At 32.5% G+C, this 144,179-nt stretch overlaps 4 protein-coding genes across 8 annotated transcripts; 2 read left to right on the top strand and 2 right to left on the bottom strand.

Annotated features, from left to right (window-relative positions):
- Positions 1–46,813: 46,813 nt before the first annotated feature.
- LOC127729145 (von Willebrand factor A domain-containing protein 2-like) lies at positions 46,814–74,877 on the bottom strand. 4 transcript variants are annotated; one of them, XM_052236809.1, is made up of 10 exons: positions 74,772–74,877; positions 71,625–71,757; positions 64,187–64,228; positions 57,012–57,142; positions 55,726–55,852; positions 53,390–53,512; positions 52,049–52,162; positions 50,087–50,370; positions 49,056–49,326; positions 46,814–47,974 (listed from the first exon to the last, which is right to left on the bottom strand). In XM_052236809.1, exons 3-10 carry the CDS (start codon positions 64,221–64,223, stop codon positions 47,367–47,369), a joined length of 1,695 nt encoding a protein of 564 aa, XP_052092769.1. In that variant the 5' UTR covers positions 64,224–64,228; positions 71,625–71,757; positions 74,772–74,877; the 3' UTR covers positions 46,814–47,366. The 4 variants fall into 4 exon arrangements, with proteins under 4 accessions (XP_052092769.1, XP_052092768.1, XP_052092767.1 ...); XM_052236808.1 differs by lacking the exon at positions 74,772–74,877 and adding an exon at positions 73,117–73,231; XM_052236807.1 differs by lacking the exon at positions 74,772–74,877 and adding an exon at positions 73,044–73,218.
- A 1,691-nt stretch (positions 74,878–76,568) lies between these two features.
- Positions 76,569–107,762, top strand: LOC127729141 (uncharacterized). 2 transcript variants are annotated; one of them, XM_052236796.1, is made up of 18 exons: positions 76,569–76,677; positions 78,515–78,605; positions 78,819–78,965; positions 80,778–81,009; positions 81,789–81,864; positions 84,768–84,935; positions 85,187–85,393; positions 86,532–86,820; positions 87,278–87,401; positions 88,754–88,854; positions 90,297–90,412; positions 90,987–91,084; positions 93,105–93,166; positions 94,328–94,548; positions 98,100–98,253; positions 101,923–102,147; positions 103,754–104,675; positions 107,446–107,762. In XM_052236796.1, the coding sequence occupies exons 2-17, from the start codon at positions 78,533–78,535 to the stop codon at positions 104,671–104,673; spliced, it is 3,213 nt and encodes a 1,070-aa protein (XP_052092756.1). In that variant the 5' UTR covers positions 76,569–76,677; positions 78,515–78,532; the 3' UTR covers positions 104,674–104,675; positions 107,446–107,762. The 2 variants fall into 2 exon arrangements, with proteins under 2 accessions (XP_052092756.1, XP_052092757.1); XM_052236797.1 differs by lacking the exon at positions 107,446–107,762 and having other exon boundaries at positions 103,754–106,026.
- Positions 107,763–109,923: 2,161 nt separating this feature from the next.
- On the bottom strand, positions 109,924–117,952 carry LOC127729148 (uncharacterized). The gene is made up of 3 exons (XM_052236814.1): positions 117,532–117,952; positions 115,376–115,642; positions 109,924–110,776 (listed from the first exon to the last, which is right to left on the bottom strand). Exons 1-3 carry the CDS (start codon positions 117,845–117,847, stop codon positions 110,097–110,099), a joined length of 1,263 nt encoding a protein of 420 aa, XP_052092774.1. The 5' UTR covers positions 117,848–117,952; the 3' UTR covers positions 109,924–110,096.
- A 222-nt stretch (positions 117,953–118,174) lies between these two features.
- On the top strand, positions 118,175–143,010 carry LOC127729147 (histone-lysine N-methyltransferase SMYD3-like). The gene is made up of 12 exons (XM_052236812.1): positions 118,175–118,363; positions 124,743–124,806; positions 125,599–125,709; positions 127,705–127,774; positions 128,500–128,624; positions 129,850–129,917; positions 133,843–133,951; positions 134,896–135,006; positions 135,563–135,629; positions 136,491–136,613; positions 137,540–137,714; positions 142,356–143,010. The coding sequence occupies exons 1-12, from the start codon at positions 118,263–118,265 to the stop codon at positions 142,582–142,584; spliced, it is 1,353 nt and encodes a 450-aa protein (XP_052092772.1). The 5' UTR covers positions 118,175–118,262; the 3' UTR covers positions 142,585–143,010.
- Positions 143,011–144,179: the final 1,169 nt, after the last annotated feature.

Below are 144,179 nucleotides of genomic sequence, written 5' to 3'. Positions count from 1 at the left end.
CTTTAGTTGACTTGTTATTGGTGATATTTTCGTTTAAAGATGTTTTACCATTTTTTGGAGTTTTTGCCTATTATCTTGCAATGTGTAATAGATACAAATGTAGATAGAAACTTTAAAAAGCAAAAATGATCAGCAGGACCAGATCTACAAAGATGTCGACATGACTGAAATTGTCGGTTAGCTCTTATTAGAGTTATTGCCCTTTCATAGTGATTTTTACCCAAAAAATGGCTATTGTTGATTTAGGTGAACGACACAGAGACTCTGGTTTAGCTCACCTGACTGATTTTAAAACTGACCTATTCTCATCACTTCAAGACTAGATATACAAATAAGTCAATTTTGTGAAATCGTCAGTTTATAGTTTTTTTTTCCATTTTTTGCCAATTTTCTAAAAAACTTACAGTGATAAGCAAAACAAGATTTACAAATAATTACAAACCATTTGTAAAAAAAACTTTACCTCTGAAATCATTGAGTCAAATGATAACAAGTCAAAATCACCCTTTGGGTATTTATAAAAAATTGTTTTAAACACTTTCATAATTACTTCACCAATAAAAAAATATCCACTGCGACAAACTCAGATATAGGCAGATAAATGAATTCATGTTAAGAATTTTGTATTGTGGTTGGGTTATAACTATATGGATTATTTTTTGTTTTTGTTTTAGGAATAAAAATATTGGGATATGACTTCAGTGAAGCTCAAAGTGGAAAGAGCTATTGTGATGCCAAAATCGCACACATGAGGGGCAAAATCAGAAGTCATGCAGCTGAAGGACACAACATCTCAACAGCTTATGAGGTCAAGAAAGCCATTGAATGTGGAAAGGGAATTCAGGGGGTTCAAGCAGCTGTAGTGGATATCAATACAAACAATCAAAAGATCCAAAAACACTCGTGGAAAGGAGTAAGCTTTCTGAACAACATTAGGTTTTGTGATGGTGGCATTAGAACTTGGAGAGCATACAATGTTGGAGAAGGGAACTTCACTTCACAAGAAACACTGGATGGGTATAGTAAGGTGAAGCAGACAAGCACAGATATCCATGTGGTTAGTGACTTTAATAACTCTGATAGTTTAGGTAACATCAAAGAGAAATCTATTGTGCCATCAGTGCCTGAAGATGAAGATAACGTTGACCATACAGTTGAAGCTCAAAATGATGAAGACCATACAGTTGATGCCGTAAATGATGAAGATGATAATGATAATAATGTTTTTTTATTGCCCTGAAGAAGGATGTGGTAAGATTTACAAGTCCTACAATAAACTTGAAGATCACATTTATATTGGAAAACATGATAAAAAACTCATGATGGAGTCATCTTATGATAGAACAAAAAAAAAACTGTGTGCAACCAAATGCCAGCAAATATCAGACCGGTCAAAAATAACTACTGGTAACACATCTAATATGAATGTACCTTGTAACAAAGTGTCATCGTTGGGATGGGCTTTGAAAAAAGAGAAAAAAGTGTGTTCGATTCGCACAGAAGGTGAAGGATTACTTGACGGAGTTGTATGACAAAGGTGAAAAAACTGGCAGAAAAGAAAATTCAGGAAATGTTGCTATTGAAATGAGGAATATAAAAGAAAATGGGGAAAGAAAATTTTCACCAGAAGAATAGCTTCAACCCAGCTCAAAATATTTTTTTCACGTCTTTCTCTGTCTGCATCTCATCCATAAAAAAAAAGAAATTAGCTATTGATACAGTTGACATTGAAGACGGAAATGATGATGATTTATTGTCAGTATTAAACTTACTGGATAACAATGCAATTATAGAAACATTAGATATCTGATTTCAAAACGTTTAGCTTTGATATGTGTACCATATTTATGCAGTATACATTGTTAATATATTGGTCCGGGGACACAGTTATCTACCTTCAATTTTCATTTTGTTGTACACAAACATAGTTAGTTCCCCTTAATTTTAGTGTAATTTTTGTTTTTTTCTTTCTTTGTCTTTAAAAAAAAAATCATTATTTCTTTGTATTAACAATGATTAAGGTAAAAGATATGACTTTAGATATACTGTCTAAATACATTTTTTTAAAATTTTCAGTGGTCAGGTAAATAAGGGTGAAATTTCCTCTTCTTGCATGGGAGCTATCTGACTTTGTCCTTAGGTTTTGGGTTACCAGGAGAAATTGAGTTGATAGACTTTTCTGGATATTTTATATGTGTTTGGTATATAAAGTCAAATTTATGCACACCTAATCTTATAATAGAGCAGGTGGAATTTTTTTAAATTGTCATTATTTTACAATAAGCAAATAGGGGAAATGAACTGTGCCTATTTACATTTACAATACATATAGTCATTGACAACTATTACAGTCAAGTGGGATTTTGATCTATGTTGGAGGTCATACAATAACATATAGTTGCTAACGTAAACAAGTAGTGTTCACTGGTGGAGATTTTTCTCACTTTTTTTGCATAGTTCATACCACATCCTCTTATTTTTATAATATGATACATGTATTAAAGGCATGGTATATTTTTACGACATTTTATACATGTAACATTTGATTTGGGAGAAGTAAGATTTGAAATATTGTCATTGCTGTTTTCACTGAAAGATTTTTGTTTGACTGTTTTCTAAGCAATAATTTTTGTAGTGTAGTGTAAGGTGGCTTTTTGGGGCTTTTTTGGGCTTCTGAAATTTCTTGTGACAGATTTTTCAACTTTAATATAATGTTTTTCCTTTCTGTCTTTTAAAATGTATCAATGCTTGTTATTGCACAAAGTTTTGTGGATATATGTATGTATTATTTAAAATTTTGATACTTTAAGTTGGTAAATCAAATTAGAATACTGTCTCACTTTGGATATACATACATGTATAAAAAGCATTTAACAAATTTTAGCATAAAAAATTCAAACTATGACATATTTATTCAGATTTTTCTGTGAAAATATTAGAGGAGTTTAGAGATTCTACCATCACATATACAATTGCCCAAAGTCTTAGTTGTATCACTTTAGCTAACATCAGTGTATATTGACAAAAGAGATTTTAAGCTTAGTTTGTCTCTGAACATGCTGAAGGACTGTATTACAAATTTTAATCTGATGAAGTAAAATTGAAGTCTATAACTAGAAAATGCTCTATTGAATTTTCATGAAACTTTGGTTATTTGTTTATATCTATTGACATTAACTCCCTTTCGATTTTTATAATTAGAGATTTTACTTTTCTGAGTTGTGGTATTTCATTCATAAAAAGGGAGATTTTCTAGTTTCCTGACAAAAACTCTAAAATGCTTTGAGTCTTTTTCATGAAACTTTAGTTACTGGTTTATATCTATTAAAATAGATGACATTGAGGAGTTATGGAACTTTATTCATTAAAAGTGATGGGGTATCATGCGCTCATGGTGTAGTTCTTAACTGTTTTTTAAAATGCTGAATGTTGCTTTCATAATAACTGATATCGCAATAGAAAGTATATAAAATATGTTGGAAAGATTTTTTAATGAATAGAAAGCATCAGGTATTGTTGTATCATCAATATAAAATATACATGGAGAGTCGTAGAGCTTTTACTTTCAGCAGGAAGCTCGAAATGTAACGATATATCAGTTTCACATTTTAGGGGTCAAGGTCATAATGCCCTTTAGTGACACATATTTTGTATACAAATCATTCACTTTAATAAGTGTTTCAGAGATTAACTAATAAGTTTATTACAACAACTCTTATACGAAATTCAAAGTAAGCAGGAAGTACAGTCAAGTCAATTATTATTCGTAAAATTCCCTATTTCTTTAAACAATTGCATAGCCATTATATGGGGGCATTATAAAAAAACGCGGATTTTTTTTTTCTGTAAAAGATAATACAACTATCATATTTTATTATTTAAATGCAGTTTTGACTGGATCTGTGATCATCTGTCTGGTCTTGTTAATTATTAGAACACAACAATGTCTTTAATTTGTCGTTTTTTATAGATTGAAGAGCTATGTCACAAAAATGTCATTTTTTTTGTAATTATAATTTTTTTTATTGAATTGAAATATGTAATTTATACTTCAATTGTACCATAATAAGAAATCATCATTAAATGTTCTATCACACATTCTGTATTTTGTCTACTTTCAGCACAAAAACGCAAAAAAATCCCTTTTTTTTCATTAGATTTGAGGATTTTAGTGCTAATTTTAACAACCTCCGTTTCCATAGCAACCAGAAGAATGACTGCACATTTGAATGCATTTTAAAGTATTTTAGTAACATCCACTTGATACTTGTAATTATAAAGAAAATCCAAGATGGTCATGTATTTGGTCTTGCCTGAGTCTTAGGTGGAACGGTACTTTAAAATAGCAACATATCGGACGTAAGTGTATTTTGAACTATTCTTATTTATTTTCAGATATTAAATGCGTGTTTTTATTTGCGATATGCTTAAATTTTTAAAGCTACATTTCATTTAGAAAAGAATACCGTTTTACCGGATAAAACATAGACTCGTAGTGTTATTGTGGGGTTGTAATACATGCTCCCTTTACATTCGTTCGTACCTTTTGTCAAAATGTAAGAAAGCTCATTAGGCATATACATGTACATTGTATTTGGTCCACTTACTATCCTACCAAGGAAAATAAAGGTAGAATATGAAATGACACAGGTACACTTATCAACATAAAGACAATTAATTTCTTAAAACAGCTTTATGTAAAGACAAAAAGATACAGATGATATAAATAAAGATCAATCTAATAACAATATTAATGCTGCGTCGGATAGAAATCGACCTTATGCAAATGAATATCAATACATCTGTTACCTATTTCGGGTTGAAAAAATCTCTATGGAAAGTCTGTGACTGTTTGGAAATTGAGTTGTTATAAGAACCGTACAAAACAGACTTTTATTTCGTATTTGAATGTTCCAACATCAATCAAAGTCTTATACATGTACAGGAATACTTGCAGTAATTAATTATTAATTGATATTGGACATCGATTGGAGAAGACTACAATCGATCGGACGTCGTTTTGCACGATCTGAGTATATAATTGAAAACAACGTTCAAACCTATGATTGCGTTGGATAAAAACCGCAATTTTTATACGTGTGCATGTAACAAATTTCGTTGTAGAAGGGTCTAAATACAGCACAAACAACTTTTTCCAAAAGACCAAAAGAGTGAAAAAATATATTTTAACAAAACGCATTTGACTAGCAGGTCGAACAACTGATGTTCTTAAACCCTGCTGACTGCCATTGACGATTGCCAAATAAATTGATCACAAGGTGTAACAAAATGGATTTCTATATTAATTTAATACCAAGTAGAAAACAATAAACTTGCAGCAAAGATGGTAAACCACAACATGAGGTGCTAAATTTTTTACACCATATCCGGATTTCGACAATTAATGTCTCTTCAGTGATGTTAGGGATCGAAAAGTATTTGTAAGGCCATTTAATTTACCTCAATATAGGATAGACTCTTGAATTTTAAAGAGTCAAAATAGGATGAACGGATTATATAAACCGGAGGTAAAATATAATACAAGCCCAAACGAAATAAATATTAACAAGTCTAAATTGAAAACAACGTTCAAACCTATGATTGCGTTGGATAAAAACCGCAATTTTTATACGTGTGCATATATATATATTTAGACTTGTATATATATATATATATATATATATATATATATATATATATATATATACTAGTATATAGAAGTCTATAAAAAGGACCAACCAGCAAATTTACTATGTACCGGATCGTCTAGAATAGACGATACTGTGCAGATAAGGAAAAAATTATATAAGTCTAGAGATTTGCACAACGATACTTATAAGATGGTATTATACGAAGATGTTGTTATTAAATCGTGTTGACAAATATTTCGGCTTAACAAATAGCCTTCCTCAGTGTCAATAATTTTAACAAATATATATATATATTTGGCAATCGCCAATGGCAGTCAGCAGGGTTTACGAACATTTGTTGTTCGACCTGTTAGCCAAATGCGTTTTGTTAAAATATACTTTTTCACTTTTTTGGTCTTTTGGAAAATGTTGTTTGTGCTGTATTTAGACCCCTCTAACAAGAAATTTGTTTTGCATGCACACGTATAAAATTGCGGTTTTTATCCAACGCAATCATAGGTTTGAACATTGTTTTCAATTTAGACTTGTTTATATTTTTTCGTTTGGGCTTGTATTATATTTGCCTTCGGGTTTATATGATACGTTCATCCTACTTTGACTCCTCAAAATTCAAGAGTCTATCCTAAATTGAGGTAAATTGTATGGCTTTCCAAATACCGTTTCGATTCCTAAGATCACTGAAGAGACATTAATTGTCGATATCCGGAATATTTTTATACGTGTGCATTCAAAAGAAATTTCTTGGTAGAGGGGTCTAAATACAGCACAAACAACATTTTCCAAAAGACCAAAAACGTGAAAAAGTAAATTTTAACAAAACGCATTTGACTAGCAGGTCGAAAAACGGGTGTTCTTAAACCCTGCTGACTGCCATTGGTGATTGCCAAATAAACGGATCACCAGATGTAACAAAACGGATCTTAATTATTAATTTGATACCAAACAGAAAACAATAAACTTGCGGAAAAGATGGTATACCGCAAACAAAAGGTGCAAAAATTAGTACACCATTTCCGGATTTCGGCAATTAATGTCTCTTCAGTGATGTTAGGAATCGATAACGGTATTTGGACATCTTGTATACTAGTAGTACAAAACATTACTTGAGTCACTATGACCTACATTTCATGCTTCATCGACTAAGGTTAAGTCTTGCATTTAGGTTTATTTCACAGAAACCTATATCACAACTACAGTATTCTTGTATAGTACGACACACTTCATCAACAATTTTTGCATCACTGTGACATATATTTAACGGCGGGACATCCTGTGCCTTAGAGACACAATTTCTAGTGAAAACAAATCTAAGACACTATTGAACCTGAAGTTTTTTTTTAATGTAATTTCAAAAACATAAAATGGATAAATTGACAGATGTGAAAAGAAGATGTTTACTCAATACTGCATGCATGCATGGTTTGGGTGCTTCCATTGTTGAAGGCCACAGTAGTGGTGTTGTGGTGGAAAATGTGTTTAAATTGGCTGGTATGTCGTGTTCAACAATCTCAAGTTTTCACTTTATACATCAGTACTCCTGTGGAATGAAAGAAGAATTTGTCTATTTCCAACTGAGATATAATTGGCTCCATTTATAATTCATTATAAAACAAACATAGAAGCTGTCCTGTGTGTTATATTTGTCAGATATCAGTCTAAAATTCATATATATAAATAAGAAGATGCGATATGATTGTCAATGAGACATGGTATGATTGCCAATTAGACAACTCTTACGGGATGCCGAACGGGACTCTTGTGGTTTTGTACTCGAAATTCAATTTTGTACGGACAAAAGTGAGTTTTGTTCAACAAAAATGAGTTCAGTTTAACAAAATTTGTAGCATACTACAAATTTAAATTTTGTCATACAAAATTATCTTTCAGTGGACAAAACTTACTTTTGTCATGACAAAATTCATTTTTGTATCACAGACTTTGCTTTTGTTACCTAATTTGAAAATTGGGCTACAAAGTCAATTTTGTATGCAAATTAGTTCAGTTTGGATTCTGTGAACTAATTTGCATACAAAACTGAGATTTTGTCACAAAATTCAATTTTGTGTTTATTTTTGTGTACACAAAATTGAGTTTTGTTAAACAGAAGTGAAAATTTAGCAAAAGTCAATTTTGTGTCACAAAAGTGAATTTTGTGTCACAAAAGTCAATTTTGTATCACAAAAGTCATTTTTGTCACAAAAGTGAATTTTGTGTCACAAAAGTCAATTTTGTGTTAAATTTTCACTTCTGTCTAACAGAACTCAATTTTGTCTACACAAAAAATAATTTTAATTACAAAATCACAGGATGCTAATTTAATCAACATGTTAATTGTATACAAATTCAATTTTATCTCACAAAACGTGACTTTTGTGTTTTAATTTCCATATCAGGTAACAAAAGTCAATTTTGTATGCAAATAAGTTTATATTTGCATACCTATTTGACAAAATTGAATTTTGAGAAAACAAAAATGAATTTTGTCTACAAAAATGAATATTGTCTACAAAAATGAATTTTGTCTACAAAAAAGAATTTTGTCATTACAAAATTGAAGTTCTCATAAAACAAGTCTGTATCACATAGTTTTGTAGACAAAAATGATTTTTTTATGACAGAATTGGATTTTGTGTACACAAAATTGATTTTGATTACAAAAAGTTCAAGTCCCATTCGGCGCCCTTTTTGTCACAAAAGTCAATTTTGTGTCACAAAAGTCATTTTTGTCACAAAAGTCAATTTTGTGTCACAAAAGTCATTTTTGTCACAAAAGTCAATTTTGTGTTAAATTTTCACTTCTGTCTAACAGAACTCAATTTTGTCTACACAAAAAATAATTTTAATTACAAAATCACAGGATGCTAATTTAATCAACATGTTAATTGTGTACAAATTCAATTTTATCTCACAAAACGTGACTTTTGTGTTTTAATTTCCATATCAGGTAACAAAAGTCAATTTTGTATGCAAATAAGTTTATATTTGCATACCTATTTGACAAAATTAATTTTGAGAAAACAAAAATTAATTTTGTCTACAAAAATGAATATTGTCTACAAAAATGAATTTTGTCTACAAAAAAGAATTTTGTCATTACAAAATTGAAGTTCTCATAAAACAAGTCTGTATCACATAGTTTTGTAGACAAAAATGATTTTTTTATGACAGAATTGGATTTTGTGTACACAAAATTGATTTTGATTACAAAAAGTTCAAGTCCCATTCGGCGCCCTTTTTGTCACAAAAGTCAATTTTGTGTCACAAAAGTCATTTTTGTCACAAAAGTCAATTTTGTGTCACAAAAGTCATTTTTGTCACAAAAGTCATTTTTGTCACAAAAGTCAATTTTGTGTCAAAAAAGTCATTTTATGTGACAAAAGTCAATTTTGTGTCACAAAAAGTCATTTTTGTCACAAAAGTCAATGTTGTGTCAAATTTTCACTTCTGTCTAACAAAACTCAATTTTGTCTACACAAAAAAATAATTTTAATTACAAAATCACTGGATGCTAATTTAATCAACATGTTAATTGCGTACAAATTCAATTTTGTCTCACAAAATTGACTTTTGTGTTTTAATTTCCATATCAGGTAACAAAAGTTAATTTTGAATGCAAATAAGTTTATATTTGCATACCTATTTGACAAAATTCATGACAAAATTGAATTGTGTCTACAAAAAAGAATTTTGTCATTCCAAAATTGAAGTTCTCATAAAACAAGTCTGTATCACATAGTTTTGTAAGACAAAAATGATTTTGTTTTGACAGAATTGAATTTTGTGTACACAAAATTGATTTTGATTACAAAAAGTTCAAGTCCCATTCGGCGCCCCGTAACTCTCCACCAGAAACTAAAGGACACAGAAGTTAACAACTATAGGTCACCTTACGGCCCGAAATGACAAATGTAAAACAATTCAAACAAGAAAACTAACAGCCTGATGTGGGTACAAAACAATAAAATAAAACCGTGACAAATATGATAAACAGCAGCAAACGACAACTACTGAATAACAGGCTCGAACATAACAGGTATCGAGATATACTAAAATTATCAACTGAAACCAATGGTATTTGGCAAGAGAACGGGCGGACAATGTAAGTACTATTTGCCCCAGAAAATTCACAGGGTATATAAGTATGCAGGTTCTTAAAACAAACGCACCAACTTTTATAATAAATAATGTCTGCACATTTTTTTCAAAAGAGGGACGAAAGATACCAGAGGGACAGTCAAACTCATAGATCGAAAACAAACTGACAACGCCATGGCCAAAAATAAAAAGACAAACAGACAAATAATAGTACAGATGACACAACATAGAAAACTAAAGACTAAGCAACATGAACCCCACCAAAAACTGGGGGTGATCTCAGGTGCTCCGGAAGGGTAAGAAGATCCTGCTCCACATGTGGCACCCGTCGTGTTGCTTATGTTATTACAAATCCGGTAAATAGTCTAATTCGGTAAGTCACATTCGTGAAAAGGGAAGGGTATTGTAGTTACGACATAAGGAACATATCCGATATCATCTGTGAAACGGTTATTCCATAACGGTCAACCAACTCGTGATGGCGTCCGTAAAATTTACGAAGGGATGATTTCAACTTCACCATTTGGAACTCTTGGCTTAATAGCTTCCTTGTGAGCAGCAATCCTCTATCAAGGAAATCATGATAGGAAACACAAGCCCGGGAATATTCAAATTATATGGTCTTGAATTTGAACTGAAAATTACAATTGGCCAAATTAGAGATTTTCGACTTTCACTGCTGGTTGCCATGACAGCCAATATGCAAATCAACTGAACTTGTTTGAAAGTGTTATACATATACATGTATTATATATGGTCTTACAAGTTTATAAGGTATAACAAGTCTTTATAACCATACATGTTTATATATGGCCCCAAAATATAGTGAGCACAAATAGAAATTTGCAAAATGTGTAAAAATCTCCCTTTTTCAAAAAATGCCTATTATTTTTAATGATGTACAATTTTTGTCTTAACTAGACGGTGACTTGTTTAAGTATCCAATATTAGCTATATTGTATAAAATGCATCAAACTCTAGTTCTTTTGTATTTGTTTTAACCTTTCGCAATGATTAATTCAATTGGAAACACCAGAATTCAAGTAGCGACAAATATTTTTACGAAATATTTGCCTTTTTGGCTGTGTAATGCCCTGAATGTATCACCTGGGTATATCCTATGACATAATCTATCAAAATTGGAAACTGTCTAGTTTAGTTTGTACTGTTCATGGAGTAAGGCAATACTTGGGCAAATTAGAAGCATTTTCAGTGTGAAAGTTGTCCATCTAAAGAAAAGAGAGGCCCGATTGAGGCTAAATTTAGATAAAATTTATACACTCCTGTGTAAAGAATTGTTCACATTCTTGGCAGTTCATGCAGCAAATATTTCAATAGGGCTTCGTTTTGTAGTTTATATCTTTTATTATATCAAACATATCTAATTTTTCAATTTCTACTTTTTGAAAGGACTATTTTTGGAAATGAATACTCCCAAGGGACATAATTCAGCTTTTTTATAAATAAATACAGGCAACAAAGGTAGCTTACAGCTGTGTTTTTTTTGCAAATTTAATGTATGAAGTGTCCAACATCTTTGTCTTTATCATCTAAAGACAGAATAATGGATTTTATTGCATATCAATATAATATTTCCCACAGAAAGTAACCAAAAGTTAGCGTGCAATAAATTCTAATATTGCACTAGTGCAATAAATATTCAAAATTTATGACGTCATCAACGACAAAATCTTAGTTTAAACCAATTTTTACTTTCAAATATTATATTGCTATACAATAAAAGGGTTATTGCATGAATATTGGGGAATATTGTCCCTCGTAGAACATATATTGCACTCGCAAGCTCGTGCAATATAAAATTCTACTCGGGACAATATTCCCCAATATTCATGCAATAACCCTATATTATAACAAGATCTGAAATTTTGATCCACAGTATGGCATATACTAAAGCATGGAATGGATATTAGTATGAAAAATCTTTGAATTTGTGCCTATGTTGTAAGTTTTGGATAAAATAAATACAAATTGAATGAAACAGTCATTTGTATCTGTTTAAATGGTACTGTTTACTATATTTTTTTGAACAAGATAAGATATGATTGAATACAGGTAGTTTATCATACCTTATCTGAAAGAAGTACATAAAGAAGTAATACAAATACGAAGAATCTTGTTGTAACGATACATGTTTAACGCTTGAGAAAGCGTTATGCAGATTTAGACGTTTGGCGGGAAAGTTAGTGACCGAGTCGAAGGTTATGAAGGTGTTTGTGAGGGATTCTCGTGTTCAGTAAGGGGAACATTTTGGGAACACCCCTATCCAGGAAATATTGTATTCGCCCTCGGGTATATAAGCGAATGAGAAACGCCACTCGAAGTGATAGTAGAGCTATAATATTTAGAGGACACTTTTTACTGGGTGTAAAACATTTGATATTTCGGATCGTGAAAGATCGGGTATCGCATTTTGACGTTCGTGAAAGGGATCGCGAAAGATCTGTTGTCGCTTATTCGTTATTGCAAAATTTCACGAAAATGATAAAATCTTTCTTTAAAAACATGATGATTTATATTTGTAGTCGGTAAATCAAATGATTAGATTTGCATGCCTTATTCAATTTCACTTTTGTTTGTGAATAGGTCTATGATGGTTCAATGCTATTGGATCTCATTATTTGATAATACCACACCGACTAGTTGCCTTATAACAATATTCCGTCTGTCCGTCCTGCATAAGTTATATGTTTTATGAAAAGTTAAGATTGTCTCATCTGATTTCCCTTAATATTTATGCACAGTCATAATTTTATCTATATTTTTTTCTTACAAATAATCCCATTTTTGCAAAGTTTCTGGTTAAACTAAAACAGAAATATTAAGAATTATTTTAAACAGTAATACTGAATGATATTTTTAAGAAAAAACTAGTCTATGCATTAAAAATTTGAAAAATTCATGTTTGTTTACGTTTTTATTTCTTTGAAATTTTGAGAAGCAATTTGCTTTTGTAGTTTTGTAAAAACGGTGTACTTTTAAACCTTGATTTTTCTCGGATACTGATCATAATGTTGAACCATTTTGACAGACAGTTTAATTTTCCAATATTTGTCACCACAATTCATTTAATTTGACTATTTAAGCTAGGTTCACACTGCCGATCAGATTAACTCGAACAAGCCCGATCAAGGCAGATTTAGTGATTGGGAAACTGATCTGACTCGTTCGACAAGAATATTCGGGGTGGTCTACCTTGCTCGTCATCGCTCTAACTTTCTACCTGACATTTTTTGACATCTCAAAAAAGTTCGAGTAGGGATCGAGAAGCCAATCATTCCAAAAGAGATCCGGAAATCGTCGAGTAGCGGTCGAATTGATCGGGAAAGGATAGTGTAGAGATCGAGTTTGGTCGGAATACAAATATTTAATCGATCAGTACTCGATTATCTCGACCTTTCCTCGACTTTTATCCGATCGCATAACTTGCTGGGGTGATCTCAGGTGCTCCGGAAGGGTAAGCAGATCATGTACTACAGGTTGCACCCGTCGTATTGCTTAACGTAGGTACCAATCCGGTGACAAGTCTCATTTGTCATTCTCAAGAAAAGAAAATACAAAAGGTTCAAATTATTATTATTATTATTATTATTGTTATTTTAAAGATTTCCTTAACTCTAAAGATCTCCTTCTAAACGTGCAACCAAGAAACTACATTATTTCATTTTAAAAGGCAGAAAAAAGGCAAAACATATACCAAAGCTAATGTTAAACTTTGAACAAAAGAAAACAATAATTACCTTTATTTAAAAACAATCTTTGCAATTTTATAACACACGAGAACAAGATGTCATACTAAAATAACTACATCGGCGGTTTCACGGTGAAACCACGAGTACTAGTAACTATAATTACACAACTGAACTTAATAAAAACTCTCTTGCAACTCAACTGATTCAGAAAGATGCCAATTTCTGTAAAGATTATGATGTGTAATACATGCAAGAATGACTTGGAATCAATGGTCTCTGGAGACTGATTCAAGCAGCCAAGTAGGCCTTGAAACCTTATAGCAAGGATACCGAATGCGTTTTACACCACTCGCCTTGCACGGGAAAGTCTGCAAAGTAAAATAAACAATGTGTAATTATACAAAATGTATTCAAATGCAAGACTATTATCACAAGTTATTGATAACTTTGTTGTTTTTTTCGCAAATTGATAACAATAAAACAATTGAAATTCCGTTGTTATATTAAATCAATAGAATTCCTTCTCTTTTGCATTTCATCAGTACTGGTAGAGACTGAAAATGGAATACCATAATAAAAAAAAATGAAAAATTGATATCCCCAAACAGCAAAAGATAAATGTTAGGATTATGATATTTTATAGCTTACTTAATTTAACTATAGGCAGTTCCTAACTTTGTTATTAAAGACTAACCTGTAATAAAATATGCGCTCTTCCTCGGTTTCGTTGCGTTTGGGGTATATGGCTTCATCATCCAGGTTCTCAGCGAAAATCTATCATCTCTTATCATGAAGTATTGGGTGTTTTTGGCATCGTGGGTCAAGTGACGGCGCGGCATACCGAGGTTGTTTTCCTCAATCAAAGTCCTTAATTCAGATTGGTTGAAGAGCTGGGCGTCGGACGCAATTCCATTAGCACCAACACGGATTTATATGAACTTGTAGTCTGCGTCGATGAGGACCAGTAATATGATTGAGAAAAATCCTTTGTAGTTGTATAACAGTGTACCAGAGTATTTTGGGCACTTTATCCTCAGCTGGTTGCCATTCAGTGTTCCACATGCATGAAGAAAGTTCCACTTGGCTTGGTAGTCATCGGCAATCTGTTATACCACTGTACGGATGTGACGACGGCTGGCTGGCATCATCTCTTCCGAGTACTCATGTATTACAGCTTCCAAAACTTCCGGAACGAACAAGCAAATTGTGTTTTTAGCCCATCGGAATGAATACATGAGCTCTGCATAAGAAGCGCCAGTTGCGAGATGGCGAAGGGTGACAGCCAATTTCAGTCCTGGCTCTAAGGCTTCTCTGAAATATAAAAAAGTTGAACGATTATAAATGTCATTCCTACAATGATATCATAGTTTTACCTCGGTTTCATTTAGATGATTTTATCAATGCACAAACATGTCAACTTACCTAAAATTGGTGTTCTGTTTTTCTATTCTGTGTGAGAAACGGTTTAAAAGCCCCGCAACATATCAGCGTCGACTACTCTGAGGAAGTTTTTATAACCATAATGGTCCTTCCTCTCTATTGAGCTCATATAACAGTCTCTCATACTGCCCATACAGTGGTCGCCAAGTCAGCAACTGCCTCACCCAGATTTCTCGGCGCCGTTGCTGTCTACGCCTTCTTGTTTGTTTTCTACGCTCCTCTCCAAGTTCTGTCACAGCTATGTACCTGTCTCTCTGAAGCTCTAACCACCTTGTCCACAAATGCAACTTCTCTATCTCCATGGGTGACTGGGGAATAGAAGTATGGTCACCATTGGTCTTCCTCCGACCGGCAGTAAAACCCGTGCTAAAGTGGGGCGTCCGTTTGGCTGTGCGGGATGTACAAATTTGCAGCCACGTCCGGTCAGAATGGGGACGTTAAATCCGATGCCTCGTGTAAAGAGAGTGCCACGCTCTTTGCACGTTAAGAACCCTTGCAACAACTCTTTGAGGGGTCCGTAGGTGACCTGTTGCAAGGCTAAATTACTGTCCCTATCAAATATACACTCATTTCCCGTGGCAGTCTAAATTTCTCCGATCTTAATCCCGGACGCCCCTATTACCTAACCTACCTATTGTATTTATTGTTAATTTGTTCTCGTCCTGAAAATGCATGAAATATTTGCCACTGGACGTTAAGCAACCAACAATCAATCAATCTATCTCCATGTAGATATTTTAAATGTATGATATTACTGAGAGCTTCTGTATGATAACCAAAATAAATGGAAATGTGTCCATCGGACACAGATGATGCCCCCGCAACGCATATAATGTTATGAAGGAACATAAAGCAAGAACGGTAAAAGTGACGCTACCCAAATTCGAACTTTGTAATTAGCATTGTATATTATAAGTTTCGTTAACATTTGGTGGAAGCAAACTTAAGTTAAAGAACGGAAACAAATAATTCAGCAATTTGTCCATTTGTAAAGGGGCATACATCTAGAACGGTAAAAGTGACGTCATCCAAATTCAAACTTGATGAGTGTTTTGTGCTAATAAGCATTATGTATAAGTTTCATAACATTTGGTTGAGGATAACTGAAGTTAGGTGACGGAAAACATTTTCGGGACATACGTGCGGACGTACAGACGGACAAGGGTAACACTTAATGCTCCTTCCGATGCAGCGAGGGAATAAAAATCAGACGTTTTTATACTGAAATTGTACATACCCGACCAATTACCGACTATCCCTACGACCCCTATACGATCAGGTCGATCTTGTCTGGTCGAGATCGGGTTGAGATTGAGTATAGTTGATTTAGTCTAATTAGTCGAGTAAAGATCGTGAAGAGATCGTGAATTGGTCAGAATCATCGAATAGATATTCAATTAGTGGTCGAGTTGAAATCGTGAAGAAGTCGTTAAGGAGTCGTAAATGGTCGAGTTGGAGTCGTGTACAGTCTGACAGTGGTCGGATAGAAAGTCATAAACAGGCCCGATCAAGAATTCGGTTACGCTTGGTCGTGGAAATTTGGGCAATCGGGATCACCGAGTTGATCTGATCAGCAGTGTGAACCTAGCTTACTGACGTTGTATGTGTCTTCTCACGATCCTATACCAGATCTTTCACGATCCAAATGTAATACCTGACCACAATTACTTATTTTTTCACGAACTTTTTTCTTGTTATACCGAATGGCAGCCGTGAGAAAACTAACGGTCTGATTTATGTACAAAACAATGAACGAAAAACAAATATGATGTACATGCAGCAACAATGACAACCACTGAATTACAGGCTCATGACTTATATATAAATCTGCCGTCTATTTTTTTCTCTCGTTTAAATGTTTTCACAATTTTACATGTTGGACCCTTTTATAGTTTGCTATACGTATGATTTTTTACTCATTTGTTGAAGGCCGAACGGAAACCAATAAGTACTTGCATCTACGTCATTTGGTCTTCGGTGGAAATAAATTGTCTCATTGGCAATCATACCACATCTTTTTATTTTCATCAACATGTATGTTTTGGAGAAAACTAAATCATCGGGTATTTCAACACACTAAATCTCATCTAAAACACTTGAACCAAAAAAATCACAATTAATTCAGTCCAGTAGAATAATTTGCCTCCCCTCCCCCCCCCCCTTCCCCCCAAAAAAAAGTTTGTTTCTAATAGCTTAGTATAGATCTATGTTCAGAACTTTACTGGAAAGCTAAGCGCCCGGAAGGAATAAGTCCATGGTTAGTCATATATCGATATATCGATGTCTGGAATGCTTCCCTTTTTCACTACAGAAACAGGCTTTATAAATAAGTTGCAACAAATAAATTTGCAATCAGATTTTTGAAGAGCCATTTTATTAGATAAGTAAACTACAGTATCTGTTTAATGAGATTGTGTGGAATTGTAGTGTAAAGAGTCGAAAAGTCAGAACTCTCTGCACTCGAAAACCATTATTTGTATGGCTTTATTACAAAAACAAATAGTAATTTATTTAGTTGTAGTCAGGTGACTAGTTAAAAGGACAGACATATTAGTTGTAGAATACTTACTAGAAGCTGAGACGAAACGATATTTGCTGAAAATAGATATTTGAATTCTCAATGAGAGAGAAAAAAGCCGAAAAGATATATGAAAGAAAGATTATATTTCTTCATTCCCTTTTTTACTTTATCAAATCAACAATTCATATTACGAACACATTGTCCCAAATTTGGAGGAAACATGTTTGACCCCAAACACATTATTTATGTGACTGTCCCAAAACCAGGAACCTTCTGTTGTTGTTGGTTGTTGTCTGCCAAAATTGTTTTTGGTCTAGCTAATCATAAATAAAGTTAAAGGTTCTTTCCATCTATTATGGTTTCAACATAAAATAGACAAAAACATAAAAACTATAAAAATCGTTGTCTTATTGTTTGTTTTAAATGTAAGTTCTTTTCCTGTACCGTTTTTAACTATGTCATTTTGTGTACGTTTTGTTAATCTACTAATCGAGATTAAAAAAGGAGGAGGGTTGAGTCATAAAAAAACAAAGTTAATGTCCGCCACATTTTCATATTCCTATCCCTTGTCAGTAGTTGCCGTATGTCATATCTTAATTTATTTTGTTATTTGAAGATTTGGATTTTTTGGAGATTTGGCGTATCATAGATTGTTCTGTAAGTTTTTTTCAAAACTTTTTTTTAGACCAGGGACAATTTAGAGTTTGACATTGTATAGAATTGACACCTTTCTATTCTTGAAGAATGTATGCTGCACTCTATTATCATGATTATACATGACTGTTTGTTGTTTTTGTCGTTTGGTTGATGTCTCATTGACGTATCACCTTTCTATTCTTGAAGACTGTATGTTGCCCTCTATTATATATGACTGTAAGTGTTTGTTGTTTTTGTCGTTTGGTTGATGTCTCATTGACGTATCACCTTTCTATTCTTGAAGACTGTATGCTTCCCTCTATTATACATGACTGTTTGTTGTTTTTGTCGTTTGGTTGATGTCTCATTGACGTAGTACCATTTATTCAAACTTGCACTAATATATTGATTGAATAAAACACATTTAAATGATAAATATCATTTATTGCATTAATAATATATATGACGCTCATAACAGTTATATTGTAAATAAAAAGCATCTGTGATTGTCAAGTTTTTAAATAGTTTTTACTCTCATTTTGTCGGCATGAGTAACACCTGATTCTCTGAAATATTGACTGAAACCCGATGATATTTTAACATTGAACGCTTTTCAATATTAAACGGATATAAGCAAAATTTGTAAGGAAAGGTAATAATAACTGAGTTTCCTGAGGATATATACATACATACCATATTGGTAGATATCTATTTTGTTATCAGAGTGGATATCATAAACAACGTTCCGAAATTTACATTAAACAGATTTATCTTCATTCAAATATTTGAATATTGTAAGATTAATATTGTTATACGAATACCTTGATAAACAGGTTAAAAAGCAATTAAAAGCTACATGCTTCTTTCGGTGTTTTATTTTCTTCCTAAAAAATACAGGGAGCCATAAAATAATATTTTATCGTATTATTGGATATTCAATATACTATTGTAATAAGAAGTATGTTGATATTCGCGTAATGTAATATGGTCTGCTTACTGTTCTTTTCCCTCAGACTCTCAACAGAACTACTTCTGTGAGGGTTGGTTCTGGTCCTTTACATATTAGGGGGAAACTAGCTGTGAACAATGCCTTGGATGGCGTAGGGTATGGCTGTCGATGTAAAGGCAGGCCGGGCGTTGTTGCCGATGTAGAGATATGCCGGGATCGACTAACACCTATAAGTTTCAAAATTCAAACTTTTTTCTTTTAAATAAATAAAAACAAGAAGAATACAAATCAGTTACAAACAACAATAAAACAAAACAAATATTTTCAATTATTTCCCTAATTGAAAACAATACATATTTTGATAAAACTTCATTTATGAAAACTTTTAATTATCTTTATTTTAGGTTAACTTGTTTAAAAATATTTTACTTTGAATCTCAATAATTTTAAAATCATGACTTACCTATAAGTTTCAAAATTCAAACTTTGTCTTCTCAAAGGAGAATTTTTACTTATATAGCAATCAATTAATTATGTTATGTCAACATAAAATTAGAAATTACCAAATATGTTTATTGTCCGAAATAAGGTCAAAATGTTGTATAAGTAAATGTCCCATATATAATAGAGAGGTCACTTTGACAATGGCGATACTAAATAATATTTAAATGACCGGATAACTGTTTGCAGTAACCCACGGTATAAATAGTGATAAACAAAATGTTTACCTTTTTTATTAACATAAAATTTAATTAATAATTGTAACGTCATCTATATCCAAATTTTATGTCAAATATCTGTCACAATAATACTATATGGGCCAATACACAAAGGCTCCAGTGAGCCTGAATCGCTTACCTTAATTGTAAAAAATTGTAACACTAAAATCATAAGCATTAATGGAAGCCATCTTTTACAAACCGAGTTGAATTGTGACAAGATTGAGGGGGTGGACAGAGGGGACCCTTCTCCCACCTCCCTCCCCTATCTCCCACCTCCCACTTTTATAATCTTTTTTTGTCTCCCACCTATTGTTTGTCTCCCACCTCCCACCCCACCTCCAACCTCCCTCAAAAGCTGTCCACCCCCTCAAGATGTGATCTTGCCGTGATCAGCTCGGAGAATATTTAAGGAAATGAGCTAGTTATTAAAGGACAAGTACAATTACATACACAGTTAGTTGACAGTTTCTATCACGTGACTTTTTGTGGATCTTGATGCTCTGATCTCTTTTGGTGTTTAAAATTTCTCGATCTATTATAGTTTTCGAGATAATCACAAAACGCAAAAATTGGTCAAGAATCGTCTTTTAGGGACAATATCTATGAACAGTCTATCCACAATTCCAATTATGTTCACCTTATTGAAGATCTCATCATACTGGTAATTTTTTTTGTTTATAGTTTCTTTAAAGATATTAGCCTCAAACATTAGCAAAGATTGTCATTTTAGGGCAATAACTCCTATTCGTAGTTGATTGATAAAATTGGGAATGGAAATGGGGAATGCGTCAAAGAGACGACAACCCGACCAAAGAGCAGAAAACAGCCGGCCAAGTCCACAAATGGGTCTGTGACAATTTTTGTTTTTTCTTATTTTAAAAATTTCTCTCTTACTCTTTCTTTTTTATGGACCTCCCTGGCGACCTTTTTGAATTTACCTTAGAGATCGGTATTTTTGTTAATACTTTTTTACTTTTTTCTATTATAGTTTCCAAGATAATCCCTAAATTGTTTTAAATGAGATTAATAAACAGCACAAAATGCCGTTTTAATCTGAAATCATGAAAATTTAATAATATAATAAATCATTTCCAAAGAATTATTTCACAAATTTAATGTATATTAACGGAAAGAAGATATTTCAAATGGTTTTACAAATACCCGCTTGTATATATCTTTTGAAACATAAAAGTTATTTAAACCCAAAGTATACAAGAGGTGAAAGATACCAAAGGGACTTTCATACCTATAAGTCGAAAATAAACTGACAACGCCATGGAAGGGTAAGAACATTCTGCTCCACATGTGGCACCCGTCATGTAAGTACAAACCCGGTGATAAGTCTGATTCTATAGGTCACATTCGAGGAAAAGAGGATGTGACTGTAGTTACGACAATTGGAACATATCCGTTGTAATCTGTGAAACGGATATTCCATAACGGTTAACCAACTAGTGATGAAGTCCGTAATATTTACGAAGGGATGATTTCAACTTCACCACTTTGGAACTCTTGGTTTAATAGCTTCCATGTTAGCAGCAACCCTCTATAGAGGAAATCATATTAGGAAATACAAGGAATCTGATGTTCAGAAGTTGTCGTTTGTTGATGTGGTTCATAAGTGTTTCTCGTTTCTCGTTTTTTATATAGATTAGACCGTTGGTTTTCCCGTTTGAATGGTTTTACACTAGTAATTTTTTGGGGCCCTTTATAGCTTACTGTTCGGTGTGAGCCAAGGCTCCGTGTTGAAGACCGTACTGTGACCTATAATGGTTTACTTTTATAAATTTTGACTTGGATGGAGAGTTGTCTCATTGGCACTCATACCACATCTTCTTATATCTAAAGACCCAGTATATCGTATCAACTGGGATATATATATATTCCGTATACAGGCGATGCTGGAATGTTGCTACATAGAACTGGAAAATTCACAACTTAATTCAGTTCTTTTGTCGTAAATGTTTGTTTTCAACCGACCCTCATTGTCAATTTCTAGATGTAAGTCAAGATATGAGGCAGACTAAACTGTATCTGTTATATCTTTTATCTCAAGTTCGATGGGATAGATGCGTTCAACATTGTCAACAAATCTGAATTATTTAGTTAGAGAACATAGTCTATATAGCGGAAAGTGAAGTTAAATGATACTGCTAATTTCTTTTTGTTCTTCCTAAGAAGTTCCTGTATGAAGCCAGCCTCATATAAATAAAGGTGCAAGTCGGTAACAGAAGGAACACAGTTGGTTTCCATTGGAAAGCCGATTGTTTGTTGAAAAACACGTCCTCCAAACAGAACAAATATGTTGCCAATCAAGAAATCAAGCATCTTGATAATGTCATTTTCAGATAATTTTTTGTTAGAATCAGAGTGATTTTTTACGAAGTACGATATATCCCTTCCTAAGACAAGATACTTGTATCTACGTTCGCCATTCTTTTTTATGAAACAAAGTAATACCAACTCTTTCAATTTGACTTTTAGTTTGGAATGGGGAATACTTGTTTAAAGTGTAGAAAAGTCAAATGTTTTAATACTATTTGAAGATGAAAGAGTCTTAGATTGTATGTTCTCTTAAAGATCTTTGTTTTTTTTAGTTTCCACATCTGAATCAGGCCAACGCTAGAATAGGTAGTTTCACAATAACTTTGAAGCTCGGCTTTGGTTGCTGATAAAATTGATGTTAATAATTTAGAAAGAGGTTTCGTGGAGCACTTGGAAGACCCAGCAATATAACGTTGTTTGAAAGGACATTTATGTAGTTAATGTATCCAATAAAGTGAAGGAAGATCCAGTTCTTCATCTTTGGTTGAAATTCCAAAGGAAAATATAACAGACCTATGAATTTCCAGGATTTCCTCCTTGGTAGTATATTGTTGAGTTTAAAAGTGAATTGTCAATACCTAATCCATTTATCAATCAGTTTATGTAATGTGATTAACACACACAAACGATGTTGTTCTGAGCTGTATAAGCGGGGACAACAACATACTTGTCATGGAGGTAGGACAGGTGTTTCGCAACATTTGGGTCTTTAAAGATTGACATAGCATTGGTATTTATAGACTGATTCAGTTTTTTTAATTCTGATTTGTATCAACGACCTCACAGGCTTAATCCATTCGGAAAGAGTATTTACCTCTTCTTTCTCGTGGTTAACGCATGTCCTGGCATAATCCTCGACTGAATACATCAATATTTTGAAGTTGTGTTTCCAATTGAGGGATTTAGGCTCACGATATTTCGGGCCTTTGGATGAGACATTCCGCAAATAAGTGTTATTGACAATGTTTAGGTTACCAGAAATAACGTGACCAGCCGGATTATAAATGAATGAGGAACTAGCACAGGTGCAATCAGGAGGTTTAGACTTGAAGTCGTCAATATTGAGGTCCTGTAACACGTGTTTGCAATGGAAAATTTTAGTAGCAATTGGTTTGGTATAGGTATAAGAAATGATAGGTACAGACAGATCTTTAGAATAGGGAGGTATTTTCGAGTGAACTGGTTTATGATGAAGGATATTGCCCAAGTTGATGGCATCGAGACCTTTGTTGGCAAAGGAAAGCTTTGGAAAGGATCTTTTCTCCTTTTTATCTTTTCCCATGCGAACTGGTTTGAAATGTCTGTGACATGCAATATCCGAGATGATAGCAGTAGTATTGGCTTTGTTACTGACACGTTGCAACTGAAGTATCTGTTGTTACTGACGCTATGTATAGCAGTAGTATTGGCTTTGTAACTGACACGAAGTAACTGAAGTGTCTGTTGTTACTGACGCTATGTGTAGCAGTAGTATTGGCTTTGTAACTGACACGAAGTAACTGAAGTGTCTGTTGTCGACACTGACACTATGTTGCAATAGTAATGGCTTTGTTTCTAACACGAAGTAACTGAACTGATAGGCGAAAGATACCAAAGGGACTTTCAAACTCATAAGTCGAAAATAAACTGACAACGCCATGGCTAAAATAGAAAAAGACCAACAGACAAGTAATAGTACACAAAACATATCACAGAAAACTAAAGACTGAGCAACACGAACCCCACCAAAAACTGGGGTGATCTCAGGTGCTCCAGAAGGGTAAGCAGATCCTACTCCACATGTGGCACCCGTCGTGTTGCGCATGTTAGTACAAAACCGTTGATAAGTCTAATTCGGTAGGTCACATTCGTAGAAAACGGGACGGAATTGTAGTTACGACATTTGGAACATATCCGCTATCATCTGTGAAATGAATATTCTGTATCCAACTCGTGATGGCGTCCGTAAAATTTACGAATGGATGTTTTCAACTTCACCACTTGGAACTCTTGGTTTAACAGCTTCCGTGTTAGCAGCAACCCTCTATCAAGGAAATCATGATAGGAAATAAAAGCCCTGTAATAACGTTTCAACTGGGAGATATATACTCCATATGCAGGCGCTGCTGGAATGTTGCTACATAGAAATGGAAAGTTCACAATTGTGAAGCTGAAATCATCTCTTTTGTCGTAAAGTTTTGTTTTCAACCAACCCTCATTGTCTGTTTCTAGATGTTAGTCAAGATATGGGGCAGACTAAACTGTATCTGTTGTATCCTTTATCTCAAGTTCGACGGGATAGATGCGTTCAACATAGTCACCAAATTTTGAATTATTTAGTTTCGTTTCTGAAACTATGGATCAGTAGTATTGGCTAAATTTTACTGACTCGAAGTAACTGAAGTGTCTGTTGTCGTTACTGACACTATATTGCAGTAGTATTAGCTATGTTTCTGACACGTTGCAACATTATTGTGTGATGGTCACGATGAAACAGTTGTAGTATTTTATTCGTTAATGTGTTCTTTTCTTTATTACTGATGTTAGATATTGAATAGAAATAAAAAATGTAACTTCCATAATTGGTTTGAGGTAATACCTTTTACTAAACCATTTCCATCTGTATGATATTTTTGTCGTCATTTAGGAAAAGCGAACGGGTTGTGGTGTATGCGTTTTCCCCTTATTCTGGATTTTTATTTCTATGGTTATCACAAGGTTTTTGACATGCAAATGCCTAATGCAATTACTATTTACTTGCTTTTTATACACTTTAACTTTGTTTATGATTTGGCCTGCTAACTGTTTTAATTCGAGCGCCATTGTCGAGTCTTGTGTAGACGAAACGTGCGCCTGTCGTACCAAGCTATGAGCCGGGTATCTATGGTATCTTTTATGAGTTTTTGTATTTGTCCTTTTTATCTTTGCTCTTTGTTATACTACTTTATCTATTGCAGACACTTTATAACCAGAATCAAACTTCGTTTAACCTTAAGCAATTACAAAGTTTGCTTTCTAATAAGTTACCTGTGGAAAATCGCATTTATAACTGAACAGTGTGTCGCATTCTGTCATAGTAAACCATGTATTCATATCGTACATTATACCTACATAGATCGCATGTTGATCTTGAGCTGAAAGATAATTGATAGTAATATTTATTATACATTAACAAGGATGATACTTCACAGTGAAATAATTACAGAGAACTACCATAAAATATCTTAAAAGTAATTATAAAGAAATCGACGAGTAAGAAGAAAGGTTATAAATACTAGTATGTGATTGTAAAATAATGTAAAGACAAGTGTAATATACATCGACAAAGGAACAGAAACTCGATTAATGTATTCCAATATATGCAATCTGTGTTATATTGAGATTTTACAGCAAAAGACAAAAACATAGACTTTGTGATAAATATAGGAAAATTTTAAGAGAAAAGAAAATTTCAAAACATCAGAGTTACACCGTCATGATTGATATATACCCCCATCTTACACAGAAAAAGTTTCAAAATTAAAAACAAAATACCAAGGCATAGCCTTAAGTTTTGACTTGGATGGAGAGTTGTCTCATTGGCACTCATACCACATCTTCTTATATATATTCATGATGGATATATCCCCATGTTACATTGTATAAGTTTCATAATTAACAATAGAAGACCAGATCACAGCCTGCATGATGGATATATCCCCATGCTACACTGAATAAGTTTCAGAATTACCAATAAAAGACCAAAGCATATCCTTTTTGATTGAAATTTTCCAATATTACACAGAATAAGTTTCAGAATTAAAAATTAAAGACCAGGGCATAGCCTTCATGATGGATTTACCCCTATTTTACATAGAATAAGTTTCAGAAATAACAATAAAATACCAGAGCATAGCTTTTTAAATTGATTTATCCAAATGTTAAACAGAGTAAGTTTTAGAATTAACAATAAAAGACCAGAGCATAGCTTTTATGATGAATATATCCCATGTTACACTGAATAAGTTTCAGAATTTAACTATGAAAGACAAAACCATAGCCTGCATGATGGATATATACCCATATTACGCAGAATAAGTTTCAGAAATAACAATAAAAGAGTAGGGCATAGCATTCATGATGGATATACACAAGTGTTAGACAGAATAAGTTTCAGAATTAACAATAAAAGACTAGATCATAGCTTTTATGATGAATATAATCTCATGTTACACATAATAAGTTTCAGAAATAACAATAAAATACCAGAGCATAGCTTTTTAATTGATTTATCCAAATGTTACACAGAATAAGTTTTAGAATTAACAATAAAAGACCAGAGCATAGCTTTCATGATGAATATACCCCATGTAACACTGAATAAGTTTCAGAATTTAACTATGAAAGACAAAAACATAGCCTTCATGACGGATATATCTCCATATTACACAGAATAAGTTTCAGAAATAACAATAAAAGAGTAGGGCATAGCATTCATGATGGATATACACAAATGATACACATAATAAGTTTCAGAATAAACAATAAAAGTCCAGGGCATAGCCTTTTTAATTGATATATCCCTATGTTGCAGAGAATAAGTTTCAGAATTGCAAACAAAAGACCAGGACACAGCCTTCATGATGGATATATACCCATGTTACACAGAATCAGATTCAGAATTCACAATAAAAGACCAAGGTACAGCCTTCATGATGGATATACCTCTATTTCCCAAAGAATAGGTTTCAGAATTAACAATTAAAGACCAGAGCACTGCCTTTATGATAGAAATATCCCAGTGTTACATAAAATAAGTTTCATTTGTGTTTAATAAACTTTTCAATAACTGTTGTTAAATGATTTTGTGTATTTGATTTGTTCTTTAAGAATCAATTATTACTTTGTTTTTAAAGTTGAAGTTTCATATGACTTTAATTATTATGAGTACGAAAGTTAGAATAATATTTATATTTGATGTAAACACAACTGAATAATAAAGACAATTAGAAACACTTCTGCGTTTGACCTTGCGTCACTAAAATATCGATTCAACACTTCACTGTTAACTTGAGTGAACACTTCATTGTCATTTCCAAGATTTACTATCATAATTATTTTCTCATGTGACCGGGTAATCAACTGCCTGGTTGAAGTCTTCAGTGGTGCAATACTCCGACGAACAAGGTAAATTCTTTCTTTGATTTATGTTAAGATATAGTTTGAATGTCCTGCAAATATCAATGATTTCCACATATATTTTTTTTCAAATACCGAATCATGTGAATTGTTTGTGTAAACTCAACTAAAACAAAAATTGGATTTGGATATTTGTAGTAAAAGTAAAATGGCAAAAATACCGAACTCCAAGGGAAATTCAAAACGGAAAGTCCTGCATAAAATGGCAAAATCAAAATCTCAAACACATCTAACGAATGGAACACAACTGTCATATTCTTGACTTGGTACAGGCATTTCATTATGTAGAAAATGGTGGATTAAACCTGGTTTTATAGCTAGCTAAACCTCTCACTTGTATGACAGTCGCATATAATTCCATTATATTGACAACAATCTGTGAGCAAATCAAACAGACATAATAGGTAAAAACGTCAAAAATTGGGGTACAGCAGTTAACATTGTAATATAATCTTAATCACTATAAAAACAAATAACTGTTTCAACAAAGAAACACAAAATGGCATATAGACAAAGTACATTAGCAAAAATGAAAGATAAGAACTCAAAATTGACAATAGCACAATAACACAATGGCGGGATGTATAAGTACCGATCCACGTCATAAGTATATAATCAAATATGAATAAACAGTAAAGGCTCAAATATAACAGGAAAAAAAAGGGAACTTTAACACGTCATTAAGACGATAATCAACGTCAATACCTAGAATCTATACTTCAAGACCATTATTTATTATTTGTGAAGTTGATACGGAATATTTATCAACAAGGTCTAAGTATCTTCCAATGAACTTTTTTAGAAACAGGACAAGACGTTCTTTGACATAACCTTAGCACATCAACTTTCTGCTCAGACACTGGTGAAGTTTTATTAAGACTGTGTAGCAGCTGCAAGCTCTTGAATACCGAATGAGTTGGGAAATATATATCCCATATGCAGGTGAAGTTGGTATATTGCTACTAAGGTGGTGAAAATTTATAATTTCAAAATTAAATCGTTTCGCTTGTCATAGATTTTTGGTATTGAAATGACCACTTATGTCAAATTCGAGGTATAAGTCTAAAAATGAGGCGGAAGAAGCCGTGTCTGTTATTCTAGTTCTAGAGGATATATTAATGGAACCCAATCATAAAAGTCTGGATTGTAAATGGAAAGAACATCATCAGTATATCTGAATGTGAAATTAAATGATCGGGCTTCTTTGATTTTCTTGTTTTTGACAAGTGTCTGAAGGAACTCCGACTCATATTAAAATAAGAAGACGTCGGCAAGGAGAGGCGCACAGTTCGTTCCCATAGGAATGCTGAAAAAGTCCAAATTCAACAAATATGTTGTCAATGAGAAACTCCAGCATACTGATCTCTTGTTCCTATGTATAGCATGTTTGACCTTTTTGTTCACTATTAACAAAATATGCCGTATGGTATCTTAAAGCGATAAATTTATAGCGTATGATACCATTGTTATATTGAAAAGTATTGTGGATTATTTCTTTTTTTCGATTTCACATGGGAATGGTGGTATACAGGGTTGAACAATCAAAAGTTTTGATAGAATTAATTTCAGAGAGAGATCGGGATTTAAAATTATCAAGACTTTTTTGTTTAGAGTTTTTTAGAATCCACATATGGTCAATACCACTACGCGAGTAAAAAGTTTCACAGTATTTCTGATGACCCTCTTTCAATGCAGACATAATGTTTGTCAAGCTAATAGACAATTCCTTTGTAGAACATGCGGATGAACCGGCAATGTACCGTTGTTTGTACGGAATTTTGTGAAGCTTAGGTATCCAATACAAACAAGATAAGTCCTCATATTTGCTGTTCAATGTAATGTTCATTGAAGCCATGAAGGACTTATGATTCGCCAAAATCTCATCCTTGTCAAATGTTATGTTTTTGTAAGTGGGATGACCTGAGTGCTGATTTATTCCTAATTCATTTACAAGACACTCATAGTAGTACGATTTACATACAAAAACAATATTATTTGAAAATTTGTCCGCAGGAAAAAACAACATATTTATCGTGAAGAGATGAAAGACATTTTACAGCTTCTTTGTCTCTGAAAACGGACCTTGGTCGATCATTAATACAGTTTTTCAACTTATGAATTCGACGTTTAATCAGAAACCTGATTGTTTTGACCCATTCTGACAATGTGTCTAGTTCAACTTCTTCTGGTTGAGCCCATGCTCTGGCGTAGTTCTCAATGGAATCCATAATTATTCTGAAGTTATGGTTCCAATTGTTGTGTTGGGGTTCTCTGAACCTAGGACCATGAGATATCACCTTTCGGAGATGTTCATGTTAATTTATGTTTAGATCCCCAGTAATAACATGGCCAGAGGGGCTGTAAATATAAGGCGAGTGGGAACAGTCACATATCGGAGGGTGTTTAAGGTATTTTTCTAAATCAAGGTCCTGCAATGCTTGCTTATAGTTAAATACTTGAGGTGCAATGGTTTTTGTGTAACTGTAGGATACAATAGGAACAGACTGATTTTGAAAAATAAATTGGAATTCAAGATGTTTCCTCTTTGTAATGAAGAACGTTGCTGATGTTGATAGCATCAATTCCTTTATTAGTAAACTGAATAGGAAGGAATTTCCTCTTTTCATTATGTAAAGGTTCCGATTTTCCTGGTTTGATAAGACGGAAAATACCTACGTCACAAATTATACTGAGCAGTCTGTATATTGGCGAAAATGTATCTATGCATCCCTTTTCAAGTTCATAATCTCTCAAACGTTTAAGAAAATTAACAGGCAGTGAAAAAGGAATAGTTCTAATGTAATGGAACCCTAGCGGATGATGAAAATGTGAAAGATGGTCATCAAAGCTCCCAGAGGGCGATCTGGGTTTTGAAGACTTTTTAACATTGGGGCGATGGTAATGTTTTTGCCCATGACTACGCTGGCGTCTTAAGGTAGTATTAAATAAACTCATTACATTTACATCACTGCAGGCTGGACTTGACAAATTTCCTACTCCTTTGATGTTATCATTGCAACCATAATTATGACATAGCAGTGCCTAGTTCCCTTATCCAGAAATTTTCTCTATCTTTTCGGAAAGGAGTATACGTCTATTGGTGTGGTGATAAATTTTCGCGATGATGCGTACTTTCATAGATAAAGAAGGATCAGAGTACGGTTGATTAAAATGGTTATAAAGAACCCTGAATTGTGGATCTTTATTATCAGACCGGTGTTGGTTCATCCTTTTACGCAAAGTTTGATGAGTTTCACCAACATAAAGTAGCCCACACAAAGTACATGCAATTCCGTAAACAAAATTGTCCGTGGAACAGTCCAGAGGCTCAAAAGATTTTGTATAAGTTTTCCCTGTTAAGTTATTAGATAGATAGAGTTTCATATTCCAGGAGGTAGAATAGCTGGCTAATAAGTATCTGATATATAAATTCCTTAATTATGGTATAAAATTTCCGTCTGGCATTTGTCCGTGTATGTCCTTGATACCATTTCCATGGCTCCATGACCACTAAAAATTACAATTTTTATCACAGTACTAGCAATAGGACAATTATAGTTGGCGAACATGTCAGTCAGACTGGGTGCATCTGACATTGGCCTCATATCATGGCTCAGTTGTCAACGTTAAATTTAAGTGATTAGCCAAACTGTATTCAATTTTTGGTGATGGATAGGAGCAATTAGAATATCAGGTCACCTTTTTCGGTCCTCAGCGCTCTTCAACTTTGTACTTTATTTGGCCTTTCAGACGTTTTTATTGATATTTACATCTGGCAGCTAACATTGAGGACATTTAAATTGTGCATTGGCCAATGTTAGGTTGTTGTTATTAGGTTCCTTTCTCATGATACCATTTCTTGTATACCTGTCTTATAAACTTAACCATAAAGAATTAAACACATAATCCAATCATGATCAGTAAAGCAGGTGAGACAATTCAGTATGTGCACTTTTGTTCAACATTCTAATGTCATACTTAGCAAACTGTATTATGTTGAAAAGTTATAATGTATTAATATACAAGTTATTTTTTCTGTGATTAATATCTATTATCGTTGTCTTTTTCCATATTGTTTCACCTAATTTAAACTCAAATTGTCACACTTGACCACTTATACTCTATTAAATATAACTATTCTTAACCGGATCTTAATATGTACTGATACTTAAATTATTGATTTTAATTAGCAAATATTTATGATAAGAAATACACTCATCATAGATACCAGGAATAAAATTGTGTACGGCTAGTGGAATGATACCAAAATAGATGGGACACTCCCTCGTGTTACTCTTGATAAGGTGTTTTTTTCATAATTATGCCATAAGGGGCGAAACATCGCCTTTTTACAAACTATAGAAACACAAAAAAAAAAATGTACAGTTCCCCCCAGGTATTGTAGAATTGACAAGTGTCTACACAGTGTGACAAGATGTGAAAATATATATATATATATGTGTATATATAAAACGTCTAGATATTAGTCAATTTTTTCTTACGAGGGCGTCTGATCGTTATGAGTAACGATACTAGTACGCAATAAGTAAGTTATTTAAACGCCTAAAATGTGTACAAAACAACCCCGATATTAAGAAAGGAAACAATAACTATAAGTATCGGATAACAGATATCCTTCATCAGTATAATCATGATGATGTAAAATGTATGGAATCAATCTATTCCGATTTAACAAAAACAGTCTTTACCGTTATATATTACGATGCGGTAGCAAATAAGAAGTATTTTATGTGGTGCTATCATCCTGTAAGTTTGGGTAAATCATAGGAGAAATTTCTGTCAGCTTCCTTGAAACATCATTCATATATCTGTTTATACAAAACGTCATGATCAAAACTGTAGTTGATTGTAGTAAAGGGAGCAATTTATGGTTCTGATATGAAGTCTAGTTGATATATAAATGCGGACAAGTCCGGTATTACCGTTTCTTTAGTTAAACGGTAAAATTGTCTGCTTATTTGTTAAATCTATATTTTAACAGGAGAAAAGGATAAGAGTATGGCATCTATATTAAACATACAGTGTGGTCCATGTGGATATGAGAGCATAAGGAAGAACGCAAAGAAATGGTGTTCCAATTGTGAAGAAGGATTTTGTCGAGAATGTGAGAAATCCCATATATCTATGAAATATTCTAGAGATCATCAGATGATTTCGATTGAAGACTATTTTCAAATACAAGACATTACAGTAAATCTGAACTGTATGTTTCATGAAAAAACGCTAGATCTATACTGTAAGAAGCACGATATTGCAGTATGCGTAGTCTGTGTTTCCTCTGAACATAAATCGTGTGCAGCTTCTGATGTCATATCCATTGATGAAGCATCTAGAAACGCAAAGCAATCAACTGCTCTCTCAGACCTAGAAGGGACGATCTTAAGAACTTTGGAAAACGCCAAACATTGTATAAACGACAGGGAAATTGCCATGGAAAATGTTGACAAAGATGAACAAATAATTAGAAAAACGATTGCAGACACGCGAATGAATCTAAAAAAGTACCTTGATGAACTCGAGAGAAAACTGATTATAGATTTAAAATCTAAACATGGATGCTTTAAATCAAAATATATCAAATTTCTCAATCGAATGAAGGAACAAGAGAAAGAGATAGAGAACATGAGAAAGCAAATACTTCAAATGAAATGCTTTGCGTCAGACCTACAAGTGTTTCTTGGAACGCGTAGATTATATAAAACAATAACTGAAAATATTGAATCCCTCAAAGAAGAGATAAGAGATCACACTAATACCAGTATGGAATTAGAGATACACCATGTGATCGCTTCCCTGATGAAGGAGGTAAGGCAGTTAAAGTTATTGAAACCATGTCCAGTCTACAATTAAAAGATGCAAAGATCGACCAGGCTCAGATACCGATACATGAATCATGGCAAAATATTCATAATATAGATCTGCAGCTGAAACAGAAGTTTGATATCAAAGGTTCAGTAGCACAAATCTCTGGCTGCATCATTTTACCTGAAGACAGAATTATAATTGCAGACGGTGATGGAACTGGAAAATTAATGGAATACAATAAAACGGAAAACATATTCGTGACATTCCTGTCTATGGTAAATCATACTATCTAACAGCAGTAGATATCAGACGTATTGCTGTAACATATAGATGTTCTGGATACATCGAAATCATCAACACTGACTATGATAGTGAAAGGAAGACGGTACAATGTAGAAACAACTGCTGGGGAATATCTTACCAGAACCAGAAACTGTATGTGGTTGTAGAGGCAAAAGGCATAGTGGTGATGGACTTGAATCTACAGATATTAGATACAATCGATATTGATGTTTCAGGTGTGTTTAATATTACAACAAGCAGAGACAAGATATACTATACAAATTAGAGAAACAGTACAGTTCATTGCTGTAGCTTGACAGGACAAGAAATCTGGGCAATCAAGGATTTTTCTATTTCTTGTCCGAGGGGTATATCAGTGGACAGTCATCAGAACGTATTTGTTGTTGGAGGATTGTCCGACAAACTGACACTGATAAAACGGAACGGGAAAGACAGAAAGGTCTTACTTACTGATGATAATGGATTAGTTAACCCCACAGCAGTGTATTTCAGTAAAGACTATAAAATTGTCTGTTTAGGATACAAGACAGGAAGCGTTGCATTATACATAGTGTCGTAAATGCAAGAAAGGAAGCTTTGCATTATACACAGTGTCGTGAAAATTTTAAACAAAGCAGAACTTGTACTTACAGTTTGTAATTGATTGCAAGGCATTATGTACACTAAAAATTATTTACAAAATACACCGATATATTGGATCAGCTCGCCTAACAGTGGCAGCAAAGCTTTATTTTAATTAAACTCAAAAGAATCTAATGTGTTCAACAAAAAATATGCGTGTAGGCCGTTGCGGGTAATTAGCGCATAAGCAATCTACAACAATAAAAACATTTTCATTTTGCATATATGTATTTTTCAGGTCATACAAAAATCTTAAGTTATTGTTTGAAGATGACGTTAAAAAGACGCAATCACTCAATGTACCAAATCAATAATAAGACAAGTAACCTTTTTTACTAATTTGATGGGTCAAATCGGTGAAGTGTACATGGAGCAATCTTACTTATAGTTGGTATCCAAAACATATAACAGCTGTTAATAATATAATTGACATTTTCGCTGCCCTTCGAAGAATTCTCGTTCTCCTACAAATACATCTTTATGTCGGTTACGGATTCTGTCGGGGATGCAGATTCATCGTGAGTGACAGTAGGAGTCACTCAGTAAATACCGGTGTGGTTTATGTACTGTAATCCTGTTTGATGAAATGTCCTCATCAAGGCATCAACATGGTTTGTTTATGATTTGGGTTTCAAAACATCAAGTCGTAAGCAAACAGAAGATTTACCATAGCTGATCATTTTAGTAAACAATGTTAACATAACACCAAAAACAGTGCGACTGAACAAAGTTTTGATTGGAAATGTCACAATTAGCCGCCGCCATAGACGCTTCTAGTGGTAGATATTTTAGTGTAGATATATATATATATATATAGGTTGAGGTTCCGTCATTATAAAAAATAGTTAGACGCCATTTTTGAGTTTTTTAAACAATTTTTGACAGATATAATCTATACAAAATGTCAAGCTCGAAATCGTCCCAAGTCTATAAAAGTGGACAAATGATACAGAAACATTCAAAAATTATTTAATTTTTATGTTTGTTTTTATCGGGGACGCGGACACAATACAAAGAAAAGCATTGATCTGGTGTGACGCCCAACGAAAACTACGACTTCTGTTATTTTACCGTCTCTTCACGAAACATTTGTTTAACGTGAACAATTATAGTTTAAATATTGCCTTACTGAAATTAAGTCGAATAGAAAACTTTGTAAATATTTTAAAGAAAAAAAAAACCTTAAAAGTCCTCAGTTACTAAAAAAAGACAATTTGATTAAATTAAGAAAACTTCGGTTTGATAAGGTTGTGTAGGAATACATATTTAAAATCTTTATCATATGAATAGGGTGGGATGACAAAACCCAAGCGGCACCTCCTATCAATTAAGAATTGAAGTGCCCCCTCCCCTCCTCAACACCGCACCCCGAGGTAGGAGTATAGTGTAAACTGTCGACTGAACTGAAAGGGCCATCAAAAGCACGTAATTCATCTAAACCATACAAAGGCTTTTTTTACACTCCAAACATAATCAATTCCATTATTGTCATATATTTTATGACAAAATAGTTTGGTTTAGGTATTGCACCAGATCATGTAGTACTTCTGTACTGTTTATGTCTGAACAATTTTCGTTATTTATTTTGTGTTTTGTTATATAATTATACCGTTCTTTAGAGTAAAGTACTTTTCTTGTACTTGTAAATATATTTATATATTCTTTTAAATAAGTTTTGTTAATCAACTGTTCGAGATAAAAAGGAGGAGGATTGAGATCTGATGAACAAAAAAAAAAACACAACAGATTAACCCCTCCACATTTGCATGTGCCTATCCCAAGTCAGGAATCTGGTCAATAGTTGTCGTTTCTCATAATTATCTGAGTGTTTTTTGTTATTTTGAGAATTGTGTGTCTCATAATTATCTGAGTGTTTTTTGTTATTTTGAGAATTGTGTGTCTCATAATTATCTGAGTGTTTTTAGTTATTTTGAGAATTGTGTGTCTCATAATTATCTGAGTGTTTTTTTGTTATTTTGAGAATTGTGTGTCGAGGGTAGACCTTTGATAGTTTCTGTTAATTTTGTTCACAACTGTTATGTTTGTGATATAATGTACAGATACCTGTCTCTGCTGCTCTCTTTGGTACCTTTTGTCATTGGGTTTCTATCACATCAATGTATACCCCACTTTTCCTGTTTTTTTATTTATAACAAAAATAGATTACGGTTGGAGAAAATAATCTTAAAACCTACCGAATGTAAAAAAAAAACGTTCATAGAAACAAAGGTTTCATCTCCTTCATGCTAAGTTGACCATATGGATTTGGCTATTTTTTAGGTCCTTTTTTTGTTATAAAGCTTTTCAACTGTTTCGGTTTTTATACATCCTTGGCTTTCAAATATTCGGCTTTGGGCTTTCCTGCTGAAGGTAAACGCAGAAAGATATTAGATGTGCCATTTTAAATGAAATTGAATATAAATCTCCAAATGTAAACCTCGTGGATAGGTAGACCGGCTTAAGATAAATTTATCTATCAACAACTCCAATGTCTTCTGAAATCATATCAGGAAAAAGGTGATAGTACATGGGCATAAATCTATTTGTGATCAATCCTAACTATATTGAATACACTAAATAGGATTATTGTATACTAGTATATACATTAAGCTTGAAAATAGGATATTGAAGCAATATACAGATCTCGGCATCTGTCACTGTATTATGGAATGCAAATATTTAAGAGTTGTTTCTGCTTTTTTTGTGAACTAATGTTTATACCATTATGTTATTTTTTCTTTGAGATTTTTTGAATATCATTTTCAGAAAAGATAATACCTCGAAACATCTAAGTTTTGCTTTAATGTACGCGACTTTTATGAGTTAAAAAATAACACCAATATAATAAACTCCAATCTTCTCTAATATGAGAGTAAAATAAAAAAAATCTCCATAATATCCACGTGAAGTTATTCAGGGAGGTCTAAACGCAAACATAATGTCCGAAAAAATAAGTAGGTTATGGTGACACGCAACTTCTTCGAAATCATGATGAATTCAACCACAATTTGAAATTTTTTCACAACTTTCTAAAGATTTTAACCTATGTTGAACTATCAATTGCAACCGTGCTTATTATCCTGACCTTTAGATGTGCCAATTTTTAGTCAGTGAGTGACGGGTCACCTTCTTCTAACACATCACAAGCTTTCTGAATCTCTTTGATGATAAAATTATGTAGCACATCTAACATAGAATGTTTTTACTGTAACATAGCCAGGCTTATTTGTACTCAAGGTAGTCCAAATATATTTGATCTTTCAAAATATAATTTTATTATGCAAAATTATTTTTTACATGCAGTTTAACCGGTAAACAGTTACATTTAAAGTGCTTTGTTCTGTCAGAGTAGAATTCTATACAAAATGGTCTTGATACTGATTGGTAGAATGGGTGGTGTGACACTTCACAGTTATTTTCGGTTTCACTTTGTACTACTTATATGCTAACTATTTATGAAGTCTAATAATAACTAGAACTTTTTCTAATTGCCAGAATTTTTAAACCAAATTAATGAAAATAACACTTAATCAATTTATTGAGTCCAAAGTGCTCTCATTGGTTTACCTTCATCAAGAAAACTCAAACAATAGAAAGCAAAATATGTATATGTACTTCAATATTTGAGAAGCTGTATGACCAAAAGAATAATAAATCCATCTAACGACGTCAATTTTGCCTGAGGGAGCTGGGACTTAAGGTTAAGTCTCTAAAAATTTAAGGCAAATAAGATATAGAAGGAAAGTCAATGTAACTGCAAAAAGGATACCATTGAAGAGAACATTCTAAAATGATAGGTCGAAGAGAACAACGCCATGGCAAAAAACCCTGAAAAACAACGAAAAGATAAATAGTTTCACAAAACACTACAGATAAAATTTAAAGATTAAGCAACAAAAACCTCACCAAAGCTGGAGGTGATCTCATGTGTTCTTGAAGGACAAGCAGACCCTGCTCGACAAGTATCACCCTTCATGTTGCTCATGGTAGGTAAAAGGTGGAGGATAAGTCTCATTCAGTGATGTCACAATCGATAAAAGAGAACGGAATAGTGTGTGTACGGCAACATGTCAATAAACCTTTGCTTGAAAATTACATATTTTTACATTTGTGAATATTTGTTTTCATTTCTTTCCTTTTCTAGCATTACATGAATAAAAATTTCTATAATCATATGAATGTTTTTAAGAAATTGCAAAAAAACTAATAATACGAAAAAAGTCTAAAGAATTTTCTTTGGATAGTCTGGCAGTTACGAATATAATGAAATATCAAAGTCTTTTTCAATGATCACAAAGACATATTTTGGTTTTCACTCGTTTTAATCATTTTCACTTGAATTTCTGGAAAAGGTTCTGTTTATTAAAACGTGTCATTATAAAAATAAGGAGATGTGGTATGATTGCCAATGAGCCACCAGAGTTCAAACGACGAAGATAAAAGCAATTATAGGTCACCATACGACCTTCAACAATGAGAAAAAAAATCATACCGTATAGTCACCAATATATATTTCAAAGTGCGCCTGATAAGTGACTGTTAATCTGTTTTCTAAAAGTTTCCGTATTCTCATGCATTATCTGATTATTTAGATGGCTGAATATTAAAAATGCTGACATCTTGAAATATAAAAAAAATGACCTTTGATCTGAAATTGTACTGTGCGGTTCTTTTTTTTTTACGACGGACCAAAACAGAAAGTACAGATAAGATGCTTTGAATAATATATAAAATAGCCGTTTTTTAAGTGGGTGAATTACAGAAAAAAGTAAAATAACAAAAATACCGAAATCCAAGGAAAATTCAAAACGGAAAGTCCCTTATCAAATGGCAAAATCAAAAGATCAAACACATCAAACGAATGGAAAACAACTGTCATATTCCTGACTTGGTAAAGACTTTTCCTCATTTAGAAAATGGTGGGTTAAACCTGGTTGAATAGCTAGCTAAACCTCTCACTTGTATGACAGTTGCATAAAATTCCATTATATTGACAAGAATGTGTGAACAAAACAAACAGACATAATAGGTAAAAATGTCAAAAATAGGGGTACAGCAGTCATTTTTATGGTCAATGTCACTCAACTATAAAACAACGCATTGCTCTTAGTTCTCGATTACCCAAATATTTGTATCAATGAAAGAATTTACTAAATGTTTGGCGTGATTTGTCGTAACGAAATCCCTGACTTGATCATTTACCAATAATACTTAAATTACTTTCATTTAAATCTATAACGTCACTACAGACACGGACATAACGCACGAGTGGGATGTATAAACAGCGTAAGAGGGATCAACATAACATTACCGTTCAAGAAAGGAAAATTGACAATATGAGCGTAAAATGTTCCTTTTGTCGTGAACTTTCGTATAGTTTCCCGTCGGAAACTGAAATATCTTAATCTGAGAAAGGACAGTTATTGCTATTTGTATTTGATTTATTTAAAGTAGTGTCCTTTTGGTAAATTTCGGAACTATATTTACATAATTCTTGATTATTTAACGAAATAATATAATCAAGATAACGGCAATTGTTAATCAATAAAAGGAATTTAGAAGGGTCTTTACTGAGTTTGGCCAAAAACTGTGATTCATTACAGTACATGACCATGTCTGCTATTAAAGGGGTGTAATTTGAACCCACATGAATACGTACAACCTCGATAAACTTTATTGATGAAACTAACATAGATGTTGTCAAGGAGAACATTTACAGCTTTAAACATCTCATCACACTTCCAGTAAGTATATCCTTTTGTAGGAGGCTTAATATGAGTTATAGCAAAGTCCACAAAAAATATTAAACTGATCAACATAAACCCCACCCACTGGGGTTGTTTATTGGTGCTCCTGAAGTGTAAGCACATCCTCTCCACTCGTGTCACCCGTTATGTTGCTCATAGTAATTACACATTAGTTTATAAAAGGGGAATTCGTTCAAGTTTCCTAGAGAAAGACGAACCATGTTCCCGTATAAATTGCAATGCATTGCTTTAACATACGGCGCACACAATGTATACCGTGTTGCTAAATCGGTACGTGAGTAAACTGTAACGTGTTGCTCTAGCGAATGCAAACAAATAGCCACGCGTTGCTCTAGCGTAAACGAACAAACAGCTATGCGTTGCTCTAACAAACGTGTTTAAAATGCATTGTGACCCTTCCTGTATAATTCCTGAACGTAAATTGAAAATATTCAACCAATTACAATCCTGCACTAAATTTTGTCATCAGAACAACATATCAAAATTTGAAAAGGATTGGATGTAGCATTCTCAAGAAATCACATCGAGTCGACAACAAGTGCCATTTTCAACAGCCGTACTACGTAGACTCAGAAACAATGACCGAATTTACGTCTGGAAACCCGATTCAATATAAACCGATACAAACATTACCAATTTCCATTTTCAAATTTACCCGCTTCCTTCACAAAAATGAATGCACGAATACGTCATGAGTTACGTGGATATATTCTGGCGACGGTCACAACAAAGTCAGAAACAAAAGTTAAAAAAGATATTTTCAACCGTTATCCTGTTGCGGGTTATCTTCATAGGCAAATGAGTACTAGATGTATTAAACTTTATAAGTTATCTGCATACTAAGTGCAAATATAAACACACCAAATGAAAATCAGATAATACATTTCCTTGTTGAAGTCGTCAGTAGAACAATGCACCGACGGACAAGGATATTTGTATCTCTTTCATTTTTTTGTATGCTACAGTTTTATCATCTGACAGTATGATATCAAAATCACATATGTTTTTTAAGATACTGAATCGTGTGAGTTGTCTGTGTAAAATCAGCCATAACATAAAAATTTAATTTAATTCTAAACATGACAGTTAAATATCAACTCTTTAGAGTTTTATTTGTCCTGAATGCAACGAATGTCACACAGTGATAGGCATAGGGGAGTGTTATTCCGACGGCGGCGACGGGCGTTAACTCTTCGCATTCACATTTCAGATTGTAGAATAGCTGGATAAGCAGTATCTGATATATAGTTGCCTTGTGGTCTTAAGTTTTCGTCTGGCATTTGAATTTATCAGAATTTGATACGTATTAATACTTGTAAAATATTATTGATTTACTTGATATTTTTGAAATTTAATTAGATAAATATTTAAGAATCTTTTAAATAAGAACCTCTTAAGTGAAGGACTGCTCCTTTTATCTTATATGAAAATATTAAAATTTATAAATTGGTTATCGATACTAACATGTGAATATGTCAATCCCGCCTATCTACATACATACACCCAATATGCGTTTCTAACCTCTCGCAATGTACATTTAAGCACATATTTACAAAATAATTCTCATTTATATGAACATATATTTTACCTAAATTTGTTTTTTGAACAGCTAAAAAAAGACATCATTTACATAAAAACACATTCAAGTAATAAATGAAAGTAAACAATTATGTAGGAAAAAGTTATTATCATACCATTTATGTCAAATATTGGTTAAATGTTCGGCTTATTTCAGGTTGTCATACCACCAAATCATAGTACGTCACATCCGATTGCATACGAAAAAGTGTCGAAAAAAAATACCATTGAATTTGACAGTTGTAGGAAATTAATCCTACATTTCATTGCAGTAAAACAATTCTGGGTCATAAACATATATCTTAGGTGTTTCTTAGCACCATTATTTTTTTATTTGGTGTTTCTATAGAATATTTTGGAAACGTGAGGTTACATGGACACAGGTTAAACAGAGGTGAAACTTTGATTGGTTAACTTCCAGTGACGGTTATTTTCTTATATGCAATGAAATGTTATGTGAAATTTTGTCTATAGTACTGGACAGGATAAATCTTTACTCATGCCAAGTATTTCTTTATTTGAAACAAAGATAAATTCTGCACAATTTTTTGAAAAGTGCAAATTTCACAAAGACTAATAGGGGAAAATCAATGGTGGTATTACACCTTTATGTTACTAAAATAAAAAATGGTGCATCATATGGATACTTATTGATTTGTCCTGGGTTCCCTTATTATCTTACTATCATTAAACGGAAACGTTTACATCAAAATCACATCGTTTTGCACAAAATTTTGTGGAAGGTTTTCGAGAAATAGAAATTTATATTGATAAAATGAATTATATCGCCAATATTTAAGTGCATCTAGATATTCAGTCGCAGTTCAACATACAAAATTTCATAAAAATCCCATTTACCTATACTTCTCCTTATGAGAAAGAAACCAGGAATCGTCTAATTCTTTGAAATAAAAGCTTTTGGAGATCATATTTCATTCTCCTTCTGTCAGTGCCTTACATGTCCCTTCCATAACTGCATACATGTTGTTTATATTTACACTAACTTTGATTATATTGGTATTATACTAGTTGAGTAGCCATTGTTCATCTCAAACGGATAGGACAGTCCCTCAGGTTTCTCTTGTTAAAGTGTTAACATAGTTTTTCATATGTCCTAAAGGGAAATGAGCATCGCATTTTTTGATAAAATAACTAAAACAAGAAACAAAAACCAAAAAGTATGTAAAGTTGGTCTGGAAAAATACACAAGCGTCTACACAACATGACGAGAACCCAAAGAGATATGAAAAAATGCATAGAATACGATGTTCAAAATAGCATGCTATTTTCATAAATTGGATCTAAATTAATATTTATTTCATTTCTATGTCTCATTGGTAGCAAAAAAGAAGTTTTGTTTGTTAAATTCTTATTTCAAATCATTCTTTGAGTTGGGTAAACTATAAGAAAAAATGTTGTCGGCGCCTTTGAAACCTCGTAAATGTATCTGTTAAAACAAAACTTGACCTGTTAGTATAGACGCTCATGATGAAACTGTAGTTGGTGGTTGTGAGGTGAGTAATAAATGGTTCTGATAGTTCTTATAACTTGAAACATAAATGTGAACCGATATCACCGTTTTGTTAGTAAAACTGTAAAATTATCTGCTTATTTGTTAAGTGTATATTTTAACAGGAGAATAGAAAAGGAGTATGGCACCTATATTGAACGTACAGTGTAGAACGTGTGAATATGAGGGTAGAACAAAGAACGCAAACATATGGTGTACCAATTGTGAAGAAGGGTTTTGTGAAGAATGTGAGAAGGCCCACAAATCTATGAAAGTTTCGACACATCACAAGATAATTTCGATTGACGATTATCGTAAAATTGAGGACATTACAATAGATATGAACTGTGGGGTTCATGGTAAAAAGCTAGATCTTTACTGTAAGAAGCACGAAATTGCAGTATGCGTAATCTGTATTGATTCTGAACATAAATCTTATCTCCATCGAAGAAGCATCAAAACTTGCAAAACAGTTCACTGCATTCTTAGACTTAGAAGAACATCTCAGGAACTTTGGAAAACGTCAAGCATTATATAAACGACAGAGAAATTGCCTTGGAAAATGTGGATAAAGATGAACAAACAATTAGAAAAACGATAGAAGATACACGACTGAATCTAGATGAACTCGATAGAAAACTGCTATTAGATTTAAGATCAAAGCATGCAAATCACAATACACTAAAAGTCTTAACTAACTGAATCGAAAAAGGAAAGAAATAGAGAACATAAGAGAGCAAATGATTCAAATGAAACACTCTGCATCTGACCTTCAAGTATTTTTAGGAACACACCAATTCAACAAAGCAATAACTGAAAAGATTGGATCACTTAAAGAAGATATAAGATTTCATACGGATACCAGTATGAAATTAGAGATACATCATGTTATCAATTCATTGATGAAAGAGGTAAGGCAATTTGGAGAGATTAAAGTTATTGAAACAAAGGTTGGTCAGGCGAAGACACAGAAACATGGTTCAATCCAAAATATTTGTAATATTAGTCTAAAACCAAATATGACAGATATGAACCAACGACAACCACTAACTGACTTGGAACAGGCACATAAATATTGCAGCGGGATTAAACAGGTTTGTGAGCGCTCAGCCCTCTCCTAACCTAGGACAGTGGTGTAACAGCACAACTTAATGACAAATTGTAAAAATCAGTTGAAATTGACTCCGTGGATTTTGTTATTATAAAACATCCATACAACCACGTATCCCATCATGCCTGATAGGACCTGTCACTATTTTAGTGTGTCGGCAGTTAAAGCTTATGATGGTCATCTTAAGATGCATTACTTTAATATAATCAAATATTTGAAAGTATTTATGCATATATTGATACATTAAAGGTCTGAATAATAGCCAACGATAAATCTTACGGGGCAAAGGATCATATAATTATGATACAGTACACTACAAAATATAATATATAACAAGTCTAAAAGGGTACAGGTATATTTTGCTATGTAACTTGCAAAACCCAGAATGTTGTATACCTTCTTCAGTGTCGATGTGGCATGCGGTATATTGGCGAGACAGAACAGCCATTCAACAAACGCATGAATGGTCATCGAAGTGACTACACCTGCAAGCCCGATCTCCCCGTATGTCGCCCAAGCTGATTTCAAAAACCTTACCATCATAGACCACAACGAGACTTGCTCGGGAAAAATTTTGGATAAGAAAATTAAGGACGGTTTATTCCAGAGGGCATTAATGAAAAAAACATAGAATGAGTCCCTACCATCACTTGTTCCAGTAATTCAGACTTTAGTACAGGACGCTTACAGTTTTAAGGAATTTATTACTCCTCCCAAACATCAATATTGAAAAAAAAAAATTACCAGCGTATTGATTCTTGATAATTTGTTTAACGATCAATATTATAATTGCAGTTTGACAACCACATGTCAAGATAAGAATCATTTTACATCTTACTGATGAAGGATATTAGTTATCCGAAATATTTAACATTTGTTCATGATTTTATTTTTTTTTTGGTGATGTTGTACCCTTTTAGTATAGTTATATATTGATATAATAGTATTTATATTTCAATTCTTCATCAATAGATATTATGACAGATCTTCTATAATCAGAGGTCAAACTGTCAATTTCACAGGAAGATTGGAACAAACTTATGCTAAGAAAAATGAGGTATTTCTATTTCACTGATTTATTATTAATAAATAGATGGCATCCACAACTTTGCTAAGGAATTTGTTCCAGGTTCAATCCACCATTTTCTACATAAGAAAATGCCTGTACCAAGTCAGGAATATGACAGTTGTCATTCATTCGTTTGATGTGTTTGAGCTTTTTATTTTGCCATTTGAGTAGGGACTTTCCTTTTTGAATTTTCCTCGGAGTTAAGTATTTTTGTGATTTTACTTGTTGCTAGCCAATGTCCTCGATGATAGCTATATGTTGGCTTTGTTTAGAATGAAAAGTTAAAAAGAATAAATGCTTTTTACTGTTTTGCATGGAAAAAGATAATGTGCTGTCACAAGTGGAGCAGGTCTGTATAGGTGTATTATTCAAAAGATGGATCTTAACAAAACAATGGACATTGGTTGCAGTTTTAAATGAGATTAAATCTATTTGGCCAAAATTTTTCTTTACGCCAAAAAGATTAACGTTCTCCCAGAGCAAAATTCTAAAACGCGTACTAATTTAAAATGGTATATATAGTGCATTTAGTTTAAACTGAATATTTCAGACGTTTTTAAGTTCGTTAGGGTACATACGTTTTTTTCGAATCAGTTTGTCACACAACAGAAAAAAAGATTCTAGTCTACAAAACACCAGAAACTACAAGAAAGTCCATATAGAATAGTTCAACGTCTTATTCAATAAATAATCTATGTGCAGATAAAACAAAACTGCGAGATGGTTACCAGTCCAAAGTAATTTTCACCTCTTGTCTATAACAACCTGAGTAAACTAACTCTAATGTATAGATATGTAAGCCTCAGATCTGTGTACGGCCTCAAATCTGTGTCCGTTTCTCAAATCTGTGCCACATCGTGACGTCAATCGCTAATCTATGTCCGTTAAAAAAGATACGGCCTCAAATCTGTGTCCTTTCCTTAAATCTTTTTCCAGTTTGTTTCGCCATGCACAAATTTATGCCCGTCTAATAAGTACGGCCTTATAGGATTTTTGTTTTATTAAGTCATTTCCAATAATTCAATGTTAAGTTGGGGTGTGTGCTTAAAATTTTTACATGCGTGTGTAATTATTGTATGATTTACATTTTACTGTAAAACTACAACATATTCAAATTGTTTGCTTTTCCTGATCCCGTTAATTGTTCTGTAGAAATTATCGTTACTTCCCTTTACTCATTACGTCTTGAAATCTAAATTAATAAACAACCTGAGACAAAATGACATCTGTATACATGTACGGCCGTCAACAATGAATTAAACCCATTCTGTATCGTAAGCTATAAACACATACACCTATTTACAAACGTTTTGTTCAATGTTTCAATGTATAGATGTCACATAAAATGTTTAGGGTATAATTTATTGTGTTTAACAACGACATTTTGTGCCACTATCTTAATTATTAAAAACGTTTTGTGTTTTTTTCTGGTGAAACTATTCCAGTTTCAAATCTATGTATTTTTTAAAATCCATTGTGTACCATGACATCAACATTCAACAACCACAACATAATTCAGTGTACAAATTATTGGCATAACGAGCATACATGTTACTTTCAAGATTGAAACTACACATTTTTTTTTACTTGATTACGTCTTGCTATGTCTTACGTCACCACATTTCGATAAAGGACATAGATTTGAGACAATGCATGACATAGATTTGAGACAATAAAAGACATAGATTTGAGACAATAAAAGACATAGATTTGAGACAACAAAGGACATAAATTTGGAACGTCTATGACGCAATATTAAAAAGGACATAGATTTGCGGAAAGGACATAGATTTGAGGCTGGACATAGATTTGAGGCTTACAGATATAATCTACGTTTTGTCTGTTTTATTTATCAAGAGAGTTAATTTGAATACAAAAGAGAGAAAGGAAATTTATCTGTTATCAAAAATGAAACAATGAACACTACAAAATTGCGATCTGAGTAAAAGGAAATAAGTGTTCACGTAAATCAGACAGAAACTCAACGATATATTCAACAGTCATCTATGTGAAAACTACGTTGAAAATTCTCACAATGCACATACCAAATGTAATAACAAACATGAAATGATTGTCTTACTACCATGACTTCAATTAAAGTAAAATATGCAACGGCTGTTATGTAACCACGATGACGACAAAGTATGAAATTTTGAATTATATATATGCTAATAAGATAAGATATAAGTGCTAATATGGTCATAAAAGTGAATTTGAAAAGAATTCACAATGACAGTGCATTTTTTAAAGGTGCCGATTGATTTTCTAAGAAATTTCCCTAAATATGAATAATGTTTATCAACTCGTACATAATCCATGACACACGCAAGGCTTCGTTCATCATACACATATACTGTACATTTTTTCGTTTGATTTACTGGCGATTAGTAAATATATCATTGCCACAGGTATAGTAAGATGTAAGAGATGCTAACACATTTAAGCTTGTTGTGTCCACATAGTTTGCATCATGCACATAATAAACGTGGGTTGGATCATCCATAACGTAAATAAGATTATCCATGTTACTATCTTCTCCGGCAAAAATTGCATGAACCTCGATTGAACTATTTTTCATTTTGATTATTTCCATTTTAATGGCATCAGTGCTCATCCAGTTACCATCAGAAATCAGGACAACAAATTTCCTCGCAGAAGATCTCCCGCCATTGAAAGGATAAAACCCACTCTCTCTGATGTGTACTAATGCATGAGTAGTATTTGATGAATCTGATGACACATCCTTCCCTATACCGAAAGCTTTAGCTATCATGCCATCTTTGTCTTTTGTGAAATTAAATACAATATCTGGTTCCTCTGTATAGGAATACATACTTATGTTTACATCACTGTTATAATTAACAATGGCATCAATCAGTGCACGAGTGCCATACGTTTGCCTTGAAATGAAGTTCGAATTGGTTTGATTATTATTAATATCAAGTAAAATAATAACATCTGCTTCTGTATGTAGTGTGCAATCTGCAAAAAAATAGAATGGTGCATTAAAGACTTGTTATCTGTCGCATTAAAGACTTGTTATTTGTCGCATTAAAAACTTGTTATTTGTCGCATTAAAGACTTGTTATTTGTCGCATTAAAAACGTGTTATTTGTCGCATTAATGACTTGTTATTTTTCGCATTAAATATTATTTGTGTCGTTTGCATGTCGTCTCTCTGACGTCTTCACCACATTTCATTTTAATCATATTATTTGACACAATATTAATTTTGTAGTTTCTAATTTTAATTTATACACAAAATATAATTATGATAACAACTGAGTTGTGAAGAAACTTAACGTTTCCTTTGAGTTTAAATACAATGTGCAAAATAGTATGATCGCACATAAAACCTCACTATTATCAAAATAAACCGATTGGCTTCACTAGACTTACCTTCATCGGGATAGATCAAATCCAACAATTTATCATCGCATGTGTTTAGATGATAAAAGTACAAGACAAATAACGAGAATATACTTGGTTACAAAAATGTAAATCCGAAATCTTTTCTTATATGAATACCACCATACAAAAAGTGACACCGTAGGTAAGATGAGAAAAGATAAAACCAGGACCACACGCTGACTTGAAATTATAACACGACAGGTACCTCTTATTGAGAAGAAACTGCTTACCCTTCTAAAGCATATGAGTTTACCATTGGTATTTGTGATGTTCGGGTTGCTCAATTGTTTGTTTTTCTGTATTGCTCTGTTTTAGTTTATTTGTTTTTATCGTGGGTTTGCTTTTTATCCATGGTGCTGTCGGTTTTTATGGGACTAAAGATTTTTTCATATTCCCCTTTGTAACTTCTCACTGCACTATCCTTCACACACGAACAAATTTGAGTTTTGTTTAGGTTTGCGACTCCGTTTTTTAAATTCACAATGTTTCGATTTTTTAAACAATTTCCCTGAAAATGAAGATGAATTATAAAATATTTAAATCTATATATGTTTTGTGATAATTTCATAAGAACATATTAATACATTTTAATTTGTATTTTATTTTGAATACATCAGATAAATCACATCTTAAAATATACATATATAGATACCGTTACAATTTGTATGGATTATCTCCCGTAGAAATCTGTTGTAGAGGTCGTTGAAATGAGAAGGACTAGAGATATGTTCTGCACGTCCAGAAACGGTTAACAGCTCATTGTGAAGAATAGAGTGCCCAATTCCGACCGTAAATATAGGTACACTGGATGTCTGTACGAAGGTTGATACATCATTCGGATCAGAAGAGAGTCCGTCATACAATAACACTATGTAATGGTAGGCAGACGATAAACGAGACCCTGATGAAGAACTCATCGATATCTAGAAGCAACATACAATTTAAAATCAGTATGATGAATACAATGTTTCATTATAAGCAAAATGATTGTCTTTGTATATAAAAAAGGACAAGTCAACTCGACAGCAAACCAAAGAAAAAAAAAACAAAAAAACCCCAAATAATCGAAAGCGATCTAATAATGTTTTCACCCTACAAATAAAAGCAAGTTCTCGAAATCGCTAAAATATGTATAAAAACAGTTCTTATAAAATCGTCATGAAACTTCTGTAAAATAGATTGAAAATGACTCATATATCAACCATTTTGATCAATTGCCACAGGGATAGTATTTATAAAAATAAGAAGGTGTGGTATGATTGCCAATGAGACAACTCTCCACAAGAGACCAAATGACACAGAAATTAACAACTATAGGTCCCCGTGCGGCTTTCAACAATGAGTAAAACCAATACCGCATAGTCAGCTATAAAAAGCCCCGAAATGACAAATGTAAAACAATTCAAACGAGAAAACTAACGGCCTGATTTATGTACAAAATATCTTTATCACTCGATTAATCGTTTCAAGCCTGCATCAAATGCCATATATTTTTTTAGTTATATTTATAAAAATGTGCTGTTCTTATTCTAATGATACACCAACAGTACAACATAAGCAAACATATTGAGGACAACATTGGATTTTGGTGAATATAAGTTTTAGAAAGCCAATTAAAAAAACTGTTGCGTAGAAATTCCATGCAAATTGTAGATTAACAACCATATCTGCAGTTCTTCTTACCTCTACTGCCTTTTGCAAAGCTGGCACAGTGAGTGTCTCCTCTTCTCTCCCTTCAATAAAGTCTATGGCATGAATAATATCAGCTGTATTCGTATAGTCATCTAAGTCAAACAAAACATTGGGTTCTCTTCCAAAGGTAATTACCGCAATTTGAAAGTCATCAACACCAATGGGAAGTTTGTCTACAAACTCACGTATGAAGGTAATGGAACGATTTAAGTCCTCTTTTAAACTGCTTGATGTGTCAATAACAAACACTATATCGGCAGGACCAGGCCTACAGTCTGAAATAAAACTAGTTCCATAGTGCCTTAAATACCTTATATTTGTTATTCAATTAACTTTTAATTTCTTCGGCTTTGTTATTTTATTGAATTCACTCCAGAATTTGAACATAGAATAATGGCTTAAAGATATCCGGAAACTTTGCTTATAGCTGAAGGAAACCACGTTACATAAACGTCTACACTATTGTAATGTTTATTGCAAGATTTTATTGTGCAATGTCTATGTGACTGCTATATATCACTTGTCTTGAGACCCTTGGTTCTGATATCATTTTCATTTCAAGCTACATTCGGTCATGTTACCGATACATTTACAACATGTCAGCTGCAAAGTTTGAAGTTTTAATTAGTAATTTGTTGATTTGACCATTTCAGGGGCATTGACCTGCAACCAAATGACGCTTACCATTTTGACATAAACATTTCCAATTAGGACATGTCGCGACAAACATTTTGGTTAAAGTTTTTTGTCGATGTCTATAACTCTTTCTGGGAAGAAGCGATATGAACTTAATGTAAAAATTAAGAGCATAACCTTGACCTTTGACCTTGACCTAATTTTCTTTTTGTAAAACGTATTGTTGTATAATGAATTTGGTGATGTCTGGATAAGACAAGAGCTACCGACTAGTCAGAATAGTATAGAGCCTAAATAACAACCGTTACATGTTGAAATATTTACATGAGTAACGCAACATGTTTCACTAGTGGAGATGGAACCGCTTACCTTTCAGTAGCTTATCATTCGTATTGCCGTATCCTAAGCGTTTTGACTAGTATAAAAATAAGGAGATGTGGTATGATTGCTAATTAGACAACTATCCATCACTGTTCAAATGACGGGGATGTAAGTATAGCTAGTGTTTGCTTGACAAGGGTTTTTTTTGCCATTGTTTTGGCAGTCATTTTTAACTTATGGATGTCGAGTACCACCTTGGTTTATTCTTTATTTTAATTCCAAAATCTGAATCCGTATGATACAAAGAGAATAAATGCATTTAAATATTTAACGGAATGCATAACCTAATTGGACTTTCATTAACTTAAAAATAAAACTAAGGAGATGTGGTGTGATTGCCAATGAGACAACTATCTACACCAAGAGTTCTAATGAAGTGGATGTAAGCAGATGTTGTATATTTGTTGCATTCCCTCAACTGTAATAATGAAAATATTCAATTCAATTAGCCTTGTCAGTGTAGCAGTTGTATACATGAGTAACAACTTTGTAGTATGTCTTTTCTTGGCACTTTGTTTTTGTGTTTGCATCGGAATGTCGGTTTTTTTTAGTCTTCTGAATTTTAATTGTTCCTTTTGTACCTTTGTACCTTCCGCCTCTTTTTTGTTTTGATACTGGGCTACATAAATCCTTTGAAAATTAAGAAGAAACCGATAGTCAATAAAAATCACAATACAATGACATCTGAAATCATGACCGCAAGAAATCAGACACATTTTAAAGATGGACCAGATTTAATGGCCCAATCGAAACGCATAAATCTTATAAAATCTGACAATAACATGGCCAGAATAAAATTGGCGCAACGATAAGCAATAATAACGCATTACACAGAAAACTTAAAATTGAGCAACACGAATCAAAATAAAAAACAGAGGATGACCTAAGTTTCTAATTGGAACATGATATGAGTGCATTCATCTAAAATATGCTTACCTTTTTCACATATGACTCCTTCAAAACGGTTGGTGCAATGACATGTGAATTGGTTAAAATTATTACCACATGGACCACCGTTTAAACATGGATTTGATGCACATTCATTATAATCTACAAGACATAAACATAGTCAAAATAAGGTTAATGTTGACAAAATGAGTTCATAACTTACCAAACTGTTTGTTTTATTTACTGTTCATTATATTCAAAACTGTCAATTGTATTTATTTTAACAGTTAATGGGAGGTCCACAGGTCTTTTGGTGCAACATTTATTCATTTTCTCGACATTAGTCTGTGCATAATTGTTTACGAAAAGCATATGATTTAGCGACGGAGGAAAAAAAAAAAAAAAGAATAAAAGTAGGGTTTGCATAGGGATTATGATTATGGGTAATTTCAATTTATCAAAAAACCAAAATGAATATATTACCAATCAATTGGTCACCTATTATTCTTAATGAAGTTGTCAAACAATCAGTTATAACATAGTTCGGTGGTGATTGTCTTTTCGTCGCTGTTTCTGTTGGCATTAGAATATGCTGCTTCTTTGATTTTTTTTTACCCCAAAATGAAGTATGAAAATAGAAAATGGATATATATTCAACATATTGTATGTTCTACTAAAACTTTCTGTTTATCAAGTTCGTCCATTACCTCACATTTGACCTTTATGATATATTTAAACATTATACGTAATAATAATTATAGGTGAAAGCATTGTCGATTTTAACTTTCATAGTTTCGATCACTTAGGTATACACAAAACGGTATGCCAAAGAATTCACAATAATTTTGTTTTTGCAGTTAAATAGTAATTCAATATCACCACCATTTACAATTCATTTGTTCTATTTTTTAAATGATTGCTTGGAATGCCAAAGAATTTGTTATTATCAAACGTCATTACGGTCATTTTGGAAACCATAATGAGTCTAAAGCTACCTTTATAGCTAATGAACCAGCCTACTCACCACGAATATGTTCATCTTGGCGTTACAACAATTACTTCCTCTTATTTATTGTGACATTACTGAATGCAATTAAACACCGGTTTTGTACTTTCATGAGAACATGTCATTGGTCAGGAACTGCTTACCCCTCTAGAGCATATTGGTTCACCCTCAGTTGTATATGTGTCCTTCCTTGTTGGCTACTGTGGTATCTATTTATATTTGACTTTGATATATTTTTTTTTATTCTAATTTTTTACGTTTTTCTCAACTTAATTCAATCTCGATACTGCGAATGTTAACTGAATATAACAAGTACAGTTTTCATTCAAATTGATTCTTTTCAGCCTCACAACGGGATTTATATGTAGAAGTATTGAACTTACCAGTAGCACAGTCTGTTGACTGATTATATCCAGATACACATGCGCAAGTATATGATATATGGGTTGCATTGATAACACTGCAATTTCCACCATTTTCACAAGGAAATGACATACAAAGATCTTCTGCAAAGATAGAGAATTCAATCATGTCAATTACTGAATTTAATGTTTTACATGTACTCACGTACCTAACAGAATGAAGATTCTGACTATCAAATGTGATAAAGCTTTAATCAGCATTTTTTATAAGTCATGTGTAAAAGAAATTTTCCCCTGGCGTACAAAATTTGAGTCTGGCGGCTAAAATATGAGCCTGGTGTCTTTGATGAACATTTTCAACCTGTGGGTCGATTCTAATGCTTGTACAAGTTTCGTCCCGAGGTTATCACTTGCGGAATAGTTGGTAGTTCTGTACTGGAATGCACGGCAATTGATTGATTTTAATTATCATCAGTTATCAGTTACCTTTATCTGACATTCACGTCATTGTATTCAATAATGGAAGCATAGTATAAAAACAACCTCACGTGATATTTTCAGATTAATCTTTTTACTTCATTTGTAAAAACTCCGTTTTGCTTGAGCCAATTGATATAGGGAAATGCCGAGTTTCATGAACAAATCGTAGGAGGATACACGTGTGGGGACATTGCATCATCGCTTTATGACGTCCTCGATTTTGGAAAACTTAGCATTTTAAGACAAAGAAATATCTAACATTACTTTCGAATAAACGATTTCTTACAAAAGAATTATCTTGTTTATAAATTGCAGAATTAAACTCTATACGTGTCTTCAATACAGCATTTGTAGTATATTTCAAGTGACGTTAAATTCATATTTTTACCAGAAAAGACGAAAAACTATCTTGAAAATTGTCACTTACTGACAGTAACTTGTCCTCAACCAGTTGTGTTTTTCATTTAAGGGTAATGATTCCTATATAAGGAGTCTTCCAATGAATTCAGACGTATCGGCATCTTTTAAATCTTGCATTGCTGATTATTTTTGCCATTTGCAGTTTCTATTACCTATCTGTTACAGTTTTAAGTTAATAGGCAAAAACTTAAAAACTAGTCAAAAACATCATTTTGGGGCAATAACTCCAATAATGAGAATCATCTGATAATATTGGTGCCCACAGGTACTGAATTTTGAGCATTTTTAGCCCTCCATTAGATTTTCTATTTATCAAAGTTTTCGAGTGATAAAACAATTATTGCATTTTACCCTTATGTTCTGTTTTAAGCCATTGGGTCCATATTTGTTGACTAAAACAAAATCATAACATATATCATATAACATTTTATAAGCAAGTTATTTAGTCAAAAGTCGTTGTTTACGGCTATAATTCCTAAAGGGGTCATCAAATTATTTCAGTTGTTGGTATGTTTGTAGATCTTGTATTTCTGATTATGTTTTATGTTTTCAGTTTCTACCAATCTATTATAGTTTTTGAAATAAAAGACTAGAACCAGTCAAAAATCGTCATTTTCGAGCAATAACTTATAAAGGGATCATCGATTGGTTTCGGTCATTTTTTATATCTTGTATCTTGTATTGCCATACCAGTTTTCACATTGATTTCAACGATTAAGTAGATTAAAACATTCAACATATAACCATTTATTAAAGAACAGAACTGCATATAATACTATGGTGGATAAAAAACATAAAAAAACAATAAGATCATATAGATTCAACTTGGAAAACAAAAATTTCCTATAATAGAAACAGGACATAGGTAGATCTTGACATTCTGAGCATTCATGCCCATGTCAGATTTTCTCTATCCTTTATACTTTTCAAAATATCTGATAGTTAGTGCATTTTACCCTTATATTGTATTTCTAGCCACGTCAGTCATGTTTGTTGACTGACGGGGAAAAAAACACAAATTTTATACTATTTCTTGAGCACCATTCACTCAAGTTTGGCTTAGATTTGTTAAATAGTTTCAGACGAGAAGATCTTCGAAAAGTCTAAAACGACGACGACGACGACGACGGCACCGAGTAATGGCAAAGGCTAACACGGCCCTTTGGAAAGATGCTTAACATGATGCAAGAAGAACATACACGCAATAATGCTAATTGTGTAGCCCGTCAAACACAAAATGATGTTTTTTAAATTGTTTGTCTATAAGTTGCAAACACCACTGAAATTTGTTTTAATTTGATAGAAGTAACATTTTTGTATGTATTTATTGCTTCCACTTTCAGGATGTATGAAAATATACAGCATTACGATAAGATTGTGACAAACAACTAATGAAGACGATTTCTGTTGAAGGTTAAGCATATTTTCCTCTACCTCTACTTTCAATATGTTCTTACCTGTACAACTCGTTACTATAGGATGCACTGGATTGTAGCAGGGTTGAAATAGGTAACAAGTTGTTCCATTTCCACATGGCGTAGAACGCTTTGGACAATACTCTTCACGACCTTCCTCAAAGTGTTGCTAAAATAGGGTAAACCAATCTTTTGTTAAAATGTTTCGAACTAAAATTGTGTTGCTATAATATATCAAATGCACCATGTAGTTTGACTGACAAGTGGGCTCTTACAACGTAAAAGTATATCTTTATTTAATCAACATTTAAATCTGTATCGGAGAAATCTTTATGCAGTTTCTATTTTTGTTTCTCCAATCATATTTCAGTGAGAACATTGATCGATTCCTTACCTACAACTAGTGTAAAGTGTAGTATGTGGATTAGAATTTGAACTGTCTCAATGTTTTTGTGAAAAGTTTACCATGTTAGAAACCATTCAGTAGATGATTACATAAAACACATCTTTAACGCATCCTGCTATTATTGACGAATAAGATTGAATGTACAATAGTTCCGGTGAGCGCTATCTGTTTTCGTTATTCCATCGGTTATACTTGGGCAATACAATAACAATAGAAGGTTTAACGATTTGTCAGTTTATATAATTAAATAATCTTTCCAAATTCTTATTGATTAACATCAGCATTGCCAGTAAAGGTCATGTTGTATTTTTAAGTTTTTTAATATAATGTTTCATTTGTTTTTCCTCACCTCATGCACTAATAACCAAATGCACTCTTTCAAAGTATGATATATAGTTACGACCTGTCAGTCGTTTTTTTATACAGATAAATTATTTTTACTAAGGTTCTATAAGATAAAAGTCAGTGACATTTAACGAAAGATAGTGTACGAGTAAAATGTTCAGAATAAATCTGACCTATTACGTGAATAAAGAAAATAAGAAGTTTTGAAAGTTGATGCAAAAAAATGCTCTTGGGCTAAGGTACTCAAAACAAACATTAGTTTGAAGGACCATATCTCTGTAGACACGTTTTGTTCACGTAATTTCTTATCCTGCCAAAATAAACAACATTGTACATCTCTAATGTAATGGAATTTATGTTGTTTGTGATTAAAAGGAATAGATTGTTTTTTATCCTTTTATAACAATCTGTGAACGTAAATAGCGTATTTCTTTTATGAATCACTTGGGTTCATTCCGAGATTACAATATACTCATTTCACTATAGATTTTGACAGTCCAAATAAACAGGAAAAGGACTTTACAGCATTCGCAATAGATATGTAAAAAGTTGATCAAACATTTAACAAATAATTTACCGTGCAGTATTGGATGTTTTCTTCACACCAATATTCGTCAGTGCAATCATAAGCACTACGTCTCGTTCTGGTTAAAAATGATTTGGCTTCTCTGTGATTTATTGATAGGCGAGTATCCTTTATTTCACTACCTACAATTTAGTTAAGTTTGAGAAAAAGAATAGAGTTTGATACATTATTAGAAATATTTCTATTGATAAGGTAAAGTAATTTTTAATGCATATATATTTCAATCAAAACATACTTCATTGCTTGTTTATTGTTGCGAGATGGTAAGAAAGTAAAACAGAAATACCGAACTCAAAGACACATCTTATTAATGTCCTTTCCAGAAGTGATGTATAAAGATATGGTATGCTTGCCAATTGGAAAACTTTCCATCAGAGACCAATGGACGTAAACGTAGACTGTAGGTCACCATATGACCGTCTACAACGGGCAAAACCTTTCCTTTCTAAAACTAGGCAGGACAACATTTGTAGAAGAAACGGAAAACATCATTGGATTGAGATGATAAGCATCGAACTAAAATGAACAAATGATTTAGTTTTAGTAATAGGGAAGACTTAGACTAGGACATTGGTGTTATCCTGTATTATACGAAGAACCAACCACCTGAAAATGTTAAACAATATTCTTATGGCCTGATTCAGATTTTCATTGCTCAGTCTCGGCAATATGGAAATGCATTAGTTTTTTTTACTGATTTAAGTATGGGTATGAATAAAAAGATTTGTTTCACGAAGAAATAAAATTAGAAAGATCACTTATGGCTTTTAAATATCGATTTTGTTAATTCAATCGACTTCAATATTCCGGTATGTTCAATTACCTCAGGTAAGTTAGGAACTATCTGTTTTAATTAGAAAGAAGTATGGTAAGCATGAAGGGTAGCTATACTAGGATCAATCATGAATTGGTTAAATTGTCATTACTATCAATTTAACTAGTTCTGATACTCGTCGCATTAAAAATCTGCATCGTCAAATCCAATGTTGACAGCAGCAACTCTTCAACTGCAGTTCTGTAATTCCTTAGAATATATTCAAAACATCACTAATATAGAAAATAAGAAAATGTGGTATGATTGTAAATGAAACAACTCTCCACCAGAGACCGAATGAAGTAGACTTTAACAGCTAAAGGTCACCGTACGACCATGAATAATAGGCAAAACTCATATGTATAGTAAGTCATAAAAGGCCCTGATATAAAGCAACAAATGACAACCACTGAATTACAGGGTAATGACTTGGGACAAGCACATACAGAATGTGGAGCAGTTAAAGATGTTTGATGGCACAAAACCTCCCCCCTAACCTGGGACAGTGGTGTAATAATGGTAAAATTAATAATATCTTCATTTAGAGAGAGTAACTCATTTGGATTACACCAATTTTCAATAGTACAGTTCAACATAAAATCACTGTTAAAACAGTTGAAATAGCTTAACTCATCAGATCGATACAAAGCACACTAAAAATCTAACAAAGCACAAGAGACACAAAGTATACATCAGAGATTACTCGCAATTACTAAAAGTCGAAACAACCAATAAAAAAATCATATATTTTAGACTATAGACTTAGTTTATATTTACCAAACAAAATCTTTGTATCGATGAACAAATTTAGTAAAAGTAATAAGTGGTAACGAAATCCCTGAAAAAACCAGTTATACATATAGAAGTTCATTGAAATATAAAACGTCTGTACCGATCTAAGAGTATTCTCAGTTACTTACTAAAATCTAGTTCAGGGATCATTACAGCTAATAGATAAAGTATGTCTTCTCAGGCTTACATATCAGTTAATACGTATCCAACGAATGAACTGCAAAGGCGTCTTAAACAGTCTGCGAAAGGAATGCGCTGGTTCGATGCTTTTTTCAACGTTCAGTTTTTGCATGATACTTATTTGGAATATACATTTTTCAGTTGACGTGATTGTAGTGATATCTGAGACTTTTAAGATCATCCCAGATTTAGATTTGTTTGTATTTAGAAAACATGTTCATATACATACAACCTTTAAAAACGTTATATATAAACCTTAACAATAAACATGTTCATATACATACAACCTTTAAAAACGTTATATATAAACTTTAACAATAAACATGCCACAAACTCTGCAGGATCACATGTCATATACAGGATCAAGTGAGCGTATGACATTTGAAAATACCATTTGTTTAATTTGCACCAAAACAAAGTTTTCATTTGTGCCAATTATTAATTTTTTATTTTGTGCCGATTTGATTTGAAACAGGTAAGCACAATCATCCTATTAAATATTTAACAGTTCAACCTTTAGAAGTAGTAAATAAGCAGCCTGGTGAATCTCATTCAAAGTTTGTACGATCGCGGAAAATAATTGAATTAAATTGGATTAAAAAATTACAGACAGTCTACCCTCTCGGTCTTAATGATAATATCATGGGAATTAGTAATATATCAAGAACCGATTCTGTTAACATTTTGAATATAGTTTCTAAAACTGTTCGTAAAAACCGTTCTCATGGGCGTAGAAAAAATCGCAATCAAAGAAAATTTCGGACCAACCATACAAATATTTCGGACCTAATTTCTATTTCAAAAAACAACGGCAGACATTATCTATTAACCAAGCTCTGTTCTTTACCTATAAATAAATTAAATAACATTTTAGAGGATTGCAACACAATTTCATATTGCAGTCCTAAGTATGAAATCGTTCAAATTATAATGGCATATTGTTATTCTAAACTGTTTCCCAAAATTGATCGCCCTGAAGATCATAAAAAACATTTTATTAAAATAAAGTATGTCAATAAAGGTTTTGATTTTGTAAATATTGCCGGTATTTTTAACGACCATCCTGTTAAAGAACAAATTCCTGGATATTTTGATAATACTGAACTCCCTCTTATTTGTTATATTTACAAGAAATCTACCCGAAAATTTGTGTTTAATTATAGCCAAGTCTGTAATGATGTAGATATCAGTAAAAATGCACCTCCGTCATGTAATTGTAGTAATTCCGAATACACTTATGGACCCATTTCCCATGTTATAACAGGAGACCTTAACATCGTTCGCGACCGAGAGTTAAAATCATTCCTCAGTAAAGGACCTAAATATCGTCCCCCGTCAATTATTAATTGGAATGAGTGTCGTAATATCATCCACGACTCACTTCGTGCTTACTGTTTGAAATGGATAAAACGGGAAAAAGCTGACAAAAAATCTTTGGACTCTTTTTTTTAATTCAGTAATGAAGATAGTTGATATACGTATACAATATTTTAAAGAACATTTTACTCTTAACAACAACCATAAAAATCCTATCTCTCGTATCAAACATAAACTAAAAGAACTAGCCAAGGAATTTGTTTTTGTCCCGGCTGATAAAACTGCTAATAATATCATTATAGTTTGACGTTACATTGAAGTTCTGCAAAAGGAAATCACGAATTCACCAACATTCCAACTGACTTCATTTTCAGAAAACGATATCTGTAACAAACATAAACTATTAGCTACTTCTTTACAAGCAGAACCAAATACAATGAAAGTCCCAACTATGTACTGGCTTCCGAAGCTACACAAATCACCTTACAAATATAGATTTATTTCGTCTTCAAGTCATTATTCCACTACTAAATTGTCTATTCTACTTACTAGTACACTTGGTACAATCAAAAACCTGATAATAAATTGTTCAAATAAGGCATTTGAAAATAGTGGAATTAACTACTTTTGGAGTGTCAAAAACTCGTTGGAAGTACTTGATAAATTGCATGCATATATTGGTGATTTTGAATCTGTTCAAAGTTTTGATTTTTCTACCCTATATACCACTTTGCCTCATATTCTTATAAAGAAAAAATTCACACACCTAATTAAATGGGCATTTAAAAAGTCGGAATGCGAATACATATGTTCAAACTCTTTTAAGTCATTTTTTAGTAGCAACAAACAAAAGAGCTATGTCAATTGGACATGCTTTGATACTAAATCTGTCCTTGAATTTTTACTTGATAACATTTTTGTTCGCTTTGGAGATTCCGTATATCGTCAAGTTATCGGAATTCCAATGGGGACTAACTGTGCACCACTTATTGCGGACCTGTTTTTGTATTGTTATGAATTACAATTTAGGACTAAAATCAGCAAACACCCATCGAAACAACATCTGATACAAAAATTTAATACTACTTTTAGATATTTGGATGATATATTGGCTCTCAATAATGACAACTTCAGTATGTATACTAAAGAAATTTATCCTGTTGAACTTACTTTAAATAAAGCTAATACTAACAATGACCACTGTCCTTTCCTCGATCTTGATATCTATATCATTAACGGGAAGCTTAATACAAAAATTTATGATAAAAGAGATGATTTTTCATTTCCTATCGTTAATTATCCATTTTTAGATGGTGACGTTCCCTTGTCACCTTCTTATGGTGTTTATATATCTCAACTTGTACGATTCGCTCGTGTATGTAACAACGTATTAGATTTTAGCGAGAGAAATTTATATATTACTAAAAAATTATTACACCAGGGTTTTCGATATCATAAACTAGTCAAATCATTTACTAAATTTTATCATCATTCGTAAATATAACTCAACATCCAGACATCTTATACGTTCGGGTATTTCACATCCAATCTTTTATGGTAATATTCTTTACAAAGCACAAAAATGCCAGTATTCACCTCAAAAGCTAACAAAACCTTTAAACAGACTTATTAAGAAGGGATATAGTTACGATACTGTTGTCAGGTCATTAAAGATTGCATATTTTGGCTTTAATATTGATTCACTTATAGGGTCTTTGCATCGGAATTAAACATATTTATTCTAAAACCAGTTGTTGGCATGACACGGGTTGTGTTCTTCTCATATATTTTATGACGGTATAATACTAAACCCCTAACAGGAGGGATTGTGCCTGATATTCATACGATGAAGACATAATCTTTCAATCAGTTTAATTGAGGTCTGGAGCTGGCATGTCAGTAACTGCTAGTAGTCTGTTGTTATTTATGTATTATTGTCATTTTGTTTATTTTCTTTTGTTTCCTATTCTGACATCGGACTCGGACTTCTCTTAAACTGAGTTTTACTGTGCGTACTATTGTACGTTTGTTTTTTCTACATTGGCTAGAGGTATAGGGGGAGGGTTGGGATCTCAAAAAACATGTTTAACCCCGCCGCATTTTTGCGCCTGTCCCAAGTCAGGAGCCTCTGACCTTTGTTAGTCTTGTATCATTTTTAATTTTAGTTTCTTGTGTATAATTTGGAGTTTAGTATGACGTCCATTATCACTGAACTAGTATACATATTTGTTTAGGGGCCAGCTGAAAGACGCCTCCGGGTTCGGGAGTTTCTCGCTGCATCGAAGACCCATTGGTGGCCTTCGGCTGTTGTCTGCTCTATGGTCGGGTTGTTGTCTCTTTGACACATTCCCCATTTCCATTCTCAATTTTAAGATCTGATACATTTTAGATGATTACCGTTGCTTAGGTTTACCCAACATAGCAGGTAAGTGGTGTTCAATGAGTACATATTCAGGTTATATGTACGTGTATATACATACATGTTGAGCTCATTAATTTAAACACTTCTGTTATGATAAGATGGATCTTTTGCACACAGAAACAAAACGGGGAAATAAGTCGATAATCTTTGATGGACATTCTTATAGACAATCAAACATTCTCAAAAACGGAAATATTTGCTATAGATGTACAAATAAGTTATGTAAAGCTAGGATTACAACGAAAAGTCATGGAATGATCATTGTAAAATTTTTAAATAACCAGATTGCAGATCACCGCAAGACTGAGATAAAACAGCTTCGTGGTAAAAGAAAAAAAAATCTGGTGATATATCAAGTAGACCAGCAAAAATCGCAAAAACCTAGTTACAGGGAATGCAAGAAAATCACCTTCATCCATGATTTTTAAAGAATGCTCATTAGCTTTTCATAGGGAGAGACGTAAAGATACCCAAAACTTATCCCAAGACAAGTAAGTTAGAAAATGTCTAAATTGTGAATGACATTGAAAGTGGATTAATTATTTTTGCAAGGCATGTGAATTTGGAATGTATGTGTAAATATATGACATTAATATATTCATTGATGAAAATTAAAAGAGCTACCCAGAATACTTTTATCATATGTACACCATACATGGATGCAAAAATGGTATCTACTTTCCTCTCCTGTATGCCCTATTGCCGGCAAAAAAAGACGCTTGTTATCGTATAAAGTGGAATATAATAGGCAGTTTATGTCAGCAAAACAAGAGTTTTGACTCCAGCATCTATTCACATAGATTCAGTAAACTTATTTTGATCGAAATTCCACTTTCAACCGCCTTCCTGTGGTGAGCAAGGGGCAGTAAGGAAGGGTTATTTTTTTTATTACATCAATAAATTTTGTACAACTCATATGTCAACATGTCAACTTCGTACTTTATTTGGCCTTTTTAACTTTTTTGATTCGAGCGTCACTGTTGAGTCTTTTGTAAATGAAACGCGCGTTTGGCGTATAAAATTTTAATCCTGGTATCTATGATTGGTTTTAGTCACATGATCATGTATAACGTATACCCACAACACAGGTAAACATGTCAGATAATAATATAACATAGATAAACACGTCATATGAACTTAGAACGCAGGATCACATGTCAAATATACATAAAACACAGTATCACATGTCCCATATACCTAGAACAAATGATCACGTGTCTTATACAACTAGAACACATGAGCATACGTCACAGAAACCTAAAATGCAGAGTCACTGGTCATATGCATCTAGAAGACATGACCAGAATACAATTAAATATACATTGCGCACAAGACCGCATATGAATCACACGTTAGATATACATTGCACACAAGATCACATATAGTTCACACGTTAAATATACATTGTACACTAGATCACATGCCACATTCACCAAAGTACAGGTTCAGTTTTCACAAACAACTAGAACAGTACCACGTGTAATTTACATCTAAATCATAGTATGATTGCATGCTGTATCTCCTTTGTTAAATAGACTAAATGTATGCATAGCATAAGAATCATTGTGCGAACGTAGTAATATATTTGGAATGAAATACATACAAGTTCCTTAAATAAAAGCTATAAAATGTGAAACATACCAACTGCACAGCATACAAAACAGATAAGTAGCAGCATTTTGCCTGTAAAAAAAGATTTGGTAGATTTTTCACAGCAAACCAATCGTCATAATATATGAGAGTATGTCCACTTACCGGTGTTTAACAATATTATTGACTGTATGATGTCGACGTTATCGGTTTACACATCGAATATTTATCGTAATATTCACCCCTTAACAAATAAAGAATTCCAAAACATAAACATTGAAGCATGCGAACACACTTTTCAGTTTATTGGGATATACGAATAGTAACGAAACACAAGTGGAATGAGACTTATCATTTACAATTTTGTATTCAATAAGGTGTTTAAACCATTAGTTTTATTTGCAAATTACAATATGAAGGATACATTATCTTGTAATAAAATATGCAAATTAAGAATTCATGATGAGCTACAAATTAATATTTTTACGTTTTCAAAGCTTTCATTAGTAAGGTAGCACTCCACAGTTAGAAAAAAACATTAAAATTGAACCACAAAATATTTAATCATCTTCTATTCCTGGCTTTCTAATACATTAACCTAACTGTTTGTGTTGTACATGTGCATATGTATGTAATCAGTATATTCCATAGATATGATTTTTAAAAGTTAAAATGGTGAAATATAATTCCTTTTTTGTGTATCCATGGCAACATTCTGCATTTATTTACCATAAAATGTTGCAAAAAGGGGGGTAAAAATGTCACATATTCCCCAAAAATTTGGTTCAAACTAGAATTTCAATGCCTTTCAGTGATACCTTTTCAGAAACTGTTGATATAAATCTACCAAATGATCAAATAAAAAATGGGTGTCTTTCGCCTCATTTTTTCGTAAAATTTAATTGCAAAGTTCGTGCGACAAAAAGTTGGAAAAAAACATTACAATAATTGCCAATATTTGGTATGGATATGAAAATACGGACTGTCATACAGAAAACAGCCCATATTACATACATTACATAATCTTGATGTTCCTTTAAACCCACTATGAAGGCTATTTTAATCTTCAGCTATCCAAAAATGAATTTTATTCTACACTAGCTATCATATTTGAAAAATCCACAGGGGCCAAAATGCGAAACTACACACCTAACTGTGGAGTGCTACCTTAATATGATTTTTTTCCCCCTGCCTCAAATCCAAATTCAAACCCTGTGTTTTACTAGCTGTAACGATTAAAATGGTACCTTAGTTTTTAAAATTGGTTCAGTAATAAAGATTTTATGAAGGTTAGCATTTGATGTTAAAACGCGACAAAAAGTCATTTAAAAAAAAATGCTTGATCAAAGCGTAAAACCTCAAGCCTGTCACATTTTTGGGGTAAATTTCTCAAACTTTTTCCTTTTTTTTCTGTTTAAAATCATAAAATAACCTTTAAAGAAGAAAAATTGTACAATTTTTAGGTATTTGAAAGCATTTATAGGTCAATTTTGCTGTAAATAGCATACCAAACCTTGTTTTAGAAACTCTCAAGCAGGGTATAAATATCTAACAGTACTGGCATCATTTAATTTCATTCATACCAAATTATTATATTAAATCCTGCTAGAAATGTTTATTTGACTTATTCACATTAAAAAATATAAAACGATACATTCTGAGGCTATCATATAAAGCACAATCTTTGGTTACAAGGGCGAAGCTAATGGAGAACAAATTTAAGACAGAAACATGTCTTAGTGTCAAAATGTGTATATTTGGTTGCTAAGGACAGTAAACAATAAAATTAACATGTATTGCAATCCTATCATTTTTTTACCCCTTCAGAACTACATTAAGAACCTAACAGACTAAAGATTTGTGGTAAAATTTATCTTAAAAAGTGCATTTCTGTGCTTTCTGATGTGCCATAAGGTAGCACTCCACAGTTAGAAAAAAACATTAAAATTGAACCACAAAATGTTTAATCATCTTCTATTCCTGGCTTTCTAATACATTAACCTAACTGTTTGTGTTGTACATGTGCATATGTATGTAATCAGTATCTTCCATAGATATGATTTTTAAAAGTTAAAATGGTGAAATATAATTCCTTTTTGGTGTATCCATGGCAACATTCTGCATTTATTTACCATAAAATATTGCAAAAAGGGGGGTAAAAATGTCACATATTCCCCAAACATTTGGTTCAAACTAGAATTTCAATGCCTTTCAGTGATACCTTTTCAGAAACTGTTGATATAAATCTACCAAATGATCAAATAAAAAATGGGTGTCTTTCGCCTCATTTTTTCGTAAAATTTAATTGCAAAGTTCGTGCGACAAAAAGTTGGAAAAAAAATTACAATAATTGCCGGACCAATATTTGGTATGGATATGAAAATACGGACTGTCATACAGAAAACAGCCCATATTACATACATTACATAATCGTGATGTTCCTATAAACCCACTATGAAGGCTATTTTAATCTTCAGCTATCCAAAAATGAATTTTATTCTACACTAGCTATCATATTTGAAAAATCCACAGGGGCCAAAATGCGAAACTACACACCTAACTGTGGAGTGCTACCTAAATGATTTTAGTCTTAAATGATCACTGAAAAACGTAAAGATTGACTTTTAAAAAACTATTTAGACTTTTAGCACTGCTGTAAATTTTAAACGTTTGTCTGGCAGTTAATCCAGTACTGTTCAGTAGCTTATCAGACAATTAAGTATGATGTTGTTTAATACTGGTAAAGGTGTAATACCACCAAATCATAGTACGTCACATCCGGTTGCATACGAAAATAGGTCGAAAAATAATATTCCCTTGAATTTGACAGTTGTAGGTAATTGATCCTACATTTCATTGCAGTAAAACATTTCTGAGTCATAAACATATATCTTGGGTATTTCAAAGCACCATTATTTCTTTATTTGGAGTTTCTATAGAATATTTTGGAAACTTGAGGTTACATGGTTACTAAAGCTTGTACACAGGTTAAAAAAGGGGGAAAATTTGATTGGTTAACTTCCAGTGATGGTTATTTTCTTATATGCAATGAAATGTTAGGTGAATTTTTTTCTATAGTACTGGACAGGATAAATCTTTACTCATGCCAAGTATTTCTTTATTTGAAACAAAGATAAATTCTGCACAATTTTTTGAAAAGTGCAAATTTAACAAAGACTAATAGGGGAAAATCAATGGTGGTATTACACCTAATATGGGAAGCTGTACATGCACCTTTGACCTTGTGAGTACTCTCATGTGTTAAAATTTCTTGCTATTTAAGTGAAATATTACAAGTAATGAAATATTCTGAGTGGATTGAGTCTCCAAAATACATTTTATGAGAAAATTTCCTTGAAATAGGACTTTACCATGAATATTAGTTGACAGAACAAGCCATACTTAGAGTTTTGGGGAGCTTTTTCTCCTTATTTCTTATATTCTGCTATACTAGAAAATTTTTCTTAAGAAATACTTTAATATATATATAGTTTTAAGTAAATGAAATTACTTTTAAAGCAGTAACAACAAATTATTCACCAAAAAAGAAGTTTTTTATGTCCCTCTCTGGAACGCGGCGTAAATTTAAGTTTTACGTAAGGACTTATTGAAACCTCCTTGGAGACAGTAAATTTTTATACGGATAGTTCATTCAGCTTGAATACTTCAATTAATAATTTATAATAACATTTCTATCATAAATGAGTGAAAGTTACCCCAAAATATTTATTTGTTGGCCTAAAAAGTAGAAATTTTGAGGAAATGAGAGGTATAAATGGACCAAAAGAGACCTTATAAGGAAGACAAAGAGGTCCATTAGTAGTATTTATCATCCTAAAGTCATCTTTTGTATCATATTCAACTGTTTGTAGGCAGATGAGATAAATATTTGATCATTTATTGGTCCACACTATATTCTATCATGATGCGGCTTGGTTTGGATTTTTCGAAGAAATTTTGCTCGAATCGCTGTAGATGTCGTCTTACATTATACTAGATTTTTCTCAAACTATTGAACTGATTATGACAAAACTTGACAGGAATGCTTGAAATAACCAGTATTACAAAGGAAAAAAGTCACATTCAGTTTATTTAACAAAAAAGACTTCTTTAGGTGTAATACCACCAAATCATAGTACGTCACATCCGGTTGCATACGAAAATAGGTCGAAAAAAAATATTCCCTTGAATTTGACAGTTGTAGGTAATTGATCCTACATTTCATTGCAGTAAAACATTTCTGAGTCATAAACATATATCTTGGGTATTTCAAAGCACCATTATTTCTTTATTTGGAGTTTCTATAGAATATTTTGGAAACTTGAGGTTACATGGTTACTAAAGCTTGTACACAGGTTAAAAAAGGGGGAAAATTTGATTGGTTAACTTCCAGTGATGGTTATTTTCTTATATGCAATGAAATGTTAGGTGAATTTTTTTCTATAGTACTGGACAGGATAAATCTTTACTCATGCCAAGTATTTCTTTATTTGAAACAAAGATAAATTCTGCACAATTTTTTGAAAAGTGCAAATTTAACAAAGACTAATAGGGGAAAATCAATGGTGGTATTACACCTAAATAACAACAGTATGAACTGAACATATCTTAACTGATTGAACAGTACTGAATTTATCACAGTGGATGCGTCTGACAGTTTATTAAAAAAAATTAGTGAAAATGACCTAATGATTTACTGGTCAGTTTTTGAGAGCTGTTCCGTTAAAAATGGCCGTTTTAGTTCAAACGTGGGTTACTTGTGATTTCTATTGATTCACAATAATATTGTTTACGATCAACTTTGCATGAAATTTCATACAATGTTAACGATGTAAGGATGACATCGTGAGTGTATTGCAATGTTAACGATGTAAGGACGATATCGTGAGTGTATTGCAATGTTAACGATGTAAGGACGACATCGTGAGTGTATTGCAATGTTAACGATGTAAGGACGACATCGTGAGTGTATTGCAATGTTAACGATGTAAGGTCGACATCGTGAGTGTATTGCAATGTTAACGATGTAAGGACGATATCGTGAGTGTATTGCAATGACGACACTGTAAACAATGTAAACAATAAACGAGATGTCATGTTAAAACGATGTCGTGAAGTTGTAAACATAGCGATATTGAACGATGTAAACAATAAACGAGATGTCATGTCAAAACGATGTCTTGAAGTTGTAGACATAGCGATGTCGAACGATGTAAACAATAAACGAGATGTCATGTTAAAACCATGTCGTGAAGTTGTAGAAATGGCGATGTCAAACGATTTTAATAATAAATGAGATGTTATATTTAAACGATGTTCTGAAGTTATAGGCATAGCGATGTCGAACGATGTAAACTATACATGAGATGTTATGTTCAAACGATATCGTGAAGTTGTAGACAGCGATTTCGAACGATGTAAACTATACATGAGTTTTCATGTTAAAACGATGTCATGAAGTTGTAGACATCTCATTGTCGACAAAATATTGAGACTTTACACTAAACGTAGGTAAATATATGTTATCAACACTGTTTACTGTCCTATATGTTCTCCCATTTATTTGTATTGTGGTCCTGTCATGTGATGTTGTCGTTTTGGTGTTGTGTTTGACGTTGCCATAAAAGCGGGAGGTTTGGCATGCCACAAAACCAGGTTCAACCCACCATTGTTTTCTTAAAATGTCCTGTACCAAGTCAGGAAAATGGCCATTGTTATATTATAGTTCGTTTCTGTGTGTTTTTGTTGTGTCGTTTCCCTCAGTTTTAGTTTGTAACCCGGATTTGTTTTTATCTCTATCGATTTATGAGTTACTACTGTTGCCTTTATTTACTTATAGGATAAAGAGAGTAAATCTTTTGAGTAAGCAACATATTGTTTTCATTTTTTTCTTCCTTTATGTGTGCAGTTTTTATGATAAAATATTGATTTTTTTTTATATAAAATATTGTTTGTTTATTAAATTTGCTCCAAAAGATGAAAAAAATACATATAAAAGTAAAACACATACATTGATAATGTCAATTTGCGGCAAGAGAATATGCAACTAGAAATGTTCAAATCTTATAAATCGATAAAGAAGAAACAAATCAGGGAAATAAGTTGTATTTGTTTGTTTTAGGTTGAGGAATTACTGCAATATACCCTTTTTGTGCTGATGCGGCGTAAAGCAATCAATACTAATATGTTAGTCAATATCATTAGTGAATTGACATTAACCGTCGGAATGCGCATATCGTCTGTAAAATTGTTATCGTTTAATATCATTATTTCAGTAAAGAAAATTCATGTTCATTAAAGATCTCTGATAATCTATGTTAATTTTTTTACAACTTATATAGGATCAGGGCGATTTGTAATAGTCAATATATCAGTATTGCAGTTTTCATGTTGACCTCTTAATCTATGTGTTTTCTTTCCTGTTTTGTGACTTGGAGTTGCATTACGATGGACGTATTGACCACATAGCATTTTATTTACACAGATAAAAATAGAAATGAATATGTAATCATTACTTTTAAATGTTGAGCAAACACATCAAGTGAATAGGTCAAAATGCTATTGTCGAAAACAAATAGTGAATGAAAGGGTCTAGTTTAGACTTGATTTGAAACCGACTTTTGGAAAAAAATCTTAATTGAAATTAGATCATACTTCAATAAAATCATCTGGATAAGTAAAACATCAATGTATACTACTAAACACCTATACATAAAAAGATAATATTCTAAGGTTATAATTTCAGCTTTTGGTACATTATCTGAATTAATATTATAACTGATATAAAGAGTTTACCTTGGGTGGAATTTGTCTACTTCCTTTTACTTAAACATATTAATCAAATCCATTACACATTACACAAACTTACCTTCAAATAATGAAATAATTTTTTTTATTTCTTATAAAAAACTATTTAAAGTTTTTTTTTGACAGGCAATTCTATTCAATGCATAAATTATTTCATTGATTTAGCTAATTCGGAAAAACCTGTGATTCAAATACAATACTCAAACAGTATTGGTTCAACTTTAAAATCGATTTAATAACCCATACTCGTTTAAATTTCGTACATACACAATCTACAAGTAACCATGGTGTAGAACTGAATAAGGAAGTCAGTAAGATCCATCTTTGGTTTAAAGTTTTACTAATTTTATATTTAGTTATGCTTATTTACTTCAGAAATATGCATTTCATGTAATGGTCTATGTGCCAAGTTTTGCCCCTAACTTTCAAAAATGGGATGCAGTAAAATTTCCTTATTGCTTTAAAATGAATATAACCAAGTGTTATTTTACAGACTATTGTTTGTCGTTTCGTCTTTTTTTGACATGATTTTGTCTATCATCCATCAATATATCATTTCTGATAATGGTTGTCTAGTTATCTGTTTTATATTCCTAACGATTTATATTATAAATGCAGATTATCGATGATAAATATACATATCGGAGTGTTTGGCGAGAATCTCTTCATTTATAATTCATACCTTAAGAATCTTGTCGCCCAATCTTTATTTGTTGTACTATCCGTCACGATATTTGTCTTTCTTCGAACTTGACGTTTCTTCTTATGTTTTGTTTTAAGTCCATGAATGTGAAAGTACTAGTTTATCAACAATTCTGAATGAAGAAAGCAATGTATTAATTAAGTACCGTTTTGACAAATGAGTTATTATTTCAGTTGACAATGCGTGAATAGTATATTTTTTTGTAGTAAAAAGTAAAATCACAAAAATACTGAACTCCGAGGAAAATTCAAAAAGGAAGGTCCCTAATCAAATGGCAAAATCAAAAGCTCAAACCCATCAAACTAATGGATAACAAATGTCATATTCCTGACTTGGTTCATGCATTTTCTTATGTAGAAAATGGTGGATTGAACCTGGTTTTATAGCTAGCTTAACCTCTCACTTGTGTGACAGTCGCATCAAATTCCATTATATTGACAACGATGCGTGAACAAAACAAACAGACACAATAGGTAAAAATGTCAAAAATAGGGGTACAGCAGTCAACATTGTGTTATCATCTTAATCACTATAAAAACAAACAAATGTAACAAAGAAGCACAAAAAGGCATAATTATGCAGTGCACTGGAAAATAACAAATATAATTCAATAACGGACTTTGACCTTCTATGAGCAAGTATATTCAAGCAAAAAATTAAAAAAAAAAAGCATGTATAAGACAATTGCAAAATGACTTTATTGTTAAGTTTGTAAGACGAGCGTTTCGCGTAAAAGGGAGGCGGAATATATCAAAATGGATATTCAACCTCATTAGTGAAAAGTTGGAAAGCATTGAACCAATCGAGCTGATGCTGATCACCCTATCGCTCAATTTTTGTTTACGACGGAATCGTGTTACCAACACTTAATTTTCCTTGTATTTTTTTTAAAGGAATTCTTGTTCATACAAATGAAAGCATGTAAATAATCGTAAATCTACTAAAGCGCCTACTTTGAAAAATATGCACTAGCATTTCTGTCTTGAAATGGCCAGTCTTACAGACCTTACGTGTTAAAAGGTAATGTGTTCAAATAAAAAAAAATATCAGCATAAATAGAGATTTTCAATTCTATCATGATATCTCATAAATAACTAAATGAAAACTGACAGAATGTAGTAAAACTACTCGAAAGGATACGAATCCCCGTTTCGATATCAATTTTACAATTCCAAAGTCTCATCAAGAAGTAATTGTCGAAGATGGATCATGATAGAAAAAAATAGTCATGTTGAAATTCGTTGACATGTAGCAAATAATATTGGTGTATGCCGTCGGGAATTTTTGGTATTATTAATATCATATTCCATATGCATGACACGCGTTTACTTTCGTATTAGTACATGGTTAATAATTTGAATGAGCAACACAACGGATGTCACATGAGGAATTGCTTACCCTTCTGGAGCAATTAGAGATTTTTTAAGTTAAACCTTCTTCCTCATGCATTAATCATATAGTAGATACTCACGGCTGGTAATCTACACACGCAGAACAATCGGTTCTGCAATGAAAACCGTGAGAGGATTTTCCGGTTATGCATGAGTGGAGTAATGTCACCGCTTCAAAAGGTATGTACATTTCTTAATCGCAATTTTCTAACTCAACTGATCAAAATATTGAAAATCGAAGAATGCTATGCTGTGGTGAATACTTTAACGAAGAGACACATGTATCATTTACTGTTGAGCATGGAGTAAAACTTCTACAAAATCAATCGTCCCACGAGTAATTGCCGAAAAAAGTGACATTTAAATTTTGAAATGGTTCTAATAACAGACCTACAAGTTCAGATTTAGTTTTTTTTTCTGTCAACGGGATTGAATGTCGTTTTGGGCGGCGTGTTCGCTGTCCGAAGGTGATAGACGTCTTAATAAATCTAAAAACTGTCAATATTCATTATTTCATGCGTGAGGGGATCGGTTCTGATTGAGGACATCGTGAATGCGTGAGGGGAAGTGCAAAAATTTTTTTAATCTTTGGCCTTGTGATTTTTTTTCGACTCAATAACTTTAACTTTAAATTTATATTTAGTATGAACTTCAATAAAACCTATGCAAGTTACTTGCCTTTCTTTGAAGTGATTGTTGCATTTTTCGATATAAAGATATGATTGCACTTCCCCTCACGCATTCACGATGTCCTCAATCAGAACCGATCCCCTGAACTTGTAGGTCTGTTAATGGAACCATTTCAAAATTTAAATGTCACTTTTTTCGGCAATTACTCGTGGGACGATTGATTTTGTAGGAGTTTTACTCCATGCACAACAGTAAATGATACATGTGTCTCTTCGTTAAAGTATTCACCACAGCCTAGCATTTTCGATTTTCTATATTTTGATCAGTTGAATTAGACGATTGCGATTTAGAAATGTACATACTTTTTGAAGTGGTGACAATTGCTCCACTCAAGCATAACCGGAACATCCTTTCACGGTTTTCATTGCAGAACCGATTGTTCTGCGTGTGTAGATTACTAGCCGTGTACTGTCATCTAAATTTTATGTACATTTAAAGGTTTTTGTAATGAACAAATATTTTGAATGTCTTAACATTTACATATAGACCAAAATACGAGGACACATACTACGTCAAGTCAGTCAGAACGTGATGTTTATCAGGAACTTGTGGGATTTGCTTTATGTTGCAGTCGACGAGTTAGACAAAAGTTCATTCACAAATATGACGCATTCAGTATATCAATTAAACTATTACATTATTTGATGTTTTGGTCCTACTTATAATACAAGTACTAATAAAACAATTTAATTTTTGCGATTGTTTTTTTTTCTCGTCATATAGTTATTTATAATATAATGTGTTTAAATGATTATCGGAACCTCGTTTTATCTTTTTGATCAATGTGTTATTTTGGTGTGTATGATATTGAAAAAAATAAATGAAAAACAAGACTTCATGCGTCCGAAGCGGTTTTCTGGATTTATCGTCATCAGGAACGCTGAGAGAGAGAGAGAGAGAGAGAGAGAGAGAGAGAGAGAGAGAGAGAGAGAGAGATTGAATTCAATGAACTTACAGAGGAGTTAAAATAAAAATAAAAACATGTATTAAAATAAACATGCATAAAAAATAGGATGAGATAACATATGAATATATATATACTTACACACACAGCGAGACGGTATATTTATGTAGCCGATTGTGGAACTATAGCATAAAACCAGCACCAATATGTATACAGTCTGATTGAAATGACAAAAGAAAGCATGCGCAGTTATCACAAAGAAAGCTCGTTTGATCCCAATTGGAAGATCGACAATCTTTTGTAAAAAATTGTCACCAAACGTAACTCATTGGTTGTAAACTAATTAATAAACACACAAGCCGAATAATGATGTGAGTTTTGCAGTATATTTTTTATCTTAATATGCCATTTTTTATATGGAATAAATCTAAATTGATTTATTAAGTTATGAATTTAAAATACTTAAATTGTAGAAAACACGCATTCTTTAATTGCAGAAACAGGAGAGAGACTTGTATTCTAGCAGATTTTAGGAATTATTGGTTATTGGTGCCTGCATATGGAATATATATCTCCTAGTTACTACGATAAAACAGGCTGGCGTTCCTTATTTTAATTTATTTTGAATGACTGCTGCTTACCAGGAAGCTTTTATTGCTTGAGCTGTAGTTTTCTGTGCAATATATACTGTTGTTTTTCTTTTCGTCGTTTCCTTTTGGTCATGATATGATACGGTTATTTTCAATTTTGATATAGTTTTTAATTACCGTTTTGTAAAATATTCACATCTGAATCACATTGTCTCTAGAGTAGGTAATTTCACCATAAGTTTAAAGTTTGGTTTGGCTTGCTGATGAATTGGATTTAAGTATTGTAGATAGAGAGAGATTGTATGGTGCATGTGAGAATCCAGTTATCTTAAGATAAATGTAAGGACACATTGCAAATTGAGAACCAAATCAAGTGAAGAGAAGTCCAGTTTATACCTCATACTTCGGCTTCTTAAGATGAATGATAAAAATTTTGCCATATAATCTCACGTTCCGACATTGATGATGTCCTTACACTGATTAATAAGAAATTTGGTGCCAATCTTTCCAATTGAAATAAATAAAGAATATAAAATAAACATTCAGGTCTGCTTCATATCTTCATAATAATAGATTGGCTGTTTGTATAAAAATATGGAGATGAGGTATGATTGCCAATGAGACAACTATCCACCAATTTGAAAGTGGATGTAAGCAATAATAGGCAACCGTACGGCCTTCAACAATTAGAAAAACCCATATCGTTTAATCGGCTATAAAAGGCCCCCACATGAAAATTATGAAAACTAACGGCCTAATTTATAACAAAACAATTAAAGAAAAACAAATATAACAGACATGAATCAACGACAACAACTGAACTACAGGCTCCTGACTTAGGACAGGCACATTAAGAATCTGGCGGGGTTAAACATGTTTGTGAGCGCTCAACCCTCCCCCAACCTGGGACAGTGGTGTAAAAGGACAACATAAGAACAAACTATAAAAATCAGTTGAAAAAGGATAAACTCATCAGACCGATACAAAGCAGAAAAACATCAAACAAAAACACAGACCGGACGTGGCAGGGTGTGGGTTAACAAATCAACTTTCCATGAACGAGATGATTTCAATTTTCTCATTGTACAGCTGTTCATACACTATTGGAAACGGCCTTATGGTCCCTATTCTAATATCCTTGATAAAGAGTATTACGTTTATAGAACAATTCTGCTAAAATTTAAGACCGACATTTTAAGCAAGACAATATCCGTAAAAATAACGAGTTCATCTTGTAAGGTACAGTTTTTAAGTGTCAATATATCTTTATTACATCACAGCTATTAACATTTTTCCTGTATGCCTATTTTTGAACAAGGTTTTAATATAAAGGTCGTAAAATTTACCTTCCATTCACAAGGACGATTTGATCAACGCTTTGGGTTTGAAAAGTAATTGTTACGTGCAAATAACTCATTTACAGGAAACCGTTATCTTCAAAATAAAAAATTTTCACAGTAAGTTATCATATATTACCATAAGTATATATTGTTCTAACAGCAAAATTTAAGATATACATATATTATTTCCCATGGTTTTTGTTTATACATGTTATTATAAGATTTGATTATCGATAAGCAACTGTTGCCTCTCTTTCGTCAGAAATATCGTATAAGCTAACGTTAAAACGTCTTGTTTACCATATAAATATTCAATATACTATATCTAAAACGCATATAACCCTGTATAAATTTAGTTGCTATCGAAGCGGTTTCTTTGATTTGCAGTTTTCAGGAACGCTCGAACCCCAAAAATTTAAAAGCCAATGATGTGTAAATACTGGAATACGCGAGTAGCTGCATAGGCTATAACCAAAATACGCACATAAAAAGAACATACAAATTCATCTTGGGTCAACTTTGCATGAGGAAGTTGGAACTTTATTTTGTAATCATCTCTAAATTTATCAACAGTAAATCTTTTAAAAAATGTGATACAAAATGTCAGTACCGAAGCACTGACTACTAAGCAGATGATACTCTCGGGAACTAAAATACATCAGCTGTTGTATCGACCAGTGGTAGTAAATGAAAATAGTAGTTTATCAAAATGTTTGAAACATGAGAGCAGGTTTAAACAAACAGCAATTACAATTAACATAAGGCAAACACGAAAACATAAAGTCAGCATTATAGATATAACTTTTAATAACGAACTCCTCTATACCAAACAATGTAATAACAAAAATACCGAACTCCAATGACAATCAAAAAAGGGAAAGCCCATAAAATTTGGCAAAATCAAACACTATATTCAGCCAAAGGAACGACTGGAAAACAACAGTCATATTCCTGACTTGGTACAAGCATTTTCCAAAGCAAAGTTGCTTAAAATCTAATGAATTAGGTATAATATTTTTTTTGTTCGTGTTATCAACAATAATTGTTGCTTTTTTTTTTAAATCATATTGTGATTTAATAGGAATTCAACACTATGCCAAATGGATACATATATCATACTCGTTAATGATTTTTTTTGTGTTAATTTTAGAAATTGAGCCTCAATTTAATATATCCGATGCATGGACGTAACCTGTTTACCTAATATGTTAGAGTTGCCTCAGAAGTCACGTTTCATTTTAGTTGACTTTCATTTTTGTCATCAAAAGGGTCTATTCGGTACATGAATGAAAAAAAGCAGTTTTTTAATCAATTTGATTCAAATCAATAGATTTCAAGCAAATCAGTTAATCAGATGGAAAGCCTTGAATGCATTTATTTTAGCAAGAACGTAAAATTCTATTAAATTGTAAGTAGAGTGATTGAGATACTGTTGGTTGATGCCAATACACTTCAATATTCAAAAACAAACAATGTGATCGATATTCAATTCAACGAATTAAACTCTGCAATGTTTACATTATATGTCTTAACAAATATAAACCGGTTTATTCACCTGTAAATCAAATAATAATAAACGATCAGTATTTAATAACATTTTTTACGTTAACACCTTATATTTTATAATGTAAGTCATAATGATCACGTGATGCTATAGTATATTTTTATTTTTAAAGGTAAAATGTCTCGGTGGTAATTTAAAAAACTATTAGCTTGTACTATGTTGGAAAAGCAAAACCAAAACAGAATTTAATAGTTTTGTAAGGAGTCTTTGAATAAATTATTTTTTTCTTCATCGTTACAAATCAATAGTCATATCAATATGACATACAGTTTATTGTTTTTGGTATTTCGAGCAAGATGTGATTGCTCTCAAAACTAAACTAAACTAAAGTCTACAAATATGTTAGATCGTGGAATGTAATATTATAACTATAAAATGAAATTATCTCAGTTACAGGAACCTACAAGTATGGTCAAATGTCATGATATATTGTTATTGTTATCATTAATGACAACCGTAAAAGTTCTGGATACATCTGTTGGTATGTTTATTGTATTAGAATTTACAATATTCCTTACATAATTGTATACTTTAATGCATATTTATCCTCTCAAAGTTAAATCCGCAAGAAGTTTTTTGTAAAGGGGACGTACCCAAGTTTTCTTTTTTACTGTTGTTATAACGACGACGACGGTGATTTACTGAACAGTAATAGTATATTTGTTATTTTTATTTTTCATCGATATCGAATTAGATGACTCAATAGACAATTTAATTGACGGGTTTCGGCGACAACAAATGGCTATGTCAGCATCCCTCATTAACGCCAGTCAGAATTTAGGCCTTCCCGATAGATTAGCACAGGCGGAGGTAGACGAAGCCGAAGAAAGAGCAGCAATAGGTATGTCAGACTCAACTAAATTGAAAAAAAATGATTCTTCTTTATATAATCTTTTTTTCAGCCGAAAAACAAAAACATCACTGAAAATATATATCTTGTTTTGGCATATATTTTTTTATCAAAATAACATATTTAAAGATATTCATCATACGGACTTCACAGGAAATATGAGACCAATATTCCATGTGAAGCCCGAATAACAATATTTTACTGAAGTGAACATGAATTACAGATCATCGTTTTACTTTGAAGGGAATATGGGCTCATATACCATGTCAAAGTAACCAATTAGAATTGAGAGTTAACCACGATATTTTACTTCAGCATAATGTACACTGATTTTGCACCAAATAAAGAATACCCTTATATCGCCAAAAAAAACATCAGGCGCATTGCATACGTTTTAGACAACAGTTGATTACCGATGATCAAATTTCACAAATCGATTAACAAAGTATAACAAAAATACAGAACTCTGAGGCAAATTTAAAAAGGGGAAGTCCATAAAAACTGACAAAATCAAACGCTATCAATCAACGGAGCAAGTAAAAAATAGCTGCCATACTCCTGACAAACATTTCCAAAGAAAATCCTGATTTGAAAGCTAGCTTAATCTCCAACTTGTATTTCTAGAAAATTGGGTAAGCAACCCAAACAGACATTATACGTTAATGTGATAATAATTGGGATCCAGCAACCAAAACTATGTAAACATACACAAGAGACATACAACATAACTGACTGAAAAATTCAAACAAACAAACAAATTAATGTAACAAAGACGCCAGCAAAAAAGGTGTAGAAGATAGTAATAAAATCATCATAGATGCCTTGATTAAAATTTTTCACACCAGCCATGCGCCTTGTCTAAACAAAAACTCTCCAGTGACGTAAATTCGACAACCAAAAGTTTTTGTCGTTGATAGTACATACAAAAAGATACAATTCAAGGTATCAAACGAAAACTGAGGGAATCGTATGAACTCTATAAGGATCCAGACAGAATATGTCTACAAGATAAGTGTCTCCTGATACAGAAAGAATCAACTGCTTTGCTGATGAAATATTGTCTTCTTACAATATGTTTGAATATCATTCAATGCAGTAGCTAATGAATTGAAACATGAATTTGTTCTACTGAATGTTTTAGTGGCCTCGTATTTCTTACTTACAGCAAGTACGCTAATTTTCAACAGTATTATCTTTATGAAAATCGACTATTTAAATAAAGTTCTCCAATCTGATTTTTTTTTCATAAACATTTTGTTTTTTCAATTTGATAACATGAATTATCGTCCTTCCGTACGCCTATATCACCCTGCTCAGTCGCTCCGTAATTCTCGTATCACGGCTTTGACACGAGAGCAGGCATTATCAGCGACGTCACAATGTCTGAGGAAAAGTTATCAGCGACGTCACAATGTGTGAGGAGACGTTATCAAGCTTGCTTTCGTCAAACTTAAAACTGTATTAGGGAGGGTAAAATGACCAGTAATAGAACGATAAACAGATAATGAATTATCGGGTTTTCTTCGTATAGATATCGTAAAATATCAGCCGCTCGACACAATGTGAAGCTTTTTAGCTCGTTGGCTGCGCTCATTCGCCAAAAAGTTTCACAGTGTGGCTCGCGGCTGATATTTTATGATATCAATGTGTAGAAAACCCGATAATCTATACATCAAAGCCATGTGTGTTTTTATTAAAGCTATATAATGAAATAGAGGTGTTGAAACTTCAACCCAAAAAGGAAAATTGTAGGCAGTGTAATCAATTTCTATAATAAAATGTAAGAAAATCATTTTATTGTAGCAAACCGAAGGAAAAATGAAGCTAAAACTCCATTTATTGCTACAAGTTCCTTTCCTGGTGTGGGTTATATCGGGAGAGGATATGATATATATAAGGGAAACCCCCTTAGTGATGATGGTGAAGTAGATCAAGGTTTTAGACTTCCGGTTATAGATTTACCATTTTCCTCCCGTTTTACTAGTGATGGAGAATATCGTATTCCAGACAACGTGGATGTTATCCCGGAAGCAAGGTTAACACAGATTACAACAGGGCAATCAAAAATTGAAGGAAAACAACCACCAACAATAAAGAAACCCAATCAATATTGTACAAAAAATTACAGAACAAGTCAAAATATCCGATAACATCATAACCAAGCGAATAAGACGAAATAACACTTAATAGTCCATTAAAATTTACACACACAAAAAAAAACTGATGATGAGGTAACAAATTACAAAGTGTATTGATATTGATCCTTAAATAGAACAGGTAATTCCTTCTCTTTTATTAATCAACATTTTCACCTATGACGATCTCAAGTGCCCAGGAAGTGTAAACAGTTCCTATTTCGTTAGATGCAGTTATTCAGTTACATTTAGATAAAACATCCGATGATAAGTAAAAATAAAGAAAAGGAAACGGCATTAGAAAATCAACATATTGAATTGGAAAAGGAATTTTAAATAAACGTCAATGAGACTATACAATTGATTTTGTATGGTTTATGTTTATCAGAGGCGTAATATATTAAGGGGAAATTCTCGTAAGTCGAGACATAGTGAAAACACCATAGCAAAAATGCTTAAGACAACGAAAAGACTAACCCGTTCACCGAATGATACACAAAAAAAGACTGAACTGCACGAGACTCAGCATGAACTTGGGGATCCCGAAGTGTAAGCAGATCCTGCTCCATTAGTGGCACCCGTCGTGTTACGCAATGCAAGTACAAATTCAGTGATCTCTTTTAGTTTGCATACTCTCATTCATAAATTCATTTAAATAATATTGTTCCTGTAAACATAGTGCATCATTTGGATCATCTTACCACCAGCTGAAAACAGAAACAGATTATCAAAGTATGCTGCAAGTGGATGTATCTGTAAGTATGGTCACATATGACATTTTTTACTTAGGGTTATTTTCTACTTATTGTTTTGTACAGTTTGTTCTTATGTGGTGCTGTTGCACCACTGTTCCAGGTTAAGTGGGGCGCCCGCCAACATGTTTATCCCCGCCACAATCTGTATGCGTATGTCCAAAAGGCAGGTGCCTGTATTTAAAAAGTTGTCGATTGTTGCTGTTTATCATATTTGTTTTTCGGGGTTTGTTTTGTACATAAATCATGCCGTTAGATTTCTCGTTTGAATTATTTTACATTTTTCAAATCGGGGGCTTTATAGCTTACTGTGCGGTATAGGTTTTGCTCATTGGTGAAGGGCGTACGGAGACATAAAGTTGCTTTCTTCTATGTCATTTGGTTTCTGGTGAAGAGATGTCTCATTGGCAACCATACCAGATTTTCTTATTTTTATATTTAGACATACAATTGTCTGTTTAATGCAACCACCGAGCACACGATTATATAGTATCCCATTCAAAATAATATGTATTTTATATTAAAACCGTTATCACGACTGTATGGTCTGAAACAAATAAATATTCGTTTTCAAGATGTTAGAAAAAAAAAATCTCATGAAACGTTTGTTCACTTTGATAAATGAAATCATAAGGAAATTAGTGGAACCAATTATGAAAATCTCTTATAAACGTGGCATATCTGATCAACTACCAATTGATGAGATTCCCTTAAAATAAGTTTAGAATGGTTAAACCTCTAAAATATAGCAGTATACAATACACAATATCTTGCGTATTATCATTTAATAAGTAAAACAATTCTATTTGCTATAGCGAATTATGATAGTTTACACTCGAAAACGCCATTTTCAAAAAAGATCGTTGTTCGGTACTTAAATTTATATGGTATGATTATTTAAAAATATTATGTTTTCCGTTATTCAGAAAGAATATTCCATGTTTCACCATTTTGATATGTTATTCAGACATATACACCAGAGGATTCAAGTACTTAATCCCTTCTTAAGTTTTACGGACGCTATCATTATTCGGTCGAACGTTATGAAATATCGGTGTCGCGAATGACAATGGATATTTTACAGTTTGTAGTTTGTAGCTGTGATTCTATCTTTTATTTTCTATTCATATGTATAAGTAAAGATAATTAATCATCCAGTTCATTTGTATGATTTTAGTTTAAAGCAACTATGTTCACAGGATTTATTTGTTTTACAGTTTGATTTGGAAGAAAGGCCGACATAGTTAGTTGCACTATAACTAACACAATTCTATATTAATATTCTTGTAATTGTTATAAAATACAACAAATAACATAATTAGAAACCTAATCTTGATTTATATCCAATTTTTAGAAATTTACCTGTGACGTTACTTTATGTGGCGTTGATCCATTCGTGCTACAGACACACACTTCATAATTCTATTAAGCTGTTTTTGTGTACTGTCCTAAATTATTTTAGTTATTTGTTGTTATTCTGTGGTTAATGTCGAAATGTACTTTTATATTATTTATTTATGTATTTCTCTGTCTTTGGTATTTTTGCATTTATTTGTACTCTGTTCCCGTCATGTAATGTTGTCATTTTAGCGGTATATTTAACATTGCCTTAAAACGCGGAGGTTTGGCTAGCCACAAAACCAGGTTCAACCCACCATTTTTTCTTAAAATGTCCTGTACCAAGTCAGGAATATGGCAGTTGTTATCTAATAGTTCGTTTCTATGAACGAACACTTATCCTAACGACGGGTGCCACAAGTGGAACAGGTATTGTAACTATACACTATTCAATAAGTGAATCTTTACAAAACAATGCAAATAAATTTCAGTTTAAGACAACACCACAAAATTTATATTATTTTACGCATACACACAATAAAGATCTCCCAAATCAACGCATGAACACTTTTATTCATTTTTTTTCAGCAAAATAACCATCAATAGAGGAATAATTATAAACTGTTTAAAAATTTCATTGGCTCGTTGAATCTCATCAAAGATACCAGTTTATAACCCAGTTGATTATTGAGTCAAGCTTTGTCTTGAATTTTTTATCATGCAAGAACAAGAAAGAGTTATTTCTGGTTAATTTTTGAAAAAAGGTACATCCATCCTCGATGTTTGAAGTCGACTAAACAAAAAAATAATTATACATATTCCACGACCGCAAAATACCCGAATAAATAGCTATTGTGTGAATTTTTAAATAATTGTTAGATAATGTGTGCCTTATATTTCTCTACTAAGTGTATTTTTTTAAACCTCAAATTTACGAGTTAAAGAGTGTCAATAGATCAGGTTAACATTTTATTCTATAATTATAATTATTTGATGTGCAGATTAGAAATGCACGAGATGACCGTGACAAATCAAAACTGATAAAAGGAAGTTTTATGATTGACTATACTCCATTGGTATGAGTTTAAGAATAGGTGGGATAAACGTCAATGAGAGAGCACCAAACAACCACAAAAATAACAAGCAGATTTTTAGACATAAGGGTATTCTTTACCAATGCAGATATTAAACCTCTATCAAATATTACCAATTACCGGTCTCGACCGTATGACAGTGAGTGGCTGTCGTATGAGAAGCAGGATATACGTGCTACCTTCGAAACAAGTTATACCAACCTCGGTACGAACTAGAAGAAAACGTTGACCCTTGCTCTTTCATATTAATTTTAAACGTTGGCTATTAGAAATCCTCATTTTATTGGTCGAGATACTCAGAAAGGTTACTCCTAATCACCAAATCGTAATACTTGGTTAGTTCTTATCTAAACGGTGGAAAAATAGATATGCATTAGTATGTTATGCATACTGATATATGTTTAGTTAATAGCTCTGTCTTATCATTGGAAGACTTGTTAAGTTTTATACTGACCAAACATGTTGATTTTGTAGGTTCAAGCAAGTGCTAGTGGCTTTGGATTCAGTGGAAGTTTCAGTGCTAGTACTTCTTACAAGAGATCTGTTAAAGAAGTAACGAAAGGAGAAGCTACAACAGTAGATATTGTTGGTAGAGCTAATGTTTACAAAGCAAGATTGTCATCAACGGGCACGATATCTAAGGTAAACGTGAGTTACTCTCAATTGAGCATTAGACAAAAATACCAAAATTGTTTTATAGAAACGTTTATTTTTTTTTAATTGATTTCATTATATACTAGTTCACCCAATGTTAATAACTAAAACAAAATTACTGTATTTCAACACAATTGCAAGGCTTTATTAAAAAAAGGTCATTTATCGTTAATACAAAATGAAAATTGACTAAAAAATCAACAGTGAAATTTTAAAACGAAATGCTATATTTATTCTAGCTGAGTGAAGAGTTTGAGGACAGTATCAGAGCCTTGCCAATTGAGAGGTGTGAAGAGGATGTCATACAAAGATTGTATGTAAAAGTGATTGAAGAATTTGGGACTCATTATGCAACAGAAGTTGTCATGGGAGCAAAAGCAGTACAAGAACTTCGATTTAAAAATTCTGATTTGGACCGATTTAAGTCACTAGGTGTCTCTGTTAAGGTGTGTTAGAATGATTAAGATACAACAAAAGCCAAAATATCTCTGCAAATGCATTACACAATAAAGATACCAGACATGATATAATATGCAAGGCGTGTGATTCTTCACAAAGGTTGCATCAGTGGCATTTGAATCAAATCAGTTCCGTGTCAAATCAAAATAAACATTATTTTCCTTGAAACTGAACATTTTTGTACAGGAAAACAAACATTTTTTCTATTATTAAAACTTTATGACTGAAGGTGCTTTGTAACAAAATTGATATTGACATTGATACATGGTAACAAGGAGATGTGGTATGACCATCAATGGGACAAATTGAAGATCCACATACCAGATGACAAAGGTGTGAAAATTAAAACTGAAAGTTTAATAAGACATTGTATTATTTACCGTTAGCTGCTGACCAAGCATAACATGTAAACGGACGCAAAAAATTAACTTTAAACATATTATGTAAACGCCACGTTTACTCTTTTTTCATGTCAAAGTAATGTCACAAAAATTAATTGATTGTTTTTAAAATAACTTTTATTCGTTTGTACAAATTAAAATATCTACTTACAAAATAAAATGTTGAAAATCAATGCAACAATGTTTTAAAGTCTATATATAGCATACACAAAACCAACAACCCTATCAGCTTGAATATAAACTTGAACACTGTTTGACAGTTTCCAGTTACATGACCATTGATCGACGCAAGAAATTTTAGTAACTGGGAGGAGTCAAATTCATTGTATGCTCCACACAAATAAAAAAAAGTTATTTTGAGGGATAAAACAAACCTAGGAAGAACTCAGGCGTAAGGAGATGTCAAGCGACTAAATAATTACTGCAAGTCGTACAGTACACAAACCACTAAAAACAAATAAAAGAAAATAGGAGAAAAATGTTAACCGCTTCTTTGATGTCAAAAAAGCGTAATTTGGATTAAACTAGTGTTCCCTATCGTGTTGTTAACAACATCGATTTTTGTTGATATCCTGCATTCAGTCACAAATAGTAAGCGAGGTGAATTAAAGTAATAGTAGAGTTTACCGATCAAGACTATTCTATGTCAAATCAAAGTCTGCAATGCCTACCAAATTTAAAAAAATAAATAGTAATATAGCGGTTAGTTTTATTGTTTACAAAGGTCGCTGCTGAAATGTCGTTTGGATTAGGTTTCTTTTCTGGAGGCGCTGGATTTAGTGTTGGAGTTACTTCAAATGAAGAATTGAGAGAGATGCTGTCAAAAACTGAAAAGGAACAACGGGAGTATTACATTGGTGGAAGACCTCCATCCATGGATTACAGTGCAGGTTCAACTGAAGCTCTACGAGAATGGGCAAGATCAGCAGCTGAAAATCCAGCACCTATCCGATATAAACTGGCATCAATTGACGCAATTATTAGACCTGAATACTTTAAAAAGAAAATCTTAGGTAAATATTATATCAAAAAATAACTTCCCGCAAATATGTCATAATGGTTTATAATGAAAAATGGTTAATGGGCAACACATTAGAATATACATCGTACAATTTTGCCTCTGAAAATAAAGATTCCGAAAAAGCACCTACCTGAAGAAGTTCATACAACGACATATATCAAGGGCAAAATGAAATTATTTGAACACAAGCAATGGATATAGCTATAAAAGGTATAATTTGTATCTTGACCGCCATCAATCAATCATTACATGCTTTAAACCTTCTTGAATATTCTGCAGAAGAGTTGAGCAGCAAAGTATATGCTACAGGTGGATTTGTTTTCATGCATAATCAGTTGGAGAATTGTCTCATTGGCACTCATACCACATCTTCTTATATCTAATTAGTACGACATTTAAGAATTATCTAATTATTAGTAATTGATTATTGGGATTTTATCTTTTTACAGGATTGTATGAGAAAAAACAGTGTTTTAGAAAAGCCCTTTTTAACCATTGTACTTCAATGATACCTGCATACCATTGTAGCCTTCTGTCTGAGTCCTCTGTTGATGGCTTTCCGGGAACATTTAAGTAACTATATAATTCAACAAAGCGTACATATTTGTGTATTATTCAAATTACATGATATAGAATCGAATTGGTGCACCGTTTACGCATCGAATATTTATTTCTCCTAAGGATAACTGTATTCCGATATACGAAATCCTAATTTTGTTTAAATAAGGAGCAGCACTATTCGTACTTTTCGTTTCCTTTCATTTTCGTAAGATCTCCATTTGACATTCTTCTTCAGTTATATTAGCAGAACAAAAGATTATATTCACCAGGCAAGTAAGAAACATCCGTGCAGTGATGAAAATAACGTTCGCCATTTATAAAACATATATATCGTGGTCACCCGAAAACGTATCTATATCAAAGTGATATCATGACAGTACAGATAAGATTGAACAAGGGAGGGTTGAGAGCCCACATCCCGTGCCTTTGTAAACCCACTACATGCCAATGTGTCTTATCAAGTTATAAGGATCTGATCAGTAATTTCCTTTTGTCATAATTGTCATCATTTAGAAAATGTCAATTACTAATAGATTGTTTTATAATTTCTAATAAATTCGTTCACAATTGCCCAATACTCGGGACGATGTAGATATTCAAATATAAGACAACTTATCAAAGATACCAGGCTTTTCATTTGTGTGTACGCCAGACGTGCGTATTGTCTACAAAAGATTCACCAGTGCCACTCGAATCAAGACGTAAAAAGGATAGATCAAGTACAAAGTTGAAGAGCTTTAAAGACCTAAAATTCCGAAAGGTTTTGCCAAATACTGCTTAGCTAATCTATTCGTGGGGTAAAAAATCCTTAGGATTTCGAACTATTTGAAGTTTTGTAAATAGCTAATCTATAAATATTACCATATCAATGATATCTTATGTCAACACAGAACTGCTGGTTTCTTAGCTGGTGATAATATAGACGCCGGCATATTGTTAAAGAATATGTAAAATTCTTTCAATAATCGTAGAAGAAACCTATGGGGACATAAAAATCTAAAACTAGTAGTAAAAAAAGCTGATGCTATGAAAAAATACAAACAACAATTCACAAATCTATACAGTGAAAATATTGGCACCACGAACCACTACCAAGCCTGGAGGGTAATTCATACGGTACGTAGGAGTAACCAGTTTTTCATTCCGGTAGTAGCCGTCGTCGTGTTTGAAACATAAATGTGGACAAGCATAAAAGATTATGGTTTCAACCGGTGGAAAATATCCGCTGAAATGAATTTTGGTTTACGTGTATATTTTGTACTTTCTCATCTACATGCATCTCATATTCAATATAAATTGCAATCAATAAGTCTCATTCAGTGACAAAGAAACTAATGTGAAAACTTCAGAAATTAACTTTGCAGATATGGGGATTTCATAAAAATACGAAATGGACATAGATACTTGGCATTGTCACAACATTATGGAATATCACCCGGCGTAACAATGAAACCGCTGACCACAGGTAAATATCTGTTCAATTGATTATAACTGAACAAAAATGTTTAACCAGCTATGTTGAGAGAGGATATAGACGTGTCGAAAATGATATGGCAGTGACATAGACGTAGGGTATAAACAACAACATAGACGTACCGACAACAAGAGACCAATTCCTTCATACTCTCCTTATCTTAATTACTATCTAACACAGGTAGATACTTAGAGTGATATTAGGAGACGCTGAATAATAAACCATTCCTTCTAAGAAAAAAACATAAGTAGTCGTTGAGCAGCACATATCCCAATTAAAGGAAACATTGGCTTCGAAAAATTCTGATACCGATTGTAGTGGGCAAACGTTCATTTCTGGAATAACCTTCAAATGAAAACCGGAGATTAAATGTAGGAAGTATGAAAATATACATCAGTTTGTTTTCTGTACATGCATCGAAAACATACCATTTATAGCAATAAGCAAATATAGACTCTAAAAGACAATTCCCGATGAACAAGACATTCAATAACTAGTTGGGCAGCTGCATGAAAAAAACCATATGAATTGAAAAATGAAAACTCTCAGTTTCTTCTGTCTTGCCAGGAATGTTTTCGTTTTTTTCTAAAATGTACTTCTAGTAGTTTATATTTTATTATCAAAAGCACAATTAAATAAGTCACCGAGCTCGTTTTCGTCCTACAGGTTTTGACAAATATTGACAATTTTGTAAAGATTATGCTAGCGAAAAGCATTCTGACAAATTTTACTTATCCGATGCTTTTGAAAAATAAAAGCGATAGAAAACCAACATTCAAAAATCCTTTTCCAGATATCTTTTCAGTGCAAAGTTCCTTAAAAATAATTGATCACTACCGATTTTCAAACTCCGAGACCTTGCTGATATGAAAATTTGAAAATTTATTTAGAAAGAGAGCGCTAACAAGACTAGGCGCATGGACATCCGGATGCACGTACCCACGGAAGGACATACGGGAAGGGTGACACATATTGGATTACCGTACTTTTTTTCTCTAGCTAGAATACAAGATAGATAAATTTACTGTACAATCATTTATAAAATTATCTGAGTTATATAAGGCTTAAGCTGAAACATGTTTGAACCAATAAGAAAATTTGTCTTATCAATCGAAATGAATTAAATGAAATCACTTGATGTTCTTCATTCGAATGTAAACCGTTACAAATGAATTAAATTCCTGTTCCGACTGTTCATACTTCAAATTAAATGTTTAGACCCGATCTTCAGCTATTTGAAAACGGAGGAAGGCCCCATACTATCTTAAATATAAAAAATGACTTTTTACGACACCAGCCTGATCAATATCGACCATTCCAAATAAGGTAGTACAATATAAATTCTGAAGAGGTGGCTGATTTAGCTCTGTATTAACATTAGCATTATATATAAGAGAAATATATCTCTTTCATTTCTTTCCTTCTTAATTTAGTATCGGAAATAACAAATTATGATGGACTGTTTCAACTTTTTCCACCTGACGGATTCAGCGATAAGTTGGGCTTAAATATACACTATGGTGAACCATTCCTTCTAAAGACAATTAAGGTAAAAGTATCCTAATTAATAGTATTGTATGCAAATTAATTTGTATGAAATATCTTTATATTTTTAATTGCTTTTGCATTGGTGTCAATCCAAAATCTATATATCTATAAATATTATATACCATGCCCGATATAAGAAAAGGTAAACGTTGAAAAAAAAATACACAAAATCACACAGAAAACTTAAGATTGGACAAAATGAACCGAATTATATGAATAAAGGGAAGTAATGAGCCAACTTTTATTGGAACTAACCGATCACTACTGTTAAACAATACAACAAACGTTGATACCAGTTTACATCAAAATAACTTAAACAACCAACGCTTCAATCAAATGTCATATGTATCAGCATGTCACCTGCAAACTTTGATTGTTTATGTTTCTGTTGCTTTAATTAACAACTTTAGTAGACTCTGGTCGATTTAATGATTGAAATATACTGTGTAGAAACCTGTGAATTGTTGATAACTGAATGATGCCATCTAAATATCTCTTAATACTTGTGTCGAGATCTACTTATACCCTTTTATTTCTTTATCATTATTACATACATGTAAAGACTATTTTAATAGGGCGATAAGCTCCATATTGGAAGATCGATAATATTGAACACAGACAAACCAGTTGAAACAAGACTTTTGGATTTATTTAATGATCAAGATGAAGCCATGTAAGTTGTTCCGATGAAAGAAATGGCAAAACGTCTGCCAGACATTTCTCTCATTTGATGGTAATGGTATGACTTCTGAGTTTATGAGTTTAAATACTTCATCTGTAAAATGTAAAAAACTAGTCTTGAAACGCTTCAAGAAGGAAAACATTATCATGATAAGTGTTATCTAGCCACTTCTAAATCGGAGCTATTTCTTTATATAGACAGTACATTAAAGTATTTTAGTTCAAAGTAATGAAGCATCATTTATAGAATAACTAATCGAAGAATTCAAATAGAGAAAAATATTCAACGAGTGACCGAACAACACATTAATTCACGAATGCGCGTAGCGCATGAGTTAATTATCAGTGTTGTTCGGTCACGAGTTGAATATTTTTTGATATTTGAATTCTTTGATTAGTTATTCTTTTTATTATATTGGCAAATGGCTTTTTTTAATGAAATAAATGTAGAAAATGTAAGGAACTATATCTTTTTTCTACGCATTCACAATTTGTTTTGATCCGACGTTATCGACGTCTTGACAACGCCTATTGTTGTATGACGTCAGAGAGTGAAATAACCACGTTTATTTCACATGTGAAATTATCGGTTTTTATTTGACTGGGAAATCAATGTAATTCAATGCTACCAATGTAATAAATTTGTTTAACTTATTTTACTTAGTGTTCTGTTTTGTTATAAAACAAACTAAAGATCAATGATTGGGTAATTTTTTTCAGACTGCATAATGTTTGAGTGTAGATTCGAATGGCAAGTGATGCATGCATAACAGGAGACGCTTAACCTGTCGCCCCATCCGGGCTCGCTCCATTTGGAATTCATGCGATTCGTTAAGGTTTTTTTTTGTCTCTCAACTCGTATGTTTTGTGTTGTTTTAAGAGATTAGATCATCGGCAAACTACTCCTTCCCTCTTATCTGTTTGAAATTGGATCCATTATTGATATATAAATGGATCGTCACAGTGTTTGTGTATGATATCAATATTTGTTTTCATTAGTTTTTTTCTGTTGTTCTATGCATATTGTGGATTTGATGGTAGATCATTATAGTTTCTGATAAATCTACTCAGATCTTGTATAGACTCGAATTGAATAACAGCTTAACAAGTGATATTGATCTTTCCTGATGAATTAATAAAATTGAGAATGGAAATGGGGAATATTAAAGACCGTATGTGGATCTGTAGGTTTGTTTTTAAAGTCATTTGATTGACGTATACACTATCCCTTCTTTTTGTCATTTCAAAAAGGTTACTGAAAAGCCTGGTGCCACCAGTAAAGACACACCTATGTATCTAAACAATAGGCAAGAATCTCCCTGTACTACTAACTACGTTCTTATCTTATTATTTGAAGATCGTTTAACTACTGTAGCCTTGATTTATCAATAAAATCGATATAATATTGAACATTTGTTTTGCATTTTTTTGTCGTTTGTTGCAGAATAATTTACATATTTCCCACATCACCTTTTATTTACATGCAATCTTATTACGAATATACAATACAAATTTTGTTTTGCTCTCAATGTTGATGATTCTACACGTAATTCAATGATGAGGATAATGAATAACGAATTAGCTCACAGATAAGATTTGTGTGTGTCTCAAAATGAGAAACATCTTTTCATTGTGTTAAGTGTAAGTATACAAAAATATTCTTATCTTTTACTACCGATTATTACCTATACCTTGTCCTAGTATTTATGATTCAGAAAGATATGCATGGCGAGCGATGAGTGTATAGCAGGAGTTGCTTATCATATCGTCGCATCCATTCTAGACGTTTGTACTTCATAGATTCACTATTTTCTCATTCCTATTGATTTAAGGATATAAGAACATCGGTATAATACTGTAGCTTCTTATTTATGCAATACTTTTGCGTTATGTATATTTTAGTATACTGTATTTCTTTTTCTGATTTGTTTTGGCTACACATTTGGGCGAAAAAATGATAATCTATTTCTTTTAATAATTAATAATGTTGGTTTCTTTACAATGCATTATAGGAATGTAAACATTAGCCATAGTCCAATTACGGATTACTCAGTTTTTCTGAAAAAAGAACACGGTAAGTAAAAATGATTTCTACAAGTAACTTAGAACAAAGCGATGTTCTTCCCGATGTGAATCATGATTTTCGTATTCTAGATATATCTGTTGACAAATAAGGGTCTAGATTAAGGATTGGGGTCTTCATTTTTGTGTAGTTTTTAGACCATTGTTCTCTATTCTTTATATTAAAGCAACCCATTAATTTGTATTCTTTAATTCATTTGCACATCTTTCTGTATTCTTCTTAGTTTAACCATAATTCTTACGAGATTCAAGAAAATCCCCACGCGGACGGCAAGATTAAAATAGTTTTTCAAACCACTACCTTTTAATCTCCATCATTGGACTTAATAAAGGCAAACAAAGAAGATGCAATGTACTTTTTGTTTGTTTGAACAGAAGTTGCGTTCGGCACACAATAGCTCTATAACTGGACTGAATGGTCAAACTTGGTTTCAAAGGATCAATAAAATATTATACATCGAACAACAACAGACAACAACAAGACCAATGCATACGTCGAAAAGAGAAACAACAGTCCTTAAAAAATAACTAGCAAACTACCAATTGAGCAACACCAATACATCACAAAACGAATGTGGACTTGGATTACATTAATTTAATTTATTGATACGACAAACACAAATAAAACGGTAAAATAAATAAAATGAGTTCTAGCTTAATATCATTCTCTTCAATTTATGTATCTTATGTATCAATTATATTTTACAGAAATTTATCTAATATCAATTTATAGAAGTTAGTTTCTTAACAAACCCTTAATAAATTTCTAGAAATACATACTGTCCTTTGAATATACGTTCGTCGTTTTATGTTTAACGGGTTATTGTTATTGTTATGGTAGTCATCCAAAAACCAGTCGGTTTTATTATGTAATTTTCGAAGAAACATTGTTAGATAAAATAAATGTTGCTTTTTGTGGTTGTTTTTTGTTGTTGTTGCAAAGCATGATATATTTTTGGGTTCGAGCATCAATGAAGAGACAGTAATTGTCAAAATGCTCATCTGGTGAAGTAAAATTGATACCGATTATGTTAATTTATAACATTATGTATCCCTCAAGAAATTGGGATTTTTATTCATCATAAAGGCAGTTCGATATCGGAATAATTTAAATGTATAATTTTACGATTTGTCATCTAAAATTTGTTCTTAGCCTGCTCGTATTTAATTACCATACGATCGCACTGCTATAACGGCAAGGTAAAACATTACCAAATAGAGATGGTTGGTTCAAAAGGCACAACAAGCAATACTGTAGTCGTTGGCAATATAGACGATTGTCTATGTCCTGGTAGGAATCTCTGTGGCTCATATTGGTTCCATACCCTGGTAGTAAACAAAGATATTGGAGGCATTCACACAGTTCGAATAACGGTACGTGACACTCTTACCAGCTTGGAATTAATGGTGGCGAACAGTATTTTAATTTTGTTAAAATTGTCAAATGTTACAATGTTGAAACCGTATGTAACTTTGAGATACAAATATACATGCAAACCCGACATAGGACCTTTGTTAATGTAAGATTCCTTCTAATTATAACTAAACTTCGCCATACGCATTACATTCGGCATTCTCCATATGCATGACAATCGACAATCTATTTCTATTTTTTTAAAGAAACCTACGTTAGATGCATTTTCTTTGAATTCAGCAATGTACGGTTTATTTATTATTTTTTCTTTTAACGATGGGTTTGACTGGTACAATACATGTATGTGATTAAATATTAAAATATTTTTAATTTCAATTTCAAAAAAGAATTCGAAGATATAAAATGTCTAATAAAACCAGATAACGCCATTGAAAAAATAAAAACGACGAAAGTACAAACAACAATTAACACAGCATTACATAGATATCCAAAGACTGAACAACGCATCAAAATCTGGGATGAATTCAGTACGTGGTTTGGAAGGGCGGGAAATTTCTACTCCATATATAGCACCCGTCATGTCACGCAAGCAAGAACAAATCCGATTAAGATATGTCACAGTCCAATCGAGAAAAGATGAAAGTAAAGTGGAGCTATTCATATAGGAGATATGCGACAGATACTAAAGGGACATTCAAACTCATAAGTCGAAAATAAACTGATATGGCTAAAAAAGAAAAAGGCCAAAAGACAAACAACAGTACACCAAAACACAACATGGAAAACTAAAGACTGAGCTTCACGAATCACACTAAGAAACCGGGGTGATATCAGGTGCTCCAGAAAGGTAAACAGATCCTGCTCAAGATGCGGCATCCGTCGTATTGCTCATGTAAGTACAAACCTGGTGATAAGTCTAATTCGGTAGGTCACATTCGTATTTGACACAGATATTCCATAGCTTTCAACCAAATCATGATGGCGTCCGTAAAACTTGCGAAGGGATGACTACAATTTAACCACTTGCAACCCTTGATGCAATAGCTTCTTTGTGAGCAGTAACCCTTTATCAAGAAAATCATGATAGGAAACGCAATCCCTTTAATTTCGTATCAACTTGTAGTTGTATAAAAAAAGTCATCAAAGATGCTAGGTTTATAATGTATAATTGATCAGGCAAAAGATGTGTTATAAATTCCTACAGGTGGAAAAAATTGTTAAAAGAGGTGTGCAACTTATACAAAAACTGAGTTATAAGGAAAAACGACTGAAATCGAAATAACATACGTTTAACGGTCATCATTACGAATTGGTTGATCGATTCGACCGGTCGGTTTCTCAACTAAATAGCGACATTTTTTCGCGGTGTTAAATCTTTTAATGCAAATAAAGTCGTCTGATCTGTACTTTTCCCGATTGTGTCAATACCCGATTATGACATCTTGAGTTTGAATTCGCATGGCGGGTGATGCATGCATAGATGTTGTTGAAGTAGAACAGCTCCTTAACTGTCTACGTATTTATTTATCCCAGGCTTTCAACTTTCTGGGTTTGGGCGTTCCTGATGAAGGTAAATCAAATAATTTGCTTTAGACGCACAAAATTGTATGACTTCGCATCCCGGTGAATTTCCTAAAAAATTGGAACAAGGCTTCATGTGAACATGCTTTGTCGGGTAATGCGTATTACGATTCATTCCTATTCAACTTCCTGTTTACCGAATACTTCAAAAATATAAGATACCAGGCTTATAATTTTATACACCAACGTACTTTTCTTCAACAAAAGCCTCATCAGTGACGCTAGAATAAAAAAAAGAAGTCCAAATAATATTCAAAGTTGAATAACATTAAAAAAGGTATCATTAATGAGCAAAAGCTGACAGTTCTACTTGTTTTTACTATTTGTTTCCCTTCTTTATACTAGTTTATACTTTACATAAATATTTTAAAAAATATGTCAAGTGAAAAAACAAAACACTCTCTTTTACTCTAAAATTCTCACAATCACAAAATCAAAGCTGGCGTAATATATGATACAACGAAGCACTGCGAATCACTCCATACATTTCTAGATATGTAAGACTTATTAAGTGTTATTTTCATATATTCGATTGAATTTATATGCAGGTTTCTCATTTTAACATGATTTATACTTGGTTAACTGCAGCCTTACTGAACTGAAATGTTTGCTGCAGATCTGCAGCAGGTCTGCTGCAGGTTTGCTGCAAACAAAATGTTTGCGGGAAACCTGAAAATAATGTTTGCAGATGTTTGCAGCTAGCTGCATCCCCTGCAAAGATTGCAGCAAGCTCGCAGAAACAATTATGTTTGCAGTAAGATTGCAGGAAAATTCAAAATATAAGGAATGTTCGCAGCTAGATTGCAGAAATCTTTGTCCATTCTAAATGTTTATAAAAACATTTCAAAAATTACATAAAATAACTGAGCATGCCTACTGGTAACTTCCTGGAAGTTAAAATTTGAATTTTGGTGCTTCATCATGCTGATGGTATTTGAGTAATGTTATATATGAGTGCTCAGGGAGGCATTGTAGGTTCCGAAAGTTATTGGATATTAAATGTGTAGTTTTATTATTTGTAAAAGTACAAATTATTCATAGAAAAGTAAGCTTATGAAAGTACTCATTCATGATCGACCTCAACAAATTAATACCTTAAAGTTTACAAAACAGTTACAAACATGCTTTTGCATAGTACTCTCTAATCTGTTTAGATTTATCAACTTATATATGATGTTCCAATAAGTCAATTTTAAAATGAAATTAACCAAGCTAGCTTTATGCTTAAAATGCAATTCAAATGAGTACTTCTTTTGTAGTTTTAAAGTTCGTCAATAACATTTGAGCACTTTAACAAATAAAACAATATTATTTCTTAAAAAGGTATTTACTAATACTAAGATAATTTTGCAAATAATGAAGTATTTGAATTGTTGTATATATGTATGTAACCTAACAGGTTTTCAAAATTTGTTTTGTATAAATTGAATAATGTGATGTGTAAACGAACAGGACATTGATAATTTGTGTGGTTTCTGCAACCACACAGGAGAAAGGCCAATTTGCATACTGTGGATTCATTAATATTCGTTGGATACCAATTTTCGTACATTTCGTGGGTACAGGTGAACCACGAATTTAAATGTTCAACAAATTACAAATTTTCTAAAAGAATGTATGCAGACTTTGCCAAAACCACGAAATTAAATATCCACGAAAATGCAAGTTTTACTCAATCCACTAAAATTGGTACCCACGAAAATAGATGAATCCACTGTATAAATGTTTGCAGCAGTTTTGCAACAAACACGCAGGAGAAAGATTGATTTGCATAGAACAGGTCTGCAGCAAACACTCATTTCCATATAAACGTTTGTTGCAGGCCTGCAGCAAACATTCATTTGCATGGTGAATTGTTTTTGACAGACTTGCAGCAAATATTTGCAGGAGGCTGATTTTTTTCAGTTAGGGTGAGATATTAACTGACAATCGGCAGAATAACTCACATTTTAACATAATCTTGTTTTAGGGAAAGTATGGCGTATCTACGGATGGAATATGGGAACTGAAGGTCAAATCTGTTATAAATGGAGAGAAAAGGCAGGTTGCGTGGGACTGGGATCACGCTCGAGGTCGTGTACATGAAATAAAAAACAGTTTGAAAAAATGGACAAGAAAGATAGGTATGCATTTACAAACGACTAAAGGGATTGCGTTATACGAATATAATATACCTGACTTAGGTTTGGGGGACTTAAGACAAGTATAAAATATAAATCAAACGCAGAGCTTTCAAATTACATCATTTTACTTTGGATTCAAACACAAAAAGAGGCTGATACATGTAATAATAACAACAATCACAGATAAGGCAATATAGTTCCGGAAAATACAGATTCAACATACAGATATACAACTCGAAACAGTCCTATATTTTAGATAAATATATCTGTAGGACTCTGAACCGCGATGGTACTCCGAACCGCGATGGTCACACTGAAGTATGATGGTTTGACGCTGTTGTACGTTTTTGATCACGCTGAAGTTCGATGGTGGCATTGTGACGCTATCTTGTTGATAGCTACGCCGAAGTGCGATGGTGGTTACGCTGAAGTGCGATGGATTACCTAAACTTTATTGTTAATGTGTCCCATGTCGATGAAAAGGTAAATTTGTTTGCTAGAAGCAGCGTTTCATGTTTATTAAGTAAATTATCGAGAATAGTAACCTGTTTAATTAGAAACAGTCATAAACTGGTCAAAACATTTACTAAATTTTATCATCGGTATAAGGACATCATTCGTAAATATAACTCAACATGCAGATATCTTATACGTTCGGGTATTTCACATCCAATCTTTTATGGTAATATTCTTTACAAAGCACAAAAATGCCAGTACTCACCTCAAAAGCTAACAAAACCTTTAAACAGACTTATTAAGAAGGGATATAGTTACGATACTGTTGTCAGGTCATTAAAGATTGCATATTTTGGCTTTAATATTGATTCACTTATAGGGTCTTTGCATCGGAATTAAACATATTTATTCTAAAACCAGTTGTTGGCATGACACGGGTTATGTTCTTCTCATATATTTTATGACGGTATAATACTAAACCCCTAACAGGAGGGATTGTGCCTGATATTCATATGATGAAGACATAATCTTTCAATCAGTTTAATTGAGGTCTGGAGCTGGCATGTCAGTAACTGCTAGTAGTCTGTTGTTATTTATGTATTATTGTCATTTTGTTTAATTTCTTTTGTTTCCTATTCTGACATCGGACTCGGACTTCTGTTAAACTGAGTTTTACTGTGCGTACTGTTGTACGTTTGTTTTTTCTACATTGGCTAGAGGTATAGGGCGAGGGTTGAGATCTCAAAAAACATGTTTAACCCCGCCGCATTTTTGCGCCTGTCCCAAGTCAGGAGCCTCTGGCCTTTGTTAGTCTTGTATCATTTTTAATTTTAGTTTCTTGTGTATAATTTGGAGTTTAGTATGACGTCCATTATCACTGAACTAGTATACATATTTGTTTAGGGGCCAGCTGAAGGACGCCTCCGGGTGCGGGAGTTTCTCGCTGCATTGAAGACCCATTGGTGGCCTTCGGCTGTTGTCTGCTCTATGGTCGGGTTGTTGTCTCTTTGACACATTCCCCATTTCCATTCTCAATTTTATAATAAATATTTCCAGTCAGAATTGTAACGTTGTAGTTCGCTTTTGACAAAAATAAGCCAACGTTCATACAGTCATTCAAGACGCTACATACAAGATTATTTTCTATTAAAACCAGTGTTAATTTCAATGACTGAAAATGTGATAGCTGTTTAAGATGCAATTTGGTAAGGGCCTTATTATTTTATTATCGTCGGTGGTTTTTTCTGCAACTGAAGAAAATATAGAATGTTTTTGCATATTCAACATGAATACAACTTGTATTTTTTTAATACTACCGAAAAAGGGATAAAATTAGAAGACAAGGAAAATGTAAATGAGATTCTTTTTCGAAATCTATAGAAGTTTTGTTTTTTATGTACGATGGAGCTTGGAATTCTCCAACTACATATGGATCCGCAGAGATACTCCCCGTATTATGATATTACGGTTAACGTGAAACTCATGAGAGCTGAGAGTTGATGTTACTTTAACACATTCAGTAATCTCAAATGAGAGGAACAAAGTAAAGATAAGCTGTTAACGCAGAATAATGTCCTAATGCAGCAAATTTAAAGAGAACAATCTATCATTTAGTATGGAACTATAAAAGAGAGGCGAAAGATACCAAAGGGACATTCAAACTCATGAGTCGAAAATAAACTGACAACGCCATGGCTAAAAAAGAAAAAGACCAACAGACAAACAATGGTACACAAAACACAACATAGAAAACTAAAGACTGAGCAACACGAACCCCACCAAAAACTGGGGGTGACCTCAGGTGTTCCGGAAGGGTAAGCAGATCCTACTCCACGTGTTGCTCATGTTGGTACAAACCCGATAATAAGTCTAATTCGGTAGGTCACATTCGGGAAAAGGAGACGGGATTGTAGTTACGACATTAGGAACATATCCGTTATCATCTGTGAAACGGATATTCCAAGTAATTGCTTATATAAACCATCCGGCGGAGACCATCGCACTTTAGCGTGACCATCGGACTTCAGCGTCCCCATCGCACCTCCGAGTCCTACATATCTATTTCTGTTTCATGAAAAGTGTTATTTGTTTAAAACATAGTATAACCGGGAAATATTTTACACTATAACATTTTATATATCTTCTGTTGTGCTGTAATAATTTAATTATGGATGTCTTCTGATTAGCTGAAAGTGTTTTGTGGACATAATTTTGTCATGTGATTGTGACGTCACCAACATTTTTTTCAAACTTTACTCCTTAAAAATGGAATTTAGAATCAAATTATAAGGAATGACTGTAATATTTTTTCTGTCTATTTGAAATCATCTAAAAAATGTGGTGAACACTTTTAAATAACCCGCTACGCGGGTTATTCAGTGTGCACCACATTTTTTATGTTATCATTTTTCATAGACAGAAAAAATATTACAGTCATTCCTTAAATGTTACTGAGTAACTTGTGACCAATTGACAAAAATAAACTTGCATGTTTCGCATTTCTAAGTCTGATGACTATGATGTAAAAGTATGCATTAATTAATCCCTTTTTTCAATTCCTGAACATGATTATCAAAATTTCATAACAATTATCAAATCAGTTTAAGTATAATAAACTCATCATAGATACCAGGATTGAAATTTTATATTTACGCCAGACGCGCGTTTCGTCTACAAAAGACTCATCAGTGACGCTCGAATAAAAAACTATTAAAAAGGCCAAATAAAGTACGAAGTTAAAGAGCATTGAGGACCAAAAATTCCTAAAAGTTTTGCCAAATACAGCTAAGGTAATCTATTCCTGAGGTAGAAAAGCCATAGTATTTCGAATATATAGAATTTAGATTAAACTGATTTGAACTTTTATCCTTTTTGCAATGTGCACATTTCCATGCACATCATACTACTTGTCGAAACTTTTCAGGTTGCATAGTACTGTGGAATCATTATTTTTCGTGGATTACCAATTTCCGTTGATTGTGGGTATATGGACACCACGAATTTGAATGTGAAACAAGTTTAGATTTTATATATTCTTGTATACAAACTTTTGAAATACCACGATATCAAATATCCAAGAAGATACTTTTTTCGTCTATCAACGAAAATTGGTAGACACGAATATAAATAGGTCCACAGTAAGCAATTGATTATAAAATCTCTTTGGTTTATTGATGACTACGAATAGAATGATTGAAAGAACTCGTTTTTTAGATTTAGATGTATACCCTGTCCAGTTTACTTTCCTAAGTAGTAATATGGCTCATCTTGAAGGACAACCATTACAAATTGGTGATACTGGTTTTATTCATATCTTGTCTTCCGTGCCACGAATGTCTTTCTGGGACCAACCCATAACTCATGTGGTTAGCTTAGAAGATATGGATGAAGTTGGAATTAAGGAAATAGGACCTAAACCGCATATGCCACTATCAGCAGGTAATGTTTATTTTCATCAATGAAAACAATGATGATTAACCGATGGTTGATTACACCTCTGCTTTTATGGACTTGTCTCTCAATATTAAGTTTTCTTTAAATTTCTCTATATTTAGTAAACTTCATTGTGTTTCCGTTTTCTGTATTCTAGCTAATAATGTTCTCTGTCTACATCTCATGATTTTAATTCGTCCCTTCAAACGTTTCTAAAATTTTCCGTTTATAAATTTTGAAATTATAAAGAAACTAAGGTTTCAATTCCCTTAGACAAAGTTTACCTTAGATGAATTTGGCTCTTTGTTTTAGGTATTTTTGTCATATAGCTCTTCAACTGTTTCGGTACTTATACATCCCTCTGATTTCAAATGTTTGGCATTGAGCGTTCCTGATGAAGGTAAATCCAGAAAAGCGCTTCGGACACATGAAATTATTATACGTGTTGTTTTCAATTTTTTACCCACTCACCAACTCTGGTATCTTATTACGAACAAGAATCTGCTGCTTGATATGTGTGAATGGGTTCGAGCTTTTTTAGAAACAAACAAAGTAAGTTATGATATATGTTGTTACTCATAAAAGAAAATACATGATATGAAATTATACTCATAACGCTTTTCAAAATATTTTGTTTTAAGCGTCTTTTTTTTAAATTGAAATATAATTAGGTCAAAAGGTCAATATCATAAAAATTAAGTGAGTCTCAGGCATGATATGTTAACTGACAAAAACAATATCATGATTTAATTTACAAACGAAAAACATTATGAAGATCAGAACAAACCCTATGTATTTCATCTAAAACTGTCATGCGAGGGGGTAATAACATCTAAAACTGTCATGCGAGGGGATAATAACATCTAAAACTGTCATGCGAGGGGATAATAAAAACATTAAAGGTACCAATTGTATTACAACTGATGCACATTCGACTATTATTCACTCTTCATAAGATGATGCTCGAAATCCAAACCTTTATTAAACGTTAAAGAGCTGTTAACCTAAAAAGAAGTAAACGTTTTGCTTCCATATGTCATTTATTTACAATGGAATAGAAGATTAAAAGATTTGGTTTAATACACTTCTTTACATTTTGGAAAAACACATAATCAGTTTCAAACCGGAAGGTAAGTAAATTATCGATGATCTGGATTAGAATCAGAAGCTTACCAAAAGCCATGCACTTGTAAATAAAATGTCAAGATGATGTATAAAACTACTGTCAAAATAATAAAATATTACGTATTGAACTTTTTAATGGCATCGCAATAGATAATCCTCTATTTTCAAATCTCTCCGATACTGAAAAACTAGTAGTCCTGCTAAATCCTTCAAATATAAACCAAGTGAAAAAACTGCCTTTATAAAACAGTCACTAGAGCTGAGGACATGGGACTCTTAGTTATTTCCTTGTATGTATGTGTAATGTATGTTACATATATAAAAGTTTAAAATATCCGTAGCGTTAAAGTGTGGAATAGATACATATTTCAAAGACATCTGTTGGAGTGTTTTCAGTTAAGCCTGTTTTAAAATTATTTAAATGCATATCAAAGTTCAGTCTTTCCATGTCAGTCAACCTTATGATATTGCAACACATTTTTTTCAGTGTGTGATGACTTAATATATCCAAGTGCCGCAAATATCAGCCACCGTTATGAGAATCCAGATGGCACATGTATTTCAGTTTCGTTCGATGTAAAAGTCCGCATAATGTACGTCGAAATCGAAACTGACTCAACAGTTAATTTTAATATAGCTTATCTGAACGAAGTAAATAAAACATTTATGCAGATTCCAAATGTTGAACGAACGCAAACTTCAAACACACAAAATTTTACCTCAAAATCACCATTGTATACCACAGCCATTAAAATTCGCACAATGGACAAAAAAGACAAAATGAATATTGCAAACCTAATCAAAATGATACTTGTTGGTGGCTGTCCAAGTGCAATATTAGACACTGGGATGCCAGATACTGCCACAGAAGAATGGACTATAGAACTTAGTGACAATGTCATCAGAAACAATCCGTATCTTCATGTTATTCCAAGGTATAAAACTACGGTCGATCCAGTGGCGTTATTCAGGGAAATTGAAAGGCCACTTTCAAGGTCATTTTCCTTGAAATTTCCATTATTGGGAACTCAGTATGATTGTGACTTTCCTTTGGAGTCTTTGCAGAATCGTCTACAGGAAAATACGGCTGAAGTAAAATTTGATATAATGAATATTTCCAAAAACAATACTAAGGACGGCCAAGAATTAAGTATTACGATTGATATCACATCAACGAACAAGGATGAATATGATCATGCATTGGTTTTGTTAAACAATTCCATTATATCAGCAATAAAGGATCACACATGTTCTGGTGAAACCCGTCATATTTTATCCGGACAGACTGGTACATGCGACAGTTCAAGTCAATCTTCGGCTTCGTCCGGACCCTTGTCAATTAGATGGATCATTATCGGCGCTTGTATTGTACTTACCAGTTTATTTCATAAGGATCAATTTTTATAGAGGTAACAATATAGTAAAACAAAGTTACATATCATTGAATCAGATATGGTCATGTTTATAAATTAACTGTTTACAAACCGTTGAATTATTCGAAATATTAAGGATTTTCTACCCCAGGAATGGATTACCTTAGTTTTATTCGGTAAAAGCTTTCGGTATTTTGGGTCATCAATGCTCTTCAACTTCGTACTTGATTTGTTCTTTTAAATTTTTTTATTCGAGCGTCACTGGTGAAACTTTTGAAGACGAAAAGCGCGTCTGGTGTACAAATATTTTAGCCTGGTATCTTTGATCCGTTTTATTATCACATTGAAACATTTAGAGTCGCATCACTATAACTGAAAAGGGCAATATCCGCACATTGTGTGAGCATCTGTAACTAGTTTGATGCCATTTGCAAAAGTCTCTATCGTTAAGTGGGTTTTACTCGCGAGTGTTAAATTTCGTGGTTTTGAGTTGAAAATGTAAACGAAATTGTTGACTAACTAAACTAAGTTTCAACTTTATGTGACCACAAACTATCCTAAACCAAAAACTACATGTAACCTACCATGAACCCAAAATTTAACCTGATACGGAACGGACGTATGTGCTAACGGAAGGAAGCACACACCGGGAAAAAGTGTCCCCTTTTATCGTAGTTGAGCCATATAAACTCCCAAAAAAGCTTCTATCAAAGTTTAATAACATTTTATAAAGGTTTGACAAAATAATTGTTGTCTAACAAACAATAACCATTCTGTTTCTACATGTTAACTGCAAAAACGTAAGTTCTTTTGTCAGTACAATATGGAAAAACAAAACAAAATTACATAAAATTCCATGTAATTTTGACAAAGTAATTGATGAAGGAAAAACTATAACCCTACAAAAAAAAAACCCAAAAAACTACCATTGCTACGGTGAAAGTCATTTGATTCTTCAAATTTAAAAACAAAGTTTAATATATTTTGTATACTTGAATGGCTAAGTTTTACTATAAAACATGTGAACATCGACTCTCTTTTCCAAAATAATTTATCATATCAAAATCTTCAGAAATTTAGTGCTATTGAATTCTATAATTCGCCAACAGCTTTTCCGTGTGCAGAGACCTAAACCACTTCGATCGGCAACTGCACAGCACAAGAGCAAAAGAAAACCAATGATGAAAAGTGGAAGTTATATAGTGTTAATTGATTCTGAAAGGAAAATAAATTTCCAAACCATTGAACAACTGCTATGACTATGTTTAGATATCAAATGAAAACGCATATAAAATATAAAAAAAAATATATATTAATTAGAGTTATGATCAGTAAACTTCGCCAATAAAACCTGAAAGTTAATAAACAGGCAAAGTTTTCACCGAAATTTTTTTTTTGTCGATTATATACGTTATGGATTCGTAATAAATGTAAAAATCGTGCATTGAGGACCTGTAAATCCTCGGTTAACTTCTATGTCATCTGGTCTCTGGTGGAGAGTTGTCTCATTGGCAATTATACCACATCTTCTTATTTTTATATTGATGTTTTAGTTTAGTATCTTACATGTATATGCATTAGTTCAATAATTTCCGTAACATTATAATTTCAAGAAACTCGTTTCATATGACTTTAAGTAATCACTTTGATCATATTGATGTACTAAATAATGATGATTTTATGAATATCATACTTACTGTTGACGACAGAATTATATTAATTTTGACACTAACTAATATTTTTCATCCTGACAATTTACAAAATACATGCGTTGTTTTGTTGGACAGATTTACTGATGAAATAAAATTCAGAATGGAAATGGGGAATGTGTCAAAGAGACAACAACCCGATCATAGAGCAGACAACAGCCGAAGGCCACCAATGAGTCTTCAATGCAGCGAAAAATTCCTGCACCCGGAGGCGTCCTTCAGCTGGCCCCTAAACAAATATGTATACTAGTTCAGTGATAATGGACGTCATACTAAACTCCAAATTATACACAAGAAACTAAAATTAAAAATGATACAAGACTAACAAAGGCCAGAGGCTCCTGACTTGGGACAGGCGCAAAAATGCGGCGGGGTTAAACATGTTTTTTGAGATCTCAACCCTCGCCCTATACCTCTAGCCAACGTAGAAAAAACAAACGTACAACAGTACGCACAGTAAAACTCAGTTTTAGAGAAGTCCGAGTCCGATGTCAGAATAGGAAACAAAAGAAAATAAACAAAATGACAATAATACATAAATAACAACAGACTACTAGCAGTTACTGGCATGCCAGCTCCAGACCTCAATTAAACTGATTGAAAGATTATGTCTTCATCATATGAATATCAGGCACAATCCCTCCTGTTAGGGGTTTAGTATTATACCATCATAAAATATATGAGAAGAACATAACCCGTGTCATGCCTACAACTGGTTTTAGAATAAATATGTTTAATTCCGATGCAAAGACCCTATAAGTGAATCAATATTAAAGCCAAAATATGCAATCTTTAATGACCTGACAACAGTATCGTAACTATATCCCTTCTCAATAAGTCTGTTTAAAGGTTTTATTAGCTTTTGAGGTGAATACTGACATTTTTGTGCTTTGTAAAGTATATTACCATAAAAGATTGGATGTGAAATACCCGAACGTATAAGATGTCTGCATGTTGAGTTATATTCACGAATGATGTCCTTATACCGTTGATAAAATTTAGTAAATGTGCGTATCAATAATTCATCAATTTTAATCATAAATTTATACTTATGTTGTTTTTCTTCGGACATCATGATAGTATATCATTAAGTTTAGCACAAGATCAACAGCTTCAAATCATCAACGATTCAAGAGGAGACCGTGAATCGGCTTACATCAGGATTCAAAGTATCATTCACTATGTACAATTGACTTATCACATCAAAATATGATATTATTCTTACCAGCAAGTTAATATCACTATGCATTAATATCATGACTCTGCAATACTCTTTCATTGACTAAATACATCTTTTTCTATATACATTTTTTTTCAATTCAATAATATAAATTATCGTGATTTTACTTTTAAATTTGTCAGTACTGTATCTCCTTATTTTATATTTTTCTTTGTTCTCAATAAAAATTTACAAAGAAAATGCATGTGTTATCGTGTGATACTCCCAATCGTAATTTAACGTATCGGGAAAACATGTAGGTGTTTTACAGATCCGAAAAGTGCACACACGTTGAAACAATAATTGTTGAGCTACTGACCAAAATACAGAGGAAGTCATTCTGTGTAGTAGTATTGGAAAAAAAGTGTGGCAAACATTTTTCAGTTCATTCAACATATTAAAAGAAAGCCACACGTTACAATTCATCACTTTCAAGCTGCTGACCAAATATGATGTCCCCATTCTGGTTGATTGTTTCTGGTGAAAGTGTGACAAATAACATTTGTTAGACGAACGAACGGTCAATGTGATTGCATTATACCCCTTATTCCTAAATGTAGGGGTATAATAATATAAATACCCATCAAAATATATGAAAAACATTTTTTGCCAGAACATGTATTTACAGTTTGATCAATACCGACTTTTTTATGTCGTAATTTTCCTGATTCAATATATCTTATGATTGCATATATATTATCCAAAATAAGAGTAGTTTAGAAACTTATCGTATCATTAAAACTTGTATTAGATTAAGCATACACATGATGGTCAATATCAAATGAATTTATGTCAGATGGACATGAAAACCAAAGTAATTTAATTTTCTAATACTTAAAGCTAAGAAACCGACATAGAAGATTGTTCTTGTACTCATAAGAAGCAGAATTCATCCAAACCTTTATAAAAGACAATTAAAAACATCTTGCAAATACTACCGAAAAGAGAATATATTATGTAAAATATCTTGTAGAGTTTATAAGATATCTTATAAATTTTCTTATAAACTTTATAAGATTTTAGTTTATAAGATATCTTATATTCCATATAAGATATCTTATTTAATTTATAAGATATCTTATATAATTTAAAAGATATCTTATATAATTTTCATTATAAGATATCTTATAAATTATATGAGATATCTTATAAACTATATGAGATATATTATAAACTATATAAGATATCTTACAAAGTATATAAGATATCTTATATAAAAATATTTATGAGATATCTTATATACGTTATAAGATATCTTTTATACTTTATAAGATTTCTTATATGCTTAATAAGATATCTTATATACTTTATCAGATATCTTATACACTTTAGAGGATATCTTATTAAGTATATGAGATATCTTACACTTAACAAGTTTTACGGTCATCAACACAAATTGGTTGTCGGATAAGATATATATGTGTCTAATCCCACTACTTCATGTTTTCATAGTCTTAGATCTTTAGCTACTAGAAAAGCCGTATTATCCATAATTTTACCGATTGTGAAATTTTCATGTAGTGTTTAAAATTTGCATGGCAGATAATGCATATATTTTACTGATTGCGAAATTTTCATGTAGTGTTTAAAATACGCATGGCAGGTAATGCATTTATTTTACCCATTGTGAAATTTTAATGTAGTGTTTAAAATTCGCATGGCCGGCAACGCATTAATAGATGGGGCGCTCTCCCTTTTGACACACCCGGTCATAATAAAATGGGAGTTCATGTGATTCACAGTTTTTGTTTGTTACCTTGATTTGTCTTCTTAATAGATTCATGAGATTTCAATATCGGTACAAATCATGAAAACTTTATGTTTACCGATGAACCATGAAAAGTAAGTCGGTTGAAATCATTCATGACAAATGTGTATTTTTCAAAACTTGTTTGGTCTATAGGATCATTTTAATGTGTACAGGTCCAGCTGACAGTGTTCACCTGACCTCGACCTCTTTTCATAGTTTATTATTTAACAGTTTCTCAGTGAGAATAAGAAGTAGGTCAACTATATTTGGTCTATAGAATAATTCCTATGGTGCATTGACAATGACTGAAAATTTCAGTGTTTTGTCATTCTTATCAGTCTCTTTGACTATAAAAATGCCAACAATATCTGACCGTGGTCTTATTTAAGGGTTCTAGCATATACAATAGAAGTATTGCTCATTCTTTAAGGCTGTGTAGTGACCTATAGTTGCTTACATCTTCATCACTTAGCCTTTGGTGGATAGATGTCTCATGCGGTGGCAATTATACCAAATATCCATATTTGTATAATGAAGGTAGCATAGAACCAGCTATCACTTGTTTTTTGTTTTTTTTTCTTTTGAAAATAAAAGCAATAGAATCTCCTTTGAGATTTATATTTTATTACAACAATGATGTTCTTCACAAAGATATATCTTTCCCATGTCGATTCTTTGAAACAATAATAATTTTACAGCCTTGTAAAAATAACTCTGGTCTGAGGCCAGCTGCTGTCATTTGAAAACAAAATACCTGAAAATAAAATTAACTCTTATGTTCATTCATTGTCTGCACCATTTTCATCCTGGATTAATTTCATAAAAAGTTCAGCAACTCTCATAGGATTCACTATGCTGTTACTTATTTTATGTTCTGGCTTCTTTGTAGAAGTTAACTTACTTGTAATATCACTTTTATATTTTTGAAGAACACCATGTTTTTGAAGCCAACTTTGGAAACCCGACTTTTTAGAATTATCTCCATGAAACTTGCATGGAAATTTTTCAAAATTTAGAGCCATCCACACAGATAGAATTGCCCAATAGTTCATCTGACCATTTATATCAAAAATACTAATTGGTTGATCCTGGACAAGTAATATATCCTTTTCAACATTATAAAAATTTACATACAGATGCATGGAAGATACAAAAAAAGATGGAACATAACAATTTCTTAAGTCTTTGTTCAGTTTCACTGCCAAAAATGAATTTAAAATTGTCTGACTTATTGCTTGTACATAAATATTAGTCTCAAGAAGATCAGAGGTTACTGAAATCTCCATTTCAGGTTTTATGTCTTCAAGATTATCTTCATTCATCAATTTTGATCTTTTTGATACGGGTTCATCTTCATCTTCTTCAACATCTTCAGTAATAATTTTAACTATTTCCCGCATAGAACCATTATCCCCTTCAATGACAATATCTGCCCTTCCATGCCACAAATCTGCACATCCTGGAACCAGAAAAGAACATTATAAGAAAGAAAATTACTTTCCTATGCATTGCATGGTATAATAACTACAAACTGTTTAATAAGGAATCTGAAATTTTTTTTTTTTTTTTTGTTATTCCTTATACCAAGTGCCTACACAATTGTTCAGCTCTTAATTGCTTAAAGTGTGGAAGATCTGTGAACAAATCTAACAGAGACTTTGAATTGTAAGTCTATTCTATTGGTGGATTCAGGATTTGGTTTTTGATTTGCTCTGTTGAACTGTCCTATATTTTTGCTTTTTCCGGTATTTTTTTTTAATTTAATTTTATCTCTTAAGAACAAAAAAAAACCAAAAGGGATCACAAAAGAGATACATGAATATATGACAGGGTTAAGCAAGCTTTTATAGCACACAACCCTCTTGCCTTTATTCCCAAATCAACAGAATAACAAATGGTACAAAAATGTATATAGAAGAGTATTGCATCAAATCTTCCTCTCTTATTCCCATTCAGCTGAATAACAAAACATACAAGCATGCAAAAAAACAATAAGATTAGAAATATCACTTCACTCTATACAACCAGTAAGAGATAGATATCAAAAACACAGGAACAAGCAAAACAACAAATACATTTGTCAATTGAACTTGCTCCACTTGTGTTATCACATTTCAATGATCAGTGAACCTTTAAGTTTAGGGTAAATCCCTTATTTGGCATATACAATGTATATCACATCATAATGAACATGGGTACTAAGTTTCAAGTTGATGAGACCACAACTTTATGGTAAGATACCTTAAATTAAAACTTAAACCTGACACAGGATGGACTAATGATTACAAGACTGGATGGAAGCATGTGGAATGGAAAACATAGTACAAAGAAAACAAGATTGCTAGGATGTAGCAAAATGTCCCCTGTGGTGTGTATATGAGGAACAAAATAGTGTGTACAGCTATAGAATTGAAATACAGGAACATAGAAAACATTAAGTGTATCTTTAGCTTTCATATTTATTTCAGTTAATCAAATGGCTGAACATTTGTGGTACAGCAGTTGAAAAAATAGTCAAAGTCCCATATCTCTCATAAAATGGTGGAAGGGTAATGATGGTACAATATTGTCAATTACAAATGATTGCAAACAATCCTACCAAGTATGAGAGATTTCTGTCAAAGAGTCTCAGAGGAGTTGCGTTTTCAAGGCTCACTGTGGTAGGATAGTATAAATAAACAGTCAATAGAATTCAACTTATAAACTATCTACACAAATTTATAAACATATGTCTTGCCTGTGTGTAATTTTTATACACGTAGTTAAATTCAAATGACAAAATCAAAATGGCAATACTTTTATTCCCCAAGGGTATCACCAGCCCAGTAGTCAGCACTTCTGTGTTGACATGAATTATCATTGATATGGTCGTAATTATAAATTAACTGTTTACAAAACTTTACATTTTTGAAATACTAAAGCTTTTCTAACTCAGGAATAGATTACCTTAGCTGTATTTGGCAAAACTTTTAGGAATTTTTGGTCTTCAATGCTCTTCAACTTCGTACTTTATTTGGCCTTTTTAACTTTTTTTTACTCGAGCTTCACTGATGAGTCTTTTGTAGATGAAACGCGTGTCTGGCCAAATAAAAAATTTCAATCCTGGTATCTGTGATGAGTTTATTTACCATGTAAACTATGCAAAATATTCAAAGTCATTGAACCATGACTGAAGGTGCAATGCCAAGTCTTTATGTGCAAATGCTTATACAAATGCATACCAAATATCATTGACTGACAAAATATATCATTAGCAGTATTGGTTCATCTTTAATTGACCTAATCAAAAACTTTAACATTCAAACTATGCAAAACTTTCAAAGTCAATAGACCATGGAGCTAAATGATCTCCATGGATATAAGATATGCTAATGCTGATAGAACTGCTTATCAAATATCATTGGCTTATCATAAACTTTTGGCCCCCCTTAAACTGACCTAATCACAAACTTTAACATGTAAACTACGCTAAAGTTTCAAAATCAATGAACCAAGATTGAGGGGAAGGGCCATGTTATCTCCATGGAAATGAGATATGCAAATGCTAAAACAACTGCATACCAAATATCATTGTGTTACCATGATATGGTCAACTACAAATGATTGCAAACAATCCTAACAAGCATGACAGCTTTAAATTTCTGCAAAACTATGTGCATTCACAAAGTGTCATTGTGGTAAATTAGTATAAAAATGGTCAAAGTCTTATAACAATGAGGACAGTAAAATGGTCAAATCAAAATGACAGTATAATGTGGTCAACTTCATGTGATGGCAAACACTCCTAATAAATATGAGAGCTTTCCACAAGGTCTCATTGTGGCACAATTGTCCAAAATATGGTAAAAGTCCAATAATTCTGTTAAAAAACGGCCAAATCAAATGGTGATATGTTATACTCAACTACACAGTCATGATGGCAAACCAACCTACCAAGTATAAAGCTTTTTGTAAAATTGTTTCAGGAGTTGCATTCACAAGGTGTCACTGTTAAAGTATTAAAGAAAAATGATCAAAGTTCCAAAACTCCAAATCAAAATGATGGTACAGTATGTAATGTCAAAAGAATTTGACAACAATAAATCCTACAATAATGACTATGTAAGCCGGCTTTCTGTCAAGGTATTTTATGTGTTTCTGAATGACAGACGGAGACCATCAACATATCCCACTGGTGCGAGCACATAAGAAAACAATACTGTATCAAAAAATGCTAGCAGTTACTGAAACCATGTTCAAAGTACAGTATTTACCCTGCTGATATGAAATCATGCATTCTAATAATTACTTATAGCTTTTCAAATGGAGGAGAGATGATCTTGTTGTCAGAAGGGATATCTTTTTATTGTATCAAAATGATATTTCAATAATTCCTTATTTAAAGCCATTTTGAATTTCTAACTTCTTCAAAAATATTAAATCTATTTGCAACTTTTTAAAAGTGTCCCAAATTTCAGTGTTTCAAACTAATACTGCATGTTCAAAAAATGTGCTCCGCCTGGAGCAGCTGGATACAACCCCAGATGTTGAACTCTGAACAGTTGGGGCAAGTATGGACACAATATTCAAGCTTGATACCGCTCTGAATTTGGATAGTGATTAAATATTTGACACATTATAGATTTCTGACACAGAATAAATGTGGTCATACAACTTAAAAATTTGAAATGGGACATTTATTCTACTTAATGGTCCAATATCCAAAATCTAATTCCATGGTTAGATTCAGCATATAAAAAACCCATGAATTCAAACAAAGTTTAATTTTGGACCCTTTGAACCTTAATATGGACTAATTTGAAAACAGGGCCCAAAATTAAAAATCTGAATGCACAGTTAGATTCAGCATATCATAGAACCACAAGAATTCAGATTTTGATGAAATCAAACAGTCTAATTTTGGACCCTTTGGACCTCAATGTAGACCTATTTAAAAATGTCCAAATATCCAATATAGTAATACATGCTATTCAAGACTTTAAATTAAATTAATCCTCATTGAAATTGGTTAAAAGATTTGTATTTATTTTCAATTGAAGATTTCTTGCTATTGTGCAATACTATGCTGTTGTGCAATACTTAGTAAATCTTAGTAAATCTGTTTACAAACTAAATATAATAATTTACACACCCTGTTTGGTGTGTATCTCCTGCCATATCAGTATTTGTTGTTTCTTTATATAGATCAGAAATAATTCATGTTAGAACCAGCTTAGCCAGTATTAGAAAAGTCTTGTTTTTGGCCCATATTTGGCCTCTAGTTTCTTAACGATTAAAGCCACAACCCACAAAATCGACCCCAACCTTCTGTGTGTGGTACATGTATGGAACCTTGTGGTACAATTAATTCTTATGAAACAAAAAAGCAAGCTCAATATGAATTTGTTTTTTCTCATGAGTAATGAGGAGAACAACTTTTTTAAAGATTAAATGGATAAAATCCTGTCTGAAGTTGTATATATAGTTCATAGTGCGTTTGCTGATATTCGATGTATTCTCTTACTTCGTATCAGTGTAGTCTAACTTACATGGGGATCTTTTCATGTCTTGATTTGGACAACAGTTGTAATAAATTTTGTTGGACATTTAAATTCGTGGATAGAGCCATCCACGAAAACCACGAAAATTGGTACCCCATGAATAAAAGTACTTTCACAGTATATAATAAGCATGATCATGATGATAAGTACGAATGTCAATGCTTATTCATTCATGCACATATTAGTTACAAAGGTGTTACAAGAAACTTGCACATATGGGATATAATTTTTTGATATACATGTAGTTTGTAATATTTAATGTCATATATAGACAGATATCCTTGTGCATTCCTTTGCCACTCACTTCAGCTATCCAAATTGCTGGTAAACCAGTTTAAATCTATGGTAAACAACTCACAATATCCAGAGTACAGGCGTACACAGTGAATGTATTAAAGTTAAAATTTTTAGAGAAAAACACCTGAAATAGTTTCTATATTGAATATCTCCCTCTAGAAAATTAAGTTTAATAAGTCATACAAAAACATTATATTAGATGCATATATGCATGTAATTACCAAAATTAGTGTTGTCTGCTTTTATGCTATTCTTTTTACAGATTGGACAATAAACTTCTAATACACTGCTTTCTGACCCTGATCTGGAAGCATCATCATTACAAGTAGTAGTTTCATTGGAAGTGTCCTTTAAGTTCCAGTTTTTATCATCGACAAATACTTTGCCCTCAGATAACAGAGGAGCAAAAAGATGACATGCCAAAACTGCCTGAATGGTTTCTTTTTCTTGATGATCCAATTCACCAAGACATTGTACATGTTTTTTACCTGAAAAATAAGTAGATAAATTTACCATGTTTACAAGTAATATTTTTTGTATATCTACATTGTAGCCTTGCTTGATGACCATTTTTGTTGTTTACAATTTCTGTCAATCTATTTAAGTTTTAAAGATAATTAATAAGCAAAGAGCTAAATTTAAAAAAAAATTAACACTTAAGGCCAATCACCCCTAACATGCCTATACGCCAGTATAAATTAAACAATTCGGTGATACTCAGGTGGTGGCCCGGGAGGAATGTTCCTTCCCCCGATTGGTAAATGTATCATTTTTTAGCAAATATATATATAATTGTCACAAATATATTTCGCCATGCTCCACTCCTCAAAATCTAGAGCCTTTTCTAGAATTACACACCCCTTTAAAAAACCAAGAATAACCACCTGATACTGCAGCTTTTGCAGAGCTTTTACTGCTGACCATATACAATTTGTATGTATTCTGCTAAAAGTTTTTAGTTATCAGGGATATTTACTTATTTGGGGAACTATTTCCCAATTGGCAGGTTGTCCCCAACCTGTTATACAAAGTTCAATAAAGATTAAAAAAAATCTATAGGTGCGGAAATAAGCAAAAATTGTTGCCAAATGTTTAGATGTCTAGTTGACCAGGAGCCACATTTGTCTTTTTTTTCAAGTACAGATTTTACTTGTTCAAGTTGTTTATGGTATCATAAGATGACTTTCACATTCATGTATTTTACTGTACATTTCTGATGTCACAATGCTTATGTTATTACATCACAAGTAATAATTGATTCTTCTTCTTCTTCTTCCAAATACTGCCCACATTCAACATGATGAATATTCTAGCAAGTTAAATTCTTCAATGATGTCATTTTTGCTGATTTACCCCATATCAACCGTGTAACTCATAAAAAAAGAAACTTGAGATTGGTGTTAGGTTGACAACATCATGAACATGTGATCAGATATTATTTTAAATGTTTCTGATCTTGTCTCGGGGGGAGGGGGGGGGGGGGTGGGTTTCACTTGCTATGTAATGAGTGGTAGGGATGAGCCGCTGGAATAGGTCACTTTTTCATGCTCCATGATATATGAAAAGGGTAAGAAATTCAGATTAAATATATCATTAGGTTGATAATATCACTTTCTTGATTATATCATAAGTATCTGAAACTAATCAGACGTCAGTATATATTTTTGATGCGGTTAAACACAGTCGTAAATGCATCAGCTATTTGTCAAACCAATTAATCTCTATTTATCTTCCAATGTGGTATTTCCACTGATGCTAGTTATAGATGCTATAAATCTGATTATTTTGACATTTGCACCTAATTAACATTCAAAGGTTTGTATACATGAAACATGATAACAATTATTTAAAGAAATTCCATAGTGTCAGCGACCTTCAAGAGGGAACAGCAATGGAACTTTTTATCAGTTTTTCATTTATATTAAACTGAAAGTGTTACCCTCTGGGGTGTTATTATCTGACCAAGCATATTTTATAAGAATTGTCTATTGAAATTGAATTTTCTTCATAATGAAAGACATAAAAGAGGAAAGTGTTTAGGATGTGAGGAATGTATTGGAAAAGCAAGGTGTGATTATTGTGACTGTGTTGCTACTTAACATGCATGTGATGATAAGCTGGACCAAAAAAAAATAGCTATACTAATGTACCCGAAGATGAAAAAATATCCAAATGTATCTATAGATCTGTTTTTTGTTAATTGATATACATGTATGACAGGGTATATATTTTTGATAAATCAAATATATGAAAAGGGTGGGGTTACTTGATGTCTCAGCTGCTCACCCCTACCAAAGAAAGATTGAAGTGCCCCCCCCCCCCCCCCCCCCCCCCCCCCCCCGAGGATCTTGTTAAGTGATTAAAGACTGTAGCCTACCCTCCTCTAAGTTGTTGACATATTCATTAAGTTTTTCTACTGCTTTTCTTTGACCTACATTAACAATAGATCTCACATCACCATTTGATTTCATTAGTACTTCAGATGTTCCTTGGTAAATGTCAAAGAAAGGGTCTCCGACATAAAGGTTATTTTGAAGTTTATCAGACTGAATGTGCAATGCTAAAATTAGGTTTTTCGAAAAAGATTTATTCAAATGGGCATTGCAATAATTTAGTCCAAGATAAATAAAAGGCTTATTCCAAACATCCCCATAAGGAACACGTTGACGTTTCTGTTCAAATAAGTGATTCATTTCGACTCTCTCAAAGACAACAAGACCAACAATCAAATCAAATTAAATTTCACTATTCCTAATTAAAGGGACCAACAGATAGGGGACAGAAACGGTAACATTGGCGATATCTCTCTGTTCCATACGAGCATGATAAAATATCATATGTTTGATTTGAAGTAATCATACTTTTATAGAAAATATTGCAAGCCCTTACAACAGAATTTTAAATATTAGCAGTCAGATATCAAACACAGTACGAAGATTTAGATATAAACAATCTTAAAAATAAAATTAACATGCTTACCGTCATCGGTTTTTACTTATGTTATAATTTTTCAACGTTGTAAGCGAACTAATTTCGTCTGCATTGCGTTGTGCATAGTGTGACTGTGTTCAGCAGATCAGGTGGCTGTAAAAGCAACGATATTTAAAAATGGCAACTCAACTCGGTGATATTATTATGTCTGCAAAGCCTTATGTTCACACTTTAAGTCAAAGTAATCGGACAGTAAACTGTAGTTCATGTGTAAAAAGGTAAAGCCTAAAGGGAAGCAAGACAAGTCGCCCCACTGCCAAATCGCCCCACACCAAATCGCCCCACTTTTTCAACAACTCGCCCCACTTTCTAAAAAACCGCCCACTCTTGTTTACCAGCTCGCCCCACTTGTAAAAAGGGTTAAATCCCGTTAAATTAACTCCTGTTAACTCACTGCACTTATGAAAAAGGGTAAAATCCCGATGAATATATAGTAAAGGTCTGCCAACTCGTGCCACAGTTCTGCAGAAGTTCGTCCGTTATGTCCGCAAAATATGGATCGCCAGCTCTTTCTACCAGATTACTACATGGTGTGTCTTCAACCAACATACAAAGACAAACAACGACGAAGAAGGCTGGCACAGACGCCTCAACAAAAAGAACAACGACTTAAAGCCAGCCTTCTATGACCTCATCCAGAAACTGCACGAAGAGTCGCAACAAGTCTACTACCCATCCAGATTAAGTTAGTGTCCTAGGGTAAGCTTACTCTGTACCAGCGCAAGTAAGCCCGCATTACCCGAGTTGGAAGGCCTTAATTCAGTACAGTTTAGTTCTTTTTATCATTAGTGGGGCGAGTTGGCAGACATTTATTCAATGGGATTTAACCCTTTTTCATAAGTGGGGCGAGTTGGTTGTCATTAATGCAGTAAGATTTTACTATTTTTCATAAGTGGGGCGAGTTGGCAGACCTATATTCAAGGGGATCTTACCCTTTTTCATGAGTGGGGTGAGTTGGCAGGACTCAATTCATTGGGATTTTACTATTTTTCGTAAATGGGGCAGACCTATATTCAACGGGATTTTACCCTTTTTCAAAAGTGGGGCTAGTTGGCAGACCTTAATTCATCGGGATTGTACCCTTTTTCATAAGTGGGGCGAGTTGGCAGACCTATATTCAACGTGATTTTACCCTTTTTCAAAAGTTGGGATAGTTGGTAAACAAGAGTGGGGCGATTTTTCAGAAAGTGGGGCGAGTTGGTGAAAAAGTGGGGCTATTTGGTGTGGGGCGATTTGGCAGTGGGGCGACTTGTCATGGATTCAGGTAAAGTGTATTTTTGTATGTCTTAATGAGGTCTAACTTCCCTTGGATATTCTCAATTAATCATAATTTCAAATACATATATATCATGTATATGTTTGATACACTATTTTATGCAAACAAACCCATTTGTTAGAGCAGGTTAACTTAAAAATTGTAAACAATGATTCAACTAATTATATTTGTATTAATCCATCGCTCTCATGTCGATCCGGCCCTAAGTTGATCCGTCCCAAGTTGTTTCGTCCCAAGACGTTTCGTCCCAAGTTGATCAAGCCCCAATTTAATAAGATATTTATAAGAGATAAAAATATATTTATATATGACATAAAATTGAGAATGGAAATGGGGAATGTGTCAAAGAGACAACAACCCGACCATAGAACAGACAACAGCAGAAGGTGACCAACAGGTCTTCAATGCAGCGAGAAATTCCCGCACCCGGAGGCGTCCTTCAGCTGGCCCCTAAACAAATATATATACTAGTTCAGTGATAATGAACGCCATACTAAACTCCAAATTGTACACAAGAAACTAAAATTAAAAATAATACAAGACTAACAAAGGCTTGAGGCTCCTGACTTGGGACAGGCGCAAAAATGCGGCAGGGTTAAACTTGTTTATGAGATCTCAACCCTCCCCCTATACCTCTAGCCAATGTAGAAAAGTAAACGCATAACAATACGCACATTAAAATTCAGTTCAAGAGAAGTCCGAGTCTGATGTCAGAAGATGTAACCAAAGAAAATAAACAAAATGACAATAATACATAAATAACAACAGACTACTAGCAGTTAACTGACATGCCAACTCCAGACTTCAATTAAACTGATTGAAAGATTATATCTTCATCATATGAATATCAGGCACAATCCTTCCCGTTAGGGGTTTAGTATCATACCATCATAACATATATGAGAAGAACATAACCTGTGTTATGCCAACAACTGGTTTTTAAATAAATGTGTTTAGTGCCGATGCATGAATTGTAAAAGATGAATGTCTATGAATTTTATAATACCGGTAATTAAATGTAAAAGGTGGATGGTAGAAAAGGCATTTATCTCTTCTTTATCTCAAATATTACAGATTGAATTCTTTCAAAATAGGTAAACACTTTTATAGAAAACACATAAAAAGGTGAAATATGTTCTTAAATTTGTCTTAAAATCATCGAGTCTTTATACAATTCATTTGAAATTAGAAGTAAAAAAACCTTTGCACTACTCTTTTGGTTGTTGTCCCAGTTCGCATTAGTTCTGGTTTCATATCTTTCGATTGGTCTCTCTTTCTCTAATGTTTTGTCCATTTTATTTACATTTGTCATTCTACTTTTTACAATAGCATATATATATTAAGATACACTAACTAAAACACGAATAAAAAATTATTCAAAACAAAACCTTTAAAAAGTGAATGTGAAAGGGGGGCGAACATGAATGGGAGGGAACATGATTTGGATTCTCTTTTCTAGGTCTGCCCGACAAACTGTTCCCCTAATCAGCCTAGCCACAATCAGATGTACATTTCATAATAGGTCTATGTTAAAGGCTTCTATAGACAAGAAGATGAACTTAATTTAAGTAATACATCTTTGAACTGAAGGAGCGAATATAGGGCTTCACAATGCATATCAAATATCATGTATTATGTGTGATCGTTTTGAAAAAAACAACAAAAATACAAGCTAAAAATGGGCAAAATTTCACGTTATGTTGTTTCATTTAGAATTACACGGTTTTGATCAATTAATGGTTAATAAGTGAACCTGATTTGAACTACATTATTGGATCACTGTTTTGCTTGCTTGTTTGCATGGCTTTATATCAATATTGCTTGGCTTTATGGATCTAAATTGTTCCTATGTGTTGTTTAAACTTAGAAATATATTATTATTAATTAATCTATGGTAATTTAACTGTTCTAATTTTTTGTAAAATTACTTCACAGGAGTGGATTTTAAAAAGTGGCAAATTGTCAGTCATAAAAAGCATACCTTATTTTACTTCTATATTTTTATTCCAGTTGCTGCATAACTTAAAAGGTTAACTTAATCAAATGAAGAAATAGTATTTCTCTAACTCTGTCTTTATCTTTTGCATTTCAGGTTTACAAGTAGATTAGGAAGTGTCTACGGACAAGACACTTGTATATAACAAGTATTAAATTCAATTATTTGTCTGCTTTGGAACTTAAATCTTATTTTTAGGTGATGAAAGTTCTTTGTATAAATTAAAACTCAGTATTTTCAGCATAAATATAATCACAATGATTTCTAACAGATTATTTATTCAACTGAAATTGTCTTGTCTGTAGACATTACCACAATGTATTTGTTTCCAATTTCCTCGAGTTCAGCCTCATTTGATAAAAAATGTATACATGTTATTTTTTCAAGAGAACACATTCAACTATGTCAAAATTAAATTTTAATAATAGTTTAATTGTTAAACAGTCAGATTTATGGATTTCAGTTGAAAGAATGTGTCTTCATTTTTGCTTAATCAATAAAATTTTGAGATATATGTAAAGAATCATGGGTACATTTTTATATTTTCCAAAAATTAAAAAACACAGCTTAATATTTAATGGGTAACTTTTAATCTTAACTTTAACAATTATTTTTTAATGCATTTAATTAAATATCAATAAAATGTCTTGTCCGTAGACATTATCACAATGTATTTGTTTCCAATTTCCTCGAAGTTCAGCATCATTTGATAGATAAACATGATAAAATGTATGTTATTTTTTCAAGAGAACACATTCAACTATGTCAAAATTTAGTTTTAATAATGCATTTAATTATATATCAATAAAATGTCTTGTCCGTAGACAAAACATATAAATTGTATTGCTAAGTTTGATTGTTTATTGTAAGAATATGCATCAAGTTATTTTAATGTTCTATTATACACCAAAAGAAAGGTGTTTTTTCTAAGTTTTGTTATTTTTAGATTACTTTAGATATAGTTTGATCAGATCAGAGTTATGATCAAAGAAAGCTACTGTTGTTTGAAATAATTGTGAGTTAAACATGTTCTTGTCATATTTTTTTTCGATTAAAATGTTTTATATTCAATAATTCTAAACATGTTTTGTTGTCCTTGTCATTGGCCAAAAATCTGAAACTGGTGACCATGTCTTAAAGGCAACCATTAAAGAAAATTAGACAGTTTTTAAACACCATTTATTAAATAAAAATATTAAATATTTCTTCCAAAAACTGCATGATATTATATAAATGCTTCAAGTGTTAGCCTTATGACGGCTATTTTTCATTATTTAAACCATTTCTGTACCAAAATATCAAAAGGGTTTTTTCCTGATGTGATCTTCATTTTTGACTTCATGTGAAACACAATATGTACATCTGATTGTGGCTAGGCTGTAGAGCCCTCCCAGTAATTTGCCAGTATAGAACAATTTAACACACACCATAAAACTAGGAAACATTATAAAAATATTAACCATGTTAACATTGATCATGTTTAGACCAATTTCCAGCTCTTTTTTATGAATGAGTTACACCTGTTGACCCAAGGTCAGTTGGCTTAAATTACATCATTGAACAATCAACTCTTTCTGTAAAGTGATTACATTAGTACTGTGATATTAGAAAATGTATGAGAAAATTATAAAGTGACCTTATCCATGTATTTTATGAAGTTATCTTTGTTGATGTATGACATGTATGAAATGAAGGATAAATTAATTTTTTATTATTGTATGTTTTTTAATGCTTTTTGTAAATATGAATTACATGTATTTGAAAAATTCTCTATGTCAGTTTTAGTGAAACAGCATTGTATATAAAAAAAAAAATTTATGTTAATTTTGCAAGAAACAATATATATCTGGCTAGGGTTTCTGAAATACCTGATTTTAATGCCTAACCTAACCCCTTTTACCAACTTTTTTACCCAAGCATGTAAAAGTAATTATTGCTTTCCTTTCATGTAGTCTTTATAATATATCTTTATGTTCTTACCAAATCTGTTGTGAAAGTAATTATACCCCTGCTTTAAAAAAGTGGGGGTATATGTTACAGTGGTTTGATTCTGCCAGTGTACTTTATCCGGAGGAAGAAAATCCCCAGTGATTTTTATCCACCAACAACAATTCACTAGGTTTTTCTATCTGGGTCCAGTGTAAAACATCCACCAGTCATTATAAGGTTCTAAAAAGAGTTTTTTGAAGGGGAAATATATATAAAATGTGGCTTAGTAGTTTTTAGTGTATTTGAAACTTGCATAGTTGATTTATGTAAAAAGTGGAGAGTTTTCATCCAAGGAATGTTCACACTAGTGTTTTTGTACCGGGGCGATTGCGCTAGTTATTTAATACCGGAATTAATTACACTAGTGCTTTAGATCCATACATTGATGAAGTGATTAATACTCATTTTGAACACACTATAACACAATAATGCTTATTAACGAATAAGATTTAAATAATTTTTCTATGCAAATCTATAAAATCATATGCTTTTAAATTGTCACTAATTGTAATATTTATATTTATTCGATTGCTGAAGTTTTTTTGTGTATTTGCTTTTCGGTCGACTTAGATATAAAATCATATCTTCTATGTCAATACCAAAGGATGCTTCTATAATATTGAAACTTTATGTAAGAACAAATCTGCTCTTTAAATTTGGTTTATATCAAGTTCAATGTCCTGATCATTGATAAAGTATTTTGAGTTATTAAAATATCCTTCTCATCATCATCAATATTATTTACTGGATTGACTCAGATTAATTAAACTGGTTCCTTGAAAATCATTCTAATTTTAATCCATTTATTTATGTAAACAATAAACCGGTCTAATATAAACAATACATCGATATTTAGATCGACGCTTTCACACTATTTACATCCAATATTCTCTAGTGAAAAACAGTTACCCAGAATAAATACACGGCGGAATGAAAGTACGCTTTCACTCTGTTTTATCTCTGTCTGTCCATCCATCTGTCTTTCTGTCCATCTGTCTGTCTGTCTGTCCATCGGTCAGTCCGTCCCATGAATATTTTTCGTCGCATCTTTCTCAGGAACTACATCATAAGGATTTCTGAAATTTGGTTTCAGGGTTTAAATAAGTCAGCTATACCGTGTGATGCGTTTTCAGATTCAACACAACAACTTCCTGTTTACCGAACACTTACATATTTTTACACTATTAAAATTATCCAGTTGCGTCGGGGGTATCATCAGTGAGCAGTAGTTCGCAGTTTTACTTGTTATTATAGTTAACATGATTTTGGGATTTTAACTTTTTATTTACATATTAATATTCAGTAATTGTACTTATTATTTTAAAAAATATTTCAGCTGTGATGGTTTAAAGAAATGTTCTAAATGTGGTGTGTTGAAATACTGTAGTGTCTCATGTCAGGTGAGAATTTTAGTGTATTTTCATGTAAACAATATTTCCACTGATTAAATCAGTGTTTTGTTGTCACCTGCTGCAATGCTTACATTTCTTGTCACATTTATATGAAATTTATAACAAATGTTAACATCAACAATGTCTTAAACTAGTTCAAAAATCAGTGTTGATCAACTATTTTCAAATTACAGGAGTTACTTCCCTTGGAAATTTGAATTACATGGAACATTTTAGTGTATGTGCTCTCATGCCTACATTTCTTGTCTGATTTCATGAGAAATATATATGTATATATGCAATGTCTTGGTCCACATGGTCCACTTCTGGACAAGTTTGAGAATTTGAGCTTGTCAACTACTTGTATTGGAGGAAGGCACTTTCGAAATGTAAATTTGTTATATATATTTTTCAAGCAAAAATTCAGATCTGTCTTCAAGTAGGGATTTCATTACATTAAGATAAATTCAAATAAATCTTTTAAAACATTTACAAGAAACTGCAGATATTTCTGTATTTAATGGCTGAATTCACTCAAATCAGACAAGAAATAATTTTTAAAGGAAAATTAAAAATGAAAATGTGTTTTTATATAAAATATATAGCATACTTTTTACATCTGAGTTGATGAATTTAACCCAACTGCATTAAACCAAGGATGATATCATCTTTTATAAAAAAAAAGGAAATTCCACAAAAACACCTGAAAAATAGTTCTAAATGTCCAGCATGTCCAGTTGGCTTTTAGCATGTGATTTTGATTTTTTACACGTTAATTGTTTATATACATATATTTAAAAGAGAGAAGACTGGTCTGTTCACAAAGAAGAATGTAGCTACTTACAGCATGTATCTCCTAATATTCCAGTGGATAGTGTAATGTTGATGTTAAGACTTATCATTAAACACAAGGTAATATTAACTGAAATAAAACTGTGGTCAAACATTTTCCAGTGGCAAATTAGCTAAAGCCCTGATGTTTTATATTTATAAACACACTTCTGCTTACAAGAACCACTCTTTCTTGGCAAAAATTAAGGATTGATGTTCAAATTCTTGAGAAATAACAGTGTACATGTTATTAGCAATTGATTCCCGCTAACTATAATTTTTTCAATAAGTAGCTATAAAACTTATGTTCTTTTATTCGTTGAAAAATAGCACAAATTAATTCTACATTCTAGATTGTAAATTTTTCCTAATTCTTCTAAAAAAACTCCAAAAATAGAAGTCACTGGCAGATGATTTGGGAATGCTTAGATTTCTTGATTACTAATTAGGGCCTCAAGGATGCTGGATGCCAATAAAATTTTGCACAGTTGTTGTACATAATATATAGATGTGCATATTAATTTTTTTGTGAATATGGACAAATTGATTTTGGAAATAAACCAAGTTTTTTTTTAAAAATCACAAATTACAGCGAAATTTTGAGAAATACTTTTGTACCGGTAAATGCAAAAACTCCAAAAGTATATAGCACATATATATCTTTATTCTCATAAAGCCAATGCATTACATCGGTACAGAGATAACAAATACAAAAATAAATACTTACAATATGTACAAAACAAGCGAGAGAGGTTACAAAAGTTACAAGCCAAGAGTACAAACACAAATACTTATATTTTTTATAAAAGAAAGTTTTTTCAGATCTGGTTTTCTTGTACTTGACATAAGTTCAGAGAATTTAACTGTATTTTGACGTTTTGTAAAATATGCAGTTAAATACTCTTTAGCATGAAGCTGATGGAAATTTTCATAGTTGTTGTACATGATATGTAGATGTGCATATTATTTTTTGGGTGAAAATTAGCAAATTTAAAAAAAAAAACATTTTGTTTTTAATCACAAATTTGAGAAATACTTTTTTGTAAACAAAAAAAAGCTTAAAAAGATGGATTGGAAGCTGAAGAAATTTTGCACAGCTGTTGAACACAATATTTTGATGTGCTTATTATTTTTTGGTAAAAATGAAGAGTTTTCTGAAGTCCAAAAACTGACTTTTTGTTTAAATATCACAAATTTTGAGAAACATCTTTCTGTGGTAGGATTGCAAAAAAATTGCTGTGTAAGTATAATATGCTATTTCAAATTAAGAAAAACATCTTATTGTGCTGGGATTTCAACTAAAATTGAAATATAGGTAGAATTACTACTATGCCTATTCCAAGTTGATTTTTGTGAAACTTAAATTTTTTATTTGTGAAAAAAACTTGTTAATTGATATAGGAAAATTATGATATTCCAAGAAATTTGTAACACAAATTATTTGTATTCGTGCCTCACACAAAAATGTGCAAGCGGGGTCCTTCCTGACCTGTGAATTTTCTAGTTATATGTTGTTCTAATGGAATTCCTGATGGAACCGGGTTTCATTGAATGCTGCAGGTAATCCTATTTCATCCTGTCTCTGTAACATTAATGTCAATACATGTATTGTAATGTATTTATGGTCCTTTTTATTATGTCCCCGCCGTAGCGGTAGGGGAATTAAGTTTTACCCCTATCCGTCTGTACGTACGTACATCCCAAAATTGGTTTCTGTTCTCTAACTTTAGTTTGCCTCAACCAAATGTTATGAAACTTATACACAATGCTTATTACCACAAAACACAGATCAAGTTTGGATTTTGGTGGCGTCACTTTAACAGTTCTAGAGTTATGCCCTTTACAAATGGAAAAATTGCTGAATTTTTTGTTTCCATTCTCTTACTTAAGTTTGCATCAACCAAATGTTATGAAACTTATACACAATGCTTATTACCATAAAACTCAGATCAAGATCGAATTTGGGTGTCATCACTTTTACCAATCTTGTGTTATGTCCCTTTATAACGTTATATGCAAGTGGGGGCATATTCTCCATTTATTTTTGAATAACTTGTACTATTTTCTACTTTCCAGCAAAGAGATTTTGGAAAACCTGATAAATCTAATGAGACTTGGAAAAGAAGTTTTGTAGATTTTAAAACTCGTAAGTTGAATATTACAGTATATACCTTTATGTATACTCCATGAAAAAATGTGCAATTTTTGATATTTTCATCGAATAACAAACATTTAAAATGACATTTAGTGTCAGTCAGCATTGTATATGTTAAGCAGCAATTGTTTAATTATATTATTTACGTACAGTTTTCATAATTTTTATTTTCTCTGATTAATTCAGTACCAAACCTTGCCATTCCCGGATACCAGATTTTACTATCATATAATTAATACATCTTTTCAGATATTCTTGAAATTGAACACTTGCACAAAAAATACAAATACACATTTGTGTCTGATACAGACTCTTTAGAGTACTTTCTCTCCAAAGATCCAAACACAGGAACAAGTGCAAATTGCAAGTCCAAAGATAAATCTTTCTGTCGCTTTACAAGACTTGTCCAATGCAGAGATAAAAGAAATCTAACCAGAGGCTGTCTAGTGATTTCCCACATGCCCACTGTTTTGTTCTTATTCTTACATTAAAATAGATTATACATGTAATACATTTAAGCAAACTGTTGGGCCAAGGACAAGTCCTTCCTTTTTACCAAAAAAACTGGTGACAGGGGAACATCTCATTCCATAGCATCAAGTAGCAACCAAATAACAACATGGTATGAAAGACAATACAAAGAGAGGTAACTCTTGGAGAGGGCAAAATTCAAGAGTTTCTCATTGATTGATAACATTTAAATGTTTTAATTACAGATAAGAAGGAGATAGAACAAGACCCTGAAAGGATATCACAGTTTTCACAGATAATGTTCACCTTACAAAAGGTTGTAGGGAATAGCTTACCACCAGCCACTGAGATATTTGATATCTTTTGCAAGGTAGGATCTGTCAGGTTTATAACTAAAATGTGGAGCAATACATAACTATTTCTATTCAGATCACATTACTGATAGTATCAACAATATATAAATAACACATAGCTGAGAGGGTGATAGAGCAGATTGTTACCAAGAGAAAACATTGTCAACAGAGGCGAAGCCAAGGTTGACGATGTCTTTTCGAGGGGTAACAATCTGCTCTATCACTCTCTCAGATATGTGTTATTTAATTTATTATACTGAATGTTCTGTTATTACTGTCTTAAATTTCAAATTCAAAGTAATAAACTATGTCGTCTTGTACATAACAATCATCCGTATTCATTAAAGCGCACACTTGAGCAAGCGTCTCCATGAAGGGTAATAGAGTATTTGCCATGGGATAGAGTAAATTGTCTCCCTTGTATTAACCTATCAAAATCTGGCATTTTTCTGAAGTATAATATATATTGTTGTATTTTTATATGCTGTCTATTATAGTAGAGGGGCATAATGTTTTCTGGTCAGTGTGTCTATATACCTATCCCTCTTGTATGAGGTTTATATTTTGGTTTAAGGTAGTTTGTGGTCACATCAACATAAAACTTAGTTCACATGTTCATTATGAAGTGAACAGTTTAATATAAAAGCCAAATTAGGGTTTTGACACATATTTCACCTTTTGCCTGAAATGGAAATATGATAGTGTGTGTCTATCATGGTGTCCTATTGACACATATAATTGTTAATAAGAAGGCATGTCTTTTTCTGGGTAAGTATTTGGGGATTGGCAAGTTATGTTTGGAATGCAGGTTCAATACGATCAATGGTTCTCGACTTCATATGTAATCGGGAAGTTCTGTCTCTAGGTAAGGCTCAAATAACTTGTGTATTTAACTAAAAATGGCATGGAGCTACACCATAAGTGCTTCTATTCAGTCCACTATATTGACAGTATTGGCAATACATACAGCACATATTGCTATGTTTTTTTTCATCTGATCAGGAGACATACAGGTATTTTCAGAATAAGTACATAATTATACATATGCCTAGACAGCTGGCTTTGCAAAGATTCTTTTATAAAAAAATGTGTGTTCCAGATGACAGTAACAGTTCTTATATTTGTGATGGAGAATTTAATCCTATTTGTCATTTTATATTCCAGATGTCAGTTAATAGTTTTACTATTTGTGATGAAGAATTTAATTCTGTTGGTTTATAATAGTGACATTTTATATTCCAGATGACAGTTAACAGTTTTACTATTTGTGATGGAGAATTAAATCCTGTTGGTGTTGGTATTTATATAAGGTAAAGTAACAAAATTGTGAAGAATTTTAAGAATTTATTAACACTATTTAGTTATATATTCAGAAATGTTTTGTTTTGCAATGTTTGTATAATTTGAAAAAATGCAGCAAGCATTGGTATAAAAATATGAGGATGTGGTATGATTGCCAATGAGACCAAATGACATAGAAGATTAGCAACTATACGGTTCTGTACAGCGTTCAACAATGAGCAAAATGCATACCGCAAAGCAAGCTATAATGGTATCTTGCATAAATAATCCATAGTGCTGCTTCTTAGTTCTCTTTTATAATTGGCAAGGGATGCAGCTCAATTCTTGCTGTCGGCCAAAACATAAACACTGTTGAGACTGATGATCTTGGCCTTGTTAAAGTATTTTCCTAAAGAAAACATTTAAATCACTTAAACATAAACATAACAATGAATGCTGACTAAAACCATTGTAGTCCTTATTTTAAAATAGTTATTAGGCAGTTAAGCTGCCTTATGCTACCACCTTAGAGTTGTGTTCATCCCACTGAATGGTGTAAAAAGTGCTGTTGTTATTATCTAGCTGGCTATTATGTTATTAATAACTAATTGGGCACTTTTTTCATACTTTCAATTCTGGAATACAAAAAATATGACCAGATAAACCTTAAATGATTGTCGAACTACCCAAATCTTTTGAAGTTGCACATAGGAAGTAGTGCTCAATAGAAATCCGTACGTAGTTTGTCATCCCATGTGCTTTTGGCTAAGATGTCAAAGAACAATTGTATGAAATATTTCATTGCCGAAAATCTCTAATTACAAGTTGTTTAGATTTCGCAAATGGCCAAAGGCGCAGGAATATTGTTCATGTACACCAAATCTCTATGATAGAGGAAATAAAGTTATATGTAGTAGTCTAAGTTGGCGGTAATTTTAACTGATGTTTTAAAGTAAGTTTTTTTAATAATGATGTTCTTTTCGTTTAAGAAGATTGTGATTATTTTATTTATTTCAATTAAATGTATGCAAATTTAAATTCCTTTCTTTTATTATATTATCCCGTTTATCACTGACCTTGGCAGTTGTTGTTTTTATGAATGAAAAAGATCCGAAAATCGACGTTGATGGGATGTTTGAAGAAATGTTGACAACTTGTCCCGAGACAAGTCGGACCGAGTCCACCCTGACCGTCTTAGAAGACAACTTGGACCGCTTGTCAGATTTACTTAGGGTTTAATAAAATGTTAGACTAACATGTCTAGCGGAGTTATAAATCTTTCGTTTGTGCATTGGGGTATTTTGAGGGGCCTAAATAAGGGAGGGGTTTACTATAGAACCCTATGGAATTTTATTTTTTTCAATTTTCAAATGACTATTAGTTGAAAACAGTAAGTGATAGACACACACACGATCTTCAGTAATGATAACAGGACAATAGAACAAATCAAATAAAATATAGGGTGAGTCCCTGGGGGTCATCCCACCCCCTTCAATTTATAAATGTGTTTTTATCTTGTAAATGGTCGTGATCCCCACCCCTAAACCATATATATACTTGTATGGAACAATAAAACAAATCAAATGAAAATAATTTGGGGTAGTCCCAGGTGTCACCCCAACCCCTTCTGTTTGAGAACTTGTAAATGGTTGAGATCTCCACCCCTTAACCATATATATTCATGTATGGGACAATATAACAAATCAAATGAAATATAGGTGGATTCCCTGGGGGTCAACCCCATCCCCTTCTGTTAAGAACTTGTTAACGGTTGATATCCCCACCCCTAAACCATACATAGTCTTGTATGGTACAATAAAACAAATAAAATGAAATATAGGAGTCCACAGGGGGTCAACCCCACCCCCTCCTGTTTGAGAACTTGTTAATGGTCGAGATCCCCACCCCTAAACCATATATATTCATGTATGGGACAATATAACAAATCAAATGAAATATAGGTGGATTCCCTGGGGGTCAACCCCATCCCCTTCTGTTAAGAACTTGTTAACGGTTGAGATCCCCACCCCTAAACCATACATAGTCTTGTATGGTACAATAAAACAAATAATAAAATATAGGAGGAATCCACAGGGGGTCAACCCCACCCCCTCCTGTTTGAGAACTTGTTAATGGTTGAGATCCCCACCCCTAAACCATACATATTCCTGTATGGTACAATAAAACAAATAAAATGAAATATAGGAGTCCACAGGGGGTCAACCCCATCCCCTCCTGTTTGAGAACTTGTTAACGGTCGAAATCCCCACCCCTAAACCATATATATTCTTGTATGGGACAATAAAACAAATAAAATAAAATATAGAGGATTAGTCCATGGGGGTCATCCCACCCTTCTTCTTTTTGAAAATTTGCAAACGATCGAGATCCCCACCCCGAAACCATATATATTCTTGTATGGGACATTAAAACAAATCAAATGAAATAAAGGGAGAGTCCCCTGGGGATCAACCCCCACCTTTTTAGAACTTGAAAACTGTCGAGATCCCATACCCCTAAACCATATTTATTCCTGTTTGTGAACTCAAGAATGTTTGAATGACATACAGGGTCAATCTCCTAGGCGTCACATGTGTATATCACTTTACTTGACCAAACCAATTTGTACTGGACTCGGCCCAATGTCAGGCGACCATGGGAATGACGAATTATAGGAACTTTGTTTGGGAGACTTCGTAACAGTATTCTGTTAAAATTATTTCTTGTTTATTATAGAATTTAATTGATGCAAGAAATTAGTCTAGGTTGAATTTACTTTAATTATTTTTTGAGTTATTTCTGGGCCTATAAAATTTTTCATTTAAGGTTCATTTTAAAGGAAACATATTTAAGATAAATTAGAAATAACTTTTGAAAATGGTAGGATTGGATAGCGGAAACATTAAGGTACAAACATTTTTTTAACTTGAAATAGCTGAGATAAATAATTAAACCAATTCTTCCACAATATTCATCTTAACTTAAGCTTCTGCCATGTTTGCCTTTGTTTTTTTTTTAATTAACTGCCTATAGTGCCCTTGGTGCTTTGATTTTAAGAAACTTGTATGGGTAATCAACCTAGATATCCCAATTTTTCCATTTTCAAAGCACTTATAAATGTGAACTTTGGGATATATGACTACGTTATTGAATAATATGTCCATGACTATGATATAGCTAATGAATAAAAGAGGAACATACATTATTTGTTGTTCAAAATGTACTTGAAACAATGAAAAACTGTAAAATAACATATAAATATTTTTAGCTTACCTGGGCCTGATATGGCCATGTGAGCTATTGCAATCACTTGGCTTCTGTCATTAACAAACATGGCAACAGGGCTAAGAATAGAACATTAGGGTAAAAGGCATTAAATATCATATCTTGAAAACAATAAAAGATAGAGAAAGCCTGATGGTGCAAAAAATGCTTTAAATAGAATGTCAAGATCTACCTACTTCCTATTTTCACAATTTATCAGGTGACTCCTTAAAAAGTGCTTATAATCTCAAAAACTATATGAAATAGGTAGAAACTGTTTAGACAAAAAAGATCAGCAATACATGATCTAAAAAAGTGGCAGAATGTCTGAACCCAATGGGGGACACTTAAGGAATTATTGCCGTAAATGATGATTTTAACTCCCATTTAAAATGAATTATTTGCATTAATGTTTTTTATTGCTTAAAACAATTAAAAATTAATTTTAATTTGACATTGCAAAATTAATGCAATATTTACCCTTCTGTGCAAATAAATCTAAACAATTTTTTTTTCATATAAAAGAAGACCCAGTGTAATTGTGATGTTTCTTTGCTTTTTTTTTCATGTACCAGTAGTGACGTGTCATAAATTGATGCACCATATCCTTTCCTTTCCAGCATGTTAGAGCCTCTCAATATATTGACACATTTCTATTATGAAAAAATTTTTATGTTTTTTTTACTGTAGCCCATCTTTGATTGACCATAGCTGTGAACCTAATGCTGTTATAACATTCTCTGGGAAGACATTATACCTGAGGGCATTAGAGGAGATAAAAGATCCAACTCCAGAAAATGTAAGTTTTTATACACCTAGTGCCACTGTGGGGGGATGTTCCAGTTTGTCTGTTTGTTCCTCCATTCTTCCCATTTCAGGTCACCATAGTTTAAGGTATTTTACCATGAAGCTATGGTTACATCAGCATGAAACTTGGTAAATATATTCATTATGATGCGAATTTTTAATTTTTTAATTTTTAAGTACTGTAAATTCAGAAATTATTGCGATATTTATATTAATGCGAAAAATGTGGCAGTAGCAGGTTCACAAAAATAAAAACTTCCATTCATTATTTCAGTAGTGATTTTCCTTCATAATATTTTTGTAATCTCATTAATTAGATTTCACATTATTGCCAGTGGTCAAGGATTCACAATAATAAATGAACGCATTAATTTCTGAATTTACAGTACTGGTATATATGCCAAATTATGGTTTTGACCTATATTTTAAGGTTCACTGAACATGTAAATGTGACTGTCCAAGTGGGTAATGGTGTCCTATGGTCAAATATTCTTGTTATGTCTGAGTTCAGATACATATCCTTGTTCATATTAACTTACTTTTATAAAGCAATTGGTGCATTTTGCTGCATGGAACCAAATATCTTTGACAACTTCAAATGATGTTGAGGGAGGGTTGGCAGGTATATGGTATTAATTCATGACACGAATCACTACAGGCACATGAAAATCCAAAAGGAACAGCACTTGTAGGATTGTTCTTCATTTAAACACTTAGTTAGGCCTTCAACATGGGACAAAACTCAATGCAGGTTGAAGACAGCCCCTATAGCTAGCACTGGTCTGAATGGAATTCTTGGTTAGACATTGATCAGGTTACATCTGTGCATTGAAGAACACATGCATGATTGATTACATGGTGAAATGTTGATGCACAGTGACATTGTGTCATAATATTGATCTTCTCATGTAATGTTCTATTATCTTGTTCTTTCAGATTAGAATAAGTTACATAGATCAATTGGCCTTGACCTCAGACAGACAGGATCAGCTTTATAAACAGTATTATTTTACCTGTGTTTGTACAATGTGTTCTGATGAAGAAAAGGTAAACATGCTTTGCAGCAAAAACATGATAAAACATTTTGGAAATACTTTTAATTGCTTTCTTTTTTAGACGACTTCATTTCACAAAAAAACATTATTGACATAATTATGCCTTCTAAATTATTAACAATGTAATAATGTTATAGATGCTGCTTTCATTGAAAAATAATGATTGTTTAATTATAATGGACAACACTGTAGATTCATTATTATTCGTGAGATACCAATTTTTGTTGATTTCGTGGGTGTAGGTTAATCACATTCAAATGTTCAACGAAGTACAAATTTTCTATAGGATTGTATGCAGACTTTAGCAAACCCAGGAAATTAAGTATCAATGAAAATACAATGTTTCCTCAATCCAAGAAAAATCAATGAATCCACAATACTATGTAAACATGTTCTATGAGATATATTATTTTCCTGATCAACTGTATGTGTTATATTCCTATAAAATGACAGTACATTCTTCAAGCAGCCAAGTTAATTGTTAAATGCAATTGGATGAGATGAGTTCATATCTAATTCTTGTAGCTTCTGAATCTGTTTTAATCTAGGATAAGAAAATGAGATGTGTTAAATGTCAGAATTGTTCCCTTGGTAACATGGAAAAGGATGAGAATGGTTAGTAGCATTGAATGGATTGAAATTTTACATTATTTTCATAGGATTGTAATATGAAACATTAAATAATATAAGTTAAACATACTTAAAACACATAAAAAAATAAAAAAATGTTGGGGGATAAAAATAACATATTTATTATTTCATCTGCAAATGGTCTTGTTTGATATATTAAAAGATAAATCCTTATGAAATTGATGTTTAGTAATAGGTCACATTTATATGATGAAGGTTTGTGGGACCATCTATAATCTTTAACTTAAAATGTGATTAAAATAAAACCATATAAAAACACATATATGATCTACGTCTTTGGCCTGAACTGTTTTTTATTTGTGTTTGTAATCAGCTTTTGGTTTGCTTGATCTTCATAGGTCAATATTCAATTATGATGTCAATTTTTACGTTTGTTCCTCTGATTTTGCTGTTGTTTTATAAAGAAAACAAAAAGTGATCATGTTTGATGACACCACAGAGAAAGAACATGAACTTTTGCACCTCATTGAAAAAGAAGAATTAAGTTTGCCTACAGATCTTCATTAAACATTTGTATTTTGTGTGATACAATATTTCAACATTCTCATAAGATCTTAAAATTTAACTGTCTATTTCCCGTTTGAATGGTTTTACACTAGTAATTTTTTGGGGCCCTTTATAGCTTGCTGTTTGGTGTGAGCCAATGCTCCGTGTTGAAGGCCGTACCTTGATCTATAATGGTTTACTTTTATAAATTGTTACTTGGATGGAGAGTTGGCTCATTGGCACTCATACCACATCTTCCTATATCTATATAGGAGAATATTGTATCACACTTGATGCAGTGATAGATTGTATAAGATTCTTTCTGTGTTTTTTTTCTAGGTTTTCTTCCCTGTAAAGAATGTGGTTGTTCTGTGAACAGTACAGATTTACATAGAATACACAAATATGAAAATTATATATGCAGGTCATTAGAAAGTTTAAAGTTGGAGAAAAAGGTCCAAGGTAAACATAACTGATAAGCTCTTTCAACAAGGATATAGGTATTGTTAAAAAAAATAAGACTAAATTATGTCACAAATGAAAGGATATTAATTTGTGATTCCGATTCAGGAAATGATTAAAGAGGGAATTCCAGCTACGTAGATTTTTGTCTTGCCTCAGCTATTAATTCACAAAGGAGAAAACTTAGGCTTGCTGTTTTAGGTTTCAGCGGCATCAGCTACAATGCAATTTGTTAAAGTTTGGATTAGGATACTTAAAGGGGAACCACTCATGATATTTCAATGATATTTGGTATGCAATGGAAGTAGCATTAGTACATCTTGTTTTCATTATTATGGGATTATATGGCCTGCCTCCACTGTCTTGGTCTATTGATTTTGAAACTTTTGCTAAGTTTGAATGTTTAAGCTTCTGATTGAGTCAGTTTGATGGGAACCACTAACATTAATTCAGTGATATTTGGTGTGTAGTTGTATCAGCATTAGCACATCTCATAGCCATGAAGATTATTTGGGCCCATCCCCTTCAGTCATGGTCTATTTACTTTAAAACTTTAGCATAGTTTACATGTTAAAGTTTGTGATTAGGTTAACTTGAGGGGAACTACTAATGATGAGTCAATTATATTTGTATCTAGTTGTATTGTTATTAGAACATCTCATTTCCACAGAGATTATTGGCCCTGAACCTTCAGTCATGGTTCATTGATTTGTATAGTTAACATGTTAAATTATTGCCATTTTATTTTCAATATTTGCATTTTCTATCAGAATTACACACAGGCAACACATATATATGTGTCAACATTTTATAATCTTAATTAGTTAAACCAAGAAGTAAGTATAAGAAAAGTACAAAGAAAAGAAAATTGATATATTTAAAGTTGTCAATAAAATCAAACATGAATCTCTTATTTTTTTCTCAAGATGCCACAAAACTGCTCCAGAGTTGTATTGCCTGCCAGCATAAACAAAAAGATTATTTTTGTTCCTACAACATCTACTGCTTACAGATATTAGATCTCGGACTAGATGCCAGTTTAGATTCTGAAAACTGGTCCCAGGCTTTGTCTTACACTAGTTTACTTTTTGCACCATACAGGTAGGTCCAGTTAATTTCTCACACCATAGAAACAAGTTTAGACTCAGAAAAGGGCTTCCAAAAAATATTTGAGACAGCTGGACATTTTGTGTCTTATTCCGATTTTAATCCCTTTAGACTTAGTAACAAAAGGCAATTATGGTAATCAGTTGGCCATCATGTAACCAATGATTGACATTAAAACGATATTAAACTTTACTTTGATATAAATTCGATGATCTGACGTAAACTGTTAAATTGACAGTGCATCATTCGAAGTGTGCAACATCAGCGTACTAATATCTGCCTTAAACTCTTTATTTGTACAAAATAACGTTGTCAAAAACTTTACTCTCATTTTTAAAAAGCACATTTTCCATATACCGGATATTGACTTGACAATGGTAAAACACGGACCAGAGACGGATACATGAAATCTGTGTACATTTACAAAGCACGATTGAGTTAAAACAGCTCTTTCCACGTTATTTCTTCAAGAAAATACTCGAAATGAACGTTAGATAAAGAGATCAATGATAATTTTAGTGGTGAGAATTAGGATGCATAATTAAATTTCCCACCGTCACACATGCGCATGTACTAGTTCAAAAAACGTGGATCTGACGATTTTTTGTTTAAAAACCTTTTAAAATTTTTCATCAAATCATATTTAGAAACGTATTTCAGGTAATTTCAATCATTTTGACTAAATTAATTAGATGCAAACCGCTGAAATGTAAGAAAATAACTTTGAATAGACCGATCAATGTCCGGTACAAAATAGTTTACCTGTCACCAGAACAGGTAAATTTCAGCTGTCCGACAACTAATTAACCTTTAAAATGAGAAGGTATTAAAGTAGGGTTTGTTTTGATAGTATTTATTCATCATGTCACTTTTATGACCGGAAATGTCTGGCAAAAGGTCGGGTCAAAAAGAAAGCACAAACTTCCAATTATTTTTTTAATTATGTTAAAATGACTGTCTCTTCAGAAAGCCTTGAAAACTAAAAGTAGATGACCGTTTCATGCTTTTCCCAGCCAGACAAAGTCCAGTAAATTTATAAATGTCCGGAATATATGACAGTTTTGGAACTGTACTGCCTTCAACAATGAGAAAAACCCAAACCGTAAATTTGGCTATAAAAGGCCCTGACATAAAAAATTAATACAAAACAAGAAAACTAATGGCCAAATTTATAACAAAACAAAAAACAAATATGACAGACATGAACTTATGACAACCACTGAATTGTTGGCTCCTGTTTGCGACAGGCACATGATGAATCTTGTGGGGTAAAGATGTTTTGTGAGTGCTCAATCCTCCCCTTACCTGGGAGAGTGGTGAAATGGCACAGCATAAGAGCCAACTGTGATAATCAGTTACAGATGGCTTAAAATAGATTGATAAGAAGCACAAAAATAGATTGATAAGAAGCACAAAAAAAAACAACAGCAAGGAACATAAAGACACAAAGCAGTGATATAAGGGTGCTCGCAGTTAATTTAAAGCCAATTACAACTAAAATTGAATTATGTTCTCCCAGACTACAGTATCAATCAGTACACATCCAACAGGTTTAGTATAAAGACGTCATAAAGAGTCTTAGACAAGTTTAGACTCAGACAAGTTCATGTCCATCATTACGATTATTTTTATATTTGTCTGTTGTTTTTATACGACCGCAAAAAAATTTTGAGGTCGTATATTGGTATGACGTTGGCGTCGTCGTCGTCGTCGTTGTCGTCGTCGTCGTCGTCGTCCGAATACACAATGGTTTTCGCACTCTAACTTTAGTTTAAGTGAATGGATCTCTATGAAATTTTACCATAAGGTTCAATACCACAATAGGAAGGTGGGGATTGATTTTGGGGGTTATGGTACCAACAGTTAAGGAATTAGGGGCCAAAAAGGGGCCGAAAATAAGCATTTTTGTAACTTCCAGACATAACTTGTGTGTTAGCATATGGATCTCTTTGACATTGTACCACAAGATTCCATATCACAAAGGGTCAATGCTGGGATTGATTTTGGGGTTAATTGCCTCAAAATTTTAGGAATAAGGGGCCAAAAGGGGGCAAAAAACAAGCATTTATCTAGTTTCATGACAATAACTTGTGTGTAAGTGTATGGATCTTTCTGAAATTTTACTACAAGGTTCCATTTTACAAAGGGAAAGCTGGAATTGAGTGTTGTGGTAATTGCCCAAAACGTTAAGTAATAAGGGGCCTAAAAAGGGGTTTAAAATAAGCATTTTTTAGTTTCTAGACAATAACTTGTGTTCAAGTGTATGGATCTCTCTAAAATTGTATTACAAGGTACCATACCACAAAGGCAAGGCTGTTATTGAGCTTGGTTTGGGGGGAAAGGGGGGTGGGGGTGATGAATCATAAGGGGGGCGGGGGTCAAAAAAGGGGTAATTTTTTTTTTTCCTTTTTTTTTTGTTTAAAATTTACATTTTAAGTTAGTTATTTTTTATCACGAAGAGAAAGTAGGAATTGAGTTTTGGGGTTAATTGCTCAAAAATTTATGAATAAGGGTCCAAATATTAAGGAATAAGGGGAAAAAAGGTTAAAAAACAAGGGTTTCCATTTTAATAGACAAATAATTGAGTAAAGAACATTATTTAAAAGAAGTGTAAGGTTGGTAATTCAAACTCATTTAAATATCTCATCTACACTGCTTTTAAATTATGTAAATTGGAAATTTGCCAATAACTTTATTGTTAATAAATGCATTGGAAATTTGCCAACAATTTTAGTGTAATAAACTTCATTGGAAATTTGCCAATATAAAATTTTGCTGATGAAGGTTTTTTGTTTACCTTTAGCCTTGACTATGAAGTCATTTTCTATTTTTATAGCCTTATGATGTAGTTGAATTATTTAATACTTTTATGATGTGTTTAAATGGGGTTTTATCATGTTTATGGTTGCAAATTTATTGTTTTAGTATAATAAACTCCATTTAAGATTTACCAATAAAAAAAATTTTTGTTTATTTTTAGCTATGATTATGATGTCATTTTCTATTTTACTTTTATGGTTGCAAAGAAATTTTTATTTTTAGATATTACTGTTAAATGATGCTGATTAAGGTTTTTGCTATGTTTAGCCATGACTATGATGTCATTTTCTATTTTAATATCTGTTATGATGTATTTAAATGGGCTTTAATGGTTACAAAGGAATTTTATTTTTAGATATTACTATAAAATGTTGCTGATGCTGATTAAGGATTTTGTTTATTTTTAGCCATGACTATGATGTCATTTTCTATTTTAATACCTTTATGATGTAATTTCCATTTTTAGATATTACTGTTAAATGATGCTGATTAAGGGTTTTTTGCTATGTTTAGCCATGACTATGATGTCATTTTCTATTTTAATATCTTTATGATGTATTTAAATGGGCTTTTATGGTTACAAAGGAATTTTATTTTTAGATATTACTTTAAATGTTGCTGATTAAGGATTTTTGTTTATTTTTAGCCATGACTATGATGTCACTTTCTATTTTAATACCTTTATGATGTATTTAAATGGGCTCCCATGTATTTAGATTTTTGATTATTTATACATGTTACCAAATTGGTCCGCATTGAACAAAAACGGTCCAAATTTCAACTTTATTACATTACATCAAACATTGAATTCTACATATTCTTTGATATATTGAAATTAACAAACAATTTAGTTTATGGATATTCCACCATAATAGGTAAATTAAATTTTTTCCAGTTCTTACACCACATTCATCCTGTGTCAGAAACCTATGCTGTGTCAAATATTTAATGACAATCCAAAGTCATAGCTGTATCAAGCTTGAATTTTGTGTCCATACTTGCCCCAATTGTTCAGGGTTCGACCTCTGCGGTCGTATCAAGCTGCGCCCCAGCGAAGCATTTTATTTTTCAATGGAAAAACTGAGTTACAAAAACTCAGGGAGAAATTGCATCATGATTAATGGGTCAGTACCTGGATTGAGCATTCATGTCTTATTGTTGTGGTGATGAACTGAAGGACAACTTTAATAGAACACTAAGCCACCATGGCCACCATATATTTTTTTATATGGTCTCTTTGATACATGTAATTTATTCCTTTTTTGAACACTCCTTTGTCCTCTATGTAGCATGCTCACTTTGATAGCTGGGTTGGAAAGGTGCCATCAGTGGTTTGTTCAACACAAAGAATTTGAAAATTGGTGTATGCTGATTCTTCACTAGATTAACAATGGGCTGAAAGTGGTAGTTATTTGTTCTGTAGGGTTACATGCCTTCCAGCTTGTGAATACCATGTGAGCTTACACTTTCAACATTTGATTAAGTGTACAGTTCATTACAGACAAGAATACTCAAAAATTTTCTCATTATTTTTATTATTGCAAAAATTGCAACATGGTTTCTCAAAAAAAAAAGTTGTCTTTAAGATTTGATATCATTATTATTATGCAGCATTTCCTGAAATTTTAATAATTTATTCATTTAATTTATCACAGTTTTGATTGTTGTTCATCGATTGCGATAATAAATGTACGCAAACATTTCTGAATTTAAAGTATGTTTTTAAGGCCTCCAGAATATGCATCCAGCATGGTGATAGTCCCCCCTTAATCAGTCTTCTTTTTACAGTTCAATTCTGGTTGTTTGGATTTTCAGATTGTATTATCCACATCATAGCCCTCAGATTGGTCTACTGTTAATGAAGCAAGGAAAAATACAGCTGTTTTTAAAACTGTTAAAGGAAGCTCTGACATCTTTACAGCAATCAGGGGAGATAATACAGATAACACATGGACAAGACCATCGTTTATACAGAGATTTACAAGAATTATTAGACCAGTGTATGGAGGAGATGAGAGTGTCGTTAGAATTTAGTAACAGTTGATGGAGTTCAATAAAGATGAAAGAATATTGAACATTCCATATTTTTTTCCTTCCTTTAATTTCAAAAATTTTGTGGAGGCTGATGTCTTAACTTAAAGAGAAGTTATGTAGGAACATCTATGTCTAAGTGTTCTGCATGTGCCCCATCCATACCCATTTCTCAGAAACTGTTTTATATATAGTTGTATAGTTTGATTTATTTTTACTGCACTACAAGATAAGGGTAACATGTCAATAGCTTATCACCCTGACTTACAGAAGTGAATTTATTGGATTTTACTAAATTAATTATTTTTATTTCCATTCTCCATAAAAAAAAAAGATTGGCAATGAAAAAGTATGATTTTACTCTTATTGCTTTTCACTAAAATGGTTGCTATGTAAAACAAAACACAATCTGGAGTAAGAATAAAATGTAAAAGTGAAATAGCTTTTTTAAGTTTTTTAATAAACTGAGGCATTAGAGGTGGTTACAGCATAAATTCCTAGGTGCTTAAATGCAGGTATATTTATATAAACCACATGCAGTTGTCCTATTACGCATTTGTGTCTTTTTGACACATCAAGTTTTTGTAAAAATTTTTGATGAACTTCGTGGTATGTTTGTTTGTTATTCTGTATAAATTAATTTTCAGAATGCTATATACATATTTTTTTTTTTTAGATGAAGCGAACCCCTTTAAAAACTTAGCTTATATTGTTCATTAATAAATAAATTAATTAAATTCTTGTTGTATTTGGTGATATGCTAAATCTAACCATGTATTTAGATTTTGACCATAATAGGTAAAAGTCCAATTTCAAATTTTTCAGTTCTTTGACCACATTCAGTCTTTGTCAGAAATCTTATGCTGTGTCAAATATTTAATCACAATGCAAATGCAGAGCTGTATCAAGCTTGAATGTATTGTCCATACTTACCCCAAATGTTCAGGGTTTGACCTCTGCGGTCGTATCAGGCTGCACACGCAGAGCATTTTATTTTTAGTTTGTAGCAGAAATTAAGACAAATAGAGAGAAATTTTGAATGGCATGTTTAAACATGCATTAATATACATTAAACAGCAAAGTAATCAATGATGCAAGATCTACATAAAAAATTCCTGCTGAGCGTGTGAGGCTCTTAGGAGCCTCTTGGTGAGATACAGACTTTAGAAAGTTGATTTTTCGAATGAAATCTTGCTAGAGTAAAGGAAAATTTATTTATACAGTATTTTTTAGTAAATAAAAATATAGGTTCTTGTGGCTTTTCGCAATGCATTTTTTTACATATCTTTCTTGCCTCTCAATTCTGCAATTATATTATTATTTTGTCTTTGGTATAATGCAAAGTGCACAGAGTGTTGTGTAATAAAAATATCAACTGCACACAAGGACCACTCAGGGTTAACAATACTCATTAATTCTGAAATGATTTATTTGGAATGTGAGCTCTGTCTCATTTTTCACTTTTAAATGATGAAAGAAGGGTAGTGTGCATAAAATTAGTTGATTAATGGATTTTCAGCGCATTCTAATTATGGTCCCGCTGACTGGCCCCTAGCGACTTAGGTCAGGACCATATAGCGTTACCCTTATCCGTCATTCCGTAACGAA

The sequence above is a fragment of the Mytilus californianus genome, unplaced genomic scaffold (assembly GCF_021869535.1).
Source record: "Mytilus californianus isolate M0D057914Y unplaced genomic scaffold, xbMytCali1.0.p SCAF_2, whole genome shotgun sequence".
NCBI lineage: Eukaryota > Metazoa > Mollusca > Bivalvia > Mytilida > Mytilidae > Mytilus > Mytilus californianus.
This window is presented reverse-complemented; position numbering and strand designations above follow the sequence as displayed.

Coding starts and splice junctions, on each gene's coding strand:
- LOC127729145 (XM_052236809.1), bottom strand. CDS start 64,223: ATGCTGCTACTTATCTGTTTTGTATGCTGTGCAGTTG. Junction 53,513..55,725: donor TATAGTAACGAGTTGTACAG/GTAAGAACATAT, acceptor CTATCTTTGCAG/AAGATCTTTGTATGTCATTT. Junction 49,327..50,086: donor CTTTGCAAAAGGCAGTAGAG/GTAAGAAGAACT, acceptor TGTTGCTTCTAG/ATATCGATGAGTTCTTCATC.
- LOC127729141 (XM_052236796.1), top strand. CDS start 78,533: ATGGTCAAATGTCATGATATATTGTTATTGTTATCATTAATGACAACC. Junction 90,413..90,986: donor TCCTTCTAAAGACAATTAAG/GTAAAAGTATCC, acceptor CTATTTTAATAG/GGCGATAAGCTCCATATTGG. Junction 102,148..103,753: donor GCATATGCCACTATCAGCAG/GTAATGTTTATT, acceptor CATTTTTTTCAG/TGTGTGATGACTTAATATAT.
- LOC127729148 (XM_052236814.1), bottom strand. CDS start 117,847: ATGAATCACTTATTTGAACAGAAACGTCAACGTGTTCCTTATGGGGAT. Junction 115,643..117,531: donor TGTCAACAACTTAGAGGAGG/GTAGGCTACAGT, acceptor CTTATTTTTCAG/GTAAAAAACATGTACAATGT. Junction 110,777..115,375: donor AGCAGACAACACTAATTTTG/GTAATTACATGC, acceptor TTCTGGTTCCAG/GATGTGCAGATTTGTGGCAT.
- LOC127729147 (XM_052236812.1), top strand. CDS start 118,263: ATGGCAACTCAACTCGGTGATATTATTATGTCTGCAAAGCCTTATGTT. Junction 125,710..127,704: donor GACTTATCATTAAACACAAG/GTAATATTAACT, acceptor TCTACTTTCCAG/CAAAGAGATTTTGGAAAACC. Junction 136,614..137,539: donor GTTGGAGAAAAAGGTCCAAG/GTAAACATAACT, acceptor TTTTTTCTCAAG/ATGCCACAAAACTGCTCCAG.